General features: G+C 47.3%; 1 protein-coding gene and 1 non-coding gene across 2 annotated transcripts; one reads left to right on the forward strand and one right to left on the reverse strand.

Moving 5' to 3' along the window:
- Positions 1 to 15,140: 15,140 nt before the first annotated feature.
- LOC138512497 (5.8S ribosomal RNA) lies at positions 15,141 to 15,291 on the reverse strand. The gene has a single exon (XR_011281306.1). It is a non-coding gene; the product is annotated as a 5.8S ribosomal RNA (ribosomal RNA).
- Positions 15,292 to 19,839: 4,548 nt separating this feature from the next.
- Positions 19,840 to 94,980, forward strand: ELAC1 (elaC ribonuclease Z 1). The gene is made up of 4 exons (XM_069626977.1): positions 19,840 to 20,139; positions 68,649 to 68,816; positions 69,090 to 69,557; positions 93,600 to 94,980. The coding sequence occupies exons 2-4, from the start codon at positions 68,660 to 68,662 to the stop codon at positions 94,067 to 94,069; spliced, it is 1,095 nt and encodes a 364-aa protein (XP_069483078.1). The 5' UTR covers positions 19,840 to 20,139; positions 68,649 to 68,659; the 3' UTR covers positions 94,070 to 94,980.
- Positions 94,981 to 144,179: the final 49,199 nt, after the last annotated feature.

Consider the following 144,179-nt stretch of genomic DNA (forward strand, 5'->3'; position numbering starts at 1 on the left):
TGGAGATCCACGAGGCATATAGAGCAAAAGGGTGTATGTATAAAAATATCAAAATGGTGTGCTAGTCGCCAGAACCTGGCAGTGCAGCTGGTTGAATATGGATAGAGTATAGGCACATTAATTAAGTGTCCCTAGTCTGTGACCTTGAAGTTCACTTTGTATACTGTCTCAACATGTGTGAGAGATAGCCAACAGAAATACCAAGGAATTAGCCCAACTAATAAAGTGACAAAGAAGTAACAACATGGCAGCGATGTGACATGAGAAACCACGTACACTGTGGTGAGTGCTGTGGGTGGATTTATAACAAATATAACAATCCAGTGGGTTCATGGAGTCCTCATTGATGCTTTGCACATTCTGATTTATTTCAGTCATTAATAAAAGACGCAACTGATCAGGACACAAATAATTGTTGTCCCCCCAGATGATGATTAAGATGAGTAAAGATATGAAGGTGGAGGGGGCTCAATGTTAGAGATGTTGTTATATGAAGGGACCGAGAGGTATCAGGTTCCCGCTGGTGGTCCGAATTTGGCCTGGTGATGTTAACCTGGCAGTATCGGACGCCCTTTTGGGGAAGGGGAGGGATGGAGTAGGTATGAGAGGAAAGGGTAGGAACGAGGTCTTCTTCGAACGGGCTACGAATGGTGCAGTGTGTGCTGATTCAGGGGGATGGCCGGTGGGGCTTAACAAGGGCTTAATGGATTCACTAAGGAACAAATGGCAGAAGATCTAGGCCCTAAAAAGGACAGCTTCCTCAGGGTTGGGACACTAAACATTAAGGGTTTGAACTCGCCAACAAAATTGTCCCTAGCCACCAGAGAGTTTTGAAGAGCGAGACTTGATGTACTGTTCCTGCAGGATACCAAATATGCACAGGGGAAGAACGCAGGATCCTGGGTCCGAGATTGGGAGTGGAGCATTGGGGCTCAGGGCCACTAAGGAAGGCTGGAGTGGGGATCCTGGTCAGGAGAGATCATCTGAATTTGGAGGTGAACAAGGTACGGGCAGACGTGGAAGGTAGGGCTCTCATGATTGTGGGCACTGTACAGAAAGTGACATTCACACTGGCAACGGTGTACTCCCCTAATACAGGTCAACCCCGTTTTCTCCAGAGAACACTGTCATGAACCCGTTCAGATGGCGGTTGTTACCACGGTTACTGCTTTGCCGCCATTGATCGGTGCCATCACGCTTCTCACGTTGCTGCTGTAACGTTCTAGTTGTTTTCCTGCTCGCCTCAGCCGGAAGTATTTCATCCTAGCTTTCCTTGCGGTCTGCGCGTTGCAACCGTCTTAGCTCTGCTCCTACGGTCACACGCTAGTTTTCTCCTCTTTTCGCTTCACACGGAAGCCTGCCTTTCTCTATTGTTTTCCATACCTGTTCTTTCTGTCCTTCTTTTCCCTTCCGTTCGGCTCGCTCGCTTAGCGAGTTTTCCGCTCTTACCTCCTCTTGCCTCGTACCTGCTCAGCTTGTTTACCCTTTTCTGTTCCTTTTCTGCCACCGACTTGGCTTGCCCCAGCTTGGATTTTTCTTTCCGCTCTTGTAGTGGAACATTCGTGTCAGACACCGTTCCGCACATTGTTGTGCTCTCTTCCTCTTACCGCTGCCTGCCTCCGGCTTCACTTCAGCAGGGTTTCTACATTTGGCGCAGCCTTGGACTTCGGACTTCACTGTACCTGTTGGCCAGCAACGAGGGATATTCACGGGGGTTTTTTCCACCTTTGGCTTTTTCCCCCATACATTTCCTGCTTCCGGGACTGAAGTCGTGGAGTGGTCCAGTTTGGGATCCACCACGGCTACTTGTCGTGACAGGATCCAGGCATCAAAATCGAAGAAGGACTATCTGGCTCACAGACGAGGAATCAAGGCGACAGACTCCGAATATTCAGGTGAGGAGAGTGGTGATTCGAGGGAGGATATTGACAAACGCTTCCGAAAATAATGTTGGAGGCCTCAAACCATGTAATATTGGGGGGGATTTCAACCTGTGGGCAGACATTAAACTTGACAGGCATGTGGGCAACCCTGAAATGAAAGACCCGCTAGATGGGGGTCGGGGAAATGCTAGATGTCTATGGTCTGAGAGATGCATGTCGGGGTTTCCATCCGAACGAGAAAGGGTATTCCTTCTATTCGACACCCCATGGTACATTCACCAGGATTCATTATCTGTACATTACAGGTGGCCTGTGAGAGGTGGCAATGCGCTCAGAGATCTCCCCGATCACATAGTCTGATCATGATATGGTCATGATAGACTTAAACTGGGCAGGTCTACCGCACAAAGGATCAAAGTGGAAATGCAATGAGTCACTGTGGAAGGACCCGGTCTTCCGAACCGAGATGGAGGGTGAGATTAGGGAATACTTCCAAACTAACGATACAGGAGAAATTTCAAAGGCAACAGTGTGGGAGGCAGGAAAGGCAACATGGCGGGAAATCCTGATCAGGGAAGGTGCCAGGAAAAAGAGAGAGAGGGCACTAATTGAAAGTAGATTGAGGGAGTAGATGGCACTCTTGGATAGAGAGGAGAGATAAAGCAAGGTCCAGGAAGCCAAACATAAGAGAGAGGAACTTTGTATTTTGGAGGAAGGGCAGATTTTTCGGAAATTGCAACTTGTTAAACAGAGGTTTTATGAGAAAGGAGACAAGACTGACGCACTGTTGGCTGTCAGACTGAGGGGACAGCGTGTACAGAGATCAGTGGCATCTATAGAGCGGAGGGAGGGTGCTCAGACTCAGGGACAGGGGGAATCCCAGAAGCATTTGCGACATTCTATGAGTCCCTATATAAATCTGAGACTGGCTAGTCTATCCCATGTGGAGGCAGACGTACTTGACGCTCAAATAACTCCAGAAGAAATCAAGAGGGCTGTAAAGAGGCTGTCGCTGGGGAAGGCCCCGGGGGAGGACGGTTACACAGCAGGGTTCTACAAGTCTTTCCTCTCTTCTCTCCTCCCCTTCAGGGTTGAGCTGTTCAATGATATTCTTGAGACAGGAATAGCCCCTGACTCTTTCTCGCGAGCGCTCAAGAAAGGTAGTGTCATAAAATGCTAACGGTAGCATTTTCTGACGGGTAGCAAAATCTGACGTTACACCACAAAGCCCCTAACTGGCGTCACACATGGCGCGGCTGAGCCACTTTTTTTCTTTTTAAACAGTAGGCAGCGGATGTCGTTGTCGCACGGTAATGATTTTGTCAGGTAACACACCTCAGAGCCAACATCTCCCTCATCACCATTGTTGTGTGGGATACACCACACCAGATTCTGACCAGAATAAAGAGGGTCTCGAACCATATACAATGAGAGGGACGAGACAGAGTACTGCTGGTTACGGGTTCCGGACGTGCATGTGCCTGTGCCATAGCGTGACGTCCCACTTACTTACTGGATTCAGCACGTCCTACTTAAAGAGGACACAACAATGATGACGTGAAGAACACAATGGAATTTCCACCCCAAAAAAACACTTTTGTGTGTCATAATCAAGCAGATATAATCGAAATAACTGGCCAGTTTTAGACAAGGGATTTGTGTGGCCTCTGTGCCAGGCTCTGCTGTGTATGTTTATGGTGTGACAAAGATTTATAGGGAGGTTAAAGAAAACCTATCTTTGAGACCTTGAATAAGCACTATAGGTTAGGGACACGGTAGGGTTGATACCAGTTCCCATCCGAGAAACGGACCATCGGTTGTTAGGGCCATTTCTCAGATGGGAAATAGCTGCTTCAGTGTGATTGGGCTAGTTCCCATTAGAAAAATTGCCCTTTTTGCCCCTAGTGGCCAAGTCATGCTATTTCCCATTAGATAAATGGCCTTTTTTGCCCCTAGTGGCCAAGTCCTGCATAATAATGGGAACTAGCCCACTCACACAGAGAAGGCTAGTTCCCATTAGAGAAATGGCCCTTATTGCTCCCCTAGTGGCCAAGTCCTGCATAATAATGGGAACTAGCCTACTCACACTAAGAAGGCTAGTTCCCATTAGAGAAATTGCCCTTTTTGCCCCCAGTGGCCAAGTCCTGCATAATAATGGGACCTAGCCCACTCACACAGAGAAGGCTAGTTCCCATTAGAGAAATTGACCTTTTGCTCCCCTAGTGGGCAAGTCCTGCATAATAATGGGAACTAGCCTACTCACACTGAGCAGGCTAGTTCCCATTAGAGAAATGGCTCTTTTTGCCCCTATTGGCCAAGTCATGCATAATAATGGGAACTAGCCTAGTCAAACTGAGGAGGCTAGTTCCCATTAGAGAAACGGCCCTCTGACCTGCAGAGTCAGAAAGGTCCTCTCGTCTAATGGGAACTAGCCCAATCAGACTGAAGCAGCTATTTCCCATTAGAGAAATGGCCCTCCGACCTGCAGAGCCAGAAAGGTCCTCTCGTCTAATGGGAACCAGCCCACTCACACTGATGCAGCTATTTCCCATTAGAGAAACGGCCCTCTGACCTGCAGAGGCAGAAAGGTCCTCTCGTCTAATGGGAACTAGCCCCTTCACACTGAAGTAGCTATTTCCCATTAGAGAAACGGCCCTCTGACCTGCAGAGGCAGAAAGGTCCTCTCGTCTAATGAGAACTAGCCCACTCACACTGAAGCAGCTATTTCCCATTAGAGAAACGGCCCTCCGACCTGCAGAGGCAGAAAGGTCCTCTCGTCTAATGGGAACTAGCCCCTCCACACTGAAGCAGCTATTTCCCATTAGAGAAACGGCCCTCTGACCTGGAGAGGCAGAAAGGTCCTCTCGTCTAATGGGAACTAGCCCACTCACACTAAGGCAGCTGATTCCCATTAGAGAAACGGCCTTCCAACCTGGAGAGGCAGAAAGGTCCTCTCGTCTAATGGGAACTAGCCCACTCATACTGAAGCAGCTATTTCCCATTAGAGAAACGGCCCTCCGACCTGCAGAGGCAGAAAGGTCCTCGCGTCTAATGGGAACTAGCCCCTTCACACTGAAGCAGCTATTTCCCATTAGAGAAACAGCCCTCTGACCTGCAGAGGTAGAAAGGTCCCCTCGTCTAATGGGAACTAGCCCATTTACACTGAAGCAGCTCTTTGTCATTGCCGCAACTCATCACCAGTTAAGGAAGTGAACCAGAACACAGCCAGTATGTGTGACTTAATTTCTTTTAAGTTCATCTTTATGCTGTAATAACTCTCTCTGTCCTCACCCTTACACCAACCACCATACAACTTGCTTGCATTCTCTTCTAGTGTTCTCTGTTCACATTCCACACCCATAACATTCCCTCTGCTGACATTCCTAACACTGGAAGGAGTCCCCTTTCTTCGAGAGGACTTTATTCCCATGCCCACTTTCTGTATTCTAATATTACTCAACTAGAGTTGTATTGCCAAGTGGGAATGGTTCAGTTAGTCCCCCTCTAGTGGTCTATATGAGCATGGGTTGCACCCTCCTTGTATTGACGACGCATTGGCCCTATTAGGCATGAAGATTTGTTTGCTCTCCTGGCCAGAAAGACCATGTGTCTGTCCTGGGCTTGAAGATGCGCTGGCACTCCTGGGCTTGAAGACAAAGATAGGCCCTTCCAGGGGCCAGACACTGATGATGTTATGCATCGGCAGGGCGAGAAACCGAAGAGAGGCCAACTCAGCTTGGTGTTCACAGTTAAACCACAGTCAAGTTGGTTTACCCAGGGTACTGCACTCCTCCTCGTCTTTCCAATACCCCTCTCTACTTTTGATGGGCTGGTTATTAGGTTAAGATGTACAACCAGGCACCAGCTAGCATACTAATGGACACAGGCCTTCTTCCACAGCATTTACCTTATTTTCAGGATCCACCTTCTGCACTTGTTCCTTCCTCCACCTTCCTCAGTACCTTTCCAAAAATGTTCCTCTATCGGTGGCCCTCATCTTCCTAAACCGATTTTGTCTGTACCTTTTAAACTGTTCTCCAAGTAATTTCCTCCTTTATCTTGTGTCTCACCTTCCATCTCTCCTTTTCCCCCTTGCTAGTTTTCCCCTCTTCACGCGGCTCTCCCCTTTCCCTTCTTTTGACGCATCTTCACCTTCCTCTCCCATCCACCTCAAGTCTTACTCTCCTTCAACTCCCTTTGCCTGCCTTCTTCCTCTTTTACTCCGCTCTTTACTGCAATGCTTGTTTCCAAACTCCCATACTTGCCCTTCTACCAAAGCCTCCCTGTATAGCCCTGCCCCTTTTGATACTGGAAAAGGAAGGGTGTTAATTAATGTGCCCAACTCCTTGTGTGTATGTGACAAAGTGATTGGCTCTTCTGAGTAACTCAAAAACAAAGCGGTGATGGCTGGAAGGTTTAGAATGAATCTTAACCACTGGCATTGCTCTGGGCAACCCTCCAGACCACCGTTCTTCGCCTGCCAAGCCATTACAGAAGGGGAAAGACCATATGCAAATCAGGCTTGGCCCCACCCCAAAAGGGGCAGTCCAGCCCGAACTGCTAGGTCACATCCCGAGACCACAAGCATCCCCAAACATGTTTTGCCCTTGTTGGGGCTCATCAGTGAGGAGTAGCTTGGGTCTCTAGGCCCAGCAGGCACGGGACCCACGTCTGGGCATACCCGTCCCATCCCACTCGGGGTGACAAAGCAGACTCTTCTTGGTAACTTACCATCTTCAGATCTAGTGATTTGTATCAGTTATAAATTGTCAGCTGCCAAATTGAATTCAAGCAGCACTGTCATGGTGCCTCCTGCAGGCAGCTGCACAATAACTCTGCCAACCTTGCACCTCCTCTTCTGCCAACTTCATTGCATACCCAAGCTCAAGTAGGTCTTTTCCACGGTCCATCCTGCAGACTGTGTATTCAAATGTACTTTTAGTGGGATCAAAGACAATACCCACAGACCCACAGATCTTTTGGCCTTCTAATGCAGATTTGTTAGGATAAAGTGGATAGGGCCGCATCAATGTCATTAAAATGATCATTTTCCCCAGAGCGCTATATTACTTTCAGGCTCTCCCCCGTGGCAGTCCCCCAGAAATACTTCAAACCCCTGAATAAACTAGTACGTACCAACATCTGGCAAGGGACAAGACAGAGGGTGGCCTTGAGAGTCATAGTCCCTCCCACGGGGGCATGGGGAATGGGAGTTCCGAAATTTCAAATGTACTACCAACGAGCAGCTCAACTGAGGGTCATCCGAAACTGGTTCAATGGGAATCCCGACACCATCTGACGAAGGATGGATAGGGCAGTGGTGGGAAAGGCCCCTAGACGAGGTCCTGTGGTGCCCAAGAGCGGACAGACACCCCCACAAGTACAGAAGCCGAATTACAGCCCTGGTGGGGGATACATGGGATTCTATGGTTAAAAAAGCAAAGATCATGTCCTACCCATCTCCGTTCACTCCCCTATTCCGCAACCCACAGTTTACCCCAGGGCTACAGAAAGGAGCATATGCCAGGTTGGTAGAAGCGGGCAGCATTCGCGCAAGGGACATGGAGGGACAGGAAGTGAAGTCACTCCAGCTCCGAGGATAGGTATCGCTATGCGAAACTGCGGCACTGGCTCTCTTCTCGAGATACCAAACAATCCATCACCAGAGAATTAACTCAGCTAGAAAGGTACTTGCTAATGAATTCCGGTAATAGACAAATGATTAGTAAAACGTACAAATTATTCACCATGCGAGAGGCACAGGTCCAGTGGCCCTGTATGAAACAATGGGCAGACACGCTGCCCCTCCTGATCTCCGAAAAACAGTGGTGGGAAGTGTTGCATCGAATCCCCAAATTGATGAGAGGGGTGCATATCAGGGAAATGTGGACCAGGATACTAGTGCAGTGACACCTAACACCGGAGAAGCTACATAAAATATACCCCTCAGTATCACAGATGTGTTGGCGGTGCTGCAAAGAAGTAGGCACGTGGCTCCATGACTGGTGGTCCTGCCCCATCCTAAAACCGTTCTGGGAAGTGGTCAAAGAAATGAAAGCCATCTTCGGTCCCCAAATATGAACAGAAAATGGAGAAGCTGTGCTGGGCCTGAGTGACATGCTGGACACACTCCCGACTAAACCACAGAGGAAAGCATATATGGTCCTAAGCATGGCAGCAGTTTATTTCCCTAATTGCACAAAAGTGGAAATAAACCACAATCCCAAGCGAACAGGAATGGATATGAAATGAAATATTTTTTTCATATCGCACTCATACACAAGTGTTTCACAAGTGCACATAAATGTGGCATTACACTTCACTGGAATGGGTAACATTCAATATCTATAGGGATTACGCTACATTCAAGAACGAGTGGGATGCCATCCTGAGCTTTCTGCTTAAAGACTACCGCGAACAATGGTGTCCTCAGTGACAGACTATTTGATATACTATAGATTACTACCCGTTATGCCATGTACATTCGCCTCTGAAGATATGCAGTGCAGTGATCCAGGGAGGTGGGGGGAGGGGAGGTTGTCAGGCAGGGAAGGGGATTGTTAATGTTCAAATCTGTAAAATGCCAATAAAAATAACTTTTAAAAAATTAGAAATTGAAGAAGCAAAATAGGATGAAGAGAGGCCAGGGGAAAGCCAGCGCTGCCTGTCCCGCCTGCTGTGGCGAGACAGCCCAGCTCCCCGTCTAGCTTCCCCACTTGGGAGTCGGCTGAGACCATCAGGGTTTAAAACAAAACAAAAAAAAATCCAGGCGATCAGCCCGGGAAGCCTGCCCGCCACCTGCAGCAGCACAGTGGCAGGGCTTCCCACGGCAGAGGCAGGGCGCTCTGCCGCCATCCCACCGGGCCCGATCCCACTCATCCTTCCCCGAGCCCCTCAGCCGCTCCCCTTTCGGGGGTCGGAGAGGCGGACCAGAGACAGCACAGGCAGGGGGTGGGGAAGAGGGGGTCGGTGGGATTGCTTGAGTCTTCAAACCCCAGCATGGGGCGGAGCTCCAGGGACCTGGGCAAGAGCGCCCGCTGCCCCGGCGAACCTGGCCATCGCTCGCCCACAGATGTGTGCGACCGGCACCTAGACGCCCACGTGCTCCTGTTCACCTGGGGAGGCGTCCCTCGAGAACGGCCGTGCTTCCCTCAGCTCCCAGCTGCTCCCACTCTGGACTTCCCAGCCGACTGGGGTGCGCTTACCAACATCCGTCTGCTGGAGGGTCAGGGTGGAGGGTCGCACCCACGCCTGGCGGCTCAGGGGCCGCTCAGTGAGGAGAGGATGGGGGGGGTCACTCGGGCTCCCTCTCTCTGGTGGCAGAACGTCCCCAGCAGGTTAACCCAACATGTACGACTTCCTCTAGATTGATAGTTTGATAGTCTTCTCGCCGATCCGAGGAGCTCACTAAACCAGCCAATCTGTAGTACCGCGAGGCAGTGTGTGCAAAGGGCAGGGACTTAATCAACGCAAGCTTATGACCCCCACTTAATCGGAATTCCTCATTCATGGCAAATAATTAGCATGGAGGAGTCTCGTTCGTTATCGGATTTAACTAGACAAATCGCCAGGTGAGGTTTCAAGATGCAGGCTCCACTCCTGGTGGTGCCCTTCCATCAATTCCTTTAAGTTTCAGCTTTGCAACCATACCCCACTGCCCCAAACAGAACCCAAAGACTTTTGTTTCCCGGAAGCTGCTCGACGGGTCATGGGAATAACACTGCCAGACCGCTGATCGGTATAGTTTATGTTTGGAACTACGACAGTAGCTTAATGAAAACATTACTGGCTAATGCTTTCATTTTGGTTAGTCTTGCGCTGGTCCAAGAATGTCACCTCTAGCGGCACAACACGAATGCCTCCGGCCGTCCCTCTTAATCACGGCCCCAGTTCCGAAAAACAACATAATAGAACCAGTGTCCTATTCCATTATTCCTAGCTTAAGTATTCAGGCGACCGGCCTGCTTTGAACACTGCTTTCTTCAAAGTAAACTCCTCAGACCCCCAGGACACTCAGTCAAGAGCATCAAGGGGGTGCCAAGAGGCATGGGCTGGGACAGGCAGTGGTAGCTCGCCTCGCGGCGGACGACCAGCTCGATCCCAAGATCCAACTATGAGCTTTTTAACTGCAGCAACTTTAATATTTGCTATTGGAGCTGGAATTACCGCGGCTGCTGGCACCAGACTTGCCCTCCAATGGGTACTCGTTAAAGGATTTATAGTGTACTCATTCCAATTACAGAGCCTCGAAAGAGTCCTTTATTATTTTTCATCAATACCTCCCAGAGTGGGAATTGTGTAATTTGTGCGCCTGCTGCATTCCTTGATGTGGTAGCCGTTTCTCAGCCTCCCTCTCCAGAATCAAACCCAGATTCCCCATTACCCGTGGTTACCATGGTAGGCACAGAAAGTACCATCGAAAGCTGATAGGGCAGACATCTGAATGCATCGTCGCGGTCACATGGATGTGCGATCGGCCTGAGGTTATCCAGAGTCATCAAAGCAGCCGGGCTAGCCCGGATTGGTCTTGGTCTGATAAATGCACGCATCCCGGGAGGTCCACCCTCGTCGGCATATTTTAGCTCTAGAATTACCACAGTTATCCAAGTAACAGATGGAGCGATCAAAGGAACCATAACTGATTTAATGAGCCATTTGCAGTTTCACTGTACCAGTCGTTTGTACTTATACGTGCATGGTTTAATCTTCGAGAGTAGCATATGCTACTGGCAGGATCAATCAGGTAGCCGCACCTGCTGGAAGGTGGCAACGGGGGAGCCGCATGACTGCCTCAGAGCCAACCTTCGCACCCCTCTGGGTCTGTCTCCAGGACCAGAGCGCCAAAGAGCATCCCTAGACATGTGCGGGTTGGGTGGACAGGTTGGTCACGCGTGCGCCGGCGGCCAGGCCTGCTCTGCCATGCCATAGGGAGAGGCCAGGGCCAGGCACAACTTGAAACGGTAGGGGGTTTCGCCAGCACGCTGCCACTGGTATGGCGACAGAGGGGGTCAGCAGCCAAGGTGTGTTCCGAACTGCTGGAGAAACGTGCTTAGTGGAGGAGGGGCCGTGTCGTGGCTTTCAAGGGGATCCCGTCTGATCTGACTACTGGGGAGTTGCCGGGCTGATCATCCTTCGCCCGAGAGCTGCCCACACGAGGGGGGCCCTCCCCAAGGGAAGCACACCCTTGACACGGTCCCAAGGCGGATGGAAGCAAATTGCTAGAAACAGCAGAGGCTAGCCAAGGAGTCCAACCCTAGACGGACCAAGTGCACCAAATCGATCCCATGGAGTGCTCGGAGGAGCACCCCCAGCAGGCCAGTCTCTGCTGGGGCATTGCGTGGGGCACACCCCCCGGCCTGCCCGGGGAGGCGCTGTGGTTTCACCATGGAGCCCGGGTTGGGCAGCGAGAACCAAGAGGAGCGCAGACAGGTCCCTCTCACACAGTCTATAGTAATCCAGAGGAAGGTGACTAAGCTTTGTCATCTGTGTACCCAGAGTGGGACCTCTCGGCAAAAGCGTCGGGCTCCTTATAGACCCAACTGGAGAAAAATGTCAAACTGATGCCCATCGGGACTTCCAGAGCAGCCCAGCCGTCTGGTCCTTGCAGACATTCCTCTGGCCAATGACCAGATGGCCGGGCTCGGAGAGCGGCCATCTAGTAGGTTAATGCATTCCAATGGGCCTGGACAGGGAAAGGGCCTTCGGCCCCCCCCGCCTGACAAAGGACAGGGGACCGGCAGGTACCCAAAGGCATGGGCCAGCACCAATCGTCATCCTCGAGCTCTGGCCAGGTCACCTTAGAGTTTTTTCCTCCCCTCCACGTAAGAGGTTTTTCATCCATCTTGGCGCTTATCTCTCCGGGCAGGGGCAGTTGACACACATGTGAACCAGGTACCAAAGGCTGGGTGCTTGGGGGGGACCAGCACCCCACCAGCCAGCCTGGAGCTTTAGCAGGGCCCCTTTAGAGCTTCTCCTTCTGGGGCTCCCAGCGACTGTCGCAAGACTTGGGGACTCTCAACCCACACGCACAAGGCTGGCACCCATGGCCAGTGGGGGCAGCAGCCCCGGCCACCCTGGAGCTCTGGCCCGGGCCGCCTTAGAGCTTCTCCCGCCACATTAGAGCCTTTCCCACCAGGACTAACCCACAAACACTGTGGAACTCAGAGCAGGCCACTGCGAGCGTAATTATCCCCACGCAGGGGACAGGGACCCGCTCAGGGCGCAACGTGACACACGCAACTCGTCTTGGACCTGACCACACGTGGTTGATACATGCCCGAGGACCAGGAGCAACCCACGAACGCCATTGAACTGAAGCCGGTAATTACTCCACGGCCGCACTGGAGGCCGCAGAGTGGCACTTCCATGCCAACCAGAGACAAATCCAGGAGTTAGCCGCGGCAACCACAACTCGGGCCATCTGGGCCTACTCCGCGGGCCAGATGGTCCGGCGGCCGTGCCTGCCCCCACCGTCCAGGGAAACAGGCTTAAGGTACCACCACCTGTGCTCTGGGGTGGGTGTTTAAGCTGCTGCCTCTCTTCACCGCCCTGGGCTTAAGGCACCACCTCTGCGCACTCGGGGCGGGGAGACACTTCCATGCCGACTATTAAGCTTACGGAACCTGACCGGAGACAAATGCAGGAGTCAGCCGCAACTCAGGCCATCTGGTCCACCAGCCACAACTCGGGCCATCTGGGTCTACTACCAGGCCAGTTAGCCCAGCGGGCGGCCGGGCCTGCCCCGACCCCACCGTCCAGGGGCACAGGCTTTAGGTACCACCCCTGCACCCTGGAGAGGCTTGCACCCTCTCTTCCCCTGCCCTGTCCGGGGGCTAAAGGCACCACCCCGAAGGCCCGGGCCCGAGGCCATCTGGTCCGCCAGGCTGACCAGGAAAGGTGAGAAGAGTGCTCCCCGCCCAGCCTGCACACCCCCGCGGGTGCAAACCTAGGGTGGGTGGTATTTTCCTGTGTGCCCCGCAGGCCCCAGGAGGAAGGATGGAGAACCTTGGCAGCGGTGCCGCCTTGCAACAAAAGCTTGGCTCAGAGGAGGACTTCCAATAGATCGCAGCGAGGTAGCTGCTCTGCTACTTATGAAACCCCGAACCAGAATTCGGAGGTCTACGAACGATTTAGCACCAGATTCCCCACGAACATGCGGTGCACTACGGGTGAGAGGTGGCCCCCTTCTGTCCACACAAGTCCCGATGCGAGCGGCTCTACACACCGGCCCCATTGGCTCCTCAGCCAAGCATGCACACCAAATGTCTGAACCTGTGGTTCCTCTTGTACAGAGCAGGATTACTATTGCAACAACACATCGTCAGTAGGGTAAAAGTAACCTGTCTCACGACGGTCTAAATCCACCTCACGTTCCCTATTAGTGGGTGAACAATCCGACGCTTGGTGAATTCTGTTTCACAATGATAGGAAGAGACGACATCGAAGGATCAAAAAGCGATGAAGGCTTGGCCGCCACAAGCCTGTTATCCCTGTGGTAACTTTTCTGACACTTCCTGCTTGAAACCCAAAAAGTCAACAGGATCGTGAAGCCCCGCTTTCACGGTCTGTATTCATACTGAAAAATCGAGATCAAGCTAGCTTTTGCCCTTCTGCTCCGTGGGAGGTTTCTGTCCTCCCCGAGTTTGTCTTAGGACACCTGTGTTATCCTTTGACAGGTGTACCACCCCAGTCAAACTCCCCACCTGCCACTGTCCCCGGAGCGGGTCGTGTCCAGCAGGTGCCGGAGGCGCGAAACCAGAAGCGAGAGCCCCATGGGGCCCCCGCACCTCACCAGGTAAGTGGAAAAACAATAACAGTAGTGGCATTTCACCAGCGACCCGAGGGCCCCCCACTTATCCTACCTCTCATGTCTCTTCACACTAGACTAGAGTCAACCCCAACCGGGTCTTCTTTCCCCGACGATTCTGACAAGCTTGTTCCCTTGGTTGTGGTTTCACTAGATAGTAGGTAGGGACAGTGGTAATCTCATTCATGCACATCACTAATTAGATGATGAGGCATTTGGCTACCTTAAAGGTCATAGTTACCCCAGCCGTTTACCCACGCTTTCTTCACTTTGACATTCAGAGCACTTGGCAGAAATCACATTGCGTCAACACCCTCCACGGGCCTTGGCAATGATTTGTTTTAATGGAACAGTCAGATTCCCCTGGTCTGTACCAGTTGCAAATCAGCTGCTAGGTGTCGGCCGAGACAGAAAGCCGGCCCTGAACCCCAGAAGGGGGGAAACGAGAGAGGCAAACTGCAGCTGGGGTGATCCACAGGAAGGGCCGCGCTCGCATCCAGAGGCAGACACCGGGAGGGGGGTTAAGACGCCTCATCCAGCCATGGTGCGCACCCAGCCCTGCTTCGACCCAGCCCTTAGAGCCAATCCTTATCCCGAAGTTATGGATCTAACTTGCCGACTTCCCGTACCTACATTGTTCCGACATGCCAGAGGTTGTCCGCCTTGGAGACCTGATGCGGATATGGGTACAGCCTTTGGGCTGCATTCCCAAGCAACCTGACTTCAAGAAGACCTGATCCCGGTGTGCAAGAGGCCGCTACTGGCCTAACACCATCCGCGTGGTGAGGCTCGATCAGAATGACTTGAGCCCCATGAGCGATGCCGGGGGTCGGTCTTCTGTAAGCCACATTTCCCACGCCTGCCGCTGAATGGGGATTCAGCATTGGGCACTTCCCTTTTCACTGGCCGTTACTGAGGGAATCCTGGTTAGTTTCTTTTCCTCTGCTTATTAATATGCTTAAATTCAGCAGGTCACCACGTCTGATCTGAGGCCGTGGTCGGGGAGCACAAAGCTTAGGGCAGCTAGCCGCGGGCCGGTATGGGGGTTGCCCCAGCCCTGTGCCTCTGGCACAGGCGAGTGTGCTCTGTCCCAATCTGCGACCGAAGCCCACATGGTCACGAGGTCTGCACTCCATGGTCATCCTGCGCCGGCAGCCGTGGGACACCAAAGACAGCCAAACACAGCACGGCCAGGTGCCCCGGGGTAGGGTGAAGGTGCACCAAGCTTTTTTAAAGCCTGCTGCCGCCGCCATCACTTCCAGCCCGCGACAGCCACCCGAAACCAGCATGAGGCGGGGAAACTGGGGAGGCCAGGACGCGTCGCCAATGAGCTTGCGCGCCAGGTCCAAGGATCCAGCGACGGTGCTGATCGGGGGATGAATGGAATGGGGTCCCTGCGACAGCCCCAGCCACACCCCTGGGAGGGAACCCTGGGGGGATTGATGTACAAGCGACCCTCACACAGGCGTAGCCCCAGGAAAAACCCAGGGCCACATGGTGCGTTCGAAGTGTTGATCAATGTGTCCTGCAATTCACACTAATTCTCGCAGCTAGCTGCGTTCTTCATCGATGCACGAGTCGAGTGATCCACCGCCAAGAGTCACAGGCAACTTTTTTTTGGTTCCAGACATCGGCCTGACCCTGCCGGTGCAGGAGAGGCAGCGCCATCTGTGCGGGACAGCCCAGCACCCTGTCTAGGTGCGTGCTAGGTAGGTAAATAAATCCAGGTGCTCAGCCCGGGAAGCCTGACCACCACCTGCAGCAGCACAGCGCTTCCCAGGGGGATGGAGGTAGGCCGCTCCGCCACCTGCCCACCCGGCCCGATCCACTTATCCTTCCCTGACCCCTTCCGCTTCCCTTTTGGGGGGAGGGCTGGGAGAAGGACAGCGAGGCGGGCCAGAGACAACACAGACAGGGTGTCGGGTGGGACCGCTAGAGTCTTCAAACCCCATCCAGGCACATAGGGCCCATCCAGGTACCTGGATAAGAGGGAAGGTCACCCACTGTGCCAGTGGGCCTGGGCATCGCTCGCCCACAGATGTGGGTGGCTGGAACCTTGGCACCCACCGTCGAGTAAGCCAGCTGCACCATGGCTCAGGGCACATGCCTGGTGTGCCGGGCCCTTGCTTCACCTCTACATCCAGACTCACACTCAGATGGCCCCAATTGCCCTCTCTCTAAACCCACACCTGATTAACCCATCCCTTCAAGACACACATCCTCCCACCACTCCAATAAACCAAGATCCTTCTCTCCAGACAAACATACCCCATCCCTCCATTCACACCCAGATGCCCCCTTCCTTCCCACCAGAGTGCTGCAGCCCTGACCCACATGCTCCACCATTCCCTGACATGCTCCCATCATATGTCCTGTCCCTCCATTCCAGATCAAGAATGCCCCCTCCGATCCAGACTCCAAGATGCCCAATCCCTTCCTCAAGACCCTTACCATGACGCCTCTTTCTCCCTCCACACAGAAAGATGCCCCTATCCGTCCTCCGACCAATGAGCCCCAATCCCTCCCTCCAGACCCACACCAATGTGTCCTATGCCTACCTTCATACCAACAGCAATGTCCCCATCCCTCCCTCCAGACCCACACATGTGCACCATCCCTTCCTCTCAGACCCACACCAAGATGCCCCATCCCTCCCTCTAGACCAATACCATAATGCCCCATCCTCCCTCCACATAGTAAGATGCCCCTTCCCCTTGCATCAGATGCCCATGTGCCGATCCTGAATCACATGCAGCTAGCCCCAGCTAACCCGATCTAAAACCACCCATCATAGTATGCCTGCATCCTCCCAGACCCACATCAATGTGCCCCATCCCCTCCTTCCAGACCCACACCAATGTGGCCATCCCTCCTCCCCAGACCAATGTCCCTGTCCCTCCCATCAAACTCACACCAATGTGCCCCCACCATCTCCCACCAGAGCCACACCAAGATGCCCCCACCACTTCCCTCCAGAGCCTACACCAAGATGCCCCGTCCAACCCACACCTAGATGACCCATGCCACCCTCCAGATCCACTGTGCCCCATCTCTCCCTCCAGAAACACACCCATGTGCACCATCCCTCTGCCCAGATCCACACCAATGATTCCCCGCCACCTCCCTCCAGAGCCACACCAATGTGCCCCACCACCTCCCTCCAGACCCAAACAAAGATGCCCCGTCCAACTTCCCAACCCACACCTAGATGGCCCATGCCACCCTCCAGACCCGCTGTGCCCCATCTCTCCCTCCAGAAACACGCCCATGTGCCCCCACCACCTCCCTCCAGAGCCACACCAATGTGCCCCCACCACCTCCATCCAGAGTCACACCAAGATGCCCCTTCCAACTTCCCAACCCACAGCCAGATGGCCCATGCCACCCTCCAGACCCGCTGTGCCCCATCTCTCCCTCCAGAAACACACCCATGTGCTCCCACCACCTCCCGCCAGAGCCACACCAGGGTGCCCCACCACCTCCCTCCAGAGCCACACCAATTTGCCCCCACCACCTCCCTCCAGAGCCACACCAAGATGTCCCGTCCCACTTCCCAACCCAAACCTAAATGACCCATGCCACCCTCCAGACCCACTGTGCCCCATCTCTCTCCCGAAACACACCCATGTGACCCCACCACCCCCTCCAAAGCCACACCAATGTGCCCCACCACCTCCCTCCAGAGGCACACCAAGATGTCCCGTCCCACTTCCCAACCCACACCTAAATGACCCATGCCACCCTCCAGACCCAGTGCCCCATCTCTCCCTCCAGAAACACACCCATGTGACCCCACCACCCCCTCCAGAGCCACAATGTGCCACAACCACCTCCATCTAGAGCCACACCAAGATGCCCCGTCCCACTTCCCAACCCACACCTAGATGACCCATGCCACCCTCCAGACCCACTGTGCCCCATCTCTCCCTCCAGAAACACACCCATGTGCCCCCACCACCTCCCTCCAGAGCCACAATGTTCCCCCACCACCTCCCTCCAGAGCCAAATATGCCCCGTCCAACTTCCCAGCCCACACCTAGAAGACCCATCCCACGCTCCAGACCCGCTGTGCCCCATCTCTGCCTCCAGAAACACACCCATGTGCCCCCACCACCTCCCTCCAGTGCCAGACCAAGATGCCCTGTCCCAATTCCCAACCCACACCTAAATGACCCATGCCACCCTCCAGACCCATTGTGCTCCATCTCTCCCTCCAGAAACACACCCATGTGCACCATCCCTCCGCCCAGATCCACTCCAATGTGCCCCACCCACCTCCCTCCAGAGCCACACCTATGTGCCCCACCACCTCCCTCCAGAGCGACATCAATATGCCCCGTCCAACTTCCCAACCCACACCTAAATGACCCATGCCACCCTCCAGACCCAGTGCCCCATCACTCCCTCCAGAAACACACCCATGTGACCCCACCACCCCCTCCAGAACCACAATGTGCCACGACCACCTCCCTCTAGAGCCACACCAAGATGCCCCGCCCCACACCTAGATGACCCATGCCACCCTCCAGACCCACTGTGCCCCATCTCTCCCTCCAGAAACACACCCATGTGCCCCCACCACCTCCCTCCAGAGCCACAATGTTCCCCCACCATCTCCCTCCAGAGCCAAATATGCCCCGTCCAACTTCCCAGCCCACACCTAGAAGACCCATGCCACGCTCCAGACCCGCTGTGCCCCATCTCTCCCTCCAGAAACACACCCATGTGCCCCCACCACCTCCCTCCAGAGCCACACCAAGATGCCCTGTCCCAATTCCCAACCCACACCTAGATGACCCATGCCACCCTCCAGACCCACCGTGCTCCATCTCTCCCTCCCGAAACACACCAATTTGCACCATTCCTCCACCCAGATCCACACCAAGTTGCCTCCATCACCTCCCTGCAGAGCCACACCTATGTGCCACCACCACCTCCCTCCAGGGCCACACCTATGTGCCCCCACCACCTCCCGCCAGAGCCACACCAAGGTGTCCCCACCACCTCCTGCCAGAGCCACACCAAGGTGCCCCCACCACCTCCCTCCAGAGCCACACCAAGATGCCCCGTCCAACTTCCCAACCCACACCAAGATGACCCATGCCACCCTCCAGACCCACTGTGCCCCATCTCTCCCTCCAGAAACACACCAATGTGCCCCCACCACTCCCCTCCAGAGCCACAGCAATGTGCCCCCACCACCTCCCGCCAGAGCCACACCAATGTGCCCCCACCACCTTCCTCCAGAGCCACACCAAAATGCCCCTTCCAACTTCCCAACCCACACCTAGATGACCCATGCCACCCACCACACTGTGCCCCATCTCTCCCTCCAGAAACACACCCATGTCCTCCATCCCTCCCCAGACCCACACCAATGTACCCCAACCCTCCCCCAAACCCACACCACTGTTCCTTTCCCTCCCCCAGACCCACACCACTATATCCTATCCCTCCCTCCAGACCCACACCAATGTGCCCCATCCCCCCAGACCCACACCAGCATACACCTATCCAACCATTCAGACCCCACCAAGATGCCCAATCCCTCCCTCTAGTCTAGACCAATACCATAATGACCCATCCTCCCTCCAAACAGCAAGATGCCCCTTCCCCCTTGCAACAGATGCCTGTGTGCCAATCCGAATCACACGCACATAGCCCCAGCCAAACCCCTCTAAAACCATCCATCCTAATAATGACACCCTCATGAAACATTAAATCACTCTATTAGCCCCCTTTCATCAGTTGAACAGGGAGACAGTGTATTCTGGCGTTTCTTTTCTTAGCCCTCCACACCTTTCATGATTTTTAAAGTAAATGTAATTTCCCGCTCCCCTATCGAAATCGGATGTCTTGCAGGAACGTTCACGGTATTCGGAAGAAAATGCAAATTGTATTTAGAGCCAGCCAAGAGCACACGGGTTGTTGTTGTTCCTGCAACCTGGCAGCCAGAGCCTTGCTGCTGAGGACCCTCCAGAATCTCGTAGAAACGTTACCGGTATCCGAAGGAAAATGCCCACCCCAAACGCTGCAAGCCAAAGGCTGGCAGGGTCCGGTTGCACTTGCACCGGCAGGCAGCCAGAGCGTTCAGAATTCCCGCTCAGCCGGCCCGCTCACTGTCAGTACTGAACGTGCTCCGGAACCGGTTCACTGCTCCGGAAATCACACCCTGACATCAGAGGTCACGTGAAGAAGAGGGGGCGGGTCCTTGCTATGGTCCTTTTCTCAGATGGGAACTGGTCGCTACCCTCCTATTCTGGCATGTGGTTCTGTGCTGTGCTCTTGAGTGGGCTGTAACTTATGAGCAGCATTCGACTTTATTATATTACCAGAGGAATGTGGCACGGGCTCTCTTGGTTGTGTCTTCATCCACTTCTGTCATTGCTCTCGGAGTTGCTAAAACGGACTATACTACCGGCAAACAACTATACTCTTGTTGTGTTCCAGGTATGCAACATGGTCATTTGGATTGTTTGCCGACGTTATTTTTCGTATAAAGGATGTTTGAAATGTGCGTGATTAGAAGGCTTAATACAATTGAAATCTAGCTTTCTCTAAAAAGTGTAACCTACTTGTGTTACGTTTGTTATATTTTGTGTTGGGCAGTAACTTCTACTGGCGACTCTTAGGCAGTACTAACATTCCAACATGGCCGCTCGATTTTTCTCTAGCTAGTAGCAGATTTCCTTTTCCATACTGAAGTGACCTGTTCTTATTCATGGCGGGGCTGCGTATATTTTTCAGTGGATTATTTCTGTTTCCAATCCATGCAAGACCGGCTGTCTCAGTTAATGCTCTGATTACTTATTGGTAATCTTCGTCACTCCTAGTCGCCCTCTTCCTCGTCACAGTACTTGCCCCATGAGGCCACTGCCTCAGGCACGAGACCTTCACCCAGTTTAACCGGAGTATGGGACTTTCCCCGCAGGGAGGGAGAGGAGGGTCGTCGGCACTGTGACAAGGAAGAGAAGGACTAGGAGTAATGAAGATTACCAGTAATTAGAGCATGACCTCCACGTCCACTCTTCCTCATCCCAATACTTACCTCATGAGGCATACCATAGCAGCAACAGGGAAAAGGTCCCAATGAGAGACAGAGCCAAAAACTGCAGAAAAACATACACCTTTATTAACTCTTAAATTCACACCCCCCTGACAAAACCGCAACCCCGAAGGACACATCCGCCGAGTGGGAGACATTCAACCGAAAGTGGTTGATGAAAGTGCTTTGAGCAGCCCAGGTGGCATCCCTTTAAATCTCCTGTAGAGAAACCCTTCCCCCACCCACAGTGCATCATTCCAGGAAGCCATCAAACCCCTGGTGGACCGCCCCTGAATGTGCGTAGGTACAGGCAGCCCAGACGCCACATAGGCCATGGAGACAACCCGGATCCATCGGCTAATCGAAACCACTGAGGCCTTGTGACCTGCACCAGTAGGGCCAAAAGTAACCAGCAGACTATCAGATTGGCGGAAAGGGGCCATCCTAGCCAAATACTCCAACACCGTCCACCGCACATCAATGGCATGCCAAGCCACCACCTCTGGCGTTTTGCAGATCCTGAAAGAAGGCAGGGAGAACCAGATTTTGAGGTGTGAAACCAAGACGCAATTTTAGGGAGGAACTTCGGCTCACACTTCAAAACCACCGAGTCCGGCAGCACCCTCAGGAAAGGGGGGGGTGACACAGTAGAGCCCCAATTTCCCCTAACCTACGGGCAGAAGTGATGGCAATACGAAAAGCAGTTTTCAAAGTAAGATGTTTGATGTCAATCTAGAAATGGGCTCAAAGGGAGGCCTTTGAAGGAATCATAAGACCAGAGGGAGGTCCCAAGGGGGAAGCCCTTTTTAAGCACATGAACGGGAAGAAGAAAAACCCCAGAACAACTTCCCCACCAACACCTCCCCATCCAGGTGACCATCAGAGTCCCCCAAGAGAAATTTAATGGAAGATCATTGAGAGCGAAGCATGGAGACCGCCAGGCCTTTGTCAAAACCCTTGTGGAGGAATTGAAGAATAGCGGGCAGACCAGCACTCGGGGGAAGAATCCCAGACCGCCCACAACAGTCCCGGAAATGGCCCCAATGCCTGCCATACGCCTTTAGAGTAGAAGACCTACGAGCATTCATGACAGATTCGACCACAGGACCTGAAAACCCCTGAGACATCAACCTAGACGGTACAATGGCCATACTGGCCATTGAATCCTTCGGACCCCCAACCTCAGACCCCCCTGAAGGGGACATGGCCACTTTGGAACCAGCCATGGCTCCCCGGACGGAAGCTCCAACAGAGAGGGGAACCAACTCTGGCAGGGCCAGAACGGAGCTACCAAAAACACAGTCGGCCTGGACACTGATGCGCTGAACCACCCAAGGCAGAAGGGGAAGAGGCGGTAAAGCATAAAGAAGACTCCGATGCCACTGCACCGTGAGGGCGTCTTCCCCCCAACACACTCGCCTGAAACCGAGAGCAGAAGAGGGGAAACTCTCCCGAGGCTGGAGAAGCAAACGGATCTAGGACGGGGTCCCGAATCTGACACAGATCTCTGCAAACACCTGGTCTGATAGAACCAGTTCCGTAGAAGAGGGAAACCGGCGGCCGAGAAGATCTGCTCGAACATTGTCCACCCTCCCCGACATGTGAGGCCACCAGGGACACCAGATGCGATTCTCCCCAAAAACGTATCTGAGCAACCAGAGCATTCAAGGAGTGGGCAGAACCCCCCTGACGGTTGACCTATGCCAAGGCTGTCATATTGTCCGTCCGGACCAAAACTGCCCAGCCTTCCACAAACACCTTGAAGTAGACCAGAGCCCAGAGAATGGCACACAACTCTCTTCAGTTGGATGAACAGCGACTCTCCTCCAGATCCCACAACCCTTGGGCCGAGAGGACCCCCAAAGTTGCTCCCCAACCTCTTCCGCTGGTGTCTGTAGTAAGCGTGGTCCCAGGCGGAAAGACCAGGGACACCCCTGCCCGGAGATTCGGAATCCCCAACCACCACAGCAGGGAGACCCTGAGCGCTGGGGCCATCGGGATCAAAGCCTCATAAGCTTGAGACGTCGGGAGCCAGTGGGAGAGAAAAGACACCAGAGGACGTAAAAGTAGACGCGTCCAAGGAACCAGAAACATGCAAGATGCCATGTGCCCCTCCTACTTGAGCAATAGGCGAGCCGAGACATACTGCTTCCTGAGAATCCTGCCTAGAACAGTCAGCAAGTGATGGATCCTTTCCTGGGACAGAAACACCCTCCCCATACTCGTGCAAATCTGAGCCCCGATGAAAACTAGATCCCGAGAAGGCTCCAGCTGAGACTTCTGCCAGTTCACTAGAAACACCCCGTCCTGCAATGCCTGGCTGACGAACTGGAGATGAGTCATGACTGTCCGCCAGAGGGATGCCTTGACCAACCAATCGTCCAGGTTTGGTAAAATCTGAATGGCCCGTAGGTGCAAATGCGCCACAAGGAGAGCCACCAGTTTGGTGAACACTCTGGGGGCTGATCGCAAACCCGAAAGGGAGCACTCATTTGAAAATGCCAGGATCCCACTGCAAAACGGAAGAACTTCATGTGACAGGGGCACAGAGCCTCGTGGTAATATGCATCCTGGAGATCCAGAGATGCCATCCAGTCCTGCAATGCCTGGCAGACCAACTGGAGATGAGTCATGACTGTCCGCCAGAGGGATGCCTTGACCAACCAATCGTCCAGGTTTGGTAAAATCTGAATGGCCCGTAGGTGCAAATGCGCCACAAGGAGAGCCACCAGTTTGGTGAACACTCTGGGGGCTGATCGCAAACCCGAACAGGAGCACTCATTTGAAAATGCCAGGATCCCACTGCAAAACGGAAGAACTTCATGTGACAGGGGCACAGAGCCTCGTGGTAATATGCATCCTGGAGATCCAGAGATGCCATCCAGTCCTGCAATGCCTGGCAGACCAACTGGAGATGAGTCATGACTGTCCGCCAGAGGGATGCCTTGACCAACCAATCATCCAGGTAGGGAAAAATCTGAATGGACCCTAGGTGCAAATGCGCCACAAGGGGAGACACCAGTTTGGTGAACACTCTGGTGGCTGATCGCAACCCGAACGGGAGCACTCAGAATTGAAAATGCCGGAATCCCACTACAAAAAGGAAGAACTTCATGTGACGGGCAGAGAGCCACGTGATAATATGCATCCTGGAGATCCAGAGATGCCATCCAGTTCCCCCCGTACAACATTGGAAGAATGTTCTGCAAAGTCTCCATCTTGAAATGTATCTTCCGGACAAAGCAGTTCAGGGCCTTGAGATCCAGAATTAGGCGATACTTCCCTGAAGGTTTGGGGACCAGGAACACCCACGAGTAGACACCCTAACTCCGAACACAGAGAGGGACAGGCATGATGGCCGCCTTCAGCAACAACTCGGAGAGCATTTTCCATGGCCAACCTCTTGGTCCGGGATCTGGGAAGCACAGTCGGAACCATGCAAACCTGGACAGGTGGAGACAGGAAGGCCACTTGATAACCCATCCGAATGGTGTCTTGAACCCAGAAATCCGAGGACCAGCGTTCCCATACAAGAAAAAACAGCCGGAGACGCCTGCCCACCAGCCTGTTCAACCATCAGGATTTCTGTACTGGCCCAGGACGTGAAGAGCGTGGAGGACCCCATCCCCCTCCTTGATCTCTGAAAAGATTGAGAGGAGGAGCCAGGGAAAGACCTTCCGGTCACAGAACCAGAGGAACACTTCTTAGTTGTCGATGTATGCTTGCTGTCATGATGCCTACCCCCGGGCATCCGGATCAAGCCCATCAGCCCCGGGAGCAGGCATCCAGACATTTACAAAAACCCCAGCAGCCCCAGCTAGGGGCTGTCTGGGTTCAGTCCTGGCGCCGTAGGCACCAGGCTCATAATAAAAATCAGTCCTGGCGCCATAGGCGCCAGGCTCATAGACATTACTTACCTCATGCAGACCATGCTGCAAATCAATCCAAGCCAACGTGAGGCCTGGATGGGACTATTCTACTACAGGGACTATTTTTTACTCGGGTGTGGTCCTGGGGAACTTCTTTCCTGGGACTACTTTGGAGGCTATTTAAACCACGCCCGAACAGCAGCACATGCTTCGTGTTATTCTGCATCCAGCAGCATGACTCTCACCGTGCCTGCAGCCAGGATCCAGTCTTCTGCCACGCCCACCTCGAATCCGGAGCTCCTAGAATAAAAAGGAAGAAAAGGACAAGGTTAGAAAACAAACTTATTTCAAATTCCTTACCTGATCCGGATCCATTTCATCTCCCGACCTGGAAGTACATCAGTCCTGCACGCGTCGCTTCGCCAGCTCCAGCACGGCACCATACTCACCAGTTTTCACAGCATCTTTCGATCCGGCACTGTCTCCATCATTTCTCCATCACCTAGGGGCACAAGAATAACAAGGTGAGCCAAGGGAATCAACAAATACCTCTTATCACCATAAACTTACCTGATTTACACTGGCGGTATTATTCTCCATATCTTCATATGCCGCATCTGTAAAGAGGGAGAAAAACAACACGTTAACGCATGTAATAGTTACCGGACAGTGTTGGGTAACACAGACTCTTACCTGAACGCCAGCAGCAGCTACAAGACCTTCTTCTCACGAACTCAGTTGCAACTTAAGGAAGGAAGGGGACAAGAGTGAACATCGGGCACATTGAACTCCTTGAACTTGATACTTACCAATCCCGCCTGGGACTTCAGAGTCAATGCTTACCGGAACTCTCCCAACGCCTTCAAACCAGTGAAGTAACTGGTATCTACGCGCCCCTGCAAGACACGCAGGATGGAGAGCTCATCTTTTACAAACATAAGGTGAGGTTACTAAGGGGATATCGGAGGTGATTAGTGGGGGAGAGCGAGAACAGTTGGGAGGCCATCACTAAAACCCACAGGTGGCTAATCCCTGTATCCACTTGCAGGAAAATACTTCTTCCGGTCCAGCAGACAAGACTAGGCGGGCTAGTCCAGACAGTCATCTCTGCACTACGCATCATGTTGACGGAGACCACAGCTGTCCGGGTCCGATCGACACCCCTGTGGGGTCCAGGTGAGCGTAACACTTGCACCGCAACTTGTCAGCATGTATGTCAGCGCAAAACACTTTTATGCACTTTATCTTCAAGTGAATCACCAAAAAGTTTGGACCCATCAAAAGGAAGTTTTAGGGCAGCTGCCTTCTGAGAACCATCTGTCTTCCAATCCCGTAGATGCACATGCCTCTGGGCTGACACACCAGCCCTCGCCATGGCCGAACCACGCACCCTAACAAATGCTAGATTGGATAAAAGTACAACCTGTCTCTGCATCTCGGATAACAAAGGGACACAATCAGAACCCCCATTCACTGCTTTCTTCAATTTTCTGAAACCACTGAGTACATTTTCTGCCGTGTAGGAACCGCAGTCATTCGCACTCAGATGTGCCCCAGCATGAACTTTCTTCGGGCTGGAATTGACCCTATGTTCCACCGGGTCCCGAATAGCTGCCTCCTCGGCCGACATAGAGGAGTGACCCACCAGGCTGGAGAAGATATCATCAACCTCAACGGATCCAATAGCAACGTTTTGCTCCCTTTTATTGGGTAGAGTTTTGCCATACAGCAGGGTATTGCCATCTTCTCTGGATCATACCATTCCCGAAGAATTTTATTCTGGATATCGGATACCAAAGGCAACCCCATCCTTGGGGTATGCCTATACTGGTGTATAGCAGGGTCAGCCCCTTACACCGGAATCAGGGGCTCTGAGAACCCCATGCAGTCCCAAACTGCACCTTTTCCACTCCTTGCCTGTCCAGATTCTTTCCTTCTGCATCAGCCGATGATGAACAGGAAGAAGCAGAGGACTCGGTGACAGAAGATGAGGATGAAGAGGAAGACAGACGCCGGTGCTTGTGGCCATTGCATGGCTGTGTTTCACCTCAGCATGATGCTTTAGCAGCCACTTTAATCCTTCCTGTTTAAGGAAAACCGCTTTGCCTTCTTTCTCCTGCTGCGCAGGTCAGGTGAAGAGGAAGACGAGGAAGAAGACAGGACAAGGTCCCTGAGTTTCTCAGAATGATTACCCATGGTGTGCACAGACAAAACACAGAACACGAACTTGCCGCCTACATATTTAACAAGGTAGGTCAGGAGCACATCCACCAATGGGGAAGGCCCAACAATTTCCTTGGGAATGGCCCGTTCCTCCAAAACGCACCGCCGGAGGAGGAGCCCACACGCCTCCAGAAAGCAATGGCGGGAGAATACTTTAAATGGAGCTGGTAGCCGCGTAGAACACTCGGCCCCATCGGCAAGAGAAAACAAGGCATATGCAGATACATGACCAAGCCCCCATCTCCTTACCGCCCTTTAGGACCCGGGCCATGAAGCCCTTGTGTGGCTTATAGCCCAGCAAAAAAACGAGTGAGGCATTCCTGCTCAAACGGCACCCAAAGCCCTGCAGGGGGCCCACGAGCAATGCCGCACCTGAAGGAGCCGAAGGTCCCGCCACACAGCCCCACCAGGGGTCCAGCATTCGTTGTTCCCCGGAGCCCAGCACTGGGAAATGTCCAACCTGCTATAGGCAGGAAAAATGTTACTGGGTGACACGGATGTGGGGGAGGTGTTATAGGGATTCAAAGAAATAAAAGAAGGTACTTTGTCGGAGGCAGGAGCCTCATGAGTTAAGTACTGGGACTAGGAAGAGTGGACCTGGAGGTAATGGAGTTATTTAATTACATTTACTCGGAACACTGCAGTATTTGATGATGGGTTTTGAGGATCATTTGAGGTGCGTCACCCTTTTCTGTTGCCTAACCCAAAAGAGTCTTATTTTAACCATAGACGGCAGCTTTTTAACAGCGGGATAGAGAGCCACTTGTGTGTTGAGCTTTGGCTCGCACTCAAATATATGCATAATCTGCATAGCTCCACCCATCTCACTAACATGACAAAATGCGATGTAAACCCTCCACAATTTGAAATCAGCAGAGTTGACTTTTATTTTCCTTTTTGTAATTGTTTTCAATGGTGTAGATGACTGAGAGGTATGTCTTAGTATATCTGTCCCAATAGTGGTGCGATCGAATCAGCACAGGACGTTAGAATGATTATAAGGTGTTTATTATATGCACCTTGTATCATGCAGAGCCCTTGACATACTCACTTTTGAGCCCTTGATAAGTCAGTGCAGTTGACTTCACTGCACTGACCTGACACACTCTGTCTATTTACGAGCTCCCACAAGGCCTCTTCATATGGCCATGGAATAACACTCTGGGGATGAAACAATGCAGCACCAGGGTGTATGGCTGCTAAGTGGGGTTGCGGGGCCCCACCTCAGGAGGAGCGCTGGGGCACAACCGTTCCCCTGGCAGTCCGCACCTGCTGCCTTCCCTGCTTTGTGCGTGCTTATCACAAGATCTTGTGGCTCCGAGATCTCGTAGGACAAGTCCCCACAGAAAGTAATGATTCTGTTAACCCGGGTTAAGGTGTGAGGTGGTGAACGATTATGCTTGACTCTATTGTTTACTTCTCAAGCAGCAATTTGACAAAACGCAATTGAACAGTGAAAATGAGAAAAAAGGACAAATTTCATGCAAGACTGCCTTTTTAGTCGTTTTAATTGATTGGCTGTACGTTGACACGTGGTCTTCTCACAGCCAAACACGGCCATGTTGTCTATTAACGTCTTCTCCTGTTTTCCTCCATGTTCAATCTTTATTTAGCTGTTTCCTTGATAGTACTGAACTCTGCACCCCAACTGGTAATCACTTCACTGAGATCACTTGTTTGCCTCGGCCTTTGACGACCCAGTTTGTTTTGCTAATGCACCTGCAGAGGCGACAGAACAAAATCGAAACCTGTAACCTAGCTGGGTGGGCAATCACATCATAACATGCTGCTGTGCACTAGTCCCGTAGCTGGTCGCTTCGCCTTGCTATGCGCTCACTTTCCTATTCTGTAGTGATTGCGCAGCAGGGATAATCCTTTGCTGCCGTGTCTTTAATAGAATCATGACTTTCCTTCATGTTGGTATGGAACATCTGTATTCTATGTGAAGACCAGAGGTTAAGATTTTACTTACAGGTTTAAAGCATACTCACCACCAATGAGACAACTTGGTCGATCGTCTTAAAATAAAGTTTTAAATGCTAACTCTTTCGACCAGTGTGCAGCCTTCAGAATATCTTCTAGCTGTGCCCCGACGGCAAAGGCTTTGGATACCATTGTGCCACTCGCTGAGTGTGCGCCGTACATATTATCTATGCTTGCATGCTGGATACTCCATCTGACCCACCTGGCTAGGGTGGCTGCAGATGCCTTAAATGGTTTTCGCAAGGCGATAAGCAATTGCGAGTTCCCTGGTGGGCCCGAGTCGTGTTATTATGGCCTTGTAAGCTAGAAGACAACTGACTGGCCAGAGCTTAGGCTGCTCCGGGAATGCCAGATAAGTTACTGACCTGATAGATGTTTTAATCCACTTAGGAAATCGATAGGAAGTCTTACTCTGACTGGAGCTACCTTTTACATTATTAAGGCCCTGATATCAGAAACTGCATGATATCACACATAGCACGGACGTTAAATTGTCTGACTGGGTTTTCCCCGAGACATTTTTATGTCGAGCACTTCTGAAATAGTTGTAATACTCCATTTACGTCCCACTGTTGTGAGTACCTAGGCACCGGGGACCTCAAGTACTTAACTCCCCTACATACCAAGGAATGTTGTCCGACGGGTAGGCCTTGCACCCTTTCATGTCCTGCCAAAATTGCTGATCTGAAAGTGTTAATGGTCCTGATCGCTTTGCCCTGCTCAGCCATAGAGGCTAGGAAGCTGACAACATGCACCACATCTAATGTAGCGCAGGATTCGAAATTGAGAGGAGCTGGGAGCTATTTAGCTCCTGCTTGAGGCTTGGAAGAACCTGGTAAGCTTGACACCAACAGCTACCAGGGGCTACTTTTGGCTCCCTGGGCCAACTGGTGCCAAACTAACACACCTATGAGAATTTAAATGTATTCATTCATTTCAGACAATCTATAAATAAACATTAAGATACATTTAAAACATAATTAATAATGGACTCAATGATATGTTTGCATCTTATGTGGAAGTTAGATTTGTGGAACCCTATGTACTAGCTCCTGGTTCCCCAGTAGTAGCTCCTGGTCACTGGTTAATGCTGGATACCCAGGATCTGCTTTTGGTGGGGGGTTGGCACGAGTGAGTGGCGTGATCCGTGTAGCATCGGAGACCAGGCCCAATGGTAGTGGCGTGGGAAGGAACTATTGCTGCCACGGGGCTCCGGTGTGGGGAATCCCGGGTGTTTGGTATGTGCGAACTAAACCATATGGTGCTGGTGGTTGCGTGAAGTTTGGCGTTGTGAGTGCGGGTGCAACTGTATCCATATTGTTGAAGAACACGACTTACATGGCTGAGGGAGTGGGGGGACACGGGGGTCCGCTGTAGCAATGTTCTGCATACTCACTACCATCATAATGTCACCACATTTTGCACTCTGCACTTGCACACATTTATAACTCACAAATCTCACCAAAACAAACACTGCTGTAAATATGTGTGTAATTTTATTTAGAATATGTGCTTCAGCCTTGATAAAGACCCACAATTGGCACCACAATTGATGAATAAATCCTGCACTAAACGCAAACAGTGTGGAAAATCGCAAGATATCCAGGAAACCCCCCTCCCCCAGCCTATCTCTAAACAGTGTTGCAGTGTGAGGGTCTTAGAATTGGTTCTTGCCCATTGCTACCAACCCATAGGAGCCTGAACTGTGTTTGGCTAGAGCTGACGTCTGCAGGCCTGGGATCCGCAATGGTTCTCGGCCCTTTTTGCACCTTCTCAAGGTAATAAGAATGACGATGTGTCTGCATTGTAACTTGTGTGCACCACCTTAAACTATGAGAGTGACCGTTCGTCTTGTGCAACACTTGTCTCACATTGTAACATCTTTGTTGCAAGCTTCTGTCTGGCGGTGTGAGATCAACTCTCCTTCTCAGCTCTGGTTTCAATTCACTGTCTGAGTCAGTCGGCCGGGTCACGTGTTCAGAGCACATGATTTGGAGCTTCTGCAGCTCTGAATTATGAAGAATTATTCGCATTTATTGCAGCTGGTATTACTGTCGTTCAGGGACTGGAATGTCCTTGGTATCTGCTGGCCTTGGCAGTAGGTTCTGTCTCACACGTTTGCTCTCGTCCAGCCTGAATTAAGGTCAGCTCTGGCTGAGGGGTTTGTGGCCATCTGTAATTTTCCTAAACCTTTATGTGGTTCCTACAGTGTCAATGCTTTTCTATCATCTCCGTATGTTAGTCACACTTGGCTCTGTAAGGTCCCATAGGTGTTCCTGCAGTTCCATAAGGTTATTTGCCCTTAAGCATGCAAACTGTACCTCTTGCTTGCCCATAAACATCTGCAAGCTGTACTCTGGATCTCTTGCTTCTTGCTGTTTCTGCATTGATGTGTTTAATCTAATGACAAAATAATAAAAGCAATGACAGTATGTATATGTAACTGTCCTCTAACTATAGAACTGTACGCTCATGTTCTTCGTGTATTTGAGTGTGTGGTTGTGTCCTGATGTGCGGATGGCACATCTGCTTTTCTGTCTAACGCTTCTAAATGGGGGTGTCTCATGACGTCAGTGGCTTCTCAGCGCTTTAGTTGATACTGTCAATTGAGGTCTCTTTTGTTGTGGCCTGAGGCTCCTCGTCCACTCTGGGGAAGATTTGTACTGCACCTGGTCTCTAGGGCTGGCTGAGTGGGTACCCCTCGACATACTTTTCGATTATTGGAGCACTAGGAATTGGTCAAATAATATGGGCGTTCACGATATCGCCTGGCCTTCTTCCGCGTCATGTATCTTGGAGGAGGGAGTGAATTTGCCCATTCCTCTTCAGTCCCCCCTCTGGTTGACTTGTCGACCAACTCCTTATATGACAGTCCTTTTGCTCTGGGCTGCCATATCTTCGTTATTCCTCTAGGTGTCCATAATAGTTTGTGTGGTCATCAAATGACCAGTGCATGTAGCAGCATACTCCTTCGGGGTTGCACCAAACCAACGGCCCTTCATAGAACTTTGGATCATGTGGATTGCACAGTTTTATTGTTCCTGCTGGAAATAGTTCACACTGTGCAATCTTTGCTCTCATCTTGTCTCGTGCTGCAACAATCCCATCTCTTGTTGCTCCTATGTTTACTTCCACCAGGACCTGCATTCCAATAGCCTCTTCTGCTGTTTTCTTGCACCTTGCCATGCAGATCTTGATCCCACACACTGATGCTGCTCCCAGGTCGTGGGCTCCTGCCATCACCTTCAGTCCATCTGACAGCCATGATGGCATCCATGACCGTATATACGTGAGCCAGCTCTTGCCCTTCCCTGTTCCTCTTGCTTCATCCTCCATCTTCGCATGCATCTGTGCTACTGTCTCTGAGAGAGTTCCGTTATCTTTGTCGTTGGCTGGTATGAATGTGCAAAATTAACTCCCTATCTTTGCACAAACTGCTCCTTCCGTGGCTGTGAGAAGATCCAGAACATATCTATTCTGGAGCGCCACCAATCTTATCGCTCTGAGCTTATGGCGTTGAACCCATTCACGGTTACCATCAGCTCCCAACTAGTGATCTATAACCACTTAGCATTTGTGTTTGTCTGTATTCCGGGTATTATTGTTGCCAAGAACATCTGTGTTCTGCTAAACAGCCTGTGCTCTGCTGGGATCTCATTCAGTGCTGTTTCTGATGCCTCTGAAAAGTAATTCCAACCCCCCTGCTCAATCTGTCCTGCTTCTCTGCCTTCTCTGCCTTCTCTGTCTGGGCTGTTGGTGCTATCTTGACAATGTCTTCCTTTGTCTGTTGTTATCTATCTTCCTTCACATCCTTTTTGGGTACCTCCAACGAAGGCATGTTGATGTGTACCAATGAGCTTCAGGTGGCAGCTTCTCATACGCCTTTGATCCACATGCCCAGTAGTGATCCCTCAGTACTGCCGTTCCTGCTCTCATTGCTGTAAATTGTTCAATTGTTTTGCATACTACGTTCTCGCCAACTTCGACATCACCATTGTTCTGATAGGACAACGCTAATATCTTCAGGGGAATTATTGGCATCGGTCCGTCCAGCTTCGTTCTCCACCCATGTCAGCAACTTTGCGCTCTCGCATCCCATTCCTTCGGTCACTTGTCATTTTCTTCGTGCACCTTCACTGCTGACTGTGCTAATGTCAGTGCTTTGCTTCTCACCACTCTGTCTTGCCATCCATCATTAGTGTACACCCACACACTAATATCTGTGGCCTCTCCCAGCATCCATGCTCTCCTATATCCTTTACTCTTGTCCAGGGACATGGCGATGCCTTCATGTGGGATAGTCTCCTTTCTCTGGTCCGATAGTTATGTACTGCAACCCTTAGTCTAGCTGCCAGTAATTGTTCATCATGTCTAATGTCTTCATGTAATTGTCTTCATATGGGAAGGTCCCTTTGGACCTCCATTTCAATGTTGTTGTCTTCCCTTGGAATCATCCTTGCATTTATAACATTGCAAGATACATCAGGCACTGTGCTCTTGCTACGGGTATTTCAGTTGCTTTGAACGTTCTGTAAGCACTCCTGATGTAGGGGATTAAAGACCAGACATCATAACTCTCCCCGGTGGATTCCTTACCTACTTTGGTCATATGTTTAAACAACATGTTGTTAGATACCTGTGCTGTGTCAGTGAGATACATATTAACTCCCTTCATGTCTGTGTCAACACTGCGCTTACCTCTCCATACCATATCGGCAGTGTCTTCTTGTCCACCTGACATGGTTGTGCCTCCTGCCTGGGTCGGGGTACTTAGTAGACGGTACAGCTGTAGTGCTAACAGCAACATACAACTGCCAAAATACAAATCCCATCAAGCTACTGGGAATTAATAGACACGCCATGATAATGATGTTCTTTATTGTTTCTTTCATACCCACTTAGGCTGCTTGATCCTTGCAGCCTAGTGATAAAGTGTTACGCTCACCTGGCTCACACAGGGGCGTCGTTCGGACCCGGACTGCTGCAGCCTCCACCCACGTGATGCGTAGTGCAGCGATGACTGACTGGATCTGCCCTCCTAATCTTGTCTGCTTGACCCGTAGAAATATTCTCCTACAAGTGGAGAGATGGATTTAGCCACTTGTGGATTCAAGTCATAGCACCCCCACTGTCCTCCCCACTAATCACCTCTGAAGTGCCCTCTCACCTTATGTTCTTGAAGGATGAGCCCTCCATCCGGCGAAGAACACAGGGGCGCGTTGATGACCAGTTACTTCACTGGCCTGAAGATATTGGAAGAGTTGTAGACGAATCCGGACTCCAAAAGGTAATGGCGAAGAGCCGTAAGTATATAGTTCGTAAGAGTTCAAAATGTCTGGAATTCACTCCTGTCCAATTCCTCTTTTTATCTTGCAGCTTTGACCCAATAAGAAGATTGACAGCTGAAAGCGCTCCGGTAAAAGTCTATGTTACCCAACACTGTCCGGTAAATAATGCTAAGGGTTAAACTTGCTGCTTTCTCCTTTTCTTACAGGTGCGGCATAAGAAGATGTGGTGTGCTGATGAATAATACCTCCGGCGGTAAAATCAGGTAAGCATATGGTGACTAAAGAGATTGTCTCTGTCTGTTCTCTCTGCTCACCTTGTTGTTTCTTGTCCCCCTTAGGTGCCGGGATTCGGCGATGTAAAGATGGAGGTAGCGCCGGATCGAAGAGATGCTGCCTGGAATGGTGAGTATGGCGCGGCGCTGCTGCTGGCGATGCGTTTAAAACAAAGTCTTTCCTCTGGTTTGAAGATGCGATGAATCCAGAATCGGGTAAGAAATCAGGTAATACTCTTGTTCTAACCTTTGCTTCTTTCCTTCTTTCTAGGTGCTCCAGGTTCGAGGTGGGCGTGGCAGAAGGCTGGTTGTTTCTGCTGGCACGGTGAACATTACGCTGCTGGATGCAGAATAACGCGAAGCGTGTGCTGCTCTTTGGGCGTGGTTTAAATAGCCTCCAAAGTAGTCCAAGGTAGGTATTCCTCCCCGACCACACCCGAGTAACAAAATAGTCCCTAAGGTAAAGTAGTCCCTTCCAGGCCTCACATGGGCTAGGATCTTTTTGCTGCATGGTCTGCATCAGGTAAGTGTGCACCTATGAGCCTGGCGCCTATGGTGCCAGGACTGATGTCCCATATGAGCCTGCAACCATAGGTGCCAGGACTGAACCCAGACAGCTCCGAGTGATCTGGGACTTCTTATATAGTGCACAAACTGGTTAGAAAAAGTTTCAGGGTGATGAAGGGGTGGTAACATCAGGACAACAACCTATACAACCCTCACAACATTCATGTAGACCTGCGTGTGCGAAAAGAAAAATAACAAACGAACAGTGTTACATTCGTCAATCTGCACAAGTGATCCAGTGGCCACTCCTGCTGCCAGGATTTGTCTAACCATGGGGTGGCGTTGTCTCCCTAACTCGGTGAGGTCCGCAACCACTCGTAGTTCATCAAGGTCTTGAACGTTGGCCCTGTCGGCCATGGAAACTCTGTTGCCAGGTGAGGCCACTGCTTTGTAGGGCTTGACGTCTTGAAGATGATTCCACACAGACTTCCCTACTAATTTAACAGCTATGTCTGTGACTTCTTCAACATGTGGTCCTGTGAATATAGGCGCATTCCAGCGCCTTACAAAATTATGTAGGAGGACAATGTCTACCACTTTCACTAAATGTTTTAGTTTATTGTCTTGCTGTGTCATCGCAGTCGATCTTTGCTGTCTTCTAGGCTCCTCTGGATCCGCTGTATCTGGCGAGATATAAAGGAAGTACTAGAAACCAGGGAAGTGATGTATTCATGCATTTCCAGTCCTAACACATCTGCACTGTTCTCACAATCTTTCAATGCCCTTGTGGGAGGAGCCTGGGGAAGATGCATGCACCGTCCTGTCACCACCTCGTGGGGCGTTAAATGGTGGGCTGGACCCTGGCTTATTGTGCAATTCAAACAAGGCCAATGGTAAACAATGGAGATGGTTTTTCTTGGTGCTCTGCTGAAGTTTTGGATATGCCCTAGGCGTTCACACACCACGTTTGCTTGCAGGTGGTACGCACAGTTGAATTTATGCTTAATGCCTAACCAGGTTGTGATGTGTTGAAACAGCTCATTGGCGAAGTGAGGGCAGTTGTAAGACCGCAGGACATCACACGCGCCCCAGCTTGGAAAATCTTCCCGAACCAGAAACTTAGCCGCTCCTAAGGGCATCAGCGTGGGAACATGGCCCAGCCTCTCTCCATCTAGAGAATGGGCAGACGACAACCACTATCATGTAGCGGTAGCCTGTCCACATAGTCCATGTGGAGATGCAGAAATGGTCCTACAGGTCTTGGTATGGCTCCTCTCACAACCCTCAAGGTATGCCCTGCTGTAAACTGCTGGCAGGTCAAACTGTTACTTATGAAATCAGCTACACGTTCATTCAAATTTGGGCAAAACCATGTTTCTCCAATGCGTGTAGCAATGACCTCTTTCCCTGTGTGTGTTGGATAATGCACTTGTGCTCATGCCGTATTCAGCAACACTAGTGGCATGACCACTTTCCCTGTGTTGTTCTGTCACCATGAGGCATTTGTTGGAGACATGGAGCATCCTCTTTTATCCATAGCTGCTTCTCCTCAAGAGGTTCAGCTCCCTGTAGTTTCATAATCCGGGTCTCTGGTAGTACATTGTAACCTTCCCTCATCACCATGTTCCTCACTCCTCCCTGAGCTTTTGGCCTCTCCTCCAGCTCCCACAGTTGTCCAAAATACGCGGCACACTTTGCCTCATAATCTGCTGCTTCGTTCCCTCTTGAGATAGTCTTCCCCTTTCGTGTGAGCTTGGCACTTCACTAGTGCTACCTGTTTTGGATATGCAATCACTTCAATCAATTTGCCTAATAATAGCACATGCTGCACTGGGGTCCCGTCTGCTCTACTGAGCCATCGCACCAGTCCTGGGTGTACTGTTGACAGCACGTACACTGAGTAAGAATAAATTGTCACATAATTCTCTATGCTGTGTTCTAGTGCTAATATAAGAGCCACTAGTTCTACTGCCTGTGCTGAATAAGGGGATGGTAGCCGTGCACTCACAACCACCTCGCTTGTTTCAGTCTTACCACTTCTGTCCCAGTACGTCTGATCCCATCAGTTTGATTGATTGTCGACGAACCGTCAATGTACAGCATGTCTCCCAATTCAAGTGCATCCTCCTCCACTTTGTGTGTCTCACTGAACATCTCTATGTTCTTTCTGCAATCATGTGCACAGTCTCCTGCCTTGAGAACATTTGCCAAAAATATTGCTGGATTTACAGTCTTGCATCTTACTATATTCTGTCCTACATTCGATAGTATCACTTCATACCTTGATGCTCTGTGTGCTCTTTGGCTTATGCAGTATTGCAAAGAAGGGAGTGCTCTACGTAAAGAGTGGTGGTGCACCCCATTGTCCCTGCTGATGACTTTTTCACTGTGAAGGCTGCAGCTGCCAATGATTGTTTGCACGGATGATGTCCTCTCATCACTGGGTCAAGTTGTCAGCTGTAATGAGCAATTGGCTTATGGCCCATGCTTGTCTTCTGTGTCGGTGCCACCTTCATCAATACACCATCAGTGTGTGAGAATAAGAAACTCCTTTTTGTAGTCAGAGGTCCCTAACACTGGAGCAGTGCTTATGGCTTCCTTCAACTCTTCAAATGCCTCAGTCATCTCTGTGGTCCATGTCGGTGTCTTTGTTCCTATTTGTGCTTCTTTCAGTGCACCCAATAGTGTTATGGTGTATGTGCTATAGCCAAAGACCCATGCTCTGCAATAATTGCACAACCCCAAAAACTGTTGCATTTCCCTTACTGTCATGGGCTTGGATGTCTTGCGTATTGTCTCTGCTCTCTTTGGGGCAATGTGTCGGCTATCCTTAGATCTCATCTGTCCAATGTATAGCTCCTCCTTCTGACAGCACTGTAGGTTGGCCTTGTCCACCTTGTACCCGTTGTCAGCTAACACTTTCAGCATGTGCACGGAGTCCTCGCTGCAATGATCTTCTGTCTCGCTGCAAATCAAAATGTCGTCTACTTACTGTAAAACTGTGCTTTCTGTCTCTATGTTCAAGATAGATGGTGACTTGCAGTACCCTTGTGGTAAACAAGTGAGTTTCTACTTCTGGTTTCAGTAAATAAGTTGGTTAGATCTTGTGAGTCTGGGTGTAGTGGCACTGAAAAGAATGCATTCTTTAAATCAATGACCGTGAAACAGGTGGCTTCCGCTGGAATGCTACACAACATTGTCGCCGGTTTTGCTGCCGCAGGATACTCTGCTTCTACAATGTGGTTAAGAGGTCTTAAATCCTGAATAAAACGTCGTGACCCCCGTTGGCCTTGCGCACGGGGTACACTGCTGTGTTGCATGGAGATTCTGATGGTACCAGAATGCCTCCCTCAATGAGGGCATTAATTGTCTCTGTGGCACTTCTCTGTAATGGATCTGTAACCAAAATGTTACTCATTTCAAACGCCATCTCCAATTACTGTCTCTCTTCTCTAATAGTTCATCACCTGTCACTGTTGTCAGCCTACACCCTTCTCCAACTGCAATTATTGCTTTATACGTCGTCCCAGTGTCACTGTTGCATATACTACAATCCAATCCTCTTGCCAACACTGCCTCAATTTCTATGGGCACTATCGTCCCTTTTGGCTTATCCTGTGGTGTCTCTGGCCTAAACAGTTATCCGTTTGGAACTCGCCACACCTTCCCTGCAATGCCTAGCATCCATGCAATGGCAATGTCAGTCCCACATTGAAACATCCCTGGGTCCACTGGAACCTCCCCTCTGTACCGTGCGTCCCCAATATGCTTGAATGATCTGCTTTACATTCACCATGTGTATGCCTGGTGTCAAGCACACTATGCCTTTGTCTGTGAATGAAATGGTCATATAATGCCCCGTCCCAGTATGTTTACAGGTGTCTGTCGAGAGTAAAGCAAATGTAGTGATAAGTCGTGATCTCCTATAGATAGTAGGATATTATCAGTAAAAGGAAACGCTTCTCTAGCCCCAGAGAATCCTTGAGTGTTTATGGCATCACCTGACAACTTAAATGTTCCTCCCCTAATACAGGACCCAGTCGCCCCAGTGTCAACAAGAAAGGAAAACTATTTTGTCACCTATTGCTAACCCTATGCGAGGTTCCTCCACAGGGTTGGGTTTGATCGCAGGATGGGACACATCAAGTTTGTCTGTGGGCTGTCCTATTGGGTGTACATGGATAATCATTTTCCTGGTTGTTCCCCAAAACGGTAACTCCTCGCAGTCGTCAAACTGGTACTGTCGCCACTGTGTCCATGTGTGCTGATGTGTCATCGTCCTGTATTTGTGTTAGCTGTTGTGTGTTCCCCATGATCTGTCGTGCTTGTAAATACTGTGGTATTGGTGCTGCCATTTGTGGTACTTGCGTCTGTTCCTGTGGCTGTGCTTGTGCTTGGGCCATTTGCTGATATGTGCCTTGCAACTGCCCTTGTGGCTGCTGATCCTGTACATAATAATCTCCTTGTCCCGCTTGACATGTTCTCCCCAATTCTGTTGTGTTCCTCTAAATCGACTTGCCCGTGAAATATGTCCTAGCTGGCCGCAAGTCCAGCACTGCGGTGGTTCCCTCCATTGTACCGAAACCCCCACTGAAAATTCCCCTGTGTTCTGTTGCATCTGTTGTCCGTATCCCCGAAACCCTCCTGGAAACCCCCCTTGGTTGTGATGCATCTGTGGCCCGAAGCATGCCCCCTTTGTAAACCTCCCCTTCCTCGGAACCCCTGCTGTGGGCTACCTCGCCCCATGTACCCTCCTCCCATGGGCAGTGCAAACTGTTGTGGTTGTTGATACTGCAGCTGTGCCTGTGGGGTGGGGCTGGTTATAACCGCCCCTTCCATCGCATACTTTGATAGCTTCTGCTGCACCAGTTTTGCCTCATCTGCCTTCCTATCTTCCTCTATTTGCTTTACCTTCTCCTGCCACAGTCTACAATGATGCACTATTGTGAGCTGTATTTCTGCGCATCCCTTCGCTTCCATCCCCACCAGTTTCTTCAAACTCTTCTGTACTGGATCTGGTAGTCCCTGCACTAAATTATGATAGAATATTGCTATTGTTTTGTCCGAAGGCTCTCGAGTTTCAAGGCGCCAAAGCTCTTGAATCTCCCGAATGTACTGCACGATGGTCTTCATTTTCCCTCATTTTGCGGGACGAAATCGCCCCACTGTCTGACGTACCTGGGTATTGTGTTCATAATGCTTTCCATACTGCTGCCTTGTACTTTATCGAATGGTGCTTCATGCTCTGTGTCGAACCTCGCCCTCTTCCATACGTCATCAGCTGCGTCTCCTAGTATTGCTACTAATAGTCCCTTTACGTCACCCGCTCCCAGCCTGTGTCCAGCTGTCCTCTACTCCATCTCATTAATCCACTTCCCTGCGCTCAATGATGGTAATCTACACTTCACATTCTCCTTGTCTGTGTGTTTCCATGGCACATACTGAGGTCTCGCCCATCCTCTCTCTAATAAGGGCATCTGTGAATATGTTGCCCTCTCCTCTGGTGTCCTTTAGTACAGTCTAATTCGTCAAGGCCCTCTCTCGTCCTCAACGTCTGTGCATATATCTGCTGGTCCCAATGTGGGTACTCTTCTGTTATCGGCATAAGCTCTAGACAATCGTCCTCTCGAACAAGCTATTGCGGTCTACCCCACCCCCCGCCTGCGTCCAGGGAGATCGCTTAGTCTATTAACAGATGTGTTGTGTGTGGTGCACATGTCGTTCGTCTGCTGTGCTTGCTCTTCTGAATCGACCCCTCCTTCTCTTTGTCTCTGGGTCCTAGATTCTCATGACACCCACTTGTCTGTCCCCATGGACTGTGACCGCCTTTGCTCCCACCTCTCGTCCCCACTGTGTTTGTTGTCATGGTTGGATCCTGTGTCCATGTTACTACAGAAATCATCGGCGAAACGTAATCTCCTCGATGTCAAGTCTGTGTTAGGTTTCATGCTAAGATCGATGTCTACTAAATCATACTTGCTGCCTCCTGCCCAGGCCCCTAGGCCTGCTCCACTTCCTTCTGTCGCGATCCTGCATCGTGAATTTGTGCTATCTCGTTCAGCTCGTCTATCCTCCTCGCGTCTATTCTTTTCCCTATCCAACGTTGCCTGCATCCTCACTGCCTTTATTGCTCATTCGTCTTCCTCCCTGTGCACTCGTTCTCATGCCAGTCTGTCCAATTGCAACTTCCTCTGTTCCCTCTCTGCTAATTTTCATTTTTCTTGCTCTGCTATCTCTCACCGCCTCTCTGCCTTTTCTAGTTCCCTCTCCCTTTTCTCACTCATCTCCGTTTCCGCTCTTTTCCTTTCTGCTCTTTTCCTTTCCTTGAAATCCCTCACTATTCTTTCTTCTTGTTCCTTTTCCAAATGCTCTCCCTCTTCTTCTAGCTCCAGTTTCTCCTCTCTCCTTCTCACTGTCCTTACGTTCTAACCTCACTGTCCTTCTCCCTTCTATCCTCCTCCATTAGTTCTGCCCAGTCTGTTGTGCCGGTGTCTCTCTTCAGACTTTTTATTGTCTCAGTCGCCCCTTCTGCTTCCCCATCTGTCTTCCCTTGAAGCTTTAAGAGTACCTGCGCTGCTATCCATTTGTTCGTGCGTATGCCCTCATTGCTCGCCCCTGCATCACTAGCTAGCTGTCCTGCGCCTTTCTACTTAATCTCTTTAGTGTATGGTGCTGGCTTATATGTTGGATTTGAATACACCTCTGCTGCCCTTAGTTCTCTCATTGGATACATTCCCTGTTCATCGTCTGTGTCATCAGATACTACACTTGGAGGAGCAAGGGGAGAGGGATGGGTCCCTTGGTCCTTCACCTCCTGTTGGCTTAGCATCCACTGACGCCTCACGGTGTCCCCTCTTCCTCTTGAAACATGCACAACAACTCGAATATGGCCATATGTTTGGTCAATTTCTTCCCCTTGTAAACACCCTGTACGTGTGTCAATAGCGATTGCTGCACGTCTGTGGAGAAACTTCCACAAGGTGGCCATGGTTTGGTTAATTTATCTTCTGTACCTTTTGACCATTCTCTGCTATATTTGCAGATTTTCTCCTTATAAGGCGGAAGTGTCTTACACAAATGCTGAAGGGGAGTAACCTCTCCCCCTACCCCCACTGTTACCTTGATGCATTTCAATACCTCTTAAGTGACCTCAAGTCAAGGTTTTTTCGATAATCCACTGTTCACGGCTGAATCACAATGCAAAGATAACACTTACCAGGTTCTACAAGCCTCTCTGGCTCTACACCTTATCTGGTGTGCACCGCCCCCTCCTTCACAATCGTTGCCTCCTCAGGCACACAACCACAATCCTGCATATGCACCTTCCGTGCACCGCCACTGGTTCACCTTGTCTGCCAATCCCAAGTTCCCAACACTAGCTTCTCACCGCCTCAAACTCTGTGTACTATATACAAACCTAAGGGTGACGTCACCAAGCTATCGACACAATATAGGTAAATCAAATATTGTGCGCACACAGTAATAGCCCGTTACCCTCAAACCCATCACAAAAACCCACAACTGTCTTCCTGCTCTCCAGGCAGAGTATACCAATATTCTCTTATGATCAAAATGCACACATTGCGTCGCCTAACGTGTGAAACGCCTCTTTCCAGGAGACTTAACCAGCCGACTAACCTTCCGCAAACTAGGCTAGCTCCTCTGCTAACCCTCACGGGAATACCATCATCTATTACCCGAGCTAAAACGCCCAACCCACAGGAATACCTTACTTACATAACTTTTGTCATCTAAGCCTTTAAGTCAATAGTGTAGGTTATTCACCCGAACCTTTTACGTCGGAGACCGAATGAGCCCTAAACACAGAAAAAGGACTTCTACCTCTGCTCCTGTTCCTACTCACTACATCAGTGCCAAACGATGCCATAACACTGTTAAACAATACTTCACCATTACTTAACAATGCTAACAATACTCCACAATACTCAATACCCTCCCTCACAGCCACAGTTGCTGCCGGTCTGGATCAATACTTAGGATTTGTGATGTTCTGGCGCCGCTCGGCTGCCAGCTCCCTGTCAAGGCGCTCGCCTCCCCGTCCTGGTCTGCCTGGACAAGTCGCTGATCTCGTGCAGGATGATTTCCAAGGGGCTCCTGACAACCTTTAAACAGGCTCACATTTTCCTGTCTCTCTCGAAATATGCAAGGGTCCTGCAGCCTCTCAGGTTCGGCGGGGAAGGAGTCGACTTGGTGCCGGGCTGGTGCAGCCATCCATCCTCTGGCTACCAACCTGTTGGGGACAAACTCCCAGGTAGGTTTGAGGGCTACTGGGAGTTTGCAGACTCTTGGAAGGCCCCAACACCTTCCCCCAAAAGGAACATAGACCCAGCCAGACAGCAAGTTCAAACTGTGGTTTATTACAGCCAAAACCAACAGGGATAGGTACAAGGATAGAAGAAATCCAGACATCTCGTCGTCTCCTGGCTCGCTGGCCAGTTGTGTCCTGAAGTGGTGCAAAAGCGACATCACAACTCTCCAGAAAACCTATTGGATTGGTTGTCGGGAGCCTAATAACCTATATGAGTTACTCTATTTGCTCTCGCATGTTAGGTGGCTGGCCTGGTCCATCCCCAAATGACTATGTCTAAACAGTGTTGCAGTTTGAGGTCTTACCATTGGTTCTTGCCCATTGCTAACCACCCCTAGGAGCCGGAACTGTGATTGGCTAGGGCTGACCTCTCCAGGCCATGATCCGCAATGGTTCTCGGCTCTTGGTGTGCCTTCTCAAGATAATAAGAATAACTGTGTCTGCATTGTAACTTGTGTGCACCACATTTAGATTATGAGAGTGCTTGTTCATCTCGTGCAACACTTGTCTCACATTGTAACATCTTTTGTAAGCTTCTGTCTGGCGATCTGAGATTGAATCTCCTTCCCAGCTCTGGTTTCGATTAATTGTCCGAGTCGGCAGGGTCACGTGTTCAGAGACCATGATTTGGAGCTTCTGCAGTTCACCCCATTGTCCCTGCTGATGACTTTTTCACTGTGAAGGCTGCAGCTGCCAATGATTGTTTGCACGGATAATGTCCTCTCATCACTGGGTCAAGTTGTCAGCTGTAATGAGCAATTGGCTTATGGCCCATGCTTGTCTTCTGTGTCGGTGCCACCTTCATCAATACACCATCAGTGTGTGAGAATAAGAAAAACTCCTTTTTGTAGTCAGAGGTCCCTAACACTGGAGCAGTGCTTATGGCTTCCTTCAACTCTTCAAATGCCTCAGTCATCTCTGTGGTCCATGTCGGTGTCTTTGTTCCTATTTGTGCTTCTTTCAGTGCACCCAATAGTGTTATGGTGTATGTGCTATAGCCAAAGACCCATGCTCTGCAATAATTGCACAACCCCAAAAACTGTTGCATTTCCCTTACTGTCATGGGCTTGGATGTCTTGCGTATTGTCTCTGCTCTCTTTGGGGCAATGTGTCGGCTATCCTTAGATCTCATCTGTCCAATGTATAGCTCCTTCTTCTGACAGCACTGTAGGTTGGCCTTGTCCACCTTGTACCCGTTGTCAGCTAACACTTTCAGCATGTGCACGGAGTCCTCGCTGCAATGATCTTCTGTCTCGCTGCAAATCAAAATGTCGTCTACTTACTGTAAAACTGTGCTTTCTGTCTCTATGTTCAAGATAGATGGTGACTTGCAGTACCCTTGTGGTAAACAAGTGAGTTTCTACTTCTGGTTTCAGTAAATAAGTTGGTTAGATCTTGTGAGTCTGGGTGTAGTGGCACTGAAAAGAATGCATTCTTTAAATCAATGACCGTGAAACAGGTGGCTTCCGCTGGAATGCTACACAACATTGTCGCCGGTTTTGCTGCCGCAGGATACTCTGCTTCTACAATGTGGTTAAGAGGTCTTAAATCCTGAATAAAACGTCATGACCCCCGTTGGCCTTGCGCACGGGGTACACTGCTGTGTTGCATGGAGATTCTGATGGTACCAGAATGCCTCCCTCAATGAGGGTATTAATTGTCTCTGTGGCACCTCTCTGTAATGGATCTGTAACCAAAATGTTACTCATTTCAAACGCCATCTCCAATTACTGTCTCTCTTCTCTAATAGTTCATCACCTGTCACTGTTGTCAGCCTACACCCTTCTCCAACTGCAATTATTGCTTTATACGTCGTCCCAGTGTCACTGTTGCATATACTACAATCCAATCCTCTTGCCAACACTGCCTCAATTTCTGTGGGCACTATCGTCCCTTTTGGCTTATCCTGTGGTGTCTCTGGCCTAAACAGTTATCCGTTTGGAACTCGCCACACCTTCCCTGCAATGCCTAGCATCCATGCAATGGCAATGTCAGTCCCACATTGAAACATCCCTGGGTCCACTGGAACCTCCCCTCTGTACCGTGCGTCCCCAATATGCTTGAATGATCTGCTTTACATTTACCATGTGTATGCCTGGTGTCAAGCACACTATGCCTTTGTCTGTGAATGAAATGGTCATATAATGCCCCGTCCCAGTATGTTTACAGGTGTCTGTCGAGAGTAAAGCAAATGTAGTGATAAGTCGTGATCTCCTATAGATAGTAGGATATTATCAGTAAAAGGAAACGCTTCTCTAGCCCCAGAGAATCCTTGAGTGTTTATGGCATCACCTGACAACTTAAATGTTCCTCCCCTAATACAGGACCCAGTCGCCCCAGTGTCAACAAGAAAGGAAAACTATTTTGTCACCTATTGCTAACCCTATGCGAGGTTCCTCCACAGGGTTGGGTTTGATCGCAGGATGGGACACATCAAGTTTGTCTGTGGGCTGTCCTATTGGGTGTACATGGATAATCATTTTCCTGGTTGTTCCCCAAAATGGTAACTCCTCCCAGTCGTCAAACTGGTACTGTCGCCACTGTGTCCATGTGTGCTGAGGTGTCATCGTCCTGTATTTGTGCTAGCTGTTGTGTGTTCCCCATGATCTGTCGTGCTTGTAAATACTGTGGTATTGGTGCTGCCATTTGTGGTACTTGCGTCTGTTCCTGTGGCTGTGCTTGTGCTTGGGCCATTTGCTGATATGTGCCTTGCAACTGCCCTTGTGGCTGCTGATCCTGTACATAATAATCTCCTTGTCCCGCTTGACATGTTCTCCCCAATTCTGTTGTGTTCCTCTAAATCGACTTGCCCGTGAAATATGTCCTAGCTGGCCGCAAGTCCAGCACTGCGGTGGTTCCCTCCATTGTACCGAAACCCCCACTGAAAATTCCCCTGTGTTCTGTTGCATCTGTTGTCCGTATCCCCGAAACCCTCCTGGAAACCCCCCTTGGTTGTGATGCATCTGTGGCCCGAAGCATGCCCCCTTTGTAAAACTCCCCTTCCTCGGAACCCCTGCTGTGGGCTACCTCGCCCCATGTACCCTCCTCCCATGGGCAGTGCAAACTGTTGTGGTTGTTGATACTGCAGCTGTGCCTGTGGGGTGGGGCTGGTTATAACCGCCCCTTCCATCGCATACTTTGATAGCTTCTGCTGCACCAGTTTTGCCTCATCTGCCTTCCTATCTTCCTCTATTTGCTTTACCTTCTCCTGCCACAGTCTACAATGATGCAGTATTGTGAGCTGTATTTCTGCGCATCCCTTCGCTTCCATCCCCACCAGTTTCTTCAAACTCTTCTGTACTGGATCTGGTAGTCCCTGCACTAAATTATGATAGAATATTGCTATTGTTTTGTCCGAAGGCTCTCGAGTTTCAAGGCGCCAAAGCTCTTGAATCTCCCGAATGTACTGCACGATGGTCTTCGTTTTCCCTCATTTTGCGGGACGAAAACGCCCCACTGTCTGACGTACCTGGGTATTGTGTTCATAATGCTTTCCATACTGCTGCCTTGTACTTTATCGAATGGTGCTTCATGCTCTGTGTCGTCACCCCCGGGAACCTCGCCCTCTTCCATACGTCATCAGCTGCGTCTCCTAGTATTGCTACTAATAGTCCCTTTACGTCACCCGCTCCCAGCCTGTGTCCAGCTGTCCTCTACTCCATCTCATTAATCCACTTCCCCGCGCTCAATGATGGTAATCTACACTTCACATTCTCCTTGTCTGTGTGTTTCCATGGCACATACTGAGGTCTCGCCCATCCTCTCTCAAATAAGGGCATCTGTGAATATGTTGCCCTCTCCTCTGGTGTCCTTTAGTACAGTCTAATTCGTCAAGGCCCTCTCTCGTCTTCAACGTCTGTGCATATATCTGCTGGTCCCAATGTGGGTACTCTTCTGTTATCGGCATAAGCTCTAGACAATCATCCTCTCGAACAAGCTATTGCGGTCTACCCCACCCCCCGCCTGCGTCCAGGGAGATCGCTTAGTCTATTAACAGATATGTTGTGTGTGGTGCACATGTCGTTCGTCTGCTGTGCTTGCTCTTCTGAATCGACCCCTCCTTCTCCTTGTCTCTGGGTCCTAGATTCTCATGACACCCACTTGTCTGTCCCCATGGACTGTGACCGCCTTTGCTCCCACCTCTCGTCCCCACTGTGTTTGTTGTCATGGTTGGATCCTGTGTCCATGTTACTACAGAAATCATCGGCAAAACGTAGTCTCCTCGATGTCAAGTCTGTGTTAGGTTTCATGCTAAGATCGATGTCTACTAAATCATACTTGCTGCCTCCTGCCCAGGCCCCTAGGCCTGCTCCACTTCCTTCTGTCGCGATCCTGCATCGTGAATTTGTGCTATCTCGTTCAGCTCGTCTATCCTCCTCGCGTCTATTCTTTTCCCTATCCAACGTTGCCTGCATCCTCACTGCCTTTATTGCTCATTCGTCTTCCTCCCTGTGCACTCGTTCTCATGCCAGTCTGTCCAATTGCAACTTCCTCTGTTCCTTCTCTGCTAATTTCCATTTTTCTTGCTCTGCTATCTCTCACCGCCTCTCTGCCTTTTCTATTTCCCTCTCCCTTTTCTCACTCATCTCCGTTTCCGCTCTTTTCCTTTCTGCTCTTTTCCTTTCCTTGAAATCCCTCACTATTCTTTCTTCTTGTTCCTTTTCCAAATGCTCTCCCTCTTCTTCTAGCTCCAGTTTCTCCTCTCTCCTTCTCACTGTCCTTGCGCTCTAACCTCACTGTCCTTCTCCCTTCTGTCCTCCTCCATTAGGTCTGCCCAGTCTGTTGTGCCGGTGTCTCTCTTCAGACTTTTTATTGTCTCAGTCGCCCCTTCTGCTTCCCCATCTGTCTTCCCTTGAAGCTTTAAGAGTACCTGCGCTGCTATCCATTTGTTCGTGCGTATGCCCTCATTGCTCGCCCCTGCATCACTAGCTAGCTGTCCTGCGCCTTTCTACTTAATCTCTTTAGTGTATGGTGCTGGCTTATATGTTGGATTTGAATACACCTCTGCTGCCCTTAGTTCTCTCATTGGATACATTCCCTGTTCATCGTCTGTGTCATCAGATACTACACTTGGAGGAGCAAGGGGAGAGGGATGGGTCCCTTGGTCCTTCACCTCCTGTTGGCTTAGCATCCACTGACGCCTCACGGTGTCCCCTCTTCCTCTTGAAACATGCACAACAACTCGAATATGGCCATATGTTTGGTCAATTTCTTCCCCTTGTAAACACCCTGTACGTGTGTCAATAGCGATTGCTGCACGTCTGTGGAGAAACTTCCACAAGGTGGCCATGGTTTGGTTAATTTATCTTCTGTACCTTTTGACCATTCTCTGCTATATTTGCAGATTTTCTCCTTATAAGGCGGAAGTGTCTTACACAAATGCTGAAGGGGAGTAACCTCTCCCCCTACCCCCACTGTTACCTTGATGCATTTCAATACCTCTTAAGTGACCTCAAGTCAAGGTTTTTTCGATAATCCACTGTTCACGGCTGAATCACAATGCAAAGATAACACTTACCAGGTTCTACAAGCCTCTCTGGCTCTACACCTTATCTGGTGTGCACCGCCCCCTCCTTCACAATCGTTGCCTCCTCAGGCACACAACCACAATCCTGCATATGCACCTTCCGTGCACCGCCACTGGTTCACCTTGTCTGCCAATCCCAAGTTCCCAACACTAGCTTCTCACCGCCTCAAACTCTGTGTACTATATACAAACCTAAGGGTGACGTCACCAAGCTATCGACACAATATAGGTAAATCAAATATTGTGCGCACACAGTAATAGCCCGTTACTCTCAAACCCATCACAAAAACCCACAACTGTCTTCCTGCTCTCCAGGCAGAGTATACCAATATTCTCTTATGATCAAAATGCACACATTGCGTCGCCTAACGTGTGAAACGCCTCTTTCCAGGAGACTTAACCAGCTGACTAACCTTCCGCAAACTAGGCTAGCTCCTCTGCTAACCCTCACGGGAATACCATCATCTATTACCCGAGCTAAAACGCCCAACCCACAGGAATACCTTACTTACATAACTTCTGTCATCTAAGCCTTTAAGTCAATAGTGTAGGTTATTCACCCGAACCTTTTACGTCGAAGACCGAATGAGCCCTAAACACAGAAAAAGGACTTCTACCTCCGCTCCTGTTCCTACTCACTACATCAGTGCCAAACGATGCCATAACACTGTTAAACAATACTTCACCATTACTTAACAATGCTAACGATACTCCACAATACTCAATACCCTCCCTCACAGCCACAGTTGCTGCCGGTCTGGATCAATACTTAGGATTTGTGATGTTCTGGCACCGCTCGGCTGCCAGCTCCCTGTCAAGGCGCTCGCCTCCCCGTCCTGGTCTGCCTGGACAAGTCGCTGATCTCGTGCAGGATGATTTCCAAGGGGCTCCTGACAACCTTTAAACAGGCTCACATTTTCCTGTCTCTCTCGAAATATGCAAGGGTCCTGCAGCCTCTCAGGTTCGGCGGGGAAGGAGTCGACTTGGTGCCGGGCTGGTGCAGCCATCCATCCTCTGGCTACCAACCTGTTGGGGACAAACTCCCAGGTAGGTTTGAGGGCTACTGGGAGTTTGCAGACTCTTGGAAGGCCCCAACACCTTCCCCCAAAAGGAACATAGACCCAGCCAGACAGCAAGTTCAAACTGTGGTTTATTACAGCTAAAACCAACAGGGATAGGTACAAGGATAGAAGAAATCCAGACATCTCGTCGTCTCCTGGCTCGCTGGCCAGTTGTGTCCTGAAGTGGTGCAAAAGCGACATCACAACTCTCCAGGAAACCTATTGGATTGGTTGTCGGGAGCCTAATAACCTATATGAGTTACTCTATTTGCTCTTGCATGTTAGGTGGCTGGCCTGGTCCATCCCCAAATGACTATGTCTAAACAGTGTTGCAGTGTGAGGTCTTACCATTGGTTCTTGCCCATTGCTACCCACCCCTAGGAGCCGGAACTGTGATTGGCTAGGGCTGACCTCTCCAGGCCTGGATCCGCAATGGTTCTCGGCTCTTGGTGTGCCTTCTCAAGATAATAAGAATAACTGTGCCTGCATTGTAACTTGTGTGCACCACATTTAGATTATGAGAGTGCTTGTTCATCTCGTGCAACACTTGTCTCACATTGTAACATCTTTTGTAAGCTTCTGTCTGGCGATCTGAGATTGAATCTCCTTCCCAGCTCTGGTTTCGATTAATTGTCCGAGTCGGCAGGGTCACGTGTTCAGAGACCATGATTTGGAGCTTCTGCAGTTCTGAATTATGAAGAATTATTTGCATTTATTGCAGCTGGTGTTACTGTCGTTCAGGGAATGAAATGTTGTTCGTATCTGGTGGCCTTGGAAGCAGGTCCTGTCTCACACGTTTGCTCTCGTCCAGCCTGAATTCACCTCAGCTATTGCTGAGGTGCTTGTGGCCACCTGTATATTTCATAAACCATTATGTGGTTCCTATAGTGTCCATGCTATTATATATACTCTGCATGTTGGTCACACTTGGCTCTGTCAGGTCCAATAAGTGCTCCTGCAGGTCCATAAGGTTAATTGCCCGTAGGTGTCTGCAAGCTGTACCCAGGATCTCTTGCTTCTTGCGGTTGCTGCGTTTAAGCTAATGACAAAATAATAAAAGCAATGACCGTATGTATATTTAACTGTCCTCTAACTATAGAACTGTACGCTTGTGTTCTTCGTGTATTCGAATGTGTGTGGTTGTGTCCCGATGTGCAGATGGCACGTGTGCTTCCTGTCTAATGCTGCCACGTCGTGGTGTCTCTAACGACATCAGTGGCTTTGGATTCTCAGTGCTTTAGTCAATACTGTCAATAGAGGTCTCTTTAGTGGTTTATAGTCATAAAGTCGATTGTCATAATGTCGAATGTCAAAATGTCTAAAAAAGTCGAAAAAAAAATGTTGAATTTCTTTTTTTGGTTGCTTTTTGTTGGAAATGGGGGGGTTCCCTCCAACCCTCCTTTTTTGTAATTTTTTTTTTTACCCCCTTTTTTTACCTCCGGAACCCAAAAAAAACATAAATAAAAAAAATCGACATTTATTTTCTCGACATTATGTTTTAGACATTTTTGTAATTCAACATTATTTTTTCGACATTATGACTGCACACCCTCTTTAGTTGCAGCCTGAGGCTCCTCGTCCACTCTGGGGAGCACTAGGAATTGCTCCGAAATGATATGGGTGTTCACAATATCTCCTGATCTTCTTCCGCGTCATGTACCTTATAGGAGGGAGCGAATTTGCCTATCCCTCTATACAGGTCACAAATGTCAAAGCTGTTATTGTTTGGCAGAACTCAATAAAACCATTGTAGGCAGATGATCTGCTCGCTTTGCATCCAAAATGATCATCACTTTAGTATTGTTATGAAATTGTTTGTCAGTTTACCCTGTTCACAGGTTTCGTGACATGTTTGTGGCTTTGAGTGTTTGCTGTTTTATTGCAAGCCAAATCTGTGCATCGTGGGTCAGTTGGCATTTATGTTTTAACATTGCCTCAAAAATGTTGCACTGCTTGGGTTTGCTTATGCTAGCATCTTATACTTGAAACACAGGTAATAGATGACTCGTGTCATTGGAGATACCATGCCCCAGGACTAGGCTAGTGTGCATTCTGGGATTTGTAATCTTGGGCCACTTTAATTGAATAAAATGGACCAAAGCAAAAGCGAGTCCCAGGTGTAGTGGTATAGTGTTTCATGCTATTCTTCATGGAGTCGTTCAGATGCAATGTATAGCATTGACGAATCCACGTGGGGAAAATAAAGAATTCATACTGCACACGCAGTTCGAATGCAACCAGGAGCCGCTATGACACGTGCCCCCCATTCTTTATTTCATAGTCGCACCCACAACCCCATATCAAGTCTCCACCCCTGATGTGATAATGCTCTGTGTCATATCATGTCACATACTTTGGATCCCCTTTCCTTATTTAATTATAACTTCCCTTCCAACATTTTAAAGCACTTTAAACACCCATAACATTAATTATAAAGGATGAATCCTAAGATCTGGCTGACATGTTGGTGGTGGCTTTGTGGGCATATCTTCTCCAAGGGTGCAGGGGTTTGCTGGAGTGGTTTCTTATCCATCTATTCAAATTGGCTGTAGCCTTTCGTCATGACTTCCAAAGTCTTCATTTTGTCTTTTCACTTAACTATCATTATCTTCCTACCACATAACTAGTGCAACTAATATCCAAGTAGTAAATAATTAACAAACTGCATAATAAATACATAATATATGCAATACAAAGTCAATAAATATTACATGGATAATTACCAACATTAATAAAAAAAGTATTGTGAATTTCCGTTAAACAAAAAATCTTCAAAAAGCAGTACTAATGTTCTGTGCATAAATATTCAGCGTACCCAAAAACATCAACACCATAAAGACTGCCATTAAAAACCATACATAATTATGTAAACATTAAAATATTCAGTATCGATCACAGTGCCGTATATGGTAAAACTTCATAGAGTAATATCGATAAATAGAACCTGGAAAGCTTTCAAAACCAAATTCACTGGTCAAGTTATGGTACGGACTACTTTTAAAGTCAGTATTTATAACAAAGAACATCAGACAATTAGATAACTATAATCATACAAAGTTATCATAAGAATGGATAATCATACAAATGTATCATAATAATGGTATATGTTGGGGTGGTCTGGAAAGGTTCCCACGAGTAAGCGGGGATGTATATTGCTTGCGCCATATTGATGACTAGCAGGTGCAGCGATGTTGCAACTTCATATGTATCTAGTGTAGTTAATCATGGATGAAATATGTTAATGTAGTGTTACTTTTTGTTTAGAACTGATGCATATTAGCTTACACGCACGCAGAAAGATAAAATGTTATGCTCTGAAATACGTGGAAACGGGAGACTGGGAAGGTTATTAATGCACATGCAAGGAAGAGAGCTGGTCATAGAGAACCTACTGTGACGAAAATATGACCGCTATTCAACATGCATGCACGCTGATACAAATACATAGGGAATTTGTGAATTTAAATGTAGTGGGCGTTTTACAAATGGATTGAAACACGGTAGTCAGGGATGTTTGCAAAATAACCTTTTGACTTTTGAGAAACATTTTGCAGGATTTAAGAGGCCAGAAGATGGCTAAATAAGTAACTTCAACATTCACGGTCAGCTCAGCTGTAGGAGCCTGCCATGGGGATTATGGTCTGATTTGTATCGCAGATGTAATCTCCTAAGTGCATGGGGGTTTGATGGAGGGGTTTCGATATTTGTTATTGGCCAGTAGTAAACCATGGGGTGAGTCCATGCCCAAGGCTAAGGTAATTGAAACCCAGGCATTTCAATTGTATTTTCAGGTGTGCTGTGTGTGATTAAATGGCAGTTATTTAGATTAGTTATTTAGATTAGAATGTTGTAATGGAACCAGTGACCTGTGGAATGAGATAGTTATCGCTAATTCAAAGAGAACTTGTTTACCCAGCCTTCTTCGTATCGCTTGAAATATTTATGCGAACCATGTGCACTGAAAAGGGCTTAGGCCAGTTTTTACTAGTAATGAATTACATTGGCATACAAATGTTTAAGATGACGTTATGACCTGGAGCTGAAGATGGTAGTTAAGATAACAGCTGCCAATGAGAATGGAGAAAGATGGGATTTCTTTTAAGAGTTTCTTTTGTCCAACCACATGGATTGTAATATATCTGGCCATGTTTTAACTGTTGCATATATAAGATGTCAACTGATGTGGTTTGTTGAGACTTGGATTAGTTTGGTTCTACAGGACCATCTAACTGCTCCCAAGACGATTTACAATAAACTAGCTTTATGTACAAAACGTGCACTTGTTCCTCAGGTGGTGGGCCTGCTTGGGTTAAGGTGATTAAGGGGCCTGCCCCCACATCTTCCAAGACACATAAACTTAACAAGAGACCACAAGACTCCTAGAATCAAAAGGTTGAGTGCCTTAATGTCACATTGTCTGAGTTCAGCAGCATGAATTGAAATGGTCTATATTTACAGAACACTTGCCCTTAACGACCAATGTTTATATGTAAACCATTAAGAAAATGCACAAGAAGAAAAAAACACATTAAAATTGTTTTGTATGAAGGCTTTGTATCGGTTTTGCATTCGTAAACTCAATACTTTATTGTATTCTTCTTTATTGTGTGATTTTTCAAGTCTCCCTTTCTTTTGTGTTTGTAGGAGTTTGGGATTTTCAATCACCTACTTCGGTTTTCTTTTCAAATTGTCACGTTTGTTTCGCTCGTGTATCTTTCTTATCAGTTGTTGGTGTGGTTGTGGACGAGTGTGTTGGAACAGGGGACCTCACCTTTCTCCCCAAAATCCCTCAGATGGGTCAGTCCACGTTGATGAGTGAGACGTGGTGTGATACAACAGTCGGAATTTAGTAAGAGCTTCTTGTATTGACACTTTTGCTCATAGGCAATGCAAATATTTTGTTGTCTCTTAAATCATTCTGCCTCTCCATTTGCCCCAGGCCAGCAAGGGGAGATTTGTTTTTTTTGTGCTTCAAAGTACTGCACTGCTGATGTTGCGAAATCATTGACGACTTTACTTTGAAACAGCGGACTCCAGCTAGATATTTGAAAACTGTGGGCCGCAAATACTTAAACATTTTTTTATTTAATACTGGGATCACTGTTTGTGCTGCTGTTGATTGAACAACTTACATATTGTAGAAATTCATCTATGACTAGAAAACATTGGTGGTTTAGAACAATGGCAAAATCTATGCTTATGACACCCCATGTTCAGAAATCCTCACTGGGTTTTCAATTGGTGAGGTCTTGTGTATGGCCTTGCCCCATAAACACACATTGTGATGTGAACTTCAACTCTTTGCTCCAAACAACGGAATAACACTTTTACACAACTGGGTTTTAGCTTTGACTGCTCCTTTGCTTGCTGTCCTGTGTGTTCCAGAGCACTTGCATGATCCACTGAGTCAGGAGTTACCACAGTGTTGATATTGAGAGACAATTCAGCCCTGACTCTCCACATGCTCTCTTAAGACCATTGTTGCTTAATTTGTTCTGTGACAATGAGATGCTAGAAAGTATTTCCATTAGTTGGTCCTTATTTCTTGTATGGTAATTTAAAGTCTGTAAACCCTTTCCATAGCTTGTCTGATGACATCCATTGACATCATCATGGGTACCATTTGCATGAGTGACCAGCCACATATGGTCTTCTCCCCACTTTTCTTCTTAATGTCTCCTCGGTGCCCAAAGGTGGCCTCGACAACTAGTGTGCTGGGTTGTCGGCACTTGGTTTATTCTGCTGTCACTCCGTAGTTCTGCAATTGCATAGTCACATTTCTGTTTGTGCTGGGGGAGATGGTTATGTTCTTCCATGATTTGGTAGAAAGGGTTTGTGATCTGTTACATGGATGCTAAATTGTTTACACCCACGCCTGCACTGTTATAGCTTCCTTCTCAGTTTGTGAATAAAGCTGTCCTACTTTAGTGAGTGCCCTGCTAGCATATGCATGGGGTTGCCTGTTCTCATCTACTTGTGTTAACACTGCCCCTAGCCCTCTGGGGCCTGCGTCATCAATGGTCTATGTGCTTCTGGATGGGTCATAAAACCCTTTCTGAGGTAGCGCTTGTTTGATGTTTAAAAATGGCTTCTGTTCTTTCGCTGACTATGTTCATGGACACATTGGCTGCTTTGTCATAGAGGTGAGGTTCTGTAAGCAATGCCAGATTCTATATGAACCTTTAGCAGGAACTAATCATTCCCATAAAACTCCTCACTTCCAACTGTGATGATGATGTAGACATTTTCTTAATGTCTTCTACCTTCTTTGGATATGCAGAATGGCCTGACTCCTGAAACACATACCTGAAAAAGTCTTCACTCTCACTCTCAATTTTATGAAAACTGCTTCTAACCTTGTACTTAAGAGAGGAAAGGGAGTGGTTGTGCGCTTTACACCATTGCAATGAAACAAAGCAAGAGTAGTTTGAAATTTAATACTGAACAGCCGACACGTGTTTCGACACACAGGTCGTCTTCAAGGCTGGTGAGTCACAAATAGTCAAGAATTGGAATGTAAACATGCACATGAACAAATAAAACAACAATAGTAATGTTAAATGTACATCAGAGTCAGTTCTACCATAGTTTAATCCGGGAATGGATATCTAAATGCAAAACGGAGTAACATCTGTATCAGCTATGAGTTTCAGGCTCAAAATGTAAGATATAAGCCTCTGTTATGAGTCAGGCCGTCGATGTTATTAGCCTTTTCGTCTTAAATTGTTGAAAGAAGAAAAGATTGTCTAATTACCTTCGTACGTGTAACTCGATAAGTTAGACGCGGCTCTCATGGTCGCGGTGCTCCTCGCGGCGTTGTTTCAAAATACAAAACAAACACCATCTTGGATGAGGGGAGTAAATGGGTACAATTGTCCTATTTTTGTCTCTATTTTCTTCGCGTACGTAGATGTATTTGTATCCCTATTATGGCTACAGGCATCAATGCGGTGAGCGTGAGTACGACACCTACAGTGAATTGATCATGAAAATCCAATATGACAAACTCCTTGCGAGTATGGGGAAACCCGTGTATTAATCAAGGCACGGGGAGATAAACCGTTGTGGATTGTTAAATGAACTCAGGAGATGAAAAAAACTTTGTTATTACTGGTCGGATATTTAATTGGCTTAACTGTCGAAAGTCTAAATCAACAGTGAATATAGAAATATAGTAATTTAATACTAGCGATTAGTTTTCAGTCCTCAGTATAAGAGGATATTAATATCAAGCTCACTAGTTAGTTCAGCCAATAGCTGAAAAGTTCACAATCATGAGTCAAATACAATGGAATTCGCTAAATTGAAATCGGACAATAGGGGGATGGATACAAGAATAACCTTATGATAACGTGTCTGCGTTCAGTTATACTTTGTGCCATTCTATGGCTTCGTTGAGTCCCATTTTGGGGAATGAGTCTTTGTTCCTTTTCCAGTAGTAGTCTTTTTATTGTCAGTGGGTCTTTACCTTTTATCATAAGTAACACTGTCCATTTCAGATCTTCGCTAGAATGATTGTGTTCTAGGTAGCGTTTTACCATGGGTGCCATTAAAGTTTTATTTCTGATCCAACTCCTATTTTCTATCATGCAGGTTTTAACTTTCCGGATGGTTTTACCTATGTAGTTTTTACCGCATGGACACGTGATCATATATATCACGTATTCTGAATTGCAATTTGTCAGTTGCTTCTGTTTCCATGGTGTAGCTAAGCCTATCTCTACTTCTTTGAACTTTTTAGTAAATTTGCTTATTGAACTCACAACAGGAAGATTCCTCTTTAATAAACACTCGTTGCTGACCAGACTAGGTAATTAAGTAACCTAGCCTAGTCTGATAAAACAGTATTTACATGCAGCCAGTTTCCCTTCTCCAACTTTACCTGCACCCTTTTGCCAGTTATCAGCCCAAGTAATTAGCCAGAAGCCTTGGTGCCACTCACATAGCTTCAGGTAATGCTTGCACACGTCTATCATAGGCCAATTGAGCTGTTATTAACTCCACAGTAACCTTTAGATTGCTCTTTGACTCTGAGAAAGGCTGGTTGCACTGTTAATATGGGGAGACTCTTGGCTCAGGCAATATTTGTTCTCTTCAATAGTAAATACTCTTTAAATTCTTATAAATGAAAGGTATGCCACATTAAAGAAAGAGTTCAGTCTTTCTTTAGGAATCACAATTAAGCACACATGACCATTTAATAATGTAGTTGGGTTTAAAGACTAGCATAGAATTTGTATTCCCGTGTAAGGATAGAGTTCAGTCCTCCTTTGGGAATCACAATTGGGCACACACGACCAACCCTTGATGTATTTTTCATAAATTAAATGTTTCAACAATTGGATTGTCAATGTTAGAAACTTGGTAATGGTCTTCGTAGCGTTCACTCTTCTTAATTAGTGACACACGACCACTCCTTCACGCAGTAACATTCTTTTAAAAATTAAACAATGTGCTTAAGAAGCGTTGGCGTCTCACGCGACTAAAATGACTTTGACATTATACGCGAGTGCTACATTTCCATTGTTTGGGTATTTTAGTTTCAGCGAACAACTTCTCGCTTTAAATCTTACGCAAGTTAACATGGAGCTGGTAACTGTTGCTGGCAATGCTCTTGCAAGGTGTCGGAGCGCTGTACCTCACTCACCGGCTTCTTTGACACTTGCTCTGCGGGTCACACTGCTGTCCCGACTTCTGCCCCAACTTCTACTGCTTCTGGGTTCTTATGGACCGACACCCTTCTTCTGTGAAGGTGTCTCTGGTCGGGCCACGCGTTTATGGAGCACCTCCCACTCCTGAGACCCACGGATTGACATCTGCTCCTCGCCTAAGTCTCCAGCACAATCTTTGCACGCCAACCACTGCAATCCGGCTCACATGGGGAAAACTAGCTCTCCTGCACGCCTTGCACTGCACAGCCTCTGCACTTCAAAGTTGAGGGGAACAGGACCCTCTAAGAACAAGTAGGTGAAATCTGCTGTCTCCACTTTCTGTTGTTCTCCCACTTCTGCTTGGTTTGCAAGCCCTGTGCCTTCTTCCTTCCGCTACTACTGCTACAGCTCGCATCCTAGTCACAGTTTCAGCTCCTTCCAATTAACTGCACCTGAGGGGGCCTTTTATGCCTCCCAGGTTCTTTCAGCTGTGGGTTGAGACTTAATTGCCTGACTACTGCTGCAGCATACCTCTTCAGCCCTCTTCCTTGCTCCTGTACTTATGGGACTTGCAGTCCCTTTCATCAAAGTTGGCTCATCAATTTCTGCAGTTTGGTGAACAGCTATCAAAAGTGTGGGATTATAGGCAAACAGGGGGTGTCTCAGTCTTCCTGGTCTGTCCCTCAACCCCATGTGATCCGCCCGCAGTACACGACCCCCACGGTCGGATAAGGAAGCGTCTGCCTTTACCTGGCCACATGAGGAGGGTCCCAGACCAGGTTTCTGAGAGGAACCATCACCGATTCATCACATTACCTAGAGTCGTTCTGACGCTCCTGTGTAGCTAGAGGGGTCATTCATGTAGTTGGGAGTTCACCCATCCGTGTTCGCCCTGGCCTAATGCTGGAACACATTCAGGAAGTCTTCTACAAAGTCCCTGAACCCTTTCACCCACAGGAACTGTTACTTGAATGCTACAGAAGATTATAACAGGATCTCTTGCCTTTTCTGTAGCTTGTGTCTGCCTTTTTGACCTCCAGCCTGACCCTGAAAGAGTCCCAGAACTAGATGGGGAAGGACTCCAAACCCTTGTCAAGAGATTAGTAACTTACCTTTTTTTGGTGTTGTTTCTGTCAAAAGGATCTGAAACAAAGTTCAAGTAATATAAGTAACTGCATTATTCCTGAAACAGAATAGTTTACAAAGTTATTACTCCTTTTTGAATTGTATCCAATACTCTAAGAAGTATGACACGTGGAACTGTATTATTCCTGAAACAGAACAAGCTACCAAGTTCTTACCTACCTTTTGAATTGCATGCTGTCATTCAAAAAGTATTACAAGGTTATTCTTCCCCTTTGAATTGCATACTGCCCTTCTAAAAAGGAAGTGCTAAGTTATTACTTATCTTTGAGTTGTATTCACTATTCTAGAAAGTATTACAATTGGAACTATATTATGCCTGAAACAGAAAGTGACAAGTGTGAAACTTCAAAACATCCTATTGTTTGGTTTGTGTGACATATTAGGTAAACATTTTGAAGTTGGTTAGGGATGCGTAGGCCCCTCCAGGCTGCAAAATTTCATAAATATTGGTTTAAAAAAAGAAGGTATTAAGTAGACGAACAAAATAATTTATTTTCTAAAGTTGCGGCCTACTTCCCATTAATTTTCACATAGACAAGCAAGGTCCATTTTTGCCGGATTGCACCGCCCAAACCGCTGGACATATTTGGACTAGGTCCGAAAAAACTTCGGCACAAAGTGTTTAAAAGGGGCCTTTTTTGTGGTTTGGTGTTACTCCGTGCAGTTGTTTTTTAAATATTTGACAGATAAAGTGGATGCCCCTTCCCAAAAATCTAAACCAGGTAAACGACCAAAACGGGGATTTTTTTTATTTCGAGGAAGACGAAGATAGCTGAAAATGAAAAGCAGGAAACAGCCATTTGCAGGTCAAAATAATTGCAAATGTCATTGGTGTGGGGTGGCTTGAGGTCACCAAGTGAAATTTGAGAGTTGGAGGGTGGGGTCTAGGACTGAGTTTGCAACACAAAGCTTTTCTGTAACCTCGGCTATAACCTCAAAACTGATATCTCAAAGCAAACTGCCTCACAGAACCAGCGTGTGTTGTGAGGGGAAAGGGAGCGGGCAGGGGAGGTGAGGAGGCCAACTAGCGAGTGGAGGGAGATGGCACAGATGATGGGGCCACTTGGTGAGGCCCTGGGGGGCAAGAAAGCTTTCTTATTTTTCTCAGCTGTTTTTCCAATATTTGCGGCTATAATCTACAGATAATAGCGACTATCTGTAATTCTTATATAAAAGGACTACAGATAGCTGAGGTTATCTGTAGTTCTGTACCTGCGCCTATAGAAAACCAGTTGTATTTTGATGGGTACAGTGACGTCCGTGTTGAACAATCACTGGCTATTGCCAGTGGCGCAATAGGCATCAAGGCAGTAACTGGGACTGTCCCTGCTTAGCTTCAAAGCAAGGTAGCGTCTGGCACCCTCAGGCCATGTTGCCTAACAAATGAGCAGAAGTTAAAAGACCCCTTAGATCAACGTGGCCTTCCTCGCTTTGAAACTAATCAGGGTTGGTCCCAGTTACTGCATGGATGGGAGACAGTCCACAGTTCAGGATGCTATGTGATTTTAGTTTTAAATATCTCATAACACACTAAGAAAACACACGGCATTTGCATTATTTTATTTAAAAATGTGCTAATTTCAGTCCTTGAAAGTATTGCACTTGGAGACCATTATTTTGCCTTTTCCTGAATTGCATCCTGCTATTTGTAGTGTCCCAGTCAAGATGGGGGAATAATGCCATTATTTTACTTTTTTGCCTAAGATAGTTCATTAATGATTTATATAATTGAGTGACAATATGGTATGTGTACCTTTCAAGTTACCTTTATAAAGCAGAGTATTGTGGAAAGCCAGAAATGTGGGTGAGCAGGGGGAATGATAAGGCAAGTAAGTCATGGGTATTTACCCACAATGTGGCAAGAAAGTTTGCAATCCTAGACACTGGTGCAGTTATTTGCCCCTGATTGTGGCTGATTTTCAGGGCACATGTAAACACATGTGGGTGGACAGCATAACTTTTATTCAGTGGGCAGACGCAACCCCTTGGGTTTTTTTGAGGTTGGCAGGCTTGTTCAAATATTTGGCTACCAGGATTTTACTCGGGTTGTCATGCTCCCGGTGCAGATGCTTCCCCGGAGGACCACAAGCACTTGTTTCGTAGTGGGATTTTGTTTAGAAGGGGATATTTCACAATAGATTGCTGGGTTTAAAAGGTGAGCACCTTTTATACTTTGCCAGCATATTTATTGGAACATTTCCTTTCTCAGGTTATTTTTCTCATGTTCCTTAATTTTGTTAAAACATGTTATTTTATTTTTTTTAAGTCCAATGCTGTTTTGTCTTGCACACTTTCTTCCAAGGTGAAGATCGAATGAACTACATTTTGTATATTTCACTTTAAGATATATTTTCACTTACTGTGCGTACAGATTTTTGTTATGGGCGCAAAAGTACCTGGACATGTTATTCTTGCAGCGGGTCATTTATTTTCCCTTTTCCGTACTGATTAAATGTCTTTAGTTGGGGTTGTGCAATGTATTGCAACAGTCGCCAAGAGACCGGCGATAAAACAAGGGGCTTGTAGCACGTTGCTTAACCAAAGTGTGTGGTCCATGGCAAATAATGTAATCACACTGCATATTGACTAACAACATTGTGAGTTCTTTTATACATAACCAGCCCACTGTCAAAACAGTTTGTGGTTGATGAATGCCTTTGTGTGATGGGTAGCAAGTGTTTGAAAATATAGTGGGCGTGCCCTCTAACTATGGCCATAGGCCATGGCTAGTGGTCTGTAGTGTTTTAAAAAGTCTATGGAATAACAAAACCCTTGAAATTCAAGGAGAAAACGTTAGTTGCAGGCACATTAAGGTGAGAACTTAATGCAACAAAACCCCTAAAATTCAGCTAAATCCACTTTACCTTTGCGCCCCCTGTTGTGCAGCCTATGACCACAATGGCATCAGACTAAGATCATTCTACGTAGTTGCCCATATTTAGACCACTCTTACGTTTCTACAAATGTGATATTAGCATTTTAGAATAGTTCATAATATCGAGTACATTGTTTAAAACAGTAAAACAGCTACACATGCATCATATCACTACTTTCTTGGTAGTACTTTGGTAAAAGATAACTGAATTATAAATAGTAACTTGCTTAAAATGTTCCTATTTGCGCAGTGTTCATTATAATATAATCTGTTTATACATTTACAAAAAAAAGTGTAGAAATAAATAGAAAGTGACACATGTTGAAGCCTAATTATTTGACGTTTTAAAATAAACATACGTAAATACTGAATTGTTTTATTATAAAACATGTGTACACCTATCATTTTCTAAATGACGAGGGGAACTAAATATTAGGATATATATATTGCTCTAAATTTATATATGTAAAGAAAAGAAATGAAGTTTTAAAATTAAACATTAGCTTGAAAACTTACATAGATATGCATTTCTTTCTGTGTCTTTTTGTAAGTGATTAACATGTTAAAATTGAAATAAAACATAATGTACAAAGTAAAAGTAATCTGTAAATGGTATCAAAATGTTTAATACATTGACTTGTATGTATGTCATAGATGATGATGTCCCCATTGAAATCAACGGTTATGTCATCATTGTGGTCCGAGGCTGCACAACAGGGGGCGTGAAGTTAAGGTGGCTTTAGCTGAATTTTAGGGGTTTTGTTGCATTAAGTTCTCACCTTAATGTCCCTGCAACTAAAGTTTTATTCTTATGTATGTATATTCCATTATTTTTACATACTGTTTCTTTGAGTCATATGTATGCTACAAGTTCTTTGTACTTTCCTACAGCCCTCATCCCCCTCCTAAATTAAGCCTGGCTGCTCTGCCACATACCATTACCTTTAGTGGTACAGGCCTTTACTAAGAGTTGGAATTACTTTTATTGCCCTAGGGATCGTCTTATAAAGTCTTACATAGGTGATATGATATGATAGGTTATTTATAATGTGCTAATACCCAGAGGTTTCTAAGCGCTGTCCTAACAGTGCTATGTGGGGCTTGTTAATTATTTGGTTAAATTAGTCAAATTGGATCTTGTGGAAGAGATCAGCACAACTGAAACACTGGAAACACTTGAAGAATCGTGCATGAAGGATACCTAAAGGATCTAGTGACAGAAACTGGGACCCAACCAAAATGACTGCTTTATCTATTAGATCACAACATCAAACGCAGTGGGCCAGGCAAACTGATGGGTGGCGACATCAATAAAAGGATTTAATAAAAGGGATCAATTTCATCTTGTGGTGACATAGATTTTTAGTTTTGGCTTATTGGCTATTGGGTGGCGCTGAAGGCGCTACCTTTAAGCCTAAACTATTGTCATTCAAATATGTACTTTAACATGAACACCCTGATTCATGGAATTATTTGCCTGAAAAATGAAGATTTGCGCGCCTTTCTGCCTGAAAATCCCCATACTTCAAACTGGATTTTCGGGCAGAAAGGCGCGCAAATCTTCATTTTTCACGCAAATAATTCCATGAATCAGGATGTCAAGCTTCAAATATGGGCTTTGAATGAGGGCCTGAAATGCTTTGCTAATGGAGATGACATTTGAGGAGGGATACACAGTTGTTAGGTTATTGAATCCCTCCCATTCCCTGTCCTTAGCCATGCTAATCTATATAGCTAATCCCACCCATTCCTGCCCATCTCTGATCGCTTGGAGCTCTTCCATGGAGGCAGCCATCTTGGATCACTGTCTGTAAGGAAGCTCTCTGGAACAAGCCAAAACTTTGAATGGGAAAGCTACCATGTATCTTCCAAATTAAATGGTACATTGTTTAAAATAGCTCAAGTTTGAAATGCAAACAATCCTGGCTAAAGTCCAGGGCATTGCAAATTTAAGTGACCAGAATTAATAATCTGTTAATTATTAAGTGCAATTTTGAAAGAAAAATAAATGTACACTTGCAAGACCGAACTGGCAAACTCCTGTTGAAACTGCTTGCAATATTGTGCAGTGCTCTAGGCGGCAGCAAGCTTGGGGAAAGTTAAAATCAGTTGGAAGTATTTCTTTCCTCGCAACCCTGCATTGTTAATAACGAGTGGAATTAAGACACATGCATATAACCATTGTTCTGATTTCCATAGTCTATGCACGGACGTTGTACATTTTACGTGTAGCGAACACAAAACATAACTCAGTACTTCTTTGGAAACTACACCTTCTTTGTTCTGGAGGTTCTTCTCGCGTTACAAGTTTTTAATTCCAAATGATTACATTGCATTTCATGCCCAAATGATTGCAAAATAAACACAAATGCAGATTTGTATTGATGGAGTGGTTATTGGATAGATTGAAGACTGCAGCTCGTTTCTCCTACACTGCTGTGTTGTTACACAGCTTGCCCACCACCGTTGTCGCTCCTTGGTGAATCCTCCTTCCTCTTGTCGTCACTATACCACCTCATCTCGCCGTGCCACATACAGACCCACTGACTGGGAATCCGGCATCGAAGATACGCTCTGCTCACAGCACTGCAACTCCCTGCTATAGCTGCTAGAAGATACATTGGGGACGGGGAAGTGGCTTGCTCCAATCGGGTTCTGGGGATCGACGGAGCAACCGCCCACGCCACATTTCTTGGCAACAACCCCTCACTTGGGTACATTTCAGGAGGCTCTGCATAGCTTCATGCAATTTGTTTTTTCCCTTAGCTAATTACGTGCTGTGAGTTTGGTCCCTTATAGGGTCTAGCAAATATCATTTGGGTGCTGTGAGCAGAGCCCTTCTACATAGAGGGGATGGTAAATTATTTTTACGCAACATCGGCAGGGTGCCATACATATGTAGATCTTTTTCTGGTATTACGAAGAGGTACATGTAAGGGGGTGTTGGGTCTTTTTTAGATGTTGTGAGCAGCGTCCTTTGACACATGGGGATTGCTAGATCTTTTAGGTGCTGTGAGTAGAGACCTTATGCACACCGGGGCTGGTGGATCTTTCAGGTGCTGTGAGTCACATATAACGGAATTTCAATTGATAAACTTTCCTGCAATTTTACTGGCAATATACAGACGTCCACACGAGACATTATGTAAACACATGAAAGCTTAACCTGCAATTCCATGGATGTCAGAGATTCACGCACAAGGGATTGTAAGGTTTAAAATTGTACATTGCACTGGCCAATTTAACGCCACAATTCTACAAGATTTAACGCTGTAATTGCACAAAAATTGATGCTGCAAATTCACCAATAAAAAACCTATGTCCTGACAATGATGGTGAGTAGAGGCTGCTATTCCACCTACAACATCCAGATGTCCCCACAAACCATTGAGATTTAAGAGTGCAGTTCCATGGACAACATACAGATGTCCTCACCAGGTCTTCCTTCAGCCACTCAATTTATACGCACTCTCCCTGTCCTTCACTGAAGTCCAGTTAACGAAAAGCATTGGCAAAGCCAACAGTTTTGGCGTGTGTATAAGTATTGGGCACACAAAAGCCCAAACTGTTGGCATTGCCAATGCTTATTTTTTATATGAATATATGTTTCATGGTATCATATCTACGATTTGCTGCAGTAAAATGCTTGTTTACCATTGGTAAGCAAGGCATAACATAATCAGTGTGGCATAGCAATTTGCATTGCAATTCTGGTGGTTTGCTAATGAAATTGACACTTGGGTAGCTAAGTTAACTATTTAAATTACCCTGTTCAATAAAGGCAACGCTCACCCTGATTTCCTCTCTGGCTCTCAAGGCTCTCGCCACCCTCTTCACTGTTTACTGCAAGTTGAAAGGGGCAAATGGAGAGAGTGTGTACTAGTAATAATCTCCTCAACTCTTAAGTGCCAAAGGCCTGTGTGGGTGTGCTAGGCAAGATTTATTTTCTTTTTCAGACAATTGAAAAACGGAAGTAATCTGGATTATACTTTTATTAAGCTAACTATATCCTCCTTGACAAAGATAAATCCTTGTTTGCAAGGAGCAATGTATGTGTACCTTTATTAAAAACGGTCAAGCAATCCCATTCCTAACATTTTAAGTTGTTGCATAATGCAGAGCTACAGTATTGCTTCTGTAAAACACTGCATTGTCTCAGTGGTTTATAGTAAAGTTTAGGTTAGTGTATCTAAATTGCATAGTGTGAAATGGATTTTTTTGTTTGTTGGGGAAGTTGCATCACATTGATGAGTGAACACTTTTGAAAATGTACATGATCACACGGTCGAATGCTTTTAATGGTAAATCTAGTTATGTGACCTGCTGGATGCATTATTCTGTGAAACTGATGCTCAACGCATGAGCGGTTTTATACCAGTTAGCCTGAAAGTGCGATGGCAGCAAACTACAATATTCCACCTAGTTTGACCAGTTCTCTAAATCATCCACTTTGCTTAGTATGACTTTTTTTCCTCTTTGATAAAGAATACACAAGTCTAACAAGATGTTTACGCAAAAGAATGATCAATCGTTCCATCCAGACTGTACATAGACACATATATTGCAATACCACACCCTGTAGTTAGTCTCCAGAGCTCACTTTGCTCTATGATTATGATTGCATTATATATTAGCGCCTGCAGGAGAGAGCTGCGGGAAAGAGCTGGCCAAATGTTTTCAGAGTCTTATTTTATCACATCTATTTCTATGTCCATTCATGCAGCTAACCTTTTACAGTTTACAGGTACCATTTGCAGGGGATGTTTGAAACTTGTATGTAAAATCTTTCTTTTTTTTCAGTAAATGTCAAATAGGTTTCACTGTGCATAGCTGGCTTTTGGGTGGCAGCAGTGTGTCAACATAAAGTGGGTTTGTGATATGATTTGGCATTTATAACGCGCCTATACACAAGTGTTTCAAGGCGCTGCGAGGCAAGGGAGGGGGAACAGGTACAATGATCTTACTAGCCCAGGTGACATTGAGATCGCGCAGGGGAGGGGTCAAGGGGGGAAAAGTGCCAGGGGATGAGGGGTCAATGCAGTACATAGGATAAACAGTAAAATAAAGACAATAAATAAAAATGTATTTTACACCATTTGACAGAAAGCGCATTTACATGTTTTGTCACCTGTTGCTATGGGTCGAGTGCATTTATTTTTGGTCCAGAAGTTACACTAAATTACTTAACCTGCCGGTCTAGGGGATTGTAAAGAATTTGCACGGCCTAATTCGTCTCACTATCTCACTTCAGCGGTACACAAACATGCTGTATTGATGCTCATTTTAGTGTTGGATCCAAATAACCTCTGGTAACGTTAAACATATTAATACAACATTGCTAATCAAATGGGTGTGTTTGCTAATCAAGAACATTTTAATTAGCAATCTCTGCTAATCAATTTTTGAACATTCATTTATGCCTTGTTAAGTATTGCAACATTTCATGTGCCCCCCTACACCAAAATATTTTTAAATCCTATTGCTTAATAACAGAAATTTTCATTTGTGCTGTAAAATGAACTATTTTGATCTATTTTTTTAAAAAAAATAATTCTCTGGAGAAAAATCCCCCTGAACTCTCCCGGATAATATCAGGCTAACACACTTCTCTTCCACTAATCGCTATCCACTAATGTGTATAGTTTTGATTTTAACTATTAAAGATCCAGCAGTACAGCCCACAGTAGGTGCTTTAGAATCCATAACTGACCCTTTTGTGATTTAAGTTTGATAGTCCTGGCTTTGTGTGGTGTTGCAGGTGCATATCATAAATCTGTGGGATGAAGGGAAGGTGCAAGTTTTACCCTGATGCTTTTTCATATGCGGTTTGAACTGTCGTGCTGGCCCCTTGAATTGACAGTGCTCTGTAGCCACATACAGAGAGACAAAAGGAGTGTGGTGGCAGGTTCCACATTATCACTATTGTTATCAGACTTTATAAGAAAGTATCCGATACTCAGACTTGAATGAAATTGCAAACCTCCAAGGCCCCAATCTGAACAATTGTATCGTTCCTACAGGCTGTACTCTATGGGGTGAAAACATTGTAATCACTTAAGAATGATGCCCTTTTACCTTTCTATATGATCAACTTATTCCCCTCAATTCTACTTAACATTTGAAGTGAAACGTTTTGTTTACCATGAATTGTTTAGATTTCTTAATGTGTATTTTAATTTCTAGGTAGTTGATAAATGTCTATGGACGTGACCTTCTTGGGGACAGGATCAGCTTACCCTTCACCATCCAGAGGAGCTTCTGCTGTGGTCTTTAGGAACGAGGGAGAATGTTGGCTGTTCGATTGTGGGGAAGGAACTCAGACTCAATTCATGAAAAGCCACCTTAAAGCTGGTCAGTAAGGCTTTCACTTATGTCTGCCTGTGGAAGACTATATTGTTGTGCCAAGTGCTTTTTCGGCCTGTTCCATCTTAACTTTTGTCCTGTAACCAATATTGCAATAACCGTATGCTTTTTAAACAGATGGCACTCCAGAAATTCAATATGATTAATATATTGTCCTATAGGATAATACTTGGTATTTACACTGCAATAAAACATCCTATGCATTCAGTATAGTTGCTTGTGCATATCTAAATCATGTAATTGTCTGATACTACTTTTTAGGAAGAATAACAAAAATCTTCATAACACATCTACATGGGGATCACTTGTTTGGACTCCCTGGACTTCTTTGCACAGTTAGCCTGCAGAGCAGTACTACTACAAGTAAAGAACCTGTCGAAATATATGGGCCACAAGGACTTCGTGATTTCATCTGGAGAAGTTTAAATGTCTCCCACTCGCAGTTGGTCTTCTCCTATGTTGTACATGAGTTAGTGCCGTCTTCGGATCAGTGCCCTACTGAAGAATTTAAGGACTTCTCAACCCAAAACGGACAGGAAGAACCCTCCAAAGAAGTACAGGGACGGACAATTCACATAGATCCTGTGGAAGACTGTTACATGTTGATCGATAATGAGCAGTTTGTTATCAGGGCATTCAGACTCTTTCACCGCATACCTTCCTTTGGGTTTGTAATCGAAGAACGAGAACGTCCGGGAAAACTGAATGTGCAGAAACTAAAGGAACTGGGTAAATATCTATATTTATCAGATCATAACAGTGTGCAGTATTATTACTACGTTTTGAAAATAATTTATTGCAGCAGCAATTAATACTTTGTAAATATGTATGAAAACATGAAAAGGGTTGAAAATGTGAAGCTGCTAGCCAGCCATAAAGTCACTTGCCACCTGAATTCTGCACATACACACAGCACACCATTTCTTACTCGCCATACATCAATTATCACTAGTCAATGGATATTGGCGAGTGAAAATGTTCACCCCGAGTGCATGTCTAGTAATTGGCTGCATGTTTTATATTTACAATCTTATTACATAATTGAACATTTTCTATTGCTTTCATTTAGGGTTTGCATGTGTATGGGGGTTGCTTTGATGTTTGAGGAAGCCACTGAGAAATAGCGTGTCCAGGATTACAAGTAGGCACATGTCCACCCTGCAAGCTAGTAGTCCTGGGCCCCATAGCAACCCTGGATCCCAGATTGTGCAAGGACACTAAAGCTGCTTACTTTAAGCCTAGTTTTAAGTGGGATGGGGACCACTCATCAGCTCCCTGAAAAGAAAAGCCGGAGCTTGCCCCTTCCCACAATGGTCATTGTAAGGTATGGTTGCACAAGTAAAAATGGCCTCTTCATAAATAATATCTTAAACCTGGTGTGTCCTTGCTAAAAGTATGTATTCAGAGCAGTTATGCGCCACAGACATTCTTTGTATTTATTATTAATACGCCACACTAGCCACCTCTTAGTAGCCATGCGCAGTAAACGTGAATGTGCACACTAGAAATAACACAAAAAATTGTAAAAATGTAATTGCTGCAACAAGCTCGTCTTTAGGCACATTAAAAGTAACCAATTATCCCAAGTGTAAAAGACTAGTGTGACGAATCTAGCAACATCGTCACTGATTCCCTAGAGGGAAGCTTCTCTTACGTAGCCAGAGAGAGGCAGAAGCTACATGACTCTGATCCTGGGGGTGGCTATCTGCGGGAGGACCACGTAGTGGAGGTCAAACTTGAGCGAGAAGGGAGAACACTGAATCTGAATAATCCTTCAACTGTAATTCCTAATGCCGCTCATGTGCCTTTGCAACATTCCTGTATGTCTTATTGTGATGTAGATAGAAAATTCCTGGTCTTTCATGGTTATTTACTCAGACGAGGAAGAGGAATGGAGCAATGAGGATGACCAGAAGCGTTAAGCCAATGCTGCGTTCTAGATTTTGGAAAATGCTAACCAATGCTGGGACATTTAAAACGTACACAGCTGAACAGAACGCGAGAGAGAAATGGAGACTGCTGCTGATCCAACTTGTTCTGACGCTGGTTGGGACACCAGGAGACTAGCAGACTGCAGGATGCAACACAGAGGCTGATGAGAACTGTGTGCAGAGAAGCCAAGCCATGAGAAGTTTACTGCATTATTGCCACGAGCAGCTGGAGCCGCCGGCAAAAGCAGAGATGGCAAATCGCGAGCCAAGCGACTAACGGTACGCACTCCTAGGCTGCAGGGCGAGAGCAAAGAAGAGGGTGAGACACAAGGAACGCTGAACCCGGCAGAGAGGACTGGTGAGAGGGAATGGGACACCTGGGCTCTTCAGGGCGAATGCTGCGTACCGCTGACAGTGCAATAGCACCTAAAGAAAGGAATTTGAATAATTCATACAAATTTGCAAATTGAAAGAAAGGGTCTGTGACCCCTGACTTGAAAAGCATTATTTCCTGGATTCAAGAGAGTGAATGGAACAGCCCTGGCAGGATAGTGAACCAGACAGTGTGCAAGTCTGGGACCCACACCCAAGTGCGATACCTTGGCAGGTGAGTAAACCTGGGATAAGAAGAGAAGTGAGAAATGGTGATCACCAATACCCCTTTTTAAGGATAAGTAATGTTGCAAATACCCTTGGAGAGTACACCATGGCTGAAAAAGGATTGAGAAAGCTCTGGTGTCAAAACCCCTCCTTGAAATTGTGGAACAGTGACAATCGATGGACAAGGGAAGAACCATACTCCTTTAAGGATAGCTCCTTTGAAAGCCAGCGAGTAAGAGAAGGAAACATTCAAAAGAACTGTGTGCTTAAAGGGGACTCCAGGGAAGCCTCTTCTCCCTTGAACAAACATGAACTATGAGAAAGTGACATTCAAACCACCAGGAGAAATCTAGGGGAAGGGCAGATCCCTTTTCCTGGTGGAACCTAATCCCTTTTCTTTTATGCATCTTAGAACTTAATGTTTGGAAGTTGAAAAGAAAGCTAGAAGTGTATTGCTTACCGAAATCCCTGAGTTACACATTATATGGAGTTTAGTGTGCAAGGGTCCGTTTAGGGTTTTTGGATACAGGAAGGAGACCGCTTTTTGTTTTAACATCCTGACACAGACGGTCCTTAGTTTTGTTGAGGCAGGGAAACCCCTCTTAGGGGTAGGGATAGATGGGATTTCTCCAAACCCCTTTTTCTTTTATGACACTGTGTCCGAGTCTTACTCTTGATCCCTTACACTAGGTTGATACACAAGTATCCCCATTTTCACTGCATTGTAAAATGCTGTGTGCAATGTTAAAAAGTTACACAAGTATAAATGTCAAAAGAGAAACCTAGTTTCCCAGTACTGATAGTCTGAAGGATTGATCAGTTTCCCAATAACATAATTAGCAGGTGGCCAGGCGAGTGAAGCAGAAGTCAGTTCCCTGTAAAGTCAGGACAGGTTCAAAAATAAAACGTTGGGGGATTGTGGCAAACCAGAAGGAGCCAGACTTGAGGTTAACATTTCAAGGGTCTTGATTTTAAGTTGAAAGGAAAAAGGCCTACCTGTCCCTATTGCTACGAGGGATTCCCCTGCATACAAACTAAACTAAGGGTGCACAAAATGTTCGTTCTTAACAGTTCACAAAAGAGAGATTTTTCCAAGCCTCTTTTTAAATGCCTCAGGAGTAATTGCTAATCTTTACACAAACCAAATGTCTCGAAATCTTGAAGGCAGCCCTCCAGATAAGGTGCGTAATCGGGCCTTTTAACGCACAGAAATCTTGTCAATACGGCCCTTTTAATTCTTGCTTGCGTACCACTTACACAGGCTATTTATGGCAGCACCCCAATAAATCATGGAGCTCACTGGTGACAGCTTGGCTAGCAGTAGCTTGCAAATCCACTCTTTATTAATCAACACAGTTCCTTGAAATAAGCAACTGGGATGGGTCCTGGTCTGTTTAATTTTTTTAACACACTCCTCTGTTAATGATTCTATCAAGATTATACTTTCTGAGTAATGTAAAAGGGAATTTGTGTTTTGTTCACTTTGTCCAACTGCCTGCATTTTGTCGGTTACAGTGTTATTAAAGCATCTTCAATAATGAGCATGCTTATCACTTTGCTTTAGGACACAGGTAGTATTGTTTAAAATGAAAATTCTTAAACAAGGACTGCATATCTGCTTGGCTTGAATAGAGGCAGCGCAGTTGCAGCAGCATTGGAATTTTATGCTTTTTCTTTTCATCATAGAAGCACACCAATTGCATAGCTAGGCATGTGGTCTGAACTTTAACTCCCTTTCTGACCACCCACTGCAAGCAGGTATAATGGATACAGGTAGAAGCAGTGCTGTATATATTTTCAGTGGCACAGATTCTTCCTGTACCTCTCAACAGGACTGCTATATATTCAGGCAAAGTAGCCTAATTTATCAACGGAGCTGCTATACCTTACACATGTCATGGCACAATGCCAAATATTCGCAGCAGGTCTGATTGCATCATGTCCACATTTCTTAGCAGGACTGCTATGTTTTGGGACAGTACCTGCATTTCTTAACAGAGCTGCTGTTAAGAAAGCACAAACATGTGTTGGCATTTTCTGCAGCGAGCTAAAGTACAGAGCAAGAACATTGTCTGACGTCTTCCCACCAACCTCCGACAGTGCGAGAAGATGGCATTGCGGTCATATACTTTAATCCCTTCTACTTGGTCTTGCGCTTGTCATAACATCATCTTCTCCCATGTCAGATCACTGTGTCCCACTGCCAAAATTCTAGCACTTTTCAAAGCCTGATTATGAGTCTCTTGACTAATGTAGCATAATCCAAACAGGCTTAGAGCTTTTGACAAGCCATTTATGTCGGGCAAGCTTCACATGAAACTGCCAGTGCCCTAACCTCATGGGCCTTTCAGTGTCAACCGCCTGTTCGGAAAGGCAGCTCAGTGGGTCAATAACCCTGCTGCAGAGATTGTGTAATCTGTTAGTTCAAATCTTGTTAATAGGTGAGTTAAAGAGTCTGCATCAGAGATATGCATTTAAGATGCAGGTAACATTCATTTGTAACACAGTTGACTTAACGTTCGACTTATCAAAAGGACTGCTAAATGTTCAGTGATTCAGAACACAGACACATGTCATCCTGGATGCTCTACTTGTAATGGCTCATAACACATAACTCATCAGGGCTGCTATACCTGTAATGGCTCAGAACAGACGCCTCTCATCTGGGCTGCTATACTTGTAATGGCTCTGAATACACCCATCATCAAGGCTGCTATACCTGTAATGTCTCAGAACACACATCTCATATGGGCTCTTGTACTTGTAATGGCATACAGTGCTGGTAAAGCATCTGCATTCAAGCAAGTGCTGCATATGGTCAGACAAACCTCTATAATTCCCAGCCTAATGGCCAAAAGAAGGTTTGCACACATCTAAAAAGGAGCACCCAATGGTAAATCTGCACTAGATTTGTTAATAGAAAAGGCATTTCCAGATTTTTGGATATTTATTGGTGCAATGTAAAAAGAGAAACGGAAAAACAGGAGAGGAAGAGTAACTCTGAACCTAAGCAATACAGAAGAACAAAGGTGTGGCCAGGAGGGGTGGGCGAAGGGACAGATAACATACTAGACAATTTAAATCAGGAATTCTAGCAACATGAAGAGCGAGCAATGAACTACATGATGGGGCAACAAAAAAAGTGAGAAGGGAAAGAGTTAATAATAGGACAAACACAATAGAAGCGAGGGATACAAGCAGCACAAAAGAGGCATCTGGAGACAGTAAAATAAAACACAGATCAAAAGCAGGTGGGGAGAGATGGAAATGGAAAAGCAAGACTAGAGAAGGGCGGGCCAGTAACATAAGAGAAAGTGCAAGAAAGATGATCAAAAGGAGTAGCAACCACATCCGAGAAAATGGAAAAAACAGATATAGCCAGAGTAATGACATGAGAGAGTAAGAGGAGTTATATCAACCGATACAGCAAGATATAGGAGAGAAAAAGCAATAATAGAATGCAGAGATGGGGGAGGCAGAGGGACAGAGAAACAGACCGCAAAATGTGGTATTGCAACACTTAAGGGTGAGAGGCAGAGCGTCAGAAAGTGAGAGACTAGGAAAACAAAGTAGCAAAGTGAAGCAGAGATGGAGCAAAAACATGAGTGGCTGTCAAGCAGGTGGTGCAAGGCAGCAACTGTAGGCCCGACAGGCAGAGAAGTGATACTGGTAGAGTGAGGGACTTGATTTATTAATCACCCAATGTAATTAGCTGGCATCTGTAGTAACTCTTAACAGAGTTTGTGCCCAAGTATCATGAAGATGAAGCTCGGCAGTATGTATCAAACAAGGTTTTTGTGTGGGGAAAATGTTTCCACAGGTGCAATACATTTACAACCACTTTGAAATACAGCTGTTTTGTGAGTTTTTTTCGCTCTTGAAATTGGATTTACTCCTAAAAAGTAGATACTCTCACTCCAAATTCCTATCTGGAGCACTGCTTGTAGGGTAGGGATTTTACCATTAGTCAGTTTTCACCAACTTGGACCTTTTCTCTCCACTAATAGTGTGCCTTGTATAGATTGCTCGAACCTTGCAGGTTCCCTTCTTGTAACAATGGCTCTAAACGCTCTTGGGCTCTCCATGCCCCTCTGGTCCTCCAGATTACTTATTTCTCTTTCTTCGTTGAATTCAACTCACTTCCCCCCCGTCTTCCCCCCCAGGCAACCCGAATACCTTCTCTGCCTTCAGGTGTGCTGCAGTGGGATGGCAACTCTGGCACATATGTGTCTTTTCTCCTTCTCATCTCGGCAGTCTCAGTGATCCTTGCACCGAGAGCAGAGGATTTGTTCCTCCATTGTCTCCTGGTTTCAGCATCAGTTTGCAGGTCTCAGGCCCACCATGGCTACTGCATAGTCACGCCACCTGGTAAGATGGTTCTTCCCTAGTCTCTCCTTTTGTCTCATCAAAGCCGCCATTCTCGGTGCTGGACCTTCCGGTGTCTAGCTTTCCCCTCTTCATTGCCACATGCTACTGCTGGCTCCACGGTGTAGCAGTCTCTGCCCCGCCAGGATATTCTGATGTCAGAGGATCACCTCTGCGTAGGATTCTTTCTCCTCAATTCAAGGATCCTCGTCCTTTTTATTCACCGTACTTCCAAAGGGCGTGCTGTTTTTCGTCAGCTGCTGGATGCAAGGGTATTCCAGCATTTGCTTGAGCCAAAGATATGGAAGTAATGTCAATAGGGTTTAAATTCAAAACGGAAGCAACAGGATACTTGCAGAGAGGTCCTACTTTCCCAGACCCCTACGGATGGTCTTGCTTAGCGTGCTCACCTCCCTAGCCTCACAGGGGGTGCTCCCCATAAGGGAGAAGTGATGAATTAGTCACAGGGTCCAAAGAACTATGGAAGGAAAGTTGCCATTAAACAAATCTTTCCTAACATCAATTTATCAATCTTTGATAATTAAAGGCTGAGTCATCCCTGCTGAGATTAGAACTTGGGACTGTTGCAGACACAACACTGAACCATCTAATAATCAAGCACTAGACCATTGTTCTCGGGAGGATTTCTCTCTGCCCAATGTTCAGTGGGTGAAGTCAGTGAACCGCAAATAGGTGGCAAGCTTTCTCTGACACGCCTAGGGTTGGAGTTGGCTGAGCAGCATTGTGCTTTTAAGATGCAGCAGAACATGTTCTAACATTCAATAAAGGCATTTCCCCAGTGTTATTGTTCCATCAGAGGGGTAAGTAATGCTATGTAGATTACTGGTTATTGCACTTTGGGTAGGAAGAGTCCTTAAAGTAGCACACCCTGTTAATGGTCAGTCTGTTCAAGGTCAATTGCATCCTTTGTGTGTTAGCTTAGTGTTCATCTGCTATTGCAAACAACTAGAGAGACAAACTGGCTTCTGATTGGTTTGTGTAAGAAATTGTCCCTGATGTTGCAGAAATCACAATGTCGGTTAAAAGCCCAGTATTAGAGAAATGGCCTCTGTTCTGAATACCTCTAGAGGAGGTCTGCAAATGGTGGAACTTCGGAGGCAAAATGGTTGGGATGCTTCCGGCAGATAGTACCCAACTATTTCAGTTCTCACATGGGCCAAGAGTCCAAAGTGGTTGGCTGTTAACTTTGATGGTGAAGTGTCTGCTCTGTGGCAAAATTATCCGTAGACAGGTTTGTCTGCTGCAGCATTCCTGAGGAAAGGGACTACTCTGCATCATGCTGAGCCGAGCAGTGCTGCTTGTCCAGAAACGGAGGCAATGTAGTAACGCTGCTTGCATGTTCACAGCTCTTCTCTGCCTTTACAAGGGCTTTCAGGCTCATTGCTTTTTGTACTGCCATGTCTCTGGCTCTGTCTGGTACTGATGCTCTGGTTGTCCAGTGAGCCTGCCTCTTCGTTTGGGTTCTGTGAAGCAACCAACAGCAAGGCTCTGTAAGAGAACAAGGTCCTTAGACTGTGCTTGCAGGATCAAGGGGACAGGGTGCTGGTTCTCCAGTTCCTTTTAGGCAGTGAGATTTCTGATGTCAGATCATTATTGGCAGGATGAAGTCAGGTAGTGCTTCTACACTCTTCTATGCCAGGCGCTCTTCCCTACGCTTTTGCGTCCAGTGCCGATGCAGACTCCCTGTTATATGGGGAATTTGGGAGCTGACTGATCACACAGCTGACAATCTGGAGTGGGGCTGCCCCCCCCACCCTCTTCCATCATTCAAACTCTTTGGTACATTTTCCCAGACTTCCACTCAGATTTAGATTCTGCCGATGAATTCAGATGTCATTCTCCATATCGGGTCGTAGATCTGCAGCGCTTTTTTTTTCGAAATCATGCAGAAGCTATAATTTAATATGGCCATATCTTTGTCATGTTCACCCTTGCAGGAGCAAGGGATGGTGGTTGTGCTTGGTACTGCAAATGCAAGGTTTTAGGAGTTTCATCCTACACAGTGTTTTGTCATCTTAACGGTCTCTTTTTGAGGGTCAAATAGCATTGCTCTATTGCTATGATGTATTCTGCGATAAACTCCATTAATAACTTGTTTTGGATATCCTTTTTTCTTGAGTTTAGGTTTTAGCTGGCCAACATGTCAATCATAATTCGATACCTTCGTACAATTGTGCTGAATATGAGACTACCCACTGATAGATTCAGCGTAAGACTGACCGGATGGTAACTTAACCTAAGAACAAGTGTTCATGATAAATCTATTTTGGCTACTTTGGGGTAGTTAAAAGGTTATCCTTTTGGGATGCAATGGCTCAGTGTGGTAGTTGGTGCTTAGTAATATTTCTAAAGTAGGTTTCCTGCAAAGGAAGCGGGCAGCTACCATTACTGGTTGTCTAGGGAGACTCCAAACAGGATTTCTGTATATGTTCCACCACCAACGGTAAGGCAAGGGAAGCTACATGGACAATCTCTGCTCCAAATGCTAGTGAATTGGGACAATGGGGACATCAAAACCAGAAAGCAAACCATCCCCTCCAACCCCGATCAGAATTGACAATGACCTAGGTAAGTCTAGGCTATTGGGGACAACTTCTCTCACCATAGGTGGCTGTGTTTAGAGCCCAGGAGTCGTGGGTGCCGTGTATTCTTTGACAATTTTTGCTGCTGGGTTCTGGTTTTAGTCTGTGACTGCACGATACTGAAGATCACCAGGCTGGACTCAGATTGAAGGACTTCTGCCACCAAATCCATGATCCTGGAAGACTCACAGGACACCACAGACAAGATGAGTGCTTACGTTGACCCTGCACAGGTTCTGCAGGCATACAAACGCAGGACCAGAGGACCTGGGCTCCAGTAAGTCTCCTCTTTTCTGCAGAGAGCAGCAGCAGCACAGCCATGGTCCATGTTGAGAGTGCACCGCATGGTTAAATTACCAAGCTGCAAGAGATCCAGGCAACAGGAGATGTTCCCTCTTCAGATGGTGGATGTCAGCTGCAGGCTCATGTCTCTTCAGAGCTCCAGGAGGTTGACCATATCTAACCCTCTTGGTTGATGGCTTGACAATGGTTGTCCCAACTGTACTCTTCCACTGTCTCATTGCAGCCTCTCGTGCTTCAGTTCCTTGGTCCCAGTTGTCGACTACTGGTATGGCTTCAGCTCCTCTCCTGATTGATCTATAAAACCTTGGGCTGGCGAGTGCCCATCCCACCTTTCTGTGGACCTGAAACATTCAAACTTTGGGCGGCTGTCCAAACATGAATAGCCTTCTAAGGTACAGTCATGACCTCACACAAGTTCGGTATATGTATTGGGTATTTCTGCATTTCCTTGCACAGTCCAAACCGGTTCTATGCACACAAAGCCTCCTTCCCGGGCTCTGGCTAGAGTTCTAGAAGAGGATGCCTATATATGGCCATTTCCTACCCCTGCCCAAGGAGAAGACAGCCAGGAATGACTGTGATGCTCAATGCCAGGGCTTGAACAACATGGCCCAGAATCTTACACGTTGTAGCATACAAAAGGCTGCCATGGGGTAATAAATAAAAGGTGAATATTATTGCATCTAAAAAGTATTAAAAAAAATCGTTACCCTGCCACCAGCCTGTCTGGCCTTCACCAAATGAGGGACAAATGCCCATACAGCCCAAAAAAATGGAAACCTGTTCCACTGCACTTCTCTCCTTTAAAGGGGGTAGTAAGTATAGGCTAGTATTGACCTAAATAGGGAACACAATCCCCTGCACTGGTAGCCTTAAGTTCTCATCAGTTGGGAGTGAGGTTAAACATGTCCCTGCTCCCAAAAGTCAAGTCAGGATCTCTAAACAGTTGGAAGATATGCTGGGGTCCCATTGAAGTAGATGGGGTTGGGGGATTGTGAGCAACCTAAGGGAATCCTCCCGTTTATTCCCCCTTTTACCAATCACCATACCCAGTTGCTCTCATCTCAGCCAGAAAATATGAAGGAGCATACAAACTCTTTGAAAACTACCTTTCCCACAATGCATCAGATATTGACAGAACGGAATGCAGGGAAATGGGAGGAAAGTACTCAGGATTGAAACTCGAGATCCACCCCTTTCAGCTACTCAAGCCAATACCCTCTCCTTTTTAGTCAGGGGTCACTTACTTTTATACCCCATATCACCCTCCCCATTCACTGGGACGAAGAAGAGCAAGCAAATAGGAAGAAATATTTTCCATAGGAATCAACAGAGAACAGCCTGCTATGGAAAACGGCCATGTTGTCACCTTAATAAAGTCAGGCAATTAATTTCAATCATCCACACCTGAGTCCCAATTGGCCAATTATGGTCTCACGCCCCGCGACGTGTATTCTCTAGACCTCGAGGGACGCAAGAGAGCGAATTACGTACATCAGTTACATATATACAAAATGCATATCATACAATCAGCTATGACATGTTTAACACCCCCTTTTATTGAGTTTCTTTGAACTCCGGATGATGATGGACATTCCGACGAGTATGACAATTATGACACTTTCGATGTCTATTCTAGTAACAATGTGAAGTGCAGAGGCATCTTCTAGTTGTTGAACAGAACACGGTGCTTCTGTTCTTGGAAGCAAGCTGCACACGGGGGAAGAGTCACATTCCAAGCTTTGCTATCTATGAGGTGCTATTCGTGTCCTGGGAGCCGACACGCTCTAAAGGGTTTTGTGAAGGGGGGCCGTAAGAAGAGCATAAATCAAGCCTTTAGCTTCTTTATTCTAACATATTCTACCACAGTACGAGACTGGCTGGCAGCTGTGAAATGATCGAATGTCCTGCAGCTCTCCCTCAAGGCTACAGAGAGGGAGCGTGGGCATTCCTTTCTGGGCTGCTCATGAGGAGTTTCAACAAACTCCTCAGTCCCGCGGCCTTGCCCTTTCATATTCAGACAACAATGTTAACAGTTGAGCAGAGTAAGCAGAATTCGCAAGAATTGCAAGCTGCAAAGCAGTTTTAGACAGAAAGCAATGAGCAATGGTTAACAAGCAAAATGGCGATTCTTGCTACGTTTAAAATGGCCGCTTGTTGGTCAAGCATAGCAGTCTGTATTTCTATAATTCTGTGCATAAGACGGTTGGCCTTCGGCCATCAAGATACGTCTATCATCCAAATGAAGGGTATTCACTTTTCCAGATTGACAACCAGAGAAAACCAGGACAAACAAACTATGCCGGATGTTCAACCCGGGAAGGAGGAGAACCTCAAGGCAACCACCGGGGGAATGACAAACCCTCCTTTTGGCCGTATGCCAAGCGTCTTATTCATTCATTGTATCCTCCTCTTATGAGGATAAGTCTGGGGTATCTATGTTTGAACCTTTCATGCTATCATAATCATCATCTTCATCATTAATATCTATAGCCATGAATTGTTTTACTGTTTTTGTTTCATCAGTGTCTTTGTTATTTCGGTCATGCGTTTGTTTTCCTCTCGACACCATGTGCATACATTCCTTAGTACATCCCTCAGTTATCTCAGTGCAAACTATTGGTAGGCATTGTATGCAACAGCAACATGTTATGAATATACCAAGTACCACCACTAGTATCAAAATTAGCTTCCATCCCCAGGACCGCAATAGTCCCCAAAACCAGGATCCTATCCCCCAACCCCCTTCTTCAGTTTAGAGTGTGGAACTTAGGACATGTAATTTCCGGATTGCTTTAAATATCGTAGGGGAGTAATCATCTATAAACACACAGCATGCAGTTTTTACGAGTTTGCAAACTCCCCCACGATCAACTAATATTGTATCAAGAGCCATTCTGTTTTGTAGTGCCATTAGCCTAATTCCTTTTTCTTCCAACGTCATGTTGTATAAGATATCCGTTGTTGTATCTATTGTATTTTTTAGTATTCTGGACAGTTTCCTTATGTTATAGGAGTTTTCTATTTGGGCCAAGAATGGTATAAACGATTTGGCTACATCCATTGCTATCATTCCATCTTCACTACTCCTTCGGGTTCTACCTTTTAATCGCCTCACTACTTCTGCAGTTTCTAAGAGGAACACTCCTGGGAATAGTAGACCCAGGTAACACGTACCTCCCCAGTTTCTAGGTAACCATGGATATGCGCTTTCCCCACATATGAAATAAACGGGGTCTCCTACGTATACTGGTTCAACTTCATATTTTAGGACCACTGTATTCATGCACCCAGAGGACGTGCCTACTAAGTAGGTACCTTTTTTTCTTCAGGCATAACGGGACAGTTCTTGGGCTGTAATTCACCGCATAGGATGGTGGCACAGCGTCTTTGTTCCATTCTTCTCTCATGCGGAACGTGATTACTGATGTTTTTTCTGGCGGGGACAATCTATCCTGCCTATATTGTTTTGTTATTTTTCGTGTACTCTTTGGCGTGGGTTTTGGGATTATTACACGTGTTTTATGGAATATGGAGCAGCCCACAGGTCTCATGATAATTTCCTCGAAATCATTCATATTTGTTTTATCTAATTGACCCGTACTGCTTCTGTTCCATTTCCCGAATAACATTGCACCCAAAGATGCTCTGCATGCAGAACTTAATGGCAACGTTTGTACATACCATCCTATCCCTTTCCCACCATGCTGTGGTAAATGTGCACACACCCAGCAGTTTCTTTTCTTTAAAACTGCATGGGTCATGTTCATTATTAGCAACAACGTGTTGTTGCCATACCCTTCTCTATGTCTCTCTTCAATTGGGGACAATGTACCAGTGATTACATGAACCTGGCTTTCAGTAGTGGACACATTTGTTTCTGGTAAGAGTGTTTCTAATGGGTGCTTTGACTCCATGCACCATAATACAATGCCTATTGTCATTGGTACTACCATACTTATGAAACACAGAACCAGTGTCCAAGTTAGTACACCATTTTTTTTACCATGCCTTTTCCCTGAATTTACAGTCTCTATAACTATCATTTTCTCAGCAGCGGTGCAGGAGGAAGCTGAAACCAGTTTCAACTTTTCCTTCATCGTTCTTCTTCTTACTGGAAAAGTTTGTCGTGGAGATCTCTCGTTGTTACACTTGCTCTGATGCCAAAAGTTCAACGGAAAAATGTCATAGTTCATTCTGCCAGCCCTTCGCAGCCTTTACCATTGGTTTGGGCAAGATTAGTAGTATTCCTTTTTTCCCACTGCTCAGACGAGACCGAGTACTATGTGCATCCAGCTTGTCCTGCTCTGGCTTAGGACACATGTACTCTGTCATAAACGCACCGAGGAGCCGTGAGTCTTGAATTGTCCGATTTGCACAACTCTCACACCTCTCTCCTCTACACCCCTGGTTCCTTCTCTGTCCGTGAGTGGAACCAAAGGCAAAAACACCAAGAATCAGTGGATCACTTCGCCCTCCGAGGCCTGAGGTTGTACCGTTTCACTCCTGGTATGGTGTGATCTGCGAACAGTGCCGATGCACTTCCAGTGTCAGGCTCAGTGTCGCCCTGCGGCGCAATGACAGGTGACGTGGAGCGCCGCGGCAATGATGCAGATTCTGTTATTGGCTCTGGTGTGGTTACAAGATCTGATGGGTGCCAAAGGGGCACACACTCCTTTTTTGCAGCTGTTTGCAATGCTGATTCTGTGTCGTTCAACAATGATGTTGTTTCTGCTGGACAGCGTTGGGGCACTTTTCGCCCTTTCCCCTTTTTGGCAGTCTCTTCAGGCTCTGTTTCGAGTTTCATTTCTTGCTCGGGTTTCGTTTCGAGTTTCACTTCTCGCTCAGGCTGATGCTGTGGCAGTCGACTGGCAGTAGTTTCTTCTGCTTCCAAGACCGTTTCCTTTCTCTGGTCGTCGGAAGTTGTCAGCAGTCCTGGGAATCTTTTGGCATGTGTCGCATGGATCCATGCCTTGCGACCGTCCACTCGAATGGCCGTCTGTGTCACCAAAAGTACTTGGTAGGGGCCGCGCCACCTGGGTGCTAATGACGTCTTCCGTTGAAAGTTTTTAATCAGGATCCAGCTTCCAGGCTCCAGCGCGTGCCCTGGTCCGGTGTATCGCACTGGTAACGCCTCCTGCACCTGCTGATGAATCAAATGCAACTTCTGCATTAAAAGGCCACAGTACGTGCTTCACACAGGATGCTCGACCTCACATAATCTTTTGGGCTGCGGTGCGCACCATACATTTGCCAGTCTCCCCATGATAATTTCATAGGGAGAGAGCCCAGTTTTAGCCTGTACAGATGTGCGCATGCATAAAAGTGCTAGAGGTAATGCATCTTCCCAACTCAACTTGCTTCCAGCACATATTTTTGCCATCTTGGCGTTTAGGATGCCGTTATGTCTCAACAATTCCGGCGGAACTCGGATGCCTGGAGCTGTGGAATCGCTTGTCAATCTGCAGACCTGCACAGATCTGTAGTACTGCTGCGCCCACAAAGTGTGGGCCGTTATCTGACCACAGGACACGGGGCAGCCCGAACCGGGAGAAATACTCCTTCAACATGACTTTTGCCGTTGACATGGCAGTACAGTCTTTTAAAGGATATGCCTCCACCCACTTGCTAAATGCACAAATCACCACTAACACATATTTGTAGTTCTGGCACCTTTCCATTTCTATGAAATCAAAATGGATCACCTCGAATGGCATAGAGGGTGGGACAAAACTACCTACTGGAGTCACGGTTCCCTTCCCTACATTGTGTTGCAGGCACGTAATACAATTCTGCACTAGCCTTTCTGCATTCTTTTTTATGTGCTCATTTTTCCATACTGTGGATAAATGCTGTACCATCTTCTTCGCGCAAATGTGGGTAGGGCTATGCGCCATTGTAACCATTGCGGTTATGTAACAATTTGGCAACATCCAGTTCTTGGTCTCTTTGTCCACCCAACATCCTTCCAAATCTAACTCAGCAGAGCCCTCAGCCCACCCCCTGAATCTCTTCGGTCGTGGCCTCAGCCTGCATTTCTTTGACTGTGGCAACTCCATTCTCTATCATACAAGGTACTTCCTCTGTGTGTACTGTCATCATCTTATTATGTAGGTCAGTGGCAGTTTGTTTCGCAATCCTGTCTGCAAATGCGTTTTCTTCTCCTATTTTGCATGTCACCTTTTTATGCGCTTTGCATTTTACTATTGCCAGGCGCTTTGGAAACGTGAGTGCAGACAACAACCGCACAATCAAAGGGCCATGCTGAATCCTGGCCCCATGTGATGTCAAGAAGCCCCTCTCAGCCCAGAGTCGGCCAAAGTTATGAACCACGCCAAAGGCGTACTGGCTGTCAGTATAAATATTCACGTTCAAATTCTCAGAGAGTTCACAAGCTCTAGTCAAGGCTATAATTTCTGCGGCTTGTGCTGAATTATATGGGATTCTTTTACTTTCCACAACCCTTTCTAGAGTAGTGATAGCATACGCGGCAGTTGACGTGCCATCTGGTAATTTGAAACGAGAGCCGTCACAAAACAACTCCCCATCCGGCTCTTTTTGTGGGGTGTCACTCAGATCAACTCTTCCCTTCGTTTCTTCCTCGGTGACCATTAAACAAGCATGGGGTGGTGATTCGTTGTCACCAATTTCTGCTATGGGCAATGGCATTAATTCTGCAGGATTCAATGCTCTACACCTCATAATTTGGATGTGGGGTGCAAACAGGATGAGTTCATATCTTGTTAATCTCGCGGAGGTGAGGTGTTGCGCCTGGGTCCTACTTAATAGAACGTCTATAGCATGTGGCACCATCAGAATTAAAGTGTGCCCCAAAACCATTCCTTCCGTTTGTTTCACTGATGCAGCAGCCGCTGCAACAGATCGCAAACATCGTGGTAGTGCGCGCGCTACAGGGTCCAGCGCAGAAGAATAATAGCCGCATGGCCTATTTCTTCCACCTTGTTCCTGTGTCAAAACCGCCAACGCACATCCCTCACTCTCACTAAACAGTCTAAATGCTTTAGCATAATCCGGAGTGCCTAAAACTGGCGCAGAACATAAAGCCACTTTCAACTGATCAAACGCTTTCTGACATTCTTCATCCCACTGCAAAGGCATCGCTGCATCCTTTTTAGTTAATTTCATCATCGGCTTCACAATCAATGCAAAATTACTGATCCACTGCCGACTTATTACAGCTCTCACTCCTTTTTGAGTTTTTGGAATAGGCATACTAGAAATACTTTCTATGCGTTCTGGTGTTAATCTTCTCCCTTCCTTCGAAAGTAGGTAACCCAAATAAGACTCCTCCTTTTGATTATACTGGAATTTCTTCAAACTTGCCTTGTGACCATGGGTCGCTAGGTGTGTCAATAGTAATATAGTACTTTCTTTGCAGATCTCTTTTGTGTCAGCAGCTAGTAACAAGTCATCTATGTACTGCAAGAGTGCACAACCTGTTGGTAGTTCTAGCATATCTAGCTGTTCCTTTAGTGCCCTGCTGTAAATGCTCGGGGTTTCTGTGTATCCTTGTGGAATGCGTGTGAATGTGAATGATCGACCTCCTAAAGTGAACGCGAACAGATATCTACTGCTTTTATCCACTGGAATGCTAAAGAACGCGTTCTTCAAATCAACTACACTAAAGTATTCTGCAGTGGCCGGTATCATTGTCAGTATTGTTGTGACATCTGGGACCAAAGGGAATTGTGGGTCTACCACTTTGTTCAATGCGCGCAGATCAATTATGAAACAATATGGTACTTCATTGCCTCCTTTCTTGTAAACTGGAAGAATGGGGCTGTTGCACGTGCTACCTGCAATTTCTTCAACCACCCCCAATCTCACCAGGTCAGTAACAATATTCTTTAATCCCCTCTCACCTTCAACAGAAATTTTATACTGGGGAATTTGTGGTAATGTAACACCTTCTTTCAAAGTTATTTTTGCTGGCTCTATTTTCAAGCATCCTACATCGTTATCATGCATTGCCCACAGACAGGTTGGTACTCTACTTAGCTCTTCTGGTAACCCTTCTGACATAAATTCCGTCACCGGTGCATCGTGAGGCCAAATCGTGAGGAACACCCCATCTGCCGTACAATGTATAACTGCCCCCAATTTTCTCAACAAATTTAATCCTAGCAAGTTCTCCCCACAATTTTCTGTCAGAAGAAATGGACACTGTTCCGTAAATGGTCCTATTGTAATTGGGACAGCTTTGGACACAGGGTTAATTACTGGTGTACCTGCAAACCCTACAGAAACATTCTTTTGCCCCGACAGTGGGATCTCCGGAACCAAGTGGTGGTCTATCGAACACTTTTGTGCCCCTGTATCTACAAGGAAACGTTGCTCCTTATTCCCGACTCTTATTTCTACGTAGTGTCCTCTCTGATTCACGGGAATAGACACTGGTTCCGACCCCTGCCGTGGGCTGTCCTATTGCAAAAATAACACATCGTCCGAAGTGTAGTCAACGCTGCTGCTATAATACGTGTTTGGCTGTGTATCAAAAATATTCCCATTTCCCCCTCGGTGTCCTCCACTCTGATCATTTCTCTGTTGGCCCTGCCCGCCCTGATTTTGGTTCGGAACACTTTGGTTCAATGCCTGGTTCTGTTGAGCTTGGTTTTGACCATGGGATTGGTTTTGATTACCTCCATTGGTATATACCTGCTGCTGCATGCTATTTCTGCTTGGGCCATTTGACCCCTGATGTCCTCTATGAGGCCTTCTCTGGCCAAACCCACCTCTATTCTGTAGGTGCGGGCATTGCGCTCGCCAGTGTCCTTCCTCTTTACAGTACGCACATTGATTTAATCCCAATGACACCCCGTGCATACTATTCAAATTTCCCCTGCCTTGTGCATTTCCTCTACCTCTATTGTATCCAATTACCTGCTGCAGTAACACCCCTACCAACGTTCGCATCGCTTCTTTTCTCATCTCCAATGGGTACCCATTACACATCTCACTTACTTCCTCCACTGACGTTCTTTTGTTCGACATCCATCGCATTGTTTCCCCCACCCATGCCTGCAATCTTTGTTTATCACCTATTTGTCCTGGTGCCGGCAAATGCTTTGCACCACCTGGAAAAACTGTCAGCCGCGATTTTTTTCATATACAACCTCGACGCCTCCTTCCTACATTTCTTAATACACTCATGACTATATTCAGGTGTAGCAAACATTTCAGCATATCTATCTTCCATTTCATTTTTCAGTTCAATGAGTTTGTACACATGTTCTCTTACATCTTCATCTCTTTGCTCACTGTGTGCTATCTTATTCAAATCTAACAATCGTTGTGGCGGTAAATTCCCAAGTAACTTTTTCCATTCTCCCACCAAAAATTCCTCCATGTATTCCAACACTACCTGTCTCTCGTTGCTTCTTCGGTACCCATATAATGAGGCCAATGCTGCCGTCCCATCATTTCCTTCTATGTACATTTCTGCCTCTTGCTGTTATTCAACCTTTCTTTTGTTGCTGATCGCGCTGCGAGTTACCCGGCCGAATCCTGTTCCTTCAGCCCCGCCTCTTGCCTCCCCGGTCTCAATTTCGACTTCGGGAGGGGCGGATGGTGCTGAATCTGTCTCTGGAGCGGAAGGTGCGGATGGGACAAGTGACACAGGTGGCATCTGTGAAGGGCCTTGCTGGGTGCTGGGAAATTGCGCGTTTGCGGTCTGCGCTTGTGGGAGGGCTCGAGCTGTGGGTGGGGCGTGGGTTAATGCTTGCGTGAGGGGAAGTGCTTGGGCTGCGGGAGGGGGTATGAGAGCTACTGGTTGGGCCTGCGCAGTCACTACTGGCGTGTTTGGTTTCGATCCTGGTTTTGGGCCTCGACCCGTATGGGTTAACAAATGTTCCATTAATTCGTCTGCTATGTGTAGTTCCCGCTGCGGGTATATTCCTTCTATGTTCATTTGCTCACGTCTCCCTTCCCGTCTTAGACTTGCCGTCCACTCCTCCTCCTCCTTTTCTTCTGCTACCTCAAGCTTCGATTTGTGCCTACGCGCATGCTTCTCTCTACTCCTAAGTCGGAGCATTGCTTCCCTCCTCCAATCTTTGATAGTCTCAAAAGCTGCGGGTCGCGCTTTTTTCCTTATCAACACCCTTTCTAGGTTATCCATCCTCGCAATCTCAAAGCTACCATTAATCGGCCACTGATGGTCCTGTTGCTTTCTAGTTTGCCTATGCCAAATTTCACAAAATATTATCGCACCCACACCATATTTCGCATACATGTCATAAGCCGGCATTCCCCCAGGCGGTGCACTTTGGCCATTTTCCAAGGACTGTCTACCGCAGCGGAAAAGCCCCACTAAAGTGGACAGTACTCCAGGCATGTTTTTAACCTTCCCCTTGGTTAACCAACCTTACTCTGGATGTTTGAATTTGCAAAATCAACACTCTACCAATAATCAGGGTTTCGTTTGAATCGGGGAATGACTCACCTGATAAAACAAGTCGCCTGTGTCCTGACGCAACCCCTCCCAACGTCGTGTCTGCGCTTCTCTGGCTTCTGCCTCGTTTTGGGATCCTCGCCTCCTTTGCCCTCTGGCCCAGTACGTCGATCAGGGATCAGATGTGTGCAGATCTACGAAGGAATCTCTCCTCACTTCTACAGGGCGCCCCGTACACCTCTTGATCCCGGCTCGATCGTCCTGTCCTCGCCGTTCTTCCGCCTCTACTCCGTTACAACGTCTACGAAGGGGCAAGTGGGCGAGGGTCCCTATTCGGGCGCCATCTTGAAAGGGGCCCTTAGGGGTCCCTCGCGATATGGAAACAAGGCAATAACCATACACAAAAGGATGCACCAGGCACAAGGTTAAAATTCCCAATGCTAGGGTTTATTGCAAGCAAAATTGGCCAATTATGGTCTCACGCCCGCAACGTGTATACTCTAGACCTCGAGGGACGCAAGAGAGCGAATTCCGTACATCAGTTACATATATACAAAATGCATATCATACAATCAGCTATGACATGTTTAACACCCCCTTTTATTGAGTTTCTTTGAACTCGGGATGATGATGGACATTTCCGACGAGTATGACAATTATGACACTTTCGATGTCTATTCTAGTAACAATGTGCAATTTAGAAAGTGCGGAGGCATCTTCTAGTTGTTGAACAGAACACGGTGCTTCTGTTCTTGGAAGCAAGCTGCACACGGGGGGAAGAGTCACATTCCAAGCTTTGCTATCTATGAGGTGCTATTCGTGTCCTGGGAGCCGACACGCTCTAAAGGGTTTTGTGAAGGGGGGCCGTAAGAAGAGCATAATTCAAGCCTTTAGCTGCTTTATGCTAACATATTCTACCACAGTACGAGACTGGCTGGCAGCTGTGAAATGATTAAATGTCCTGCAGCTCTCCCTCAAGGCTACAGAGAGGGAGCGTGGGCATTCCTTTCTGGGCTGCTCATGAGGAGTTTCAACAAACTCCTCAGTCCCGCGGCCTTGCCCTTTCATATTCAGACAACCATGTTAACAGTTGAGCAGAGTAAGCAGAATTCGCAAGAATTGCAAGCTGCAAAGCAGTTTTAGACAGAAAGCAATGAGCAATGGTTAACAAGCAAAATGGCGATTCTTGCTACATTTAAAATGGCCACTTGTTGGTCAAGCATAGCAGTCTGTATTTCTATAATTCTGTGCATAAGACGGTTGGCCTTCGGCCATCAAGATACGTCTATCATCCAAATGAAGGGTATTCACTTTTCCAGATTGACAACCAGAGAAAACCAGGACAAACAAGAAACTATGCCGGATGTTCAACCCGGGAAGGAGGAGGACCTGAAGGCAACCACCGGGGGAATGCTCATTTCCACGATTCAGCTGAGGAATACCTTCATATTGTATGTAGAGGGAGAAAAACCGAATGGCATTTAGACGAGATGGAAGGCAGTCCACAATCTCAGATGGCATGTGTCTGCAACAGAAGGCAATCCACAAACTAACGGTACAAGGGCAGAGGGAATTCCAGAAACCAGACAGTAAAGAAAACAGGGTGGTAGTAGGCATCTATGGGTAGGATACTGGAATGGACATAGACCAATGAAGCACTGATGGCCTGTGCAGCGAAAGCTTCGTCGGTACGCTAATACACAACCCACACAAGAAAAAGCCAATGAGGGTATTTATGTGGGATACGATACTGGGCATGTCAGGCTCCAAGCTTCCAGGCGCAGGAGTGGCATGAACTGACCACCCTCACTGCGGACTTAGCGCCTGCAAGACTAAACGTACACAGGCCTCCGCGACCCCAGTAGGGAAGGAGGGTTAGGGACGCGTTGGTTGGATAGGTACGAGTAATGAGGGTAAGGAATGGGTAGTGGATGGCTAGGGGGACATAGGGTAAGCTTAGCAACTGTACAACATGATCATGCACCCACATGCATACAGTCACCGACAGACATATAACACAGTTGAACCAGTAAGGCACTTGGCTCTGGTTTTGAGTTCTGTTCTCCTGCCTGCGCACTCTCGGGTCCGTTATCTGGAGCAGTTCAAATGCTGGAAAGAGAGCTTGCATTAGTGATTGCACAAAATGCTGCACGTGGCTCACATAAGTACATGCAGCTGGTTCATGCAGCTATGACTGGCAACCTGCCCAGGGTAGGGTTCATGCAATGCATGATCTATTTGCACACTGCTAGTTTCTAAAGGAAGCCGCATGTGGCTTCATGCATACAGATCTTTTTCTGGCCGCACATGGCTATTTACATGCAGCAATTAGGGCTCAGCCGCACGTGGCTAATGACATGCGGCTCAAAGTCGGGCAGCACGTGGCTACAAGTATGCGGTTCATTAAGAGTTAACTGTGCGTACCTGTAAACATGCGGTTCCTTTGGTTGGCTGGACGTGGCTGCAGGCATGCGGTTCATTAGGAGTTAACTGCGCATGCTTATAAGCATACGCTTCGTGAGGCGTTAGGCGTTCATTGTGGTGCCAGATGATGGCCACCCGTGGCTTTAAAGCATCTGGGTCGCCCAGGACTAATCCTGCATGCGGGACAGTGTTTGTGGCGTGCTGTGCCAGTCTAATGGGCTGCCACTGTGCGTCTCATGCTGGGTGAGGTATCGCTGCTGGCAATAAGCTGTGCGCCGCACATAGCTTTAGAGGGAGCAGGGGGACGTTTCTGTTTGGGCTGTGCCCCCTGCGCTTGTTCCCCAGGTGCTTCACTTCCCCCCTCTGTCAGTGCTACTTATCTTTAGTATGCAAGGGGCCAGAATGAGGATTCCTTGGCCTGGCCCCTCGTGTTTTTCCCTGTTGCTGGTGCTCCTTCAGATGTGACTGCTCTGGTCGAGTTCTTAAGCATACGCCCTGTGCTTTTGCGCATGCGCGCGCACGTGCCACTCCTACCGTCGCTTCAATGTTGTAGTTCCTGGCCCGGAGGCAGCTGGGAAACATAGTTTGCAGGGCCTTCCTCCTACAATAAAGGCAAAGAAGCCTTTTATAAGGCTGCAATCATTTTCTTTCTTTGCTTCTGCTTTGCGTGCCTTCCTAGCTTCCCTTGTCTGGGGCCTTTGTGGTTGCCCCTTGAAACCACCCCCACACTCAACCAACAGACACTTGCACCCAGTGGCCTGACAGGGCAAGGCAGTTCTGGAAGGTGAGCCAGAAGAAGAGACAAAAAATGGGGCAAGATCGAATAATCGAATACAATGAAGTCAGTTTGGAATCTTAGGGAAAGCCAGGAAAAACCTCACTAAGCAATCCAGGGTCAAAATACCATGCAGGCAGGCCAATAGACAAGAAAAGGGAACCGGAGGGGCTGCACCAAACCAGGTCACCACAACAGCAATGCGGGTGAAGAAACAGGAGGCATCACAGGGGATCTTTGTTAAAGAGTGTCTATAGGCTAGACGAAAGATCACTTGGTCGTGCTCCTTAACTCCACATAAACACCAATGATACCAGGCACACCAGAAATTGTCTGGTAATGCAGAGTTCATGCGTGCTGTGCTCTGGGAAAGATGGGACTGATGGTTCTGAGACCCTATGAGAGTCGGAAGCAAGGCCGTCCTACTTCTTTCACAGCGTTGGCTCATCCTACACTCTGTGGCTTAGAATAGTCACGACCAAGGCTATGGGGCAGAAAAGCAATGGGACATACCTCATTGAGATATGTCCTGAAGGGGCATTCTTCAGAGGGGTTGAATGTGAAGGAATAGAGAACAAGCTAATGAACTAACATTGTTTTATCAACAACACACATATACATGGAAGTGGTGCAATTGTATTTGCATCAGTGTATATTTGCACCGACTGACAAGTAGAAAGATTCATATTTTGCACAAGTTGGTTGTTACAAATGTTGATGCCATGTTGCCTGGCACAGGTGCAAAAAATGTCCCCAGAGGTATTTATGTTGCATTGTGATGGTTATCTTATGCTAGGTCAGCAGCAAGTGAAAATCGGAGAAAATTGTGCCTCCAACATGTGAGAATACAATTACTGTACCCGCTTATTTTTTTTTTTTTTTCGATGCATCTGTTTTTAGCAGGGATATTTGATGTTCTAGTGGTGAGCCCTTTTTGCTCCTGGTCCTGGAGAGACGGGTTGGAGTCGAAAATAAAGCCCAGTGATTGGCAGATGTACACCATGTTCAGCATAAGGACGTTCAAATCCAAAATGGACATTCAAGCTCGGAGAACAGCTGCAAAGAGTTTGATTTTATTGGATGCAAAAATGTCAATTTTGTCTAATTGGCAATGATTTTTATTCCTCCTGTAGTTGAATGCTAAATCTGCTGTTCAGCGCCTTTTACTGAACTACAGCAACCTATGTCATTGAATAATTCTATTTTGAAAGAAACTTGCCACACTCCTGCTATTTTCTGATTATACATATCCACTTTTGTTTCGTATTTTTGTGTTGCTTATCTTTGTTTGAGCAAGAACTATAATGTCACGTGATATATACTGAATACACGAATAACGCACTTTAACATTCTTTTTCATAGGTGTACAGCCAGGGCCCATATACGGGAAACTGAAAAACGGAGCCACCATAGTTTTAGAAAACGGAATAACAATTTCCCCGTTGGCTGTCTTGGATGAACCCATTCCTGGAAGAAAGGTTTGTATTCTCGGTGATTGTTCAGGTATTGTCGGAGACGGAGGAATAAAACTGTGTAGTGGAGCAGACCTGTTAGTTCACGAAGCAACGTTAGACGATAACCAATTGGAGAAAGCCAAAGAGCATGGCCACAGCACACCCAGGATTGCAGCACAGTTTTCAAAACTCTGCAGTGTGAAACATCTGGTGCTGACACACTTCAGCCAGCGTTATAAGCCCCCCAACCAATTTGAAGAAGGAGACGATGATGTTACTGAACTAAAAAGGCAAGCTGAATCAGTAGTTGATGATCAAGAGGTGACTTTGGCAGAAGACTTTATGACCATTGCAATTATGCCAAGAAAGCAAAAATGAGTGTGGACGGCTCTTGCTAGCATCCGGGTGCACTAGGGTATGCGGAAGAGAGTATGTTGGCAGAGCTATGAACTAGTCTTTCTCTTATCCATGACCAAAAGGCCTCATGTGCCATTATCTGGCATGACATGGCTTCAACAAAGAACATTTTGACTCTCAGGAACTCTGACTCCCTCGATCACTACCTTGACAACTACACAAAGGGGAAGTATTCTTCCTGCCTTAGGCTGTGGGGAAGACACTAGGACATGAAGATAGGCAGCGTTTGAGGATCTGGTGATGGACGCATGTGCCAATGCCCCTGGCAAGCCAGGTCCTCTTGTCTGAGGTATAAGGTTTTCTTTGCAGGTTTTTGGTCTTCCTAGCCACAGTTTTGTCATGCCTAACCGAAGATTATCTCCAAATTGTTAGTTAAAGTGGCCTTTGAATATTGGCCCATGTGAGGAAAGAAAAATCATATGACGGGAGTGTGTGCAAATATTGTTTCTGGAAGAATATTTTTCAGATTAAATCCTAGCACTGATTTGCTACCCTCATTTTACTAAAAAGAAAGCTTTGTGTAGCCAATAAAGTTGAATCTCTTGCATAGCAATAAGTATGTCCTTAATGCAAGATTAAATATATTATTCAGTCTTGTTATAAAATGGTTAGGATGCATTTTAAACTTAAACTTTCTTTGTATGAGAATTTGTAATGTCTACTGTTACAAAATTGCACAAATGTATGAGAGTATACACTTTTAGACTTCTAATATACGTACTGAAGACATTTGATTTTTTTTAGTCCTAATAATGCATGAATTGCTCGTTTTATCAGCTGTCACTATCTGTACTGCAATGTTAATGTACAGCCGGGAAGTATATATTAAAGCATGAACCTAGGTTTTTCATTAAACAGTAATTTCAAATGTTTCAGCTTTTATTGATTTTAATTTTAAGTGCATATTTAGTTTACATAAAACTTTATACAATCTCATGTTTACTCAAATATACACAGATGCATTATTTCTGTTCATACACAATATCTAAAATGTATAAACTCCTGATAATGTGATTAACTGCATGCGTTTTCTCCATTTAGAATCCTTGTCATTTAACTTTTCAGTATTAAAAATAACTCCTTAACATTTCCTTCCTTTCGTTCCAATAATTCACAATGGGCAAATTCAGTCCAAATTGTTGGCCTTTCATGCATTCCATTCAAAAAGCTCTAGAGAAGTGTTTTTTTCAAGGCCATTTACCAAAATGTTTAACTCTTGATTGTTTTGGCTTCGCGCAGATTACATATAGATGTTCCACTCCGAGGTCCTTGTAAAATCGGCAAACTACGCCGTCATTTGGAAATTTTATTGCGAGGTCCAATAATAGTTTGTAAGAAGTTCAGCCTTAATTTAAAAAACTGGTGTTAAGCATCCTTATCCTGTATTATTCTAACATAAGGTTGTATAGCCCTATATTTCGAGAGATTTATTTATTTCATTTGTATAGTGCAGCACAAACCCTCCGGCATCAGGGCGCTGGAAAGAATCCGATACAAATAGGCCAGAGGCAGGTAGCAAGCAAGCATAATAAAGTACAAAGTGGTTACTTTGGCATATACTACATGGTGGTTACATTAGCAGGTACATCACATCCGGTGCATAGTTCAGTGTTGAGGAGGTACAATGAAGAAGGGTTAGTCGAACAGCCAGGTTTTGAGGGCTTTGCGGAAAGACCAGTAGGATTCTTCTGCCCTTAGAACATGCGGGAGGGAGTTCCATTGCTTGGCCGCAATTACTGGGAAGCTAGTTCTGCCTGCTTTAACAGTTTGAACTTGGGTGAACCAGTATGTGCATACAGGGTTCTAGTGGGCCTGGTCGAGTGGGTCTTGGCAATTCTTTAAATCAAGTATGGCAAGGCAGATTTAGAGATACATTTGTGCATGATGGAGCGTCTTGAATGTGATTCTTTCTCGGATGGGGAGGCAGTGTACTGCTCTGTGGGCAGCTGATATGTGTTCTTCTCTGGGAATTTTCAGGGCAGCTCTTAAGGCATTGTTTTGGATAGTCTGAAGTTTCTTAATGTGACCTCCAACTTTCTCTTTCAAAACATCTTCCTTCTCGAGCTCTCCGCTCATCCACCTCCAACTCTGAGGGTCAGACGCTCCTCCAAGCAGAGAGTTGGGGACAGATCTATCTCCCCGGCTGGGGCCTCCCTTTGGAACAGCGTGTCTGCCTCTCTCAAACTTGAGCAGAAACACCTCCGGACGCGGATGCAACTCAAGACCTTTTCCCTTCCACTTTCTCTCTTCCTTTCCCCCTGCTGATGCTGCACTTGACTGCTCCACGCACTGGTCTCCCTCTGAACTCTAGGAACCTCCATGTCCAGTTGCCCTTGCACTGTCTCCGGGCTCCTCAGCACTAAAGGGTCTGTATATGCAACCCTACAGTCCCTTCTATCTGCACGTACGAGCCTCCCGCTGGCTGCCCTTGTGGGTAACTGCACTTTCCCCTTCCCCCCCTCCTGGCACTTCTCCCCTTCACTCTTCCCCGCACTCGCGCAATCTGAATGTCACAAGGCCTAGTAAGATCGTTATTTTGTCCTCCCTTTGTTTCCCCCTCATTGTCTTGTTGCGCCTAGAAACACTTGTGAACAGGCGCGTTATAAATGCCATATCATTTCATGGGCCGAAGTACCTGCAAAAAGAACATTCCAATAGTCCAGCCTAGCGCCCACCACGGCACGGGTGATCGTCAGGCAGCTATTTTTAGAGAGGAAGGGTCTTGCGACATTGAGTTTGGTTGAGTAGGCTGCTGAGGAGGATATGGAATTAACTTGCCGGTTTAGGGAGAGTGTAGCGTCCAGGTAACTCCAAGGGTCTTTACAGTTGGCGAGACTGGAATCGATGTGCCATTGATGTTGAAGGCTGAGTATTCTGGATCCAATTTTCTTTATTTTTTAAGCACACCATCGAGCCCAACGATGAGGGTTCTGTTTTCTCATCGTTGAGGCAGAGGCCATGGGTCGCCATCCATGCTTGGATGGTGGCATAAGTGGAACTCAACATAATCGGCGTCATCAATGTAGGCGCCAGAGGGGGGGAAGGGAATTTGCGTGATATAAGGCATTTATAATGTGCCTATACACAAGTGTTTCAAGGCGCGACGAGGCAAGGGAGGGGAAACGGAGGGAGGTCAAAAACAACAATCTTACTAGGCCTAGTGAAATTGAGATCGCGCAAGTGCAGGGAAGCGGGGAGGGGAGAAGTGCCGGGGTTGGGGGGTGGAAGGATGGGCAAGTGCAGGACATGGAATCAACACAAAAGGTAGTGGAGCCAACAGGTGGCAAGTGTTAGAAGTGCAGACAACAGGTGTCTGATAAGTGCAAGAAAGGGCACTGTAGGGTTACAGATACATACCACAAGTGCAGGGGATGCCAGGAGGAAGTGCGGGTGTGCAGCTGGACAGGCCGGGACCTGGACCCGTCAGACAGGAGATCAGCACGGGAGAGGAAGAGAGAAGGCGGAAGAAAGAAGGCGGAAGAAAAGAGGAAGGTCTTGAGGTGCTTCCAGCACCGGAGATGGTTCTGCTCAAGTTTCAGAGAGGCAGGGAAGCTGTTCCAGAGGCAGGCGCCATCCGATGAAAGATATCTGACCCTCAAGGAGTTGGAGGTGGAGGTGGAGGAGCGAAGAGCTAGGGTAGGAAGATATTCCATAGAGAGAGTTGGAGGTATTGCGGTTCCACGGCCCAGAATGCCTTGTGGACAATGCTGAGGATCTTGAACTTGATCCTTGCCGACACTGGGAGCCAATGGAGAGGTTTCCGGGCTCGAGAGATACAATCCCTGGGCTTGAGGCCAAGGACAATTCTTGCAGTCCTGTTCTGGATGAGTTGTAGTGAACGGAGAGTAGAGGCAGGTAGATTTAGAAAAGGCTGTTGCAGTAGTCCAGCCTAGAGAGATCCAGAGTACTGTAGACAGTGAGATTCTGGGGTAAAGTGATGAAAGGGGGAATACCTCTGCGGACAGAGGTGCAGCTGGTAGTTTTACTTCTTAGAGACGTCAGAGATGTGAGGAGAGAAGGAGAGTGTGGGGTCAGGAGAAGGGAGTGTGGACCCGAGGTTCTTAGCCTCATAGGTAGGAGCAGGAAGAGGGCCCAGAGTGGGTGGCCAAACAGTGCCAGGAAAGGAAGGTGCAGGTGAGCCAATGAGAAGGATCTCTGTCTTACTGGCATTAAGGCAGAGATCATTGGCGGCACACCACAGACAATCCGGGATGAGAGAGGGAGAAGAGGCGGCTGAGGGGACCCTGAAAGCGAGCTCAGTGTCGTCCGCATAGCACTGAAGGTTGGAGCAGAGAGCAGTTATGCGATGGACGAGAGGTGCCAGGTGTTGGTTAAACAGTGTATGGGAGGATTGGTCCAAGAGACCCCCCTCCCCTGCATCCTCTCCCTCCCCGGTGAAGTCCATGGTTCGTCAGGGGTTCCCCCTGCCACCAGGACCCAGGTGGTGGGTGGGCCACTGGCTGAAGACATTGACCAAACCTGCTGAATTTAGCTAGGCCCTGGAAACCATTTTGTGAAATAAAGATGGTTTGAGCCCTGTGCACCGCAGCGCGGCCCCCACCCTTGGAGAGTTTCAATTATCCCTGTGGCCGCAGCTCTCTGGCAGATCCGCTGAGAGCCCGTTCCCACGAACAGACGGACATGAGCTAGTGTTAGATACCAACACTGTAACATTTCACCTTCCGCAGTGTATCGCTGTTTCCAGTATGACCCGGCCAGCAGGGCCGGGGTGGAAAAGAACTGTAAAATGGTCCCCTGACAAAAGCAGAGTCCCCAAATACTAATGAGCAAACCACCTGTGATGAAACTTTTCTCTCCACGACCTCTCTGACTAAAAACCTGTAACCTCCATGAAGATGGCAGAATGTGTGCTTATATGACATTCGGGATGAAGCACCCACATCCCTGTAGCTATGCGCAAATAGTAAAAGTGTCCCGGGTTTTTTTTCATGTTTTGTGCTTCACCAAGAAGACTGCACCCCAAGGTCCCATGCCATAACTGAACTAATGCTGCTAGAGTGCAAGGGAAGACGAATGCAACCCTATTGGTAGCTCACGTAAGGGGTGCATGAAAATGCACCATATGTATGTCCAAGCTCACCATGCGTCACTGCCGTCAGTCTTATTGGCGGGTTGTTCCTGCGCGCTCCACCAACTTTACTACTACCTCACTTACCGCACATGTATAGAAATGTAATAAAATGTTGTGGTTGTTAAATACTTAACATATAGGTAACGCAGTTGAAATGGCCATGTAAAAGGCACTAACAATGTAGAAAACATAAACTTTGAAAAGACTCAACAAGTATTGTATATTATATGAATGTTTATGCCTCTTCCACTTAAATCTGCAACACACGAGGAAAATACCTTTGTGGGCATATCCAAGGCCGTTCCCCCTTCCTCCCCATTGAAGCCTGCCAGACGGAAAGCAGAGGCCTGTGCTGCTCTGCTCCACCTCCCCCAATTCGGCTGGAGCCGCTTCAAACATTCACATTCCCCCGCAGCACCCAAGGCCACGGCCTGCCACCTGAATTATTTACAACCCAGCAGTAAACCCCGGCCTTAAAACACAGATCCAAAGGCGCCCTTTCTTAGGCTCCTCGACCCACCGGTTCACCTTAGGTTAATGGCCCCTGTAAAATTAGGACACCCAATATTATGGCAACACTACAGGAACACATCCATAATGACTTCTAACGAGACATAACGCGGACCGCCTGTCCCATGCCCTGAGACCCAACCTCAAGACCTATGATACCCGGTCAACAGGACGATGGTAACCATGTATTGATGTATCGCCAAAAGACCCCACTCTAGGTGCATTCCTCATGTGTTGCATTAGCCTGTAGAATAACCTATTGGAAGATTTACCAGGGAAGATAATATTGCAATGTTGAATGACTGCGGTGTGCGTGGCCCTAGGGCAGAAAGCCAGGAAAGATATTCATCACTGACACTGGTCACGGCTGGCACAACAACACCGTCCGGATGAGCCCAGCTGACCTGCCAGGCCCAGCCCAACCCACGAGGGTAACCAGTGACGTCCTCCAGCCACGGCAAACCACATCGCAGCAACACCTATAGTTAGTCGTCGCCACCCAATCCCCACAAACTTGTGCCCCCTATAGCATGTAGGTTCTTATGACGCATTCTGTAAATATATACGCCTGTCTTTGCTATTGTCAGACAGAGCGCTCTCGGAGTTTGCAGAGTTCTTTGCATGCCCTATTCTGATTGATAAACTCCCATTTAAGCTCACCCGCACTTTGTCCTGGCCTTATTCCCATCCTGGGAGAGTCCATTATTGTCTGTCAATGTGGGGAGGATTGTGCTATCTGGGAGACACTCGCCTTCAACAGCCAGGGCGAAAGATTAGACCACTGGGGAACACCACAGGTAGAGAGTGAGATATAGGAGAGGAAGGGCCCAAGTTGGACCTGGGGGGGTCGGTCAGAGAGAAAGGAGGTCAGCTAGGCCAGGGCCTGATCAATGATACCCAGGTTATCACAGAGCCGGTTGAGCGGGATGGCATGGTTGACAGTATCAAAAGCAGAAGAGAGATTGAGTAGGGTGAGGAAAGGGGAGTGGTTAGCATCAAGGTTAGAGCGCAGGTCTTAATGAATGTTCAGGAGAGCAGTTTCTGTGCTTCTGGCTGCTCTGAAGGCAGACTGATGGTCATGGAGACAACCAACAGATTCAGTGTGAAGATTAAACTGGGAGATGGCCAGCTTTTCCAAGAGCTTGCCCAATAAAGAAGTAATGGAGATCGGGCGATAGTTATCCAGACAGGAGGGGTTGGCTGAGGGTTTCTTGAGAAGAGGGCGCACAAGATAGTGTAGTCAGCGTAACTGGTATACGCTATGCCAAGGAAGAGAGGCTTTGTGAATATATTAGTCAGCAAGACGCAGGACCTTTGGGGTACACTACAGTTGATAGTTGATGGAGTAGTGCAGGCATTCTCAGAGAATACTTTCATTACTCTGCCTTTTAGGAAGGAGGCAATCCAAGACTCTGCTTCTGGGGAGAATGAGGCTGCATAGCTGAGGAAATCCAGTAATATTATCCCCATATATATTGTCGCCATACATAATGTCACTGGGAAAAGGTTGTGGCAACATTATATATGGTGACCATATATATGGGGTCAAGAGGAGCGGCCGTGTCCCCGCTCCCTTTGAAACATTTTTTGGTGACTTTTTTGCCAGGTGACTCTTTTACTGGGACATTATCACGTGGAACTGAGGTGAGGTGATGGCAAAGTATATTGTGGTCGACTAAGTTAAAAGATACATTTATGGGGAGCATGTGCAAGTGGATCTCTGTCACCTGGCCTAAGCCCCGGCCACCTGGTGCCTTCCTGGTTGCTGCTATTTTTCCCTACTTGAGGAGCCCTCCAGCCTCTTTTCCTTTGCAGGAGGGGAGCAGGTACAAGTGGATCTAGGTCACCTGGCCTAAGCACCACTCAACCTCTTAGACCTGCCTCTTCCTTCCTGCTCTTAACTCTTAGATCAAGGGCGTCTCTCGCCTGGGCATCCGTAGCGAAGGGCAGACAAAGAAAAGGGCAATTCCTGTTTGGACCTGTTCGGACCAGGAGGACACAAGGCCCGTACAGACATGCAGGTAATCATGCACCAACATGCGTTTACTCCATCTGTCCGTACAGGCCATCTCCACCATCATCTGGCAACGTCAACTTCTCCGGTGCTGGGGTGAGGACAGGTGCTCTGTGGCACAGTAAGCTATGCAAGTTGTGTAACGCTGACTGCCCCTTGTATTTCGCTTCCCCCCCCCCCGTTTACCTATTTATTTCAATTCTTAAAAACACACCACATCGCCCATAGGCCTCCAGGCGCACAAAAAACAAACTAGTAGCTGGGCATCAGAAAGGAGTGAACTAACTAAAAGTCGATTAGAAGGCTAGGTAGCCTTGAACAAGAAGGTTTTCGTTTCTTTTTAAAATCTGCCAGTGATGTGGTGGATTTAAGACCCAATGGAATGGGATTCCAAGTGATAGGAGCCAAGACGTCAAAGATTGTTTTTCCAAACTTGACTAATCGAAACCTGAGTTGGCACATTTGAGCCTGATCTAAGGACCTCAGCGATTGTGTAGGAACGTACCTGTGGATGCGTTCACAGAGATAGCTGGACACCGTCTGGTTAAGGCATTTTTAGGTGAGTGTGAGGGTTTTGAAGGAGACATGCTGTTTGACTGGCAGCCAGTGCAGATTCTCCCTGGCAGCAGTAATAGACTGCCTGTTGGAATTACCCAGTACTGCTCTGACTACCCCATTCTGTGTACTACCTGTAGTGCTGAGAAATTAGATTGAGCAGATACTGCCAGAAGACTGTTGCAATAGTCTAGCCTCGAATTGACTAAGGCGGAGGCAAGAATGGACATATTGTTAACAGTAAAATACAGGCGTAAGTGAGCAAGCTGTTTATTAATCCAACCATATGAAGCCCACGTCTTGGCAACATGTGGTCTCATCATCAACTCAGAATACAATGTGACGCCCAAGGTCTTAAAAGTCTTTGCCACAGGAACTGAGACATTAGAAATTGCAAAGAAAACAAATTCTGGAGATAGATTATTTTGTATGTGACTCGAGGCCGCAATGATTAGCTCGCTCTTGTCTGTATTAAGGGCCATAGAGTTTTCCACCATCCAAGAATGGATGGTTGTATGGATAGCATTAATAGCCTGTAAGTTGCGAGAGTAAGTACCAGTGAGTTCCAGGATGACCTGGGTATCGTCAGCATAATTGGTATACAGGACACCCAGGTCATCGAGAAGAAGAGGAAGAATAGAGATGTTGAAGAGAGTAGGTAACAGAAAAGAACCCTGTGGAACACCTTGTGTGAGCTGAGTAGGAGTAGAGGAGGCATCATGAAGTGCAACTCTAGCGATACGTGGACCCAAGAAGGAGACAAGCCATTGCGTTGCTAAATCAGATCAGCCCACCAAGGATTGTAACAGAGTAGCCAAAAGCTCGTGGTCGACCAAGTCGAACACGGCCGACAGATTGAGCAGCATGAAGAGTGGGGGTCGACCGCGATCGACAATGGCCGCCAGGTTTGCCTTCAGATCGAGCATGGCAGTCTCGGTCCCTTGACGGGGCCCTAGGATAGAATTATCCTCAATGTATTTTTGAAACTGAAGATAAGCAACACAATCCATTACTTTCAGAAAAAAGGGCACATTGGTAATGGGACGATAATGTTTCGGCTGAAGAGGATCAAGAGTTTCTTTCTTTTAGCAGTGGAGTGATCCACGCTTCCTTGAGGTCAATGTGTACCTGTCCCTCAGCAAACGATTGATTTATACGATTCATAATCCAGAGACATATGGCGTCAATAGACCCAACCAAAAGTCTAGAGGGACAGACGTCGCCCTTGCAGGTGGTGGGTTTCAATCAATAATTATATTTTTTACCTCTGCTACTGTGCAAGGGGCAAAGGAGAAACTCCCAAAGAGGAGATAGAATTGATGGGATCCTGTGGTACCAAATTGGGTGAGACACTGGACTCCTCTAGGTGTTGCGCGATCTTAGTGGCAAAGGTATCATGGATGGTCTGGCACCAAGCAGAGTCCTGAACGATGTTAGTCCTAGAGTGAGTCTCGGTATCAAATTGCCGAAGAATGGCAAACGGCTCATTAGAACTTGATTTGGCCTGAGTTATCCTGTTGTTGTAATAAGCGGACTTAGTCAGAGTTACTGCGGCTTTAAAGTTCTTAACAGCGAGTTTGTAGGTGGCTAAGAGAGCTGGCGACGGATGCTTTCACCAAGCACGCTCGGCTGACGTCCTGCCATGTCTAAGGGAAAGAATATCCTCATCAAACCAGTTTTGAGCCAGAGTTTCTGCTTAACCAGCTTGGTGCGAAAGGGAGCAAAGTCCTCAATAATGGAGTGTAGGGTAGGTTTTATGTGCCCAGAGAGGACGGAGGAGAAATTGTAGCCCTCCATATCACCCAGCCTCGTAGTTAGTAAAGGAGAGTTATTGAGATGTTAGGTTTTTAAAAGATGGAACCCTGATAGATTGCCTGGGGACAGAGTCAACTCTTGAAGAGGATACAGGAAGATCAATAAAGAAGGTCAGTGTAGAATGATCGGACCATGGACAGGGGATCACCACTGGAGTAGAGGAGGGAATTTGATGTAATAGAACCCAATCGAGACTATGGCCTCTAATGTGAGTGGGTTTCCGTAACCTGTTGTATGAAACCAATGGTGGAAAGAGCACAGAGTAGTGACTGGGCAGTTCCGTCTGCGGGCACAAGGGCCCACAGATTGAAGTAACTGAGTAACACCACTGGGGCGGTATATCTGGATATTCCGCTAAGCAAATGTAAGAGCTGTTCCTCAAAGAGAGGTAATGTGTTGGGTGGACAGTAAATAACAACAATAGTAAGAGTAACATTGTTACTGCTCTTAATTTTGAGCACCTAGGATTCACATTCATCAGGAGACTCATGAAGTGAGAGGTTGTACTGAGAGGTGTTTTTAAGAAGGAGAGTGACGCCCCCCCCCCCCCCAGCTTCCCCTGGCATTTTTGCTATCTTCCCTAACCAGAGCATAACCAGGCGGGACAGCAAGGGTGGCTTCCTTGGATATGGTATCATTGAGCCAAGACTCAGTTGTAGCCATAATATCATAATTGCCTTGGGAGAGGAGGTCACTAACTTCAATCCCATGAAGCATTAGCAATCGTGTGTTGAGCAGTGACATGATGAGTGAAGGATCAAGCATGTCCTTACTGAACCGTTGAGGGTTCGAGCAAGAAGAAACAACACCATCTGCTTAGGTCTGGGGCACATTAAGCAGCCAAATGCGGTCAAAGAAAAGTTGGCAAGTGACTAAAGTAATTAGTAAAATCTTACCCTCAAAAGGTCTGAGAGTGGAAACGCGCCGGAAGCACATCCGGATGCAAACCGGCGATAACTGGCCTTCCTGACGCGGCAGCGCTAACACATCGCCAAGGTCTATAAATTACTATGGCTTGCTGGGTAATGTAATTCAGGAGAACTACAAGTGCGTCCAATTGGTCCTAGCAAACCACTTTCAATTTGCCAAAGTTCGACTAGCAAAGTTGGGAGACGAGTGAGAAAATAAGCGCCTGCACAGTACAAAAACAAATAAAAGCAGATCAAGTAAATAATGTAGATGGCACGTGGGTGCAGAGTAAGGTTCACTGCACACAAGAAGCGCTAATAATGAAACAAGCAATGAATGTTGTAAGCATGTGTTGCCTGTATGCTTAAATCCTTCATCTTGCTGTCTTCTCCACCCACCCCCAAGGCAGCCCTCTCCTGCTATCCCCCCTGCATCAACAATCCCTCCCTGCACATTGTGGGAGTTTGTATTGACACGCTATGGTGACCCCATCACAGCCTTGTTGCTGATGCTTTGATTTGGCTTTTGGACTCATGGGACTCTGGTTCACCCATCTCAAATCTCGTTGTTTTCATGCTGGACTTCCTTAAGCATCAAGTAATCATGGTGACCATGAGTCATGTTGTGCCCATCTATGACTTCAATCCTGGCTTGCACTTGCTGATCTCTTGCAACATTATGTGTTCAGTACTGACCTCTGCAACTGGATGTGCGCTCTCCACTTGCGTATGTGCTCTATAACACTGTATTTCGCCAGCTTTGCTTCTTCCTCTCTTTCACCACACTCACTGCTTCTCAGTCTTCTCTTCCTCTCCCTATATTTTACCTCTCTCCTCACTATATTCTATGCACTTAACTTATGAAAGTTGTCGTCAGACCAGGGGGTGTGTTGAGCGCTGAGCTGCATGCAGGTCGCTGTGTGAACTCCGTGGGTGGCTGACTGGGTCCGGCACAATAACATTTTGAATTTACTCAGGTTCTACACTAAACTGCAGGAAAAGCACTATGAAGCTGTGCTCCACAGGGGGCTAAAAAAATCAGGAGAATCCACTTCGTAACTGCGGTGCTACACGACGCTGAAGTTGGCTCCCCAGCGGGCCCAAGCTTTGCGCTCGCTGGGGTGGGCAGACCTTCACCATAAAGAAGGTGCACAGTGAATGAACAGGACGAAAAAACATGCGCCGCGAGCCCTGCCGAGCTGGCGAGGCCGCGTTCTGCTACCTATGTGGCACCTGTCGCATACTCTGGTGCCTGGCGGGAAGAGGCGCTGATCCGAACTCTGCGGGGCGGGCCCGGAGGCTAATGCACAGCGCACGAGCGGATTGACATTGGGAGCACAAGAAGACCCAATATTGGGGTCGCGGTGCCCACCTGGGCGGCATCGTGGGTCACAGAGAAGGGGAACGCACGGCTGCAGCAGCCCCCCATGTAGAGAGAGGTGCCTTGCCTGGATAAGCAACATGGAGGCAGGGACCGAGCCGCGGCAACCCCTCCACATTGCCAGTACACAACTGCAAGTATCAAGCAATGAGATCCCACGGCTCCCCCTCCTCCAACCGAGCATCGACACCATCACTGAAGGACCAGCCTTATTTTATCTTCTTCTCCCTCTCCCCACACCACGCAGGTAGTGCCATTAGAACGCTGACCCAAAACAGGGAGAGAGCTGAAGGGGACAGTGAGACACTACGGTGCCTGTTGGCGTTGTGGGAGAGCTCTGTGTGATCCCAGATAAGTGCGCGTCTGGACACTCTCACACAGGGACAGGGGTGCCTCCAGCAAGACCCAACATGGCTGCCTCCCGGGAGTATCCTCTACTGCTGGATGAAAGCTTCACTCCTGCTGCAACATGGACGCAGCGCACGTAGCATCTCCCCCACATATACCACGGCCACGAATACTGCGCTAATCATGGACGGTCTGAGGGGCGCACCTACCACGTGCATAGGCACAGCAGAACCAATGAGAAGACACTTGCAGAAACGGTCAGGGGGCAAACAGTTGACCTGTGCGAGCCGCGCTTACACAGGGAACCCCCGAGAGGGGCCTAAAAAGGTGTGCCTGCTGGCAGATGACGACAGACGGGACCAAAAAGGGGACACTAGCCGGTGCATTTGTGGAACAGGCCGCAGATAGACATTTGCCCACAAGTTTGGAGCTAACCCGACCAATACTAGCCAGAACGGGCACAGGGCCTGATTGACTACGCCTTGAGTCGCTGATCCAACAGACAGAGTACAGAGCCCAGCAGGCGGGACCTGCCCTCGTTTTCCAGACAAACACTTTATCCTCCTGGAGCAGGGAATGCTAGAGTGACACCGAGGGGGCTCCCTCATCTCACTGTCAGGACACACAGATATACCCCCCCTACTGCTGGCGCATTCAGCTTGCCCACCCTGTCGCGCAGGATAATGCCCAAGAGGGGGCTCAGAAACAAAGTCAAGAGGCACAATCGAAAAGTTCACGACACCTACCCCTAAGCCAGAAGCAGGCATTGGCAGTCCGGTAATGGCGAGCAGAGTGACAACCAGGAATTTGCAAGGAGTTATCACTGTCATGCAGCAAGGATTTGCATGGATGAATGATAAGCTTGAGGGCATTAATATCAATATAATGCGACAGCAGATGGAAAAAGCTACCCAACGCATCAGAGACTGAGACATGCATAGGCACGGTCGAAGGCATGGTCGAAGACACGGTGGAACAGTTGCAGTCCACTGTAACTGCCATGGCAAAATACTTGGGCACCGTCAAGTTAAAGTGTGAGGACCTAGAAGCAAGGTCGAGGAGGAACAACATACGCATAGTGGGGATACCCAAGGATGCTATGAAAGGACCAACGGAATAGGCAGATGAGGAATTTCTGGAGACCACACTAGACAATCCAGGCTGGTCCCCGATGTTCAGGGTCGAAAGTGCCCACAGGTTCCTAGCACCGAAACCTAAACCGGGCGCCTATCCCAGACATATCATCGCTCGCCTGATGAACTACACGGACAGAGACCTAGTAGTCAGGACAGCCAGGGAAAAGCAGGAAATCCGGTTTGGATAGGATGTGATAAGAATATTCCCGGACTACACACTGGCGGTACAGCAAGAAAGACAAGTCATTCATGGGCGTGAAGAAACTGTTAAGGGAACGCCAGGTCCCATATGCTATGATGTATCCAGTGAGACTGCGGTTCCAGTTCAAGAACAAGAACTATTTCTTCACATTTCCGGAAGAGGCTGCATCCTTTGTGGAGGCCAATATCTCCTTGCCAGGAGCGCAACCCTCCATAGAAGTGGAAAGAAGCAACACAAGATACTTAAACGGGGATGCCGATGGCTAGACCCGGGTGTGATGCTGGAAATGCATCGGAGGGACAGGGCCTCTGTATCCTTGTCCTTTACTGCTTTTTATCGTGTGTTCTGTCGTGTTTTTCGCACAGGAGTTCATGTGGGACTCCTGGCGGTGCAGCTCTCTTTCTTTTGGTTTGGTGAACGGACCCGTGGGATACCCTTATGGCACCCATGGGTGGGGGTAAACCCTGTGCCCCGAGTATGTTTTTGGGCACCTGTGGATGGCCCACAGATCAGGGTATGGGCTGGTGGCAGCTCCATGCTGAATTTGACAGGTGCGCGGAGTATCCTCCATTTTGGGATACCCCGGCCCTGCCATTGGGATCAGTTGATCTGATGGATAACAAGATGACCCCGGTGGCCTCTTGCTTTCTATTACCCATTACTTTGTTTTCCCAAAGTCCTGGGAAGCCCTGACTCTGTCCCTTCCCCCTGACTGGCTGTTGGATGGAAGTGCCATATATGGTGTTGTTGTGAAGGCCCAGTCAGACTAGCTGGAGCCTTCCCGGTGATGTATGCTGTGGGCACCTCCTGTGGGTGGGACCTGGGTGAATAGAGTGTGTGACGAATATGCATTCTGTGTTGTGGGTGTCTAGTATCTGGTGGTTGACACAATGACTGAGACAACCCTGCCCGAAACCGGTATGAATGCAGCTTGGAGTGTTGAATGGCTCGGTACTTGTCCCAATACACATAACTTGTTTTGAGTGTCTGGAGAGAAGTGAATGGCCTGAATACCTCGTGTGCCTGATTGGCTGGCTGCCTGCATGAATGCCCGTAGTCGTGATAGGATGCTTGAGTGTGACCCAGCGGAATAAATGGGAGATCAACAGAATATCTGGGGACCTCTCACTGCTAGGAATCGTGTTCAGAAGCTGAAGTCCACTACGACGAGCAACTGGATTAACTGACGCTTGACCTTGAAGCCCTGTTGGACGAGAAGAAGTGCTGTTGCTCTCCTTCACAATCTGAAAGCTGCTGTGCCTCCAAGGACTGACCCAGAGAGGACCTGGTAAGGCGCCCTCTTCCCGAGCTACGAGGGACCATCGTGCACAGCTGATCTTTGCCAACGCTCCCTGGTAGACAGACCTACGACAGGCTGCCGACCCGATACGGGGACTGCTGCGGAACTCCAAGGAGATGCACCCGGACTGTTGTCCGCCACTGTCGACGACCGCCGTCGCCGACCGGAGCCGCCGTGCTCCCGTTTGCCTAAGAACTTTCATTGATCATCGGACGCTCTCGTCTGCATCGCCATCCGCTTGTCTCCCGCTGGAGAAGGCCCGACCGTCGACGCGTCGAGGAGCATCCACCGGTGGGTTTCCCGCCACCTACAGACCGCAGAGATGCCGACGACTCAACGCCCTTGCTGGGCCACAGTTCTTCATCTCTTTGCGGTCCAGAACTATTGTCACCGAGGTGCCCCGCACGCCTCTTCCTTGCAGGACGCCAGCGCTCTGTCGTCGACGAGCACCGCTAGGAACGAAGCTGCCACTTCCCTGCCATAGTTCACCCTGTTCACCGTCGGACGTTCGACGACCCGTGACTCCTGCCTTAAAGGGAGGGCACTCAAGAAGGGCCGTCGATTCCCCGACACCGAACGCCAAGTTCCCCGACACCTCTCGACGATCCGTGGCTCCCGCCTGAAAGGTAGGCACTCAAGAAGGATCGGTCGGTGCATCGTCGGAGAACTCTACTCCACCAGGTACATTGGGGGGGGTAAAACCTTAACAGGAAGAAGTAAGACTATCGGACAATATATGGACTGGGCTTGTGTTATATATCTTTAGTTACAGGTTGACCAGGTGGGGGGGATCTCCACACAGAACTGCGCCTAGTGGTAGGGGTCACTATTCTGCCTATTGTTTCAACCATCTTACGTTCCTTCCTATCTCTATTGCTGGTTTACTCGTTATTGATCTGTGTGACATTTTAACCGTACAGTTGATGCACTTTAATGAGATTTGATAACATTAGTGGTACCACTCTAGACGTGTATATATTTATCATTATTGACTTCCAAGTACAAAGTGCATTATTGTGATCGTGTACATACCTTTGAATATTAATTATATAAAGACTGTGTTTTTAGTAATACAGTGTATGGACATTCCTTTGTGGGGGTTCGGGGACTACACTGTACTTAAGAACCAGCCCGCATCACCTCCTGAGAAGCTAGGCCTTGATTGCTCGTCCATTGCTACCAAATAGAGATTCTTGGCTGGGGTCCACTGTGCCTCTCCTCTACCATATAGAGAGCGGAAGTACAGACACCCCCTACCAGTCTTTATACCGGGCAAGATGGACTCCCGCCTGAATTCATCCCTGTAGGTGCTGTAATTCTGCTTTACAGAGACATACCAGCAGCCAGCAAATGTATCATCAAGGAAGCAGAGTTCACGGTTGGTGGTTATATCAATGTATGATGTGAACTATAACCTACAGTATCGGAGGTTAAACCTAATTTGTGCTAGGAACGTAAGTTAAGATTGTTAAGTTGAAGAGCCAAGGAGACACTTATGGGGCACCAACAGCCGGTACTCTCGGTCGCCCGAGAAACAGAAGCCCCCCAATGCAAGTGCATAGTTTAGTTTTGTTAGATCTGGGTGAGGAAGGGATTGTGGGAAAGGGGAACAGCATAGTCGAAATTTGGGGTACTGTGCAGGTGGGGGAGGAGGGATGGGTTCAGAGCTGGGATAAAAATGTTAAACTGCACAGGAAAAATGTGACGAGTGATGAACACAGTACAACTGACAACAGAAATGCTGGGATCACATTGATGAGCTGGAACATCTGAGGCCTGGGCCACCCAGTGAAGGCGCAAAAGGTAGCGGCATATGTGAATCGGCAAGGTGCACAGATTCTATATTTGCAGGAGACACATCACCAAGAGCACCTAGCGTGTAGATTCTCCCCAGGTTGGGGACAACACAGTTACTATACCTCCTATTCTACCAAAGCCAGGGGCATTATGATCTTGATACATAAAAACCTCCCCAACCCTCCCTTTCTTGCATTACACATCCGAAGCCGACGACCAGGTCAGATATGTGCTGGTCCACGGAAGGTTGGGCGCAGCAGAGGTGTTGCTAATGAACATTTATGGCCCTAACATATATGACCCCCAATTCTACGATCAGATATTTCGGAAATGCGTGGTTTATCCCACTGCACAGATACTCTGTGGGGTGATTTCAATACTATAATTAACACTAACCTAGACTGCACCTCACTCACCCCCAGGCCACTGTCTAAGGCGGCCCGCGCACTCCATGTGCACATCGCTGATTTGTCCCTGAGGGACGCCTGGCGCTCGCTGCATCGGACGGAAAGGGCATATACGTTCTATTCCTCCGTGCACGACATGCATTCCCGGTAGATATGTGGCTGTTATCTGACACTGCTATGGTCTGGGTTACTGGAACTCGGATACTCCCTAGGACGATGTCAGACCACTCCCCCGTGGTACTCACCATGGACTTACAGAGGGTGCGCCTAAGAGGGCACAGTGGCACTTTAAACCCATTTTGCTCTAGGACCCAGTGTTTTAACTAAACATAGCCCAACATATTTCAGATTATTATGAACACAATAGCTTCTCCGTTGACCGACTGGGCACCCTGTGGCAAGCGTTCAAGGTCTATATGAGGGGGATTGCAATGTCTACGGAATTCGGAGTGCTACGAGACATCAGACAGGAACTTAAAAGAAGGGAAGAGAACATAGCCCGGCTACAGGCAGCATACATAACTAATCCGGCACCCCAGGTTGCCTCTGAGATTAAAACACAGCTAGAGTGCTTCCGAGAGGCTGTTGAAAGGGTATTTTGATAAACCCATTTCAGCGTGCAGATACGGGGAGCAAGGCAGGCCGGGCAGACTCCTTGCATGGTTGGTACACTCTGAAAGAGGCAGTTTATCCATCCCTTGCATTACCAGGCAAGACTGTGTTGTGGTCACTAACACAGATGAGGTCAGCGGGGTATTCTTAGATTTCTACACAAGCCTATATTCACCCCAGAGTGTAGCTACAGAAAGCGAGATTGACGACTATCTGGCAGCGATACCGACGACTTTATTGTCAGAGGAGAAGCGCAACACTCTAGAGGCCCCTATAGCAATAGGCGAAATCAAAGCCGCAATAAAGGACCTACCCGGGGGAAGGCACCTGGGTCTGACGGATTCGGAACAGAATTCTATAAAGAGTTCACGGACACGCTGACCCCTCGCCTTCTGGCACTGTGGACTGAAGACCAAGACACTGGTGTTCTTCCCGAGTCCATGCGAAAAGATGTGTTAACCTTGCTCTTAAAACACAGGAAACCCCCGGAGGATTGCGGCCCCTATCTTCCGCTGTCCCTCATCAATACAGACGCCAAGACTTTTGCTAAAGTCTTGACGTCGAGACTTAATCCTGTGATGCCAAACATGGTCCATGAGAATCAAGCGGGATTTGTACTAGGTAGGTCGACCGCACACATTGTCTGCCGATTCTACAACGTACTAGCCGGGATCCCGGTGGATTATAAGGGGGTTGCTATATTCTTAGATATGAAAAAGGCCTTCGACAAGGTGTACTAGCCGTTCTTGTTCAGGGTGCTCCACAATTACGGGTTTGGCCCAAATTACATAAAATTGGTAATGTTCCTATACACACAACCACATGCAAGGCTACTAGTAAAAGGTGCGCTATCCGAGGTGTTGAAGCTTGCAGGAGGTACCCGGCAGGGATGCCCGCTCTCCCAGCTCTCCCCGCTATTGTTCTCTCTTGTCATCGAACCTTTAGCTGACTTCATGAGGATGCAACATTCCATTCTGGGTATCCCAATGGCGGGGCGTATAGAACTGATCACTCTATATGCCGACGACATTCTGCTATTTGTTAGGAACCCTGAGAAATACCTTCGTAGAGTAATGGAGGCAGTCCATGAGTTCGGAAGGTATTCTGGCCTGCAGCTAAATGTGACGAAGTCCGAAATGTTCCCGTTGACGGAATGCATGTCCCCCCCCCAACAGACCTGTGTGGTCTGCACTGGGCACCCCAGCAGATCAAATACCTCGGGGTGGATATGGCACGGACTCCAGGCTCAGTTCGAGCCCTCCACTATAAGGCACTGGCCATGGCCCTATGTGCTAAACTTCACAGGTGGAACCAACTCCCTATCTAATGAGGCTAATGAGCCATTTAGCCTTGGTTAAAATGACAATAATGCTCAAGGTTTTTTACCTCTTTGTTACAATACCGCTGTGGCCGGGCAGATCCTTCTTCAAGGAAATCACTACTGCCTACTCCGCCTTTGTGTGGAAGGGAAACGTGCGGGTCAGCTGGCGCCGCATCACGCAGACATATGGAAGAGGGGACCTGTCCGCCTCAGTTTTCGAGGTATACTACTTGGCAGCACAAGCACAATACGCTATGTATTGGGTAGCAGAGACGCCACACGTCTCCTTTACCGTATTAGAAACACAGGGGAAACTCTGGTCCACACTGCTCCATGGGATAACGGCAGGGGCATGGGGTAACTGTGACCATTTGATTCCGAGATTAGCCACACAGCAAGCATGGGCGAAACTAACACAACATCCCTGAGGCACAGTGCTATATAATCCCTTCATGCCGATTTGGGACGCCCCCTACGTGACCCCATCGCTGGATGCTGCACTCTCCACTCAATGGAAGGAGGCGGGTTTCATACAGCTCGGCGATCTATATCATGAGGGCACAGGTACAGGTCATACTACAGGTCACTGACACCCTCTTCCGGAAGCTGCAATACTTCAAACTCAGGTCAGCAGTGACTGCGACATGGGAAGGGTTCCCGCAAGAGCCCAGGTCACACCCCAGCCTTAATTATATAGCATCCACAGGGTCAAACAAGAAAACTGCTTCAGGACTCTATAAAATAGCGCTTGAGACAAGGAGAGTGCAGCTTCCAGACATTAAGGGGGAGTGGGAGAGAGACTTGGGGGGGGTCACGCTCACGGATGAACATTTGACACGTCTGTCATCTGACGAAACAGGTGTCCTACAACTCTAGGTTCCGATTGATCCAATTTAAGATAATGAATAGGGCTCACCTCACTCCTGCACGGGTGAAGAAAATGTACCCAACGTGCACGGGAAAATGTCCTAGATGCGGAGAAAAGGAGGCAGATCTGATACATATGTTGTGGTCATGTGGGAAGCTTTCTGAATATTGGTCTCGGTCTGTGAGGCACTAGATGCCATGGTGAGACAGACAGTGCGGTGGGATCAAACTGTATGTATGTTGGGATGTACATTCAAAATGCATGCAGTGAAACGTAAACTAGTGAACATCGGGCTTCCCCTGGCTAAGCACGGCATCTTGATGAGGTGGGAAAAGGGGTCACCCCTTACACTGGGAGACTGGACGGCCTGTTCCCCAGCACCAATAGGCCGACAGACATATGGGGGGGGGGGGCTTCCGCCAATATCTCCATGATAAGATTAATGCTACTAGTAGTGAAGATGAAGTGCTCACTGTGCAATGTCTGTGATCTGCCTACATCACGCTGCCTGTATTGCTGTGAAACGTTGATTATAATGTTTAATGCTGTTTAACTGTGCAATTTAAATAAAGTTTTAAATTTAAAAAAAAGAATTGTTGTCAGACCTAGTATGATAATCGCTTGTTTGTTCCTCTCCCTCCCGCCCTCCCTCACCTTTTGTCAATCTCCAGCACTACCAGAAGTGGCATCAGGCCTTGTATTATAGTTGCTTGTTTTGTTCCTCTCCCCCCTCCACCCCTCTACTTCACCTTTTGTCAATCTCCAGCACTATCTGAAATGTCGTCAGGCCTAGTACAATAGTTAATTTCACATTCTTAATGTCTCAAGGCTTTGTAAGCATGTCATTGTATTTTCCCTTGCTCCATCCCTTGCCTTGAAGTGCTTTGAAACACGTGTGTGTATAGGCACTATACAAATACACTATCTATCAATATTATAGTCTTGGTTCGATTGACTGTAGGATGAGCAACACTATGGTGCTGTTTACTTGGTAACGTGTCTCAGAAGTGATTTCAGCTCAGACTTTGGAAACCACTTTTGCCCTGATGATGGATCTGTGAGTCCGAAATGCATTGGCCATGTTTCATCTGCCTCTATTGTTTCAAAATATTAAGATACACATCCATTAAAGATGGGCAGCTTAATTGCACATTTTCCTTAAATTCGTTGACTCTTATTCTCATTTATTAAAGTTATCCAAATGAGCTTTGTAGTTTTCACTACCAAAGAGCACCCAGCACTGAGTATGGTTTCCTATGTGATTTTGTGGTTTACAGTGCATCCGTACAGTGGAAAAGCGATTACGTGTTGTGATATTTTCTTTTTCCACATTTACTACATCCAATGTAGTTTATTCTATACATTGCCTATATTATGTTTGCCAGATAAGTCGGCCGACCCGCATATGTTAGCATGAATATTGTTCATATTTACAAACTAAAGATCAGCAATTTTCATTAGTTAGCCATTTCATTTAGAAAGATCACACAATGTTTGTTATCATATCCTAGAGGTTATACTACCTCGCCCACGTGGTGGCAATAAAGAACATAGACTTCGACAAAGCTGCATTTTGGATTGAGATTGTTTTGTCGGGATCTGTGTTGGTACAACCTTCTGTTGGCGACCTTGGATGTAAATATTAAGGCTTTTCAACCCTGTCGCATCTGTGTGGCACTTGTTGGAGGAACCAATCCCCTACCTCTTTGCATTTTGGATTGAGTCCTTTTTGCCCCTTTGGGTCTCAACGATGATCACAATCTCTTCTTTTCTTCCGGTGTTTATGAGGAATTGTAATGTTTATTAGTTCTTCGAATAACGTGTCACCTTTCATCCTTTATGCTTGTTCAGTTTGTGCCATTTTGCTTTAATAATTTAATCTTTTGATACTTGGTACTGATGTGTGTCCTTTGCTTTAATGTGTTTTTTTTTATTTTTTGTTCAGTTGTATGTTCATACACATTTTTCTCAAGCAGTTCTCTTATTGTGCCTTCTTTTCTGTTTTCTTCTTTGTTAGCTTTTCTTTTTTTGTTTTTTTCTGTGAATCTAAGATTTATTTTCTGATTTTTCTCTGTATTATGTCTTTACCTGCTTCAGTGTTGTTTCGCTTGCCAGTATATAGGTATGTCAGATGCTTGTGTTGAAGTCTTCTGGGACCACCAGTGATGCACTTTTGTTTGTACGTTTTTTTTATTTGGTAGATTTAATTTTTGTCCTCTGTATATTTTGTTTTCCTTTTGCTAATTCTTGTGACTTGAGGACCACTTTAGTGTGCACAATGATATTACTTCGATGAAGGCACTGCTGAGCCCGCCATTGAGCGCTTCTTTGGTGTTGGTTTTGCTTTTGAACAGATTTATCCATTCTGTGTCAAAGATGGATTCAATAACTCGAGGATTATGGTGTAGAGATTGGGTATTTTAATATGAATGTCAAAGATTTGATGGCAGCATGGAGTTGGGCAGGCCAGACTAATGAGGTCCTTAATCTCACCCTTGTCCTTCCGGTGGGCTCCCTCTTCCCTAGCCCAGGTGTCCCTATTCCCCAACATGATGTGGTGCACAACTAGAGATGGGTAACCCCTACTGTAGGGTCTAACCTAGTCTTCTAGTGATGACTTAAAGGAAGTAGCCTTTTGACGAACCTCCCTCTGAGGCTTACCAAGGGTTCTCTACTCTGATGCCCCCCCCAAAGACTGATTTGAATGATGTTTGGATGATTTCTACACAATCTTTCTCCCTGCTCTTTTCCTATATTCCCTTTCTCCACTATCATTTCTCTTGCTCTCTCTCCTCCCTCTCCATTCTTTATAGGTCCTTCATCTCACTCTCTCGCCTTTTTCCCTACACATCCTTCCCTCCTTTCCTCTTTCACCCCATACACTCTCTTCTTAAGTCTTCTCACACTTCTTCCTTACTCCTCTCTCTTTTTCTCTCTCCTCCCCACTTACTTCCACCTTCCTCACTAAGCCCACTCCCTCTCCTACTACATGACTTCCTATCTCTCATGCTCTTTCACACTGTGATACTTTTATACTGTGCTACTTTTAGCTACTAACTACACTGCCCCTTCCTCCAACTCTCATACTCCCCTTTATTCCACACCTTTCTAATCTCACACACGAACAAGTTACCATAATCGTTCAAAGCTTGGTACCACTCTCTCTCACACTCAGTACTTTACCTACAATCTCCTACCCAACTCCTCCACAATCTGCTCCATATTTTGCTCTCCACCACCTGGTTTCTCAGTGCACAAACTCTCCTCCTTACCCGAACAACCCTGGTGCTTTTATAACACGGCCCTTCCTGATGTTCCCCATCCCATTGGTCTTTCGTGTTTCCTGTTTGCTCAAGCTCATCTCTACCGGTATTCTCCTCTGGGGGCTGGGGTTTTGCAGCAACAGTTTTAAAATACCCTCTTGGCCTGCCCCTTTTTCGTTAGTTAGTATTTGTTCCATTCTGCTGGTTTGGGGTTACTGGGTTCCACCATGTTGGTCTCCTTTACCTGATGCAGTCTGCAGCTTGACTGGCGCCAAGTTGGTCATGGTTGGTATGAGGTTTGCAGCTGGAATCCAATTCCACATTCCAGCTTGTTCTAGAGTTGGCTCTGTTATTCATGGATACTGTAGTCCTGCAAAGAAGAGAGGCCAGTGTGGAAGATGAGAAAAGGACACTGGCCAGACAAGAGACTGGAAGGCAAGGTGGGAAAGACTGTGGTCTTTTGGAGCACAATCAGTGCTCATGGAATCTGGCACTGTTCCCCCACAACTCTCTCTCCAAAGCTCTGGGGGAAGATCGACTCTTGCATATGCCCTGGTTGGCTGCCTACTCCACGTTGGGAGAAATTGCTGCTACCTCCTAGTAGGTTGAAGATCCTGACCCTGTCACGCACCACCACCCTTTCTTCCAAGTCCACCACAACCTCTTCCCTCTTTCTGTATACCTGGCGGGGTCTCTAGTGATAAAGGTGAATGGGAAATAGCCGCCAGGGGGAGACATTTCTCAAACAATGCACCCTCATTAAAATCAAACACTTTCCCCAAATACTCTAAGATGGGAGTTTATCATATCAAATTATACCCCTCCTAGAATATTTGGGGAAAGTATTTTAGGGGTCAGGAAAAAAGTCACCTACCTGATGACTTTTTCCAGACAACATTATCACATGGAGTCCCTGGTAGTGAATACACTGTGTGTGTCAGGTTTTCATGTCCATAAGATCTTTTATCTCCCCCATTAGTTTGGACCTACATCTACTGTCCGTTTCATGTGGCAATCCGACCCCAGTGAAGAAGGTGACTACCATTTCCGTATCACATTTTTGGTATACTCCTTAACCAAAAGGCTTTTGGGTAGAAGGTGGAATAATCCATGATGAGGATAGATTTCTTTCCAACTCAAGATGGTTCAAGAGGGGCCACAATATCCATACCAACTTGATGGAATGTCGATGAGGGACAACAATTTCAGAGCTGCCTTCGGTACATCCTCCTGGCCGGATTATTGGCATAATGGGCAGATTACACAGACCTTGTAAAAGTGTGTGTGGACTCCAGGCCAATAGAATATACTTGGCACATTTTCCTGTGTCTATTCGAGCCCCATATGCCCTGCTATAAGGTGAGTGTGGGCCAATTCTGATACAGCTTGGGACCAGTAGCTGATAGCAATATCGCCGTTAAGATTTACAAGAACCTTGTCTTGCTTTACTTCTTCGATACCAGGGTTTTTCCTGCCTGATCCAGCAGTGGGCTTATTCACTGAGCTTCAGCGAATACAAGTAATGCCGGACTAGGGATCTCCATCTGCGATTGGCTTGCTCTTCGTGACTCGGACATCTTTTCGAACCAGACTTCTGCTCTATCCATCTCTTCTAGATCATCTCCCACTTACATTTCTGGGACTAGGATCTTCATGCAGACCAGCTTGTTGTTGGCCTGACCAGGTTTGATACCATAAGGGTTCTTTCCCAGATTAAACAACTATGCAAAGTCCGATCTGGACTAGGGCATTGCGTCCTGGTGGAACTACCACGTCTACAAATCTCCTGACAGTGGGTGGCATTTGTATCAAGGCCTAACCGATCCCGATTCTGACAACACTTGTCACAGATGGCTTCAATAACTCGAGGATCCTGGTGTAGAGTTCAGATATTTTATTTCAATGTCGCTGAATAGAGGGTGTAACAATGGTAGGCAGCCAGACTAATAGGGGTCCCTAATCTTGCCCTTCCCTTGAGCTACCTCCTCCCTACCCCAATAATCCCTATTCCCCAGCAACTGGAGATGGGTATCCCTTACTGTCTGGTTGTAACCTAGTCTTGTAATGATTGCCAAAAGGCAGTAGCCATCTCAAGCTTCCTCCATCACAGTGGTCTGCAACCATTGGTGCTCCAGATGTTTTGGACTACAACTACCATCAGCCTTAGCCAGCACAGTCAATGGGGAAGCCAGCACAGTCAATGGGGAGGGATCATTGGGGCCACAGTCCAAAACGTCTGGAGAGCTTCGGATTGCAGATCCTTGCTCTAGGAGGGCCTCCTAAGGCTTCCCTACTGTAATTCCCCCCCCAGACAGATTTCAAGGATGTTGTTTTGTTCACAGTATGCCACTCTCTCTCCCACGTCCTTTCTTCCCTCTTTCATACTCCGTTTCTCCTCCCTCCATATTTCTCTTACTCTCTTCTCTTCCGTCTCTGATCTTCTTAAAGCCCTCTACCTCCAGCTATCTCACCTTTCCCTACATTCCCATCTCTCCTTCCCCATTGCCCTACTCTCACATTTTGCACTCTTCTCGCTCATCCCCTCCTACTACCGTTTCCTAACTCCTCACTAAACCCACTCCCTCTACTACCCGCCTCCACCTCATGCTCTCTCTTTCACTCTGTGCCAATATCTACAGTCCCTCTTCCCCCTTACTCACACTCCTCTCTATTCAACACATTTGTCTTCTCACACACTCTGGCACATACCCCAACAATACTACAATGTCTCAAACCTTGGTACCACTCTCTCATATGCAATATCTTACCTGCACGCTTGCACAACTCTTCCACATCTTCTCAGCACTCCGCATTCCTCAATTCCATGCCTGGTGGCTTCATCCACCAACTCTCCTGTCTCACCAGAACACCCCACATCCATGGTTCTGAGAGTGGAGCTTTTATAGCTCTACCCTTCCTGATGTTCCTCTACTCCCCTTTCCCATTGGAATTCCTTGTCCCCCATCTGTTTGGGCCATTCTCTCCCTGTATTCGCCCTCCTTGCCAATCCTTGGGGGTGGAGGGGTTGGGTCTTCTGTGGCAAACGTAACACATTTTGGCCTGCCCTCTGTTCATCAGCGTTTGTTCTATTCTGCCGTTTTTGAGTCGCTGGGTTTGGCTGCACAGATCTCCCTCTCACAGCCCCGTGAAGATTGCAGCTTGACAGGGGCTAGGCTGATGGTTGGTGGTGTAGATTTGCAGCCGGGATCCTTTTCCATATGTCCAGCACCTTCTGTTGTGCTCGGTAATTCCTGGATGCTGTAGTGCTGCAAAGAAGAGAAAAGGACTCTGGCCAGACAAGGGGCCGGAAGACAAGATGGGAAAGAATGTGGTGCCAATGGTTTTGCAGCACAATGCACACTTAAATGGATCAGGAGCTGCCTGCCCTCCCTACCCCCCTCCCCAACTCATTCATCTAACCTCTGTGGTAGGTTTGCCACTGGCACACGTATGGTAAGCCACCTACACCAGCCCGGGAGGGGTGCCTGCTCCCCCTTGACAGGGTCCAGGGCCCTAAACCTGTCACACATGCCGGTTTGGAAGAATGTTGCCTCATTGGATTATACTACACTTGGGCACTTGAATGGATTTGAAGCTTTGCAATGGTGATTATATTTTGGTATAAAGTCTATATTTTGTATTTGTATTTTATTGTTTTTATATAGCGCTTTAATCCAAAGCGCTTTACACTTCAACAACAAAAATACATGGAACAGTAGAAGCAATAACAGTATGCATGAATTAAACAAGAAAAACAGCATGTGGAACAATTTGCATATGAGAAGAAAGAGGAGGGGAAGGAAAGAAGAGGGAAAGGGAGTAGAGTGAGTAGTTGGAAGAAAGGAGATAAGAGAAGGGGAAGGATAAAAGGAACAAAGAAGAGGGTACTAGGAGAGAGAGAAAGGTGAGAGGGGGAAGAGGTTTCAGAGAAGGGAATGAAGGAGTGATTACAAGGAGGAGCGGAAGGAGGAATAGGTGGGGATGGAGCGGATAGAAAAAGGCAGGGAGTTCCAGTGTAGGGGGAGCAAGGAGCTGAAAGGAGCGGAAACGAGAAGAGGCACATATTTTCCACAGTGATTGACATTGGTGTTGGTTACTTTAGGATGTTCTAACTATACCATCAGCGAACCTTTGTTTTCCATTGCCTTTGTTTACAGTACCTCATTAATGTTTGCTTTGTATTATTTAGGTTGTTTAAATGCAATAGACTATAACAGTTATGTTTCTTTACAGACATGTCGCCTGCTCCTAAAGATGGTCTTATTGTGTCATTGTTCCATTTTACTCAGGAGTGTGACTTCTGTTTACTATGTGCACGATCTGTGTATAGAGCTATAGTAATTATGCGAAGTCAATTATCCTACCAGTCTGTCACTGCATTTAGTATAACTTACATGCATGACATTTTGTTCGATGTATTGGAACATGGATATTCTTGTAATAGATTAAATTATAAGAAGTGGCCAAACGACCCCTTGAAGCAGGGAGGCTTTTGTTGTCTGACAAAGCAATTCATGTCTTGGACTAAACAAACATTAGTATAATAATACTGGGACTGCCAAGCTAAGAAGAGACCACGAGTGGGCAATTCTAGGAGAGACTGCAACATGTGAATGTAACTGGGACCTTGGGGGAAAGCAAGGGTAGAAGGAAATCTGTCTTTCTAGATTCGAGGTACAAGCCATAGCACTCTGACATATTTTATGGAATAGTTGTGTGGTTCTTGTACTGTTTACTAATGTGATATGTAAGTTGAATAAAGGGTACTGAGGAGTACGATTGCCATGCTCAAGAAGTTGTTTGATGTTGCAAGGGTGGGCCAGTTTATTTGTGTCATCTAACTAAATGAAAATTCGGTGCTTTGATAGTTTCCTATTTCCTAAGTAGTTGAGTCTGATTATGGTTCCCAACTGAGCCTCTGCGAGAGGCTGAGCAATATCAAAAGGTTACATCGAGACAAGGAAGCAGCCGAGCTACATCTGAAACGGATCCCGGGCGGGGAAGAGTCTTGAAAGAGGACACAACGGCATATGTCGAGAGGCAGCCCCATGGAGCAGGAAGCCCTTCCAGGTGGGACAACGAAGGCTGCTGAGCGGAACTTCACACTGCGGGTGCCCGTCGAAGGTACCATACGGAGCCGGGTGCCGCAAGAGTGTGTTGATACTGGCACGAAAAGGGAGGCAGAAACACACAGTGGAAAGTCGACGGACGACACGCCGGGAGTTCTGACATGGGCACACAACCAAGGAGCCAGCAGAAGGTAGGCTAATGAGCCTAGTGGCCCCAACACTACATAATTGAGGGGCCACAACAGACAGCATAACACGCACACAAACTATGCAGAGGAGATCCAGGGACGGGGGGCCATAACGCAGTGAAAAAGGGGGGCGGTGAGGAGCGAGGTAACTCTGTCAAAAGCAGACCTTGGGCACAGTGATCACTTGAGGTGGCACCCACAGAAGTTGCAACAAACACTCAGCGTGCTACGCTCTGGGACATAAAGGGAAATAGGATCTGTGCTTTGTGGGTCCCCTGTGCTGTAGTAGTCACAGCATAACATAATCGAACACTGAGTGTGGCTGGTGGGGACACTTGCAGGCTCTCCACTAACCTGCACGGCACGGAGGCAGCCAGGCGCAATAAAGTGTGCGGAAAACGGAGGCAAGAAGCCACAGCAGTACTAACTAAGCAGCAGGACTGAGAAATTGCCCCGTGAACACTGTGCAGCTAGCGTATTGGGACAAGGAACGATCCAGCAGGGTGCCAGTCTCACTGGTCAATAAGACACTACGGTCCTAATCTGTGCTAGGAGGCACCACGAACCACCACACTGAGGCAACCACATCGCAGCCGCCTCAACTACTATGAGTGTAGGGCCATAGATAGCGGCTCCATCAACCATGCAGTTAGAGGGTACTCTGGTTCCACGCTGGAACACAGAGCACCCACGGAAAACTGCCTGGGGGGGAGGCGAGATACAGGCCTACGAGCATACAACCTGAGAGCGCTGGTGGCAAGCAGCTGAGCTGGTCTGAGGAACTTTGCCCACGGGCGGATCAGTGGCCACAAAGTAGTGGGAAGACTACCATCCATTGAACAGCCCTTACACTGACATTGCGGACATGCCCTCCGCTAAAGGCAGGAAGGACCCCACAATCGTGGACTCCTTCAACGTGGCTAAGCCTAAGGGACAGCCACAGAGCAACCCAGAGGCACAAAACGGTCAACCAGACATGGAGGCTGGAACCAAGGATAACCAGGTGCTAGCTGCAATTGTCTCCCAGGACCCCCCTTGTTATCTGCATATTTCAAGTAACTTTGGGACTCACCCTAAGTTACTAGGGTAATCCAGACGTGGACACCTTGCTCACTATTCTTATAGAGGCACAGCTACACCCTACTGATGAGGTTCAACCAGACCGAAACACGTGTCTGGGGTTGCTGTTGGTACTCTTGTTCAGAGGAGAATTGCCTAGCATTTCGGTGCTGGACTGCCCCAGGGCAGGACAAAGACTGATATGTTTGGGATATTTCTTCTCTGTGAAAGATAGTGAGCTAAAGACTCTGGGTAAGGCTCTTGTAACCAGGACCTATGTCTGGCAGAGAGTCTCCCAAGACCCCCCTTGTTATCTGCTAAAATCCTTTATAGACACAAAAATCTTAAGGGTTAAGGCTGACATGCAATTGATGCGACAAGATGTCTGTAACCTCACAGAAAGAGTCACGACTGCAGAGTCAGGGCTGAAGAAAACGATGGAGACCACCAAAGACCTTGAAAAGAGGAACTGGAGAGGAAAAATGCAGCACTAGAAGCATGGGCATAAGACGCTGAGGGACGTGCCCGCCGCAAAAATGTACATCTGCTAGGAATTCAAGAGGTGATGGAAGGCTCAAACTCAACGGATTTCATGGAGAACCTGATACTGCAGGAAGTCAGGGCAGGCAATCTGTCACAGGGGTGGAGAGGGCCCACAGGTCCTTGTGAAAAAGACCGCCACCGGGTTCACACCCTCGCCCCATGATAGCAAAAATTCTGAACTTCCGTGGCAGGGAGGCCATCCTGAAATACTTGAGAGAAGGTGGGGAGATCAGACGCGACAACTCCAACATAGCCATATACCAGGACTACACGCCCGCAGTTCAAAGAGCAAGGAACTCATTCGTGCCAATCAAAGCAAGGGTCAGGCAATTAAACCTCAAAAATATGTTGATGTACCCGTCTAGGCTCAAAGTAATATACAAAGGATGACCGTTCTTCCTTGGAACACAACAATTTGGACGGAGGCGAAGAAACAGTGACATGAGTGATGGCTGGCCCGAGGGGGGGGGGTATGAGCAGGACAATGGAGTTGGCCTGCAGGGCTGCTGCGGCGAGGCAGTGGACACACACTGCTACGGCAAGCAAGTTCTTGTTCTTCTGTATGGCGGGGGTGAGACCAGGCCCCACGATCAGAGTCACCAGACCCACTGTTACACTCACCTGGTCTCTGCGGAGGCGTTGGGGCACGGTTGCAGCTCTCCCTGAACTTGAATCACCCCCTTCAGGCCTCTCCCTCAGTAGGAAAGCTGTGAGCGGTGGTACGTGGTGATACTGGTCCTGTGAATTATGGAAGATAAGCTCTCCGTTCTGCTACTTCTGGCCGGAATGCGTCGAATGCGATCTAGTTCCTTCACAGATCCCTGATAAGGATTAGTCCAGTCCAGCTGTGACTATGTTTCTCCTTATGATTGGTAAGTCTTTCTTCAGCTCTTGAGATGCTGTTCGTTCTATTTAATGTCTTTATAGGTTGCTCCTATTTATGCCCGCAATAATCTCTCTTGTTTTCTTCCCTTAGATGGAAATGCGGCCTCAATACAGCTGTGAGACGGGAGACGCGGCCGGATGCAAGATGGATGCTACTGCAATGTTCGACAGCAGGTAAGTGATGGTTTAAGGAAAAGCGCGAAGTATGGCGAAGTGCAACCTTAAACTGACAGTTTTTTCGATGTCTAACCTTGTCTTCTGTTTTTCATTGCAGGTGCTGCTGTCGACGATGGAGCGTGTCGTGCTGCGGTGCCAAGATGAAGATTTCGGCATTCCGGAAAGTGTAAAGATGAATACTTGCTTTGCAAAAGAGATGTACAGGTAAGAACAGCTTCCCCCAGTTGGTAAGTATCCTGGCAGGAAGCAGGATGTCCAGGTAAGTATGCTGGCAGGAAGCAGGATAACCAGGAAGCAGGATCTTCAAAGGTAAGCCTGACCTCAGGCGACGGTGAGCGTTACACTGCTTGCAAGTGCAGAATAACGCGAAGCGTCTGTCTTGAGGATCGGGGCAGCTTATATACCTGAGATCGTGGGCACGCACATTAGGGCCGGCTTACCAGCCACACCCTGCCACTCCTAGAGAGTGAGCATGTGCGAAGGCAATCCATTAGCAGCCACACCCAAGAATGCACTTGGGGCTGCTTAATGGATGGAATCGTAAAGGTTAATGCATCCTGCTTATTGGATGGAATGTTCTGAAGTGCTATGTCCATAATAAAAGCTTTTTGGTGTTAAATGGATGTTCTTGTTTACTATTGTTCATGAACCTGGTGCCAAAGGCGCCAGGACAGTGTCCACCCAGGTCTCCTGTGCATGCAACCCCTGCATGCCTGTGCCCCTGACTTCATGACCATGACACCCACCCCACGAATTGTTAGGTGTTAGCCAGTTGCTGACGCCGTACAGCCTGCACGCCAAGGCCCGGATGGGTCAAGAAGGTGCGGGGGTGCTTGAGCGTTGCGGACAGAACGCAGCTGCTGAGCGCAGTTCTTTTGTTTGTTGTTTTTAGTGTTCCGATTTCTTCACGAAAAGAGGCATGCGCCAGGACAGTGTCCACCCCGGTCTCCTGTGCATGCGACACCTGCATGCCTGTGCCCCCGACTTCATGACCATGACAGCACTCCCCCTCAAGGCCCCTCTCAAGGGTGGTTCTCCTTCCGGTCCTGGTTTGGTGGGATTATTGCGATGGAACTGTGATTAAACGTGGAGCATGGACGTGCTCACTGGGTTCCTAAGCTCGGTCTTGAGGTCCGTAACCTTTCCAGCCATTTAGGTAATACAATTTTGATCGAACCACCTTGCAGTCCAGGATGGATTTGACTTAATATTCTGGTTCTCCATCTATTAATTCAGGCTCTGGCGGAGAACTAAGCTGTATATTGGATTTCATTGGTTTGAGGAGAGAGACATGAAATACGGGGTGAATTTTCATGTGAGATGGTAACTCCAATTTCATGGCGACAGGATTGATTATGGACTTTATAGTATAGGGGCCCAGGTATCTTGGGCGGAAAGCTCTTGGCCCCTTCAGGGGAATATATTTGGATGCTAACCACACCTTTTCTCCAATCTGGTAGGCAGGAGCTTCCTTCCGATGTCGATCAGCAAACAGTTTTTGTCTTTCCTTAGCCTTGGTCAGATGCTCTGTCGCCTCCTTAAGAACCTGAGTGATGGTTTTATGCAAGTTTTTTATGGCTGGCGTTTCCAGGGTATGGGGTGGATCAAACACTGATGTTCTCGGATGTCTTCCGTGCACAGTGTAGAATGGAGTTTGCCCTGTGCTTGTGTGAACTGAGTTGTTGGATGCATACTCAGCTATCCATAGTATATTTTTCCAAGAATCCTCAGACTGTTGCAACATACACCTGAGATATTGCTCTAAAGTTTGTTTGGTTCGTTCAGTTTGCCCATCAGTTTGAGGGTAATGGCTTGTGGACAACCGGAGATAGATTTTGGCAATCGTACAACACTTTCTCCAAAAGGCAGAAACAAATTGAGTTCCGCAATCAGATAGTAATATTGATGGAAATCCATGCCATTGAACAATTTGCTCTAGGAACACATAAGCGAGAGTTGACACAGTTGGGAGTCCCTTCAGAGGGATGAAATGGGCCATTTTGGAGAATAAATCCACAACAACTAATATGGTGTTGTATCCATTGCAGGGTGGAAGATCCGTGATGACGTCCATAGACAGGTTATGCCATGGTGCTGGCGGTACTGTTAGGGGATTTAGTAAGCCAGAAAGGTTCTGTTTCTGAGACTTGTGTTGTGCACAGACACCGCAGGTTTCAATAAATTGGGTGATGTCTTTTTGCCAGGTTGGCCACCAGTAGTTTTGCTTTACCTTAGCCTGAGTTTTGGCTATTCCTGGGTGTCCTTCCACTAATGAATTGTGGTAATTTGTGATGATTTGCTTTTGCAGTTCTTGGTGTTGGATATATAATCGTCCTTGGAAATACGGTAGATTGTCTTCGATGGTGTGCTGGTCACCTTTTAACAGCCATTCCTGTTGTGTTGATCGATCCATCAGGGATTGCAAACTGGTTGTTTGGTCATCCATACAGGTGGTGGCAGCTATTCTTGAATCCTTTCCTTTGGAATTATGGCCATGGGGTCGGAGGCTGTAAAAGCCTCTCTTTCTTCACTCATGCATGATAGAGCGTCTGCTTTCCCATTGCGTACTCCAGGTCTAGAAGTGATAATAAAATCGTATTCTACGAAAAAGAGAGCCCAACGAAGTTGACGCGAGGATTGTGCTTTGGTGGCTTTCAAGTATTGCAAGTTACGGTGGTCCGTGATGACAGTGACCTTATGTCTTGCCCCAAGAAGGTAATGTCTCCAAGCCTTGAATGATGCTTTAATCACCAGTAATTCCTTATCTGTGATTGCGTAGTTCAACTTGGGGGCTTAAGATTTGCAGGACCAGAATGCGACGGGGTGTAGTTGTCCTGTTTCAGGGTCTCATTGTGAAAATACTGCTCCCATGGCTATTTTTGAAGCATCGGTCTCAACAATGTAAGGTAGGTCTGGTCGTGGGTGTCGAAGGACTGGTGCTGTAGCGAACCAGTCCTTCTAGTTTCAACTTCTGGAAGGCTTCTTCAGCTTCTGTCGACCAATGTAACTTTTGATTTTTCTTTAACAATACAATTTGTGAAAACCCAGGTATAAACCAATGGTAAAAGTTGGGGAATACGAGCATGCTTTGCACTCTTTTCGTGGATGTTGGTGAGGGCCATTGGAGGATTGCATCCACCTTTTGTGTATCCATATGTACGCCTTGTGGTGTGAGCATGAAACCGAGAAACTCTACCTGAGTTACATTGAAAATACATTTTTCCAACTTGGCATACAATTGGTGTTCTCGAAGCTTCTCTAAGACTGCCCGGACATGGCCTGCATGTTCTTCCATGGAATTTGAGTAGATAAGAATGTCGTCAATGTAAACAAGAGTGCAAACGTTCAGTAGTTCATGGAGTACATCATTCATAAAGAATTGGAACGCTGCAGGGGCATTGCATAGCCCGAAGGGCATGACCTGGTATTTAAAGAGGTCGTACTTCGTGCGGAAGGCCATTTTCCGTGTAGATTTGAGCATGTTTCACTTGGTCCAGGAGCTCTGGTATAAGTGGTAAAAGATATCGATTTTTTTTACTGTGATCTGATTGATGGCTCTATAGTCGAAGCAAGTTCTTAAGTCCCCCTCCTTTTTAGGCACGAAGAGGAAGGGCGAGGAGGCAGGTGACTTAGACGGGTGAATGAAACCGTTCGCCAGGTACTGATACAGGTAAGTTCTAAAATGCTGATTTTCCTGTTCTGTCAGAGCGCAAATTTGGCTGCAAGGGATCTGGGCTCCGGGTACAAGATCTATTTGACAATCGTAGGGTCTGTACGGGGGCAGAACGTTGGCTTGCTCTTTTTTGAAGATATCCTAGTAATCTTGGTATTCAAGCGGTAAGGAGCTGATGAGGCCCAACATGATTCCTTTCTTCGGTTTCAGATTGGTGTAATCTTTTTTGTAACATGTGTCGGCACAATCATGAGGAAAGGTCAGAACTCGTTTTCGCCAGTCAATCTTAGTATTGTGGGTCTCCAGCCAGGGCATTCCCAATATCATCTGGAACTGAGGAGCACCGATGAGATCGAAAGTAATGTCCTCTTGATGCCCGTCCTGACACAGAAACTTGACTTTCTCGGTGTATTGTGTCACCGGGCCGGATGATAGCTGAGAACCATCCACAGCAGTAACGTTTTCCGATTTCTGCTTCTGTCGGCGAGTAAGGCCTATTCCGAGACCCAAATCTTGGTCAATGTAGTTACCCACAGCTCCACAATCAATATATGCTTCCAAGGCATGTATTTATGATGGTTGCTTGTGATTCACCAAAATCACTGGAAGGACTAGCTGTGAGGTCTGTACGGATTTCTTTTTCATGCTCGACAAGCGGACCCCTACACTTGCCAGGCATTGGTGTTTCCCGAGTTCTGTTCTTCTTCTTCATCAGTTTTGTCTGTTGCCCCAACCGTTTTCTTGGGTGGTTTTACTGGGCAGTCACGGAGGAAGTGACCTGCTAGTCCACAATATAAGCAAAGCTGTTGTTGTCTTCTTTTTTCCCTTTCTGCTTTGGTAAGGGGATTTCGTAATCCACCAATTTGCATTGGCTCAGACTGTTCATGTGGTTTAGTCTGATTCTCACGAGGACGTACGCAAACTGACCGTCCCTCTGATATAGCTCGAACCATTTTCCGATTCTGCAACCTATGATCGAGTTGCACGGTCAGGTCTATGTAGTCCGGACACCTCTCAGGGGGATTCACCACTTGCGCAAACACATCATTAAGTTCTCCACATAACCCTCAGTAAAAGAGTGTAGTCCTCTTCTCTTCTGGCCAGTTGGTCTGGGCTATGAGACGATTGAAGGTTGCAATATAGGTTAATAGATCTTGACTCCCTTGTCTGAGTGATAACAACTTGTTGTCCAGAGCTTGTCCTTGAGTATGACGGGCAATTTCTCCATCTCATGTTGGAAATTCCCAAAGTTCTGGAGTAAAGGGTCATCTTGATTTACCAAAGGTATAGACCAGTCCGCTGCACTACCTCCTAAATACAAGAGTACAAATGCCACTTTGGCTTGGTCATTAGGAAAGGCTCCTGGTTTGCACAAGAAATGAAGGCGACATTGGTTCATAAATACAGCGAACTTGTTTGGGTCGCTGATGAAGCGTTCGGGAGGGGCTAGAGGCACTGCTCCTGGAAGAACCACCTGAACCGGTGTTGATTGCTGTGGTGTGGAAGAATTAGAAGAATCGGTCACTCCAGGCAGTGGAACCTGTCCTGCTTGTGCTTGTAGCATTTGTCTTGCCAATTCGTCAGTTCTTTCTCGAGTTACAATAAGATCCCTCCGTAATGCATTGGTTTCCTGTCTTGAAGCATGTACTTCAGCCCGTAATTCCCCTAGTAAGAGGGCTAACTGATCTGTTTCTGAACTTTCCATAACGGCCAGGCAGAGAGTATTAGAGGCTTCGCGTTCTGTTACGCTCACCTGGTCTCTGCGGAAGCGTTGGGGCACGGTTGCAGCCCTCCCTGAACTTGAATTACCCCCTTTAGGCCTCTCCCTCAGTAGGAAAGCTGTCAGCTGTGGTACGTGGTGATACTGCTCTTGTGAATTATGGAAAATCCTGCTACTTCTGGCAGGGGCACGTCGAATGGGATCTAGTTCCTTCACTGATCCCTGATGAGGATTAGTCCAGTCCAGCTGCGACTATGCTTCTCTTTATGATTGGTAAGTCTTTCTTGAGCTTGTGATGCTGTTCGTTCAGTTTAATGTCTTTATATGTTGCTCCTATTTATGCCCGCAATAATGTCTTTCTTCTGTTTTTTTTCCCTCAGATGGAAATGCGGCCTCAATGCAGCTGTGAGACGTGAGACGCGGCCGGATGGAAGATGGATGCTACCGCAATGTTCGACCGCAACTAAGTGATGGTTTAAGGAAAAGCGCGAAGTATGGCGAAGCACAACCTTAAACGGACTGTTTTTTCAATGTCTAACCTTGTCTTCTGTTTTTCCTTTCAGGCGCTGCTATCGACGATGGAGCGTGTCGTGCTGCTGTGCCAAGATGAAGATTACAGCGTTCCTTAAAGTGTAAAGATGAATACTTGCTTTGCCGAAGAGATTTACAGGTAAGAACAGCTTCCCCCAGTTGGTAAGTATGCTGGCAGGAAGCTGGATGGCCAGGTAAGTATGCTGACAGGAAGCAGGATGTCCAGGAAGCAGGATCTTCAAAGGTAAGTCTGACCTCAGGCGACGGTGAGCATTACGCTGCTTGCAAGTGCAGAATAACGCGAAGCGTCTGTCTTAAGGATCGGGGCAGCTAATATAGCTGAGATCGTGGGCACACCGATTAGGGCCGGCTTACAGCCACACCCTGCCACTCCTAGAGAGTTAGCATGTGCGAAGGCAATCCATTAGCAGCCACACCCAAGAATGGACTTGGGGCTGCTTAATGGACGGAATGTTCAAGATTAATGCATCTGAAGTGCTATGTCCATAATAAAAGCTTTTTGGTGTTAAATGGATGTTCTTGTTTACTTTTGTTCATGTGCGCCAAAGGTGCCAGGACAGTGTCCACCCAGGTCTCCTGTGCATGCGACCCCTGCATGCCTGTGCCCCTGACTTTATGACCATGACACCCACCCCACGAATTATTAGGCGTTAGCCAGTTGCTGACACCGCACGCCATGGCCCAGATGAGTCAAGAAGGTGCGGGGGAGCTTCAGCGCTGCGGACGGAACGCAGCTGATGAGCGGAGTTCTTTGGTTTGGTTTGTTGTTTTTAGTGTTCTGATTTCTTCACGAAAAGAGGCATGTGTCAGAGGATGTGCATATGAGCTGTTGAGTGAGCAGACTGGAGTGAAGGGCACCCGAAGTGTGTAAAAGCTGAATGTGCTCGAATTGGGATACTGGGAACACATAAATAAGAAGATACGGGGGGAATGCTGTTATGGCTGCTGATATCAAGGTGCTGACATGGAATGTCCAGGGACTGGGCACATATTTGCGCAGGAATCGGGTGAAGTCCTTCCTCAATAGGAAGAGCGTGTCAATTGCACTATTGCAAGAGATCCACCTAACGCAGTAATCCATGGCCACGGTGGCGGAACATTGGGGTGGACAGTGCCATGTGGCTGCCTACTCCAAATATGCCTGTGGGATTCTCACTTGAGTAAACCCTGCGGTTCCCTTTAAGCTGTTTGTGTGGCAAACCGACCCAGAGGGAAGAGAGATTTGATACTGAGGGGCTACATGGAACAGGTAGAAGTATGTATAGTCAACTCTTACTTCCCCAATCATGGGATCCCGATGCACCTTGACACACTAGGTGCTAAGTTAGCCCCATACCGAGAATGCTTCTTCCTCTGGGTTGGTGACCTTAATTGTGTGAGAGATTGGTAACTGGACAGATCCAAACTACCGGCAACCCGGGAAAGAGGCAGCTACAGGGGCACTGAATGCGCTAATAGGGGCCCTAGACCTGCCAGATGTGTGGAGGGAACTACACTTGACAGGCAAGGTCTATTCTTATTTTTCCTCGCCACATAACCTACACACCAGGATTGACTTTCTATTTGTGGCCAGGGTTCATCTGGCGCGGGTGGAGTCGGCACAATACTTGGGCAAGTCAATATCAGACCACTCGCCACTGCTGTTAACCTGGAGAATTCGAGGCCCTAGGCCCCCCATACCGCTGTGGCTTATGCCAACAGACGATTTAACAGATCATGCCTTCAAGGAAGAATTACAGAGCAAACTGAAGGAATACATTGAGAGGAAGGTGGGGCACGGTCTGGGAAGCAAAGAAGGTGGTGTGAGGGGGGAGGTTATTGCTAGCGTGGGAAGTATCCGGAAAACACTGAGATTAGAACTAGACAGGTGGGAAGACAAAATAAAACAAAGAGTCCCACATACAAGGGACACGTGAGGAGGAGCTGGAATTCGCACAGATGAGGGGGAACTGTCAAGAGGCATGGGTAAGGCTGTCAAAATTCGACTACACAGTTAAAACCACTAGAGCACATGCAGAGGGCGACAGACAGAGTAGGCTGCTCGCGTGGCTGTGCAGAAGGGAACATCCAAAACACCCAACTACAGAATTTAAGGATGAAACAGGCACAGTGCACAAATCGCAACAAGCGATCAATGACACTTTTGGGGAGTTTTACTCCCGCCTGTACAGCCATGACCACCAGGTGCCCCAGGTGGACATACTGGACACACTAGAGGAAATCGGTCAAGCTAGGGGTAGCGCAGCGGGAGGCACTGGAGATGGACATAACAGCAGAGGACATATCTGAGGCGATAAGATCACTTGCCTCGAGTAAAACACCCGGAAGCGACAGACTTCCCCTCCCCCCCCGGAGTTCTACAAGACATATGAGACAGTCCTGACCCCAGTGCTGCTCGAGGTGTTCAAAGAGGCATACACGAAAGGGGTGTTGCTAGTGTCTATGAAGGAAACCCTGGCCATACCGATACCCAAACTGTCATGGCCACTTGCCCAGGATCACAGGAGTGGCATCATCAAGTGGAGGGAGCAGGGGGCATCATGGGTCACGCACGTCTCTTTGGGACGTTTATACATCGGGGGCCTGGTTGGACACAGTCCTGGCGCCTTTGGCGCCAGGCTCATGGAAAAACTTAAACAAGACACTTTTATTATAGGCAGAAGTGCTTAGATTGGAACAGGAACTCTTTTATTATAGGCAAAAATACATTCCAGAACTCTCATTTGAGTGTAACTAGTCCGGGTGTGGTCTCCAACTGCATCTGCACGTGCAACTTCTAGGAGTGGCAGAGTGTGGCATGCAGGACTGCTATGGGGCGTGGCCTTAAGAGCTCAGCTATAAAAGCCAGCCCAAATCCAAGGCACATGCTTTGCGTTATTCTGCACCTCTGTGCAGCGTGCCACTCACCGTCGCCTGGGATTCAACTTACCTGAAGAGATCCTGCCATCTACATTCATACTCACCATCCAGAGGATTCTGCTCTCACCTGAACGCTTCTTCCTGGCACTGCAGCTCACCTGCAAACATCTTGGAGCGCAGTCATCTTCTTCCTTGCACCGCGGCTCCCCTGCAAACGTCTCGAAGCGCAGTCATCTTCTTCCTGGCACCGCGGCTCACCTGTGAACATTTCGGACGCAGACCGCATCATCTGGGCACTGCGGCACGACGCGCTTCATCCAAACTCGCAACACCTGCAAAAGACAAGTTTAGACACTTAACAGACATTCGTTAAAGGTGCGCTGCCATTTAACCTCTCGCCTTTCTAAAGCCATCACTCACCTGCTTCCGGACCGTGCGGTCGCATCCATCTTCCACTCAGCCGCATTCCACGCCTCCACTGCCGTAGCTAGGCTGCATTTCCATCTATTGGGAGAAAACAGAAAAGAACTTTATTCAGGGGAAAACAAAACCGTTGAGAACAAAAAACATCAGGACATCGAGAGAAAGCAGAAGGAAGGGAAAAGACAAGAGAAATTGAGAGAAAGCAGAAAAAGGGAAAAGACAAGAGACATTGAGAGAAAGCAGAAAGAGGAGCTTAGTCGCAGCTGGACTGGACTAATAGTCTGGAATCAGTGAAGGAACTCGATTCCATTGACAAGCGCCCCTGCCAGAAGTAGCAGGACGGAGAGCTCATCATTCACACTTACCAGGTGAGCCTTATGGGCCGGTACGTGCCCACTGAAATCGCACCATGGGTCGAAGGGTTAGGGAGATACCACAGTCACCTATCGGCGCACTCACGTTTCCCCATATCCACACAGGAGCAGTGCCACTGATTGTCACCGCCCACAGCTGATCCGCAGGGGACGAAGCCTGAAGAGGGTGATCTAATTCCAGGGAGGGCTGCAACTGTGCGCCAACGCCTCTGCAGAGACCAGGTGAGCATAACACAAACCGGGGAAACAAACGGATCAATGTAACTCTTACCGGCCACTAGCAATGTTGAATTATTTGTATTTTGCATTTTTAAAGCGCTCACCCAGCCTGCGGGCATCGAGGCGCTGTTATAGGAATTTTGTTTTAGTTGCATAGTTGTTTGCCTTAGTTGCATATTTATAACGCGCTTAAATACCCAGAGGTTTTTAAGCGCGGACCCGGGGATCGAACGTTTGGCTTAGCCGTTTTCTAACCTATGACACCGAACCAAAGCTGGAGTGAGCAGCACACGCACCCATCTATCTATGCATCCGCCCATCCCCAGAGCAACTGTCCTTGACTAAGGGCTCTGTAATATTTTTCATGCACACCTGGCAAACCCCCACTTGTCAAACCACATGTTAGGCTGCATACATATATGTACAATCTGTGAGCCTTACATGTTGAAGGATGCATAGTATATGATCAGTGCTTTATGTTGTACATTTATTTAAATTGTATTGACATTTAACACAAAACAAAGGATCAGGTCACAATTGTTTTCCATCTTACACCACTGGGTACAAGTTATATAAACCAGTAGCGAGAGAAATGGAACATAAAGCTAATATAATAACTGCTGTTGGTGACGCTAAACTAGCCAACGGTACTGCCATGAGTAACTCTACATCACATTCTGGAGCGCCACACAGGTTCAACACAACATCATAGCAAACCACAGGCACTTTCCTAAGCTTCATGTTATGCATAATGTGTATGCATTCTGAATAATTGAGGTTATGGGATTAACTTGTACAATTAACGGGATAATGAAATGCCCTACTTTAGGCCTACATCATGATGGTGACAAGGTTAAGCATTCAGTTTCCCTTTAGCAACCAGGAACCCACAACTAAATAGCATACTCCTAAATCGTCGCTCTAGCCAACCTCACCTCAAGTCATGCTCTCCATTCAGACCATCTGCCTGTAGTGCTTAGCTTACACAGACATGCTGCGTGACTGGGGATATTAAAAAACAAATGCTTTAGGTGTGTCGAATAAGTAGCTAAGAGGGGAAGACAGGCGGTTTAAAACGGTCTTAGTGACGCATTCAGTGTTCTTGAAAAGACACATACCTGGCTAGCTATCTGGAGTTTAGGCTAAGGTGGCAGCACAGGTAGCAATAAAGGTGTTTAAACACAGGTAGGTGGTTTCACCACAGGTTTGGTGGGGGGAAGGAATGGGTTTCTACACATCTGTTTTGGTGGTGTGCCTAAGGGCTAACAGGCTAAAACCCCATAACCAACCAAGTGGCGAGGTGAGATGGGGCCAAGATGATCAAAGGATAAGTAACCAGAGCAACTGGGATAGAGCAGGAAGAGAGGAAATTGAGAGAGCTGTGAAAACGGTCGAAAGGTGTGGCTGGACGGGATCAGTGGTCAACCTATCCATTTAATGGATGGTCCAAGGGTTAAGGAACGAGTCTTTAAGGGATTTCCCTGTATTGATTTTTCTGCTTTATCATAAACTGCTGGGATAGTGACGTTACACCATGGTTATTACGGCATTGAGCAAGTATATGCACAATTCATGTTAAGGTACCAGCATTTTGTTTCGAAAGAACTCTACAATGTCACATGTTCTATAAGAAACACAGATCAAATTAATATTAGGCTTTATGCACCATAAGTTTATTTTTGCTTTAAATATAGTTGATGAGGTCTGTTACAAACAGATCTGGTTTTACTGTGTATATGTCAAATACTCTTTGGTTACATTTGATTCTTGCTATTAAAAAACATAACATTTTTGATTCCAAGATGGCCAGCGACAGGAGAGCACCATAATCAATGCTCTCCTGAACCGCGTGACCAATAAAGCTGGAAGTTTAAAAAGAAAACGCCCTCCCCAGGTGTTTTATCCAGCAGAAACGGGGGAAGAACAGGTGGAGGTTGGCATCTGCCCCCCCAGCAAAGGGAAAAGCGATGCGGGAGAAGCGGAATCCCGCACAACTTGATGGCAACTTGGAACGGCAGGCAGAGGACCTGCAAAACAGATCGAGGAGCCCGAATATTCGAGTCAAGTGCCTGCCCGAGGACGTTCTTGACAAAGATCTGGAGGCAGTGATCAAGAACATTTTCATAGACCTCTTGGAAACAGAAGACCAAACAGATGTATTAATAGATTGAGTCTGTAGAGTGGGGCCCAAAAGATCTGACCCAGGGGCAAGGACAATGGACGTCCTAGCAGCCCTGCATGATTACATGACGAAGGAAAAGATTCTGTTCCTCTCAAGAAAGGCAAAACCGATTACCTACAACAGAGCAAACATACTCCTTTTCCAGGACTTAACCCAGACAACTCTGTCCAAAAGGAGGAAAATGGCCCAGGTTCTGACAGTGCTTCGGGACAAGGACATTCAATATCTCTGGGCCTTCCCGTTTGGGCTAGTCTTTGAGTGTCAAGGGTCCTATGAAGTGGGTGCAAGAAGATGAGGACTAGGGTTCTAGGGATACACCAGTAAAAGGCTAGTGCAAAACTAAGTCTTGGGAGTGTTCAGAGGTGAGACCCAAAAGAAGTAATAAAAGGGGATACCAGCCTCAGCTGAAGGGACCGGCGACTTGAACGCTGCAGCGGAGGGATAATCTATCCTCAAAGGTCAGAGTATGCTGTAACGGACTAAGAGATAAATGGGAGTGACTTGAGAGCAATCCTGGGGAGGGCGAACTATAAGGACTACATTGATGGTTCTAGGGGGGGTGGAATCTGGAATGGGTTTGGGAGAACCCACAGAAATACAAGCTGGTGGCAGTTTGCGCCTCAACTCTCGAGAGGGGTTAGAGACCAGTTGAGTTCACCCAGTGATTGGGGGGGGATAAAGGTGTGGGCATGGGGGAAAGTGGGCAAGTGGGAGGCTTGGGGGGGCCGATCTAGAGCCTATGAGGAGTCAGAATATTTGCAGTTACCCCCAAGATAATGGATAAACAAGGAAGGTTAAGTGTCATCTCCTTGAACATTAGCATAATGAATTCCCCTTCTAAAAGGAAGAAAGTGGAAAGATACCTTTTGGAGAGAAGACCCAGATGTAATAGGTTTACAAGAGACTCGTGTACAGAGCCGGGACAGAAATAGGCTGGGAGTACAGGGTTATCGGCAACTTTACCAGTCCAACAACAAGATCAAGAAAGGTGGGGTATTGATAGTCCTCCGCAATAAGCTTGACCTTAGAATCACCAACATCAAGAGGGATACACTATTGCTACTATCTATGCACCCAATACAGGACAAGATGGCTTTATCTTAGAAAGCTTTGCTAAGGGCCCTAGAGTTTTGACGGGGGACTTTAATCTGGCCTGGGACCCAGAAAAAGATAGAAGCAGGAAGCTCATGGGTGTGCAGGGCAAGCCCTTGAAAGAACTGGTAGAGAAAGTTAGAAGGTTATCATTTGTGGACGTACGGAGGGAAAGGGAAGGGGACAAGGAGGGGTACACATTCTTCTCACATGCTCATAGAGCGTTCTCTAGGATAGATTATATTTGGTCATCTTGCGCACTGTTGGGAAGGGTGTCTGATATAGAAGTGGGGGCAATATGCTTGTCAGACCACGCACCCAGGATGCTAACAATCAGCAGGAGAGTAGGTCCCCTAGGACTCTGGAAATGGAGATACCCCACGTACTTGTTTAAGGATGACAATCTCATGGAAGAGATTGAGGGCTTTTTTGGGGACAACAGTGGTAGGGACACTTCCATGCAGATGAGGTGGGACACGTTTAAAGTGACATTTAGGGAGAGGATCATAGCTATCAAAGCCCGAAGGGACAGAGAAATCAGACTAGTTGAAAAAGACTTGGAAGAAAAATTGAAGAAGGTAATGGCCAGAATGGGAGTGGGAGCGAATGGGGAAGTAAGAAAGGAATATAGGGCCATAAGGGGCTAACTGGAAACAATACAGGCTAGGGCGGCAGAACGGTCCCTACAATTCCTCAAGCAAAAATACTACATCAAGGTAAATTAAACAGATAGACTTCTAGCGAGGATGTTGAGAACGGAGGAGAAGGCCAAAACTATTCTAAAGATAAAGTTTGAAGGGGGGGTATGAGTTTGGAGACAGCTGACATTTGTCATGAATTCTTTAGATACTACTCCGACCTATATAGCTCAGAAAATTTGTCTGAGCAAGGACAAGAGGAATACATTGACAAATGTGAATTAATAGGAATAACAGAACAGGAAAGAGACGATCTGGAACAAGCTATCACGATGGATGAGGTGTATAGGGCCCTAATATCACTACCCCTTAACAAGTCTCCTGGCCTAGACGGTTTCAACACAGAATTTTATAGGACCTTAAGGGAAACTTTAATACCTCACCTGGTGCCGCTCTTCAACGAATTTGTGAGACTGGGGCAAATCACTCCAACCATGGAAGAGGTGAATGTGGTCCTACACCCAAAAGGGGGCAAAGACCCGACCATGTGTGGCTTGTAGGGCTATATGGAAGTGATTCATGGCATTGATTCAGGCAAATGCAGATGAGGGTGTTCAATGGAAGCAACAACATGGGTGCTTAATAGCAGTGTTTTAAAATTGCAGTGTTTTAAAAGCAGCCACAACAAAACGTGTTCAGATGCAGCCTGTAAAATGGGTGCAAAACGTTTAGCAAATTAGGGATACAGAGCAGCATGTTAATGGGATTAGTCTGAATTCAGACAAGAGATAGGCAGGAGAAATGCCACATGAGGCCTGCAGTGACAAAGCAGAGTGTAGAAAAGACAGTGGGTTCAATGTGTATTATACACATACAAATTATGAGAATTCGATCTGTGTGAATTGCATTGAAAATAACCTGTATTAACTGATTCATTTCCCTATTAATTATACCCAATAACTAAGTAGCTCTACTGATTAACATTACAATGCAATTTCAATAAACATGGATAGAAATTCTGTGATTCTGCTCTCTTTTTCGCTCCATGGGAGGAGATGCATAAAACAAAAAACAAAAAACACGGATGGATGAACTGTCTTTTGTGCAAATTATGACGTTTCTTTTGTTCAGCAAGGAAATAAATAGATGCATGAAGGCTCTCCTTAAGTGATTGGAAAGTAGAGTCAGAAGCTTAGGAGGTATCAAGTACGTCAAGAGAAAGGCAGGGGTACTCTTGATTGACAGCCAGATAGAATATAGGGAATTGGAGAGAAAGGCATGGGCATTCTGTTCCTGCAGTGCCACTGCTGGGAGCTGGGTTTTGCTGGTCTGGTGCTGCAATCTGCAGAAGGGAGTGCAGTGAGAAGCGACACCATGGCATTGAAGTTCCAAGATCTCAAGGCTGATCCCGGGAGCAGTGCAGGGTTTGTAATACTCCCGCGCAGATAAGCCACAGCAGAAATGGATTGTCCAGATGAAATGCAGAAGCCCCATAAATAATTGTAAGTGAAGTTTAAACTGAGGAGAGTGTGGGCTGAATGCGATTCATTATCAGTCAGCAGAGGAGTCTATTGTTACGCTCACCTGGTATCCACGGGGGTGCCACACGATACTTGATGGAAGTCTAAGCGCTATCCCGGACCCCTCTCGGCTTGGCTATGTGCCAGACGGTGGGTAGCGCCTCTAACAGGAGAATGGAGGGATAAGATACTGGTTCTGTGGTGGGTGGACTCCCACCTCCCTCTGGTCCAAATCCCCTCCATTGGGGTTATTGCTCACCTTAGGTTTTTATTATTTATTTAGATTTGTAGAGCACACGTCAGCCCGGGGGCATCGTGGCGCTTGTTACAGACATATCTTAGTTACATACAATACATTATTTACAGTGGCAGGTAAGACATTTGTACAAGTTTGCAATGCAGTATATTTGCATAGATTCGAGAGTGTCACATATTATTGTGCAAGGAAAGAGGTCTTCAGTTTCCTACGAAAAATCGAGAGTGAGTTCTCTGCTCTAATGTCTGCAGGAAGAGCGTTCCAGGTCTTGGCAGCAATGTAGGGGAAGCTTAGGCCACCGGCTTTGGCTTTTTTGATGCGTGGGATGTAGAGTAAATTGGAGTATTGCATCCTGGTGAGACGGGAGGAGGAGGGTTTGGAGATGGTCTCTGATAGATAGGACGGGGCGGAGAGGGAGAGGCATTTGTGTGTGAGGGTGAGGATTTTGAGTGTGATCCGCACTTTGACCGGGAGCCACTAGGCTGCGTGTCTGGCATGGGAGATATGCTCTCTTCTTGAGATGCTAAGAGCAGCCCGGAGAGCATTGTTCTGCGTGACTTGAAGTCTGTTTAGGTTTTTTGTTGATGTGCCAGCTAGGAGGGCATTGCAGTAGTCCAGTTTGGCTCCAAGAGTTGCTCTCTCTATAGACAGGCAGTTGGGTTTAGAGAGGTATGGCTTGATGGCGTTTATGAGTTTGGTGGTATGCGTAGAAGAGGATGTGATTGCGCTGACTTGTCTGGTCATGGATAGTGAGGTGTCTAGGTATACTCCCAGTGTTTTGACAGCTGTGGATACGGGGATGATGGAGTTGTCAATGGAGAAGTTGGTGTACAGTTTGTCCAGTTTGTCTAGGGTGCTCTGTTGACCTAATATCATGATCTCCGTCTGTCTCCATTGAGGCAGAGGCCATCAACTGCCATCCATGCCTGGATGATGGAGTAGATGGAGTGGAGTGCCTTGGCGTCTTTGTAGTATGATCCTGAGGGGGGTAGAAGATCTTGTGTGTCGTCCGCGTAGTTCGTGTACGTGATACCCTATGAGTCGAGTTTGTCAAAAAGAGGCTAAGTGAACAGGTTGTAAAGTGTGGGCGCAGTGCAGGATCCTTGAGGGACCCTGCAATGGATTGTCGTCGGAGTGGCGATGGCAACATCCGAGAAGACTTTCATGGCTCTTCCCTCTAGGAAGGAGGTGACCCAGAGAGCTGATTCTTTAGAGAAGTTGGCTGAGTGTGTGAGGTGAGGGTCTTGTGATCAACCAGATCGAAAGCAGCTGAGTGATCTAGAAGGAGCAGAAGAGCTGGCTTGCCTTTGTCCATGAGGATGGAGTGGGTTTCCAGAAAGTGTTGGATTTGGCAGTGTGCGGCTTTGTCCAGTAATTTCAGGAGGAATGGCACTGTGGTTATCGGTCTGTAGTTGTTGGGTTGTAGGGGGTCGAGTGTAGGTTTCTTTAGGAGGGGCCAGACCCAGGCCTCTTTGAGGCTAGCTGGGATGATGCCTGTTTTAAAAGACGCATTGATGAAAGCCGTAAAAAGCGGCGCAAAGCAGTCTGCGCAGTCTTTGATGAGTTTTGGTGGGCAAATATCGCCATTACAGGGGGAGGGTTTGAGATTTTTTAGTAAGTTGATGACTTCTGGCTCAGTCACGTCCCTGAAGGAGAAGTCAGGTATGGTGGGCTTGGACGCAGTGGGTGGGACGTTGGTAGGCTTGGTTGCTGTCTGTTGAGGTAATGCTTTGCAATGGTCTTTGATTTTCTCTTGGAGAAGGTCAATTTTGTGTAGCATGGCAGCTTGGATGTTGGCACACCAGGCTTCGTCTTTGATTATTTCATCCGGAGTATTGGGAGGGGGGGAGATGAGCTCGTTGAAAATGGCAAAGATTTCTTTAGAGTGTGATTTGGCATTGGAGATACGTGTGTTGAAGGCGTTGGCTTTGGCAGCGGTGATAGCCGTTTTGTATTGGTGGGAGATTGAGTTGCATTTGTCTTTGGTACTGCTGCAGGGGTTGGATTGCCAGTTTTTTAGTGCTGCTCTTTTGTGGGAGCGCATTGCGTGCAGTTCTTCAGTGAACCAGGAGTTGGTGTGTAGTGATTTCTTTTCTTTTTTCCATTCGAGTGGTGCTATTTCATTGATAGCTTTAGTAATGAGATCTTTGTAAATGTCTGCAAGAATATTAGGGTCATTAGCAAATGGGGGTTCTAGTTCGGGGGTGTTGAGGTAAGGGTGCAGCTTGTCCTCTGAGTTTTTTTGAACTTCAGACTTGTGCAGCGATAGCAGGGATCAGAGTTTTGTGGTTTCTGGTGATAGGGATAGAGAATTCTATACAGTTGTGTTCGGTCCATGGCAGTGAGGAATTAGAGGTGATAGTGGAGAGGCAATTGTGGTCTGCGATCCAGTCTAGAATGCGACCTTTGGCGTGAGTAGGACTTTCTACTTTTTGGGTGAAGCTTAGGTCACTAAGTTCCTTGGTGAGGGTGACTGCAGATTTGTCTTTAGCATCATTGAATCCCAGATTGAGGTCTCCTAGTAGAAGGGTTTTGGTGGAACTTTTGATATTATTGCTGAGGATGTGGATGATGTTTTCCTGAGAGTCAGAGGTGAGGCCTGGGGGGCGGTATAGTAGGTGAATGTTGATGGTGCTGTTGGGTGACAGTGTGAGTTTGGCCGATAAGAGGTCAGAGTTGTTAGTTGAGGAGTGACTGACAAGTCGGAGCTGGAGGTTCTCCTTGTAGATAAGGGCTACCCCGCCTCCTATTCGTTCTGGTCTGTCTTGTCTGAGTATAGTGAAGCCAGGTGGTAGTGCAAGTGCAACGTCGGGGCTGGATGCTTCATGTACCCATGTTTCTGTGATGGCTAGTAGGTCAATGTTATTGTTGGTTATGAGGTCATGAATATCGGCTGCATGAGCTGGGAGGGAGCGGACATTGAGGAGGGCACATTTGATGTGAGGTGTGTGTGGTTTGTTTGTGGAGGTGTGGGTGGTGGCCGTGTTTGATATGTTATGTGTGGTGATATTGTGGAGTGTGGTTTGGCTAGTGGGTGGTTGTTTGAGGGAAACTGGGTGTCCAATGCGAGGGGTGTGTTTGGACGATTTAATCGGAACCATCCATTTTTCTGC

This window comes from Ambystoma mexicanum, chromosome 6p (genome assembly GCF_040938575.1).
Source record: "Ambystoma mexicanum isolate Mex_15411 chromosome 6p, UKY_AmexF1_1, whole genome shotgun sequence".
NCBI lineage: Eukaryota > Metazoa > Chordata > Amphibia > Caudata > Ambystomatidae > Ambystoma > Ambystoma mexicanum.

What these genes read in the sequence shown, in the direction of transcription:
- ELAC1 (XM_069626977.1), top strand. Translation starts at nt 68,660, where the DNA reads ATGTCTATGGACGTGACCTTCTTGGGGACAGGATCAGCTTACCCTTCA. An exon ending in GAAAAGCCACCTTAAAGCTG is followed by an intron (nt 68,817 to 69,089) that starts GTCAGTAAGGCT and finishes ACTACTTTTTAG; the next exon opens with GAAGAATAACAAAAATCTTC. An exon ending in GCAGAAACTAAAGGAACTGG is followed by an intron (nt 69,558 to 93,599) that starts GTAAATATCTAT and finishes TCTTTTTCATAG; the next exon opens with GTGTACAGCCAGGGCCCATA.